At 42.8% G+C, this 142,939-nt stretch overlaps 2 protein-coding genes across 9 annotated transcripts; one reads left to right on the forward strand and one right to left on the reverse strand.

Moving 5' to 3' along the window:
• Positions 1-1,280: 1,280 nt before the first annotated feature.
• On the reverse strand, positions 1,281-66,558 carry OSBPL2 (oxysterol binding protein like 2). 8 transcript variants are annotated; one of them, XM_075012178.1, is made up of 16 exons: positions 66,504-66,558; positions 64,972-65,111; positions 60,898-60,999; positions 38,937-39,099; positions 31,272-31,395; positions 25,944-26,019; positions 24,029-24,163; positions 20,298-20,395; positions 19,393-19,575; positions 15,994-16,101; positions 15,029-15,118; positions 12,993-13,116; positions 8,163-8,282; positions 7,161-7,284; positions 6,385-6,475; positions 1,281-4,150 (listed from the first exon to the last, which is right to left on the reverse strand). In XM_075012178.1, the coding sequence occupies exons 4-16, from the start codon at positions 38,971-38,973 to the stop codon at positions 4,048-4,050; spliced, it is 1,413 nt and encodes a 470-aa protein (XP_074868279.1). In that variant the 5' UTR covers positions 38,974-39,099; positions 60,898-60,999; positions 64,972-65,111; positions 66,504-66,558; the 3' UTR covers positions 1,281-4,047. The 8 variants fall into 8 exon arrangements, with proteins under 8 accessions (XP_074868279.1, XP_074868273.1, XP_074868274.1 ...); XM_075012172.1 differs by having other exon boundaries at positions 31,272-31,419; XM_075012173.1 differs by lacking the exon at positions 64,972-65,111 and having other exon boundaries at positions 31,272-31,419; positions 66,504-66,532.
• A 47,400-nt stretch (positions 66,559-113,958) lies between these two features.
• On the forward strand, positions 113,959-123,024 carry HRH3 (histamine receptor H3). The gene is made up of 3 exons (XM_075011836.1): positions 113,959-114,205; positions 120,243-120,409; positions 122,128-123,024. Exons 1-3 carry the CDS (start codon positions 113,959-113,961, stop codon positions 123,022-123,024), a joined length of 1,311 nt encoding a protein of 436 aa, XP_074867937.1.
• Positions 123,025-142,939: the final 19,915 nt, after the last annotated feature.

Below are 142,939 nucleotides of genomic sequence, written 5' to 3' on the forward strand. Positions count from 1 at the left end.
AAATATAATCAAAGTGAGCTGGAATTCTGGGTATAAGAGTTTTAATATATTTTTCATGCTAGAAAACATACCAAAAATGAGTTTTCTATGTTAAATCTGTTAGATTTACATAAATTTAAATATTGCTTTATTATACAATTGATCCAAATAACAGGTGTGTTTTCAGAGAGGCAAAGATACAGTATATTATAAAATTGTAGTGTTTAGTCAACTTATTAAAGGTATGTTTATTTGTAACATTAAGATACACTGAGTACAGTGAACATGAGAGATAAGGACTACATTTATGATGAAATACATCAGGCATACATACTGTGCAGATGGTTACAACTACAAGCCATTTTATCACAGAATATTAGTATGTAAATATTAGTGATCTCAAGTAATTTTTAATCATTTAGATTTAGGAAAACTCCTCAAAAAGTAAAACAAAAACTGCCCTCCTTTCCTCCCAGATTTCACAGCCTTGAGGCAGAAGAAATACACCTCACAGTCATCACCTCTTATTTAATTATTTTAAATGGTGTTTAAATCAGACCCCCATTGCTAATTATTTCAGTGCTTTTTCTACAGAACTTGATGCATAGTTCCCCTCCCTCTATAATCTGGGCTCCAGGAATTACAAGAGTCCAATATCCCAAACAGTTGTCACAAATCTACAGTATGGTACAAGCCTCAAAACAACCAAGTTAGATGCTATGCAGTGGTGATCAAACTTAGATTTTCACTTTTATTGGAATTAAGAGTTTTATCAAAAGCTTCATTTACCTTTTAATGAGAGTTCCATATGGTCCTCACCACTCAGTGGTTGGGTTTTTAAAAATGTGTAATGGTGGACTTTGATTGTGGGGAAAAGAACATTCAAAAGATATCAAGACCCACTTTTTTTTTGGTTTGGGGGAGAGGAAAGAATTGCTGTTTAAGTTTCAAAAAGAAATGTTCAAATAACTAATTTGTTCTTTTTCAGATCACTAGCTCTCAGTACAGTTGTGATACCTACATTATTGACATTATGTATTTTCCTAGTAACAGCCTGATATTAAAGAACTGAGTCCACTGCATGCTCTAGTACAAGAAAAGCTGTTTGTAGGGATTGAAGTTTTAATTCAAATCCTGTCTCTCCAGTAATATCAAGGAAGATACAAAGGAAAATGACTAGCCAAGATAACATGTAACTATTCGTCCCCACAAAAATAGTTACTCTGTTGTGAAAGTCACACTTCAAACATCTTTCCCACCATGTGTAGGCCTGAAGTGTGTTTAGTACATATTGTGGTTTCTTTTTCTTTTTTTTTTTAAGAAAAAATTCCATGTAGGTTTATTAACACATACCAATATAGTTATTTTACATAGTCATTGTTTAATCAAGTTATAAAAGTGACATTCTTTTTAAAAGGTGCAAAGTTTAGTTAATGTGTTTTAAGAAGTAAACAAACTACACAGGTGAGTCTTTCTTTTAAAAGAGCCATTAATGTTTTTTCACTGACAGAAATAATCAAAATGTAACATTAGGTATCAGATGGCTAATGAAATATATGCTAGCCATCAGTAGTGGGTAAGCATTGCATATATACTTTGGATACGGCCTCAATAAGCCAAAGAAGAGACAAATATGAAATTCACATGGCATGGAGGAGGGGAGCAGAAGTTGTTGGGTTTTGATTTAAAATTAGGAAAAGTGTCAAGGTAGCAGATTTATGCAATGCAAGCAATAGTAATAGGTGACATTTTTCTGGAACATTTTTATTCCATGAAGACTGTTACAATGCATTAAAATGATTAAGTGTGCCTCTATAGCTTTTTTCAAATGAAAACTGATTTGTTGCATAATAAAACTATTTTTAGACCTTCCAAATGTGGACCGTGATTGAGAATGAAAAGATTCACCACCTATACATCTTATTTCAAATAGGATTTTTTTTTTAAAAAAAATCGTAATATAGTATTTTTTCATTCTGGTGACTTTCTACTTTTATGTAGCTATACTAAAGCAGAATGGAAGCTATGGACAAACTTAAGTATTTACCTTAAACAAGTTTTATTAATGAAACATTACAAAAATGGCTTAAAACTTAAATCCCTTCACTGTTAGCTTTATACAATGCTCTTTATGTTAACATCTGCTTGCCAGAAACTTGAACAGGCTTATAGGATGCGAAATATTGATTTTAGGTTTAATTTTGCCAAAAAAAGTTTCTAGGAAGTAGTTTAAGTTGTCCATATGCATTAGTTATGTCTTATTAAAATCAGAATTGCCAATATAAGTAACTTAAATCAGGAGTGAGCATCTTTTCTCTAGCTCACCAATATAAACAGTATCAAGACTAGCCTGGATGTCCAAGAGACTTCAAGATCAACAATGCTGATTACTGATAACAGATATAATGAATTTATTTCAGAGTTGTGCTTTAATTGCCTTTATCCATCACAGTTTACCTTCTCCATTGGAAATATGAACAAAATGTAACTAAAATATAACAAATATCAAATAGCTCATTTTTGGGTGCATAATTTCCCGTAAAAGAAATAGGTTTCCCTTGTGTTTTATTCTTCTTCCAGCTGATAGGTGCACTTCAAAACCTAGTCTTTGAATGAAGTCACAGGTGTACATCCTCAAATGCATCTGTAAATCAGACTGATTTTTTCCACAAATGCTCAAAGAAATGCTGATGTTTAACATCATCAATCTCTGAATTACTGTAAACTTATCAGCAACATCGCCAGTTTCTACTGGTTATGAAATTGAGAGCTTTCATAAAAGTAGGAGCAACTAGTAAAACTTGTTTAATTTCTAAATCTAATTGTTTAAGCCCCCTACTATTCTCAGAAATATACCACTTTGACTTTTTAACTCTATAAATGCATAGATACAGCCAACTGATTTGCAGTTCAAATTGTTCCAACATAATATGCATTGACATTTTATGCCAACAAAAATAAATCAATTTTCTATGACTGCAACTGGTTGCAGATATTATACCTATTACTAGTTTTAAAATAACTTTAGTTATGCTGCTCCACTTTAAACAGATTGGGTTTTTTCATAGCATACAACCAGTAATGCTTCAGAACATGCACAAAAACCAAAACTAAAATCAAATAAAGACCATCTATGGAATGCTTCCAAAGCAAAGTCAATCTAGAAGCATAAACAGTGCCTAAGCTGTCCAAAGTAGTACTGGCGACCCAAGTCTCCTAATGGTAGCAAGCAGTATTAGGTATTTTTATCTTGCACTGTAACCACAACTTCATTTCTACAAATTTCTCTGATGCCTTTTTATTTAACAGCAATGTTTTACTTTAGAAAAGCAAAAGTTTGTTAATGCACCTTTCCCATCCCCCATCACATAAGATTTAAGTAATTCTCACAGGGCCCATAGAACAGAGACAATTCAGAGCAGCACTTTTTCAAACTGGAGTAAGCTGTACATTTTGTATTTTTTCAAGCCTTTGAATTACTGAATTGTATTGCGATAGACCAGGAGCTCCAATCTCTTCAGTTCTGCTTACCATTTGAAAATGTTACATACATCTCTTCACAGGGAATGGTGACTCTGCCAGATTTCATCACATTTGTACCGTTCTTAATTTACCAGTGTTCCAAGCTCTGGATTCTTAGATTCTTTAATCATGTAGTAAGTGAAGTAACAGGGCTATCACTGCTACTTTTTTCTCAGTTATATAATTAAAAGGGTGCTGTAAACTCTATTTGCTACAGCATACTTTTTACCACAAAAAAAAAAAACCAAAACAAAAAACACACACCCACAAAACAAAACAACCACCAAAGTCTCTTTTAAAACTTGGTTAAAACATGATGATTTCAGATGAAAACTTTATGAAAAAATGCAACAATTTAAATATATGCAATCAAAATTAAATGACAAATCCTTGATTGGTAAATGATAAAATTTTCATTAATATTTACTTTAGAAAAGCTGGGGATTTTTTTTTTTTTTTTGCTATTAACATAACCAGAATAACTGGTGCAAAATGAAATTTAACAACTAGATGTCCAGATGAGACAGAGTGATGGATTCAGATAGTTCAATATATATCTGGACAGTCTGAGAAATTTCTATCAAAGTATCCGCCTGAATATAACCAGTCTGAAGTTCCAGTGTACGGGTTATTGCCTTGATGAAACCATCTGTGAAAAGCAAATGAAAGGGATCATATGTTGAAGTGAAAACATTTTTTTGCTTCTTTTACAACAGCTATAAAAGGCACCCGAATTTCTCAATCTAAATCTATTCTTTCCCATTGGATACTTAGGAGAAAAAAAGAATCAAGGTCAGTTTTGTTCTGTGTAATTGTATTTCATACAGCACATCAGTAGAAGCTCAATTTGAAGCTGTTCTGTGTATTAACTGGTAGCAACAGTTGACGTTAATTGTATAGTCTCTAGAACAGTGGTTCTCAACCAGTGGTCTGTGGAGCCCTGAGGGGGCTGCAATCAATGTCTAAGGGGGTCCACTGAACAGTTTTTGTTACCATAAAACAGTGGTTTTCAACCTGTGGCCCAAGATTCCCAAAGGGTTCCCAACTACTAGGGTTCTGCAAATGAAGAAAGATTGAGAACCACTTCCCTAGAAAAGTAGTCTACACAACAGAGTTATTTTGGAGTTGTTATTCCAAAATAAACTATTCCAGAATAACTTGTCCACACTACAGAGAAGTACCAAAATAAATAAAAAATGTATTCTGAAATAGTGTGTCCACACACAATAGAGCCTATTTTGGATTAGCGACCCTAGAAACAGTGCTTCCAGGGGCTCTAATCTGATACTATGATACTCTAATTTGATCATAATACTATGTCTACACAACAGTTTTATTTCTGAATAAGCTATTCTAGCATAGCCCTTATTTCTTATCTATACAGCCTCTATTCCAAAATATCTATTTCCAAATAGGCACTATTCCTCATAGAATGAGGTTTACCAAATTTGAAATAAGCTAGCTGCTATTTCAAAATTATTTTGAAATAGCTATTGTGTTTTGTAGATGCTCACAAAGTTTTTTTTTTGGAATAGTGGGGGTTATTCCCAAATAACTTTGCTGTGTAGACACACCAAAGGAGATTTTCAAAGGCATGAATGGGAATTCACCACCCAGTTCCCACTGATTTTCAAGGGAAGTTCAGTGCTTAACTGTTCTTTCTGCCTTTGAGAATCTCCTCCTGTTGCTTCAGAATATTATTTGCTTATTACAAAAAAAAAATCACATGTAAGAATAGCCCTTCTTCCCTCACCCCCAATGTGCCTATAAGGTAAGCTTGTGAATCAGACCAATTAAATACCAGATACAGTATATATCAAATGCTTCTATTTTTGTTGTAATTTTTAATAAGGATTTTTTTTTAACTGAGCTAAAGCAAGGTGCTGCTGCACTGTGAGCATTACTAGTTAGGTAAATAATTATCCAATCTGAAAAGTAATGTCTTTCCACAACTAAAACCTGACTGCTAGTTAACAGTAGGAAAAGTAAATACCACCTACATCTTTCAGTGCTTATATCTCTGCCTGTTACTACACCAATACACATCTAAATAATCATAATCCAAATGTTCCTTTTCTTCCTTCCACAGATGTATTTTTAACCTTCAGCTTCTTTTTCGTACATGATTTGTTTTCAGCTGATGATTTTCCAGTCTTTTTTGTTCAATAGTTAAAGTAACTAAAGTGTTTAGGTATTACAAGGACATTACCAGAATGAATTCATGATTGGGAGCCAGGAGACCTCCATTCCATTCCCAAGGACACTAAATAGTCACCTTGAAACCTACAAGTTTCTTTCCCTCTCCAAACCCTAAGTACCCCACGTTTGTGAAGCTAAATTACCTAGCACTGAAAACTGGGTTAGAGTTGCAAAGTGTTGGAGTTCAGTTATTTTCAGAGATAACCATTTCGATTGCATGTTCTCTACAACAGTTTATTTCCCAGTAAAATTTCCACCACTAGGAGATCATTTGGTTGGCCCTTATATCCTTGCGATAGCTACATTTTTTGCATGCTGTTAAGTACTACACAGGGAAATATACACTGAAATCTCTCTCTCCATCTCTTAACTATTTTGAGGTACTCCAAGGATGTTAGTCATCCTGGTGTGAAAAGGCCAGCTACACTAGGGAAAAGACTTTGGCATTCCTTTGGTGTTCTCATGACAAGTTTCAGTCTCAACTTATTTACAGGAGTTTGGGTCCTTTGGGATGAAGTAACCTATAATTTTTCCTTCATGCTGCATTTTTCAAAGGTTCTTTCCCCACAATGCTTCAAGTGACACTATAAATTGTTCTGTTGTGCAGAGAGGAATGAACGTAAAACCAAACCATCTGCTAACCTTCACTACTATCCAGCCTTCTTCCCTTTCCCTAAAAGTTACCTTGTCCTCCATTCCACTTCATCTTTTGCACGTTCCTTACGAGCAGCTCTTTGTTTCTCTTCTAGTCTCTCCTTTTCTTTGCTAGCCAGATCTAACAAACATTTAAATAGGAATTGGTTACATTGCAAAATAAAGACAAAAAACCCACTATTGAAAAGCTGGCAAGAAAACCAAAGTCACTTTAAGCACAGGAAGGCATTTGTTGTACACATCCTCTTTAAACCAAAACAGTCACCTCTGACCCCTTCAAGGCAGCAGCACATCAGAGGAACGAGTGATTCAAACAAACTTACTGGGAACCCTAAACTTGGTATTTCATTGGTCAGGAACACTGGATGGGGTAAAGACTATAACTGGATGTAATCAGAAGCAGAACAGGATGCTTTCTTGCTATTCCACACTACATCACTACATATTTGTCCAAGCAATCTCCAGAGCAACAGAGCACCTTTCAGGCCAGTTTTTCCAGCATGTGCTTCCCATTGTGCTGTAACAAAGGATATCTATATTCAAAATCTACCTTAGCCTCTTATGCTGTTCCACAAAGAGCCATGTACACTGTTCTGCAGGGAGTAAAATTCATGATCACAAGGTGGTTATAAAGACAAAGTTATCCAAGAACTACAGTTATCACCCAAAATTAACAGCTGGATAAAACCCTGAGAACAGCCACTCCACCCCAAACAGTTCTCTTTCATCTTCCCTATGATCAGAAAATCAAAAGGGTGTAAAAAGATAGAATTAACAAATACTGGATCTCTAGCAAATACACATACCTAGATCTCCATTTTCCATGCCTCTGATATCTGGACGTAGACGGCAGTCTGTGGGAGCTAAAACTCCTTCCATGCCCATTTCAAGCTCATTGAGACTCACAGCAAAAGTGGTAAAATTGTACATCTTAAAGAAGAACAAAGATAATACATATCTACTAAAAGGGTTTTTTTTCCTTTTTTTTTTTTAAATCACAGTGAGTGACCCTGGGCTCCCTTTCCCAGGTTGTTCAATGGGATTTTCTAAAGCACTTATCATTGAACCAACTCTGCTTTTACTGACTACAGTAACAGTTCAGCTAATACTGAGAACTTTTGAAAGTATAGGTTGAATCTTTGTAATCTTGGTCTCTCTGGTCTGGCAATATTCACAGTCTAGCAGGACCACAGATGTTCCTGGTCCAAAAAATCCTGGTGGCTGGGAACAGGGCCAGCCAGGTGTCCAGCATCAGAAAAGCTAGTAGCTGGGAGCAAAGCTGGGTGGACAACAGTGCAGCTGTGGACCCCACCAGTCCAGAGGCAGACCTAGGACTGGGGGAACAGCAACAGTGGGGCTGACAGCCAGGGGACAACCCAGAGGCCAGCAGCAGAGTAACAACATTGACTTCTCCTGGTCCGTCAAACTCACTTCTTCAGGACTGGTCAGGACCCAAGGGCGCCAGACCAGGACCATGGACGCAGGCAAATAAGAATATGTCATAGAAGTGACTGAAGAGTCCTGGCTACAGAGGAATAAGAAAGCTTGTTGCTCAGAGGTTCTCTGATTCTGATTTATCTCAAGGTTATCATTTTGATAGTGTGTTCAAAAGGACAAACCAAACAGGTGGATATTCTCTAAAAGAAACTTCTGTGTTTTCCCTGGTATTAAAGGATGATAGCGTGAGCATTTTTCAAATCTACCTACAAGCACACACTGTACCTAATATGAGTTACCCTTGACCATTATAATAATGTTCCTGGGCAATCCACCATGACCAGAGAGTCCTAATTCATTGAACTTGTCACCTGTGATGAGTTTGGTGGTCTAGAATTTATTCTCCAAAGCAGTTTACTGCCTGGTATGACTTGCACAGTCTCTTGGATCTCTGGCATATCATCAGCCTCGTCATTCTCAGCATCTTCACTCTGAAATGAAAACATAGCATGTGATAACAATACAGAAAAATTACACAGAGCTCTTCTGCCTAGAGTTCTCTGGGAAGGACATTAAAATCCTATCAAATTCAAGACCTTCCAGTGTCTCACCACTCTTACGTATCTGCTCTCCTTTACTCCTCCTCTTCATTATACTCATCTTCATCCTCCATATCACCCCTTCATCTCCTCATTGTCTCAACTTCATGCCTTCTTCCAAGCCACCTAGCATGCTTTGAACATCTCCCATTTTCTACTTGGCAAAAGCACCTTCTGTCATCAACATTCATCTCTTTCAGAAATCTTTTCTTATTTATTTCACCCTCCCTTTTCATATCCTAGTTGTCCTATCTTCAATTATTAGCTCTTCAGCTGTAGTAATGCATCCATACCTATAGCCACACTACACGCCATACTTCTGGCAGCATATGGGTTTATGTGGCTCCAGTGAAAAACAAGCTGCCTTTACACCATGCTACATATGGCTCTAGTATGAGGGCAGGAGGGAAAAGCTTCAGTACATACCAAATGCCAGAACCTTTCGCTACCATGAGGAAAACATCTGGCAGCAAGAAGGCACTAGTTGACACAGTTCTGCTCTGTACTGGGAAAAGGCTCCAGCAGCAAAGCACAGTGCTTCCTCTCACAAGAGTAGCTTTCTCCAACATCAGAGTCTTTTACACATAGCAGGACACTATGTGACTGAGGGCAGGTCCACACTGGACCTGAAAGTCGATCCTGATACACAAATCCAGCTATGACAATTGCACAGCTGGAATCGACTTATCTAGGATTAACTTATCTGGCCGTCCTCTTTGAGGGATGTCAAAAGGAGAAACTCTCCCATCAAGCTCCCTTCCTCCTCACGATAATGAGTACAGGAGTCAACTGTCAAGCCCTGATAGTTCGATTTCAAGAAACATGAAATCAAACCCCAGAAGATCAACCCTGACCAGGTCAATTTCCTGGTTAGTGTAAATGTACCCTAAAAACAGCAGTGCAGATACAAAAGCAAGGCCTGGGTAAAAAGAGAGCTACATAAGGTACCTGTGTACACACCCAACCCTTTATTTTGCCTAAGCCAGGCCTCACCATCTACACTGTTATTTAAACCAGTGCTAAGGGGCTGCCTGAGTACATATTCTACATGCCACCAAAAGAAGCGTACAGTGTAGACAAAGCCTCACTCTTTTACAAAACGTGCTGCTTACATTTGCAGAACTAGACAAGCAAGAAGTCATACAATAGCTGTATTCTTGAATCTTGTGTAGTCACGGACCAGATTCTGAGGGTTGATTAGCAAGCTGATTTGCTGATGTTCCATAAGCCTCAATGAAGCATACTAAGCCCACAATTTCAAAAGTCAAACATTTTAGATCTCCTGGATGCTGCTCCTTTATTTAACTCAATCTAATGCCATCACTTTACACCAGGAGTTACGTCCAATAGAACGCAATACTGGTTTTTTTCCTGATATCTTTGCTGGCTGCCTAGAGGTCATGAACAATTTCAGGATGCTTTTGAAATAGGACTGAGAACATTTTCAGGATTCTGCACAACATTCCCACTCTCCATACAAGTAAGACAGGTACTATGCATGCAGCTGTCACATTTGGCTACACAACCACTGCTCTACCTGTATGAAAATCATTGAGGGTGTCTTATTTCTTACAGTCCACAAAGGTGGGGTAAAAATTAATATCTTTATTCCAACAGAGTTAAAGAACCTAATTTCAGGTAGTCTAGTATCAAAATGTAACAGTTCCTCTCAGGATCAGATTAGGAACATTGGCAAAAGAACCATGCTATATAAATTAAGGTATAAAATGCAGCAGAAAAGAAAATTTTCTTAGTCTGAAGTGAAGTTGGCCCATCAGTTTTGCAATGATTAAAAAACAAGGTGCACTGTATCTGCTTCTTGTGCATAAGTCTTACCATATCGGAGAGTGTGCTGGATCCCTATAGAGAAGCCATGAAACCCAAACAGCAATGATCTTTAAAAGGATTCTCATATTTGGAGAAAGTGACATGATTTAACCTTTGCTTTCATTACTATAAATAATACATTTTGATTTTGTTAAAAGAGTGAAACACAGAAAGACAGGCTGTTTCCTCTCTCCTTTGTCCAGATGTATTTTTTTCCATTCAGAACTGGAAATGGTATGATTGCAGATACTTGGAAACCACCAGCCTGACCTCCTGTGCTGGCCAAGTTGGACTTAAAGTATTCTGCTGTCTTGTAACATGAAATATAGGGGTAAATACATTTGTGCTGTCAGAGTATTGCCATTATTGAAGTGTCAAACATTGCAAAACTATAAACAGAGGAAATGCAAGCGGTATTTTAGAATCATTACAGTGAGCTTTGGCACTATTATTTAATGCTTTACTCTCAAGACATATAGACAGAAATCACTCACAAATGATAGTCTGCATTTTGAACCATTTTAAAAAATGTATATAAGCCACACAAGCCACCAGAGAGACAACCAAAAATGTACAACCATGAAGAATCTGGTCACAAATATTTAATATTTTGACACTGCTACTTTCATAAAATACAAGTGACATTCCCACTCCCAGTGTGAAGTCTGAATAAATGGGCTTTGCAATCTGAGATGAGGAAATATTCTTCCTCCAAAACCAGAAAACAGGATGTGTACAACTTAGTCACAGGCTCTGCCACCACTGTCTTTCAGCTGTAGATGTAACACAATCAGCGTGACCTCACCCCAGGTACTGTTTGTATCCAGTAGATTTGCCCAAGTTATGCATCATTTGGTCGCGCACACCCCACCCTTCCTCTTCCACCCCAGTCATTCCTCTCTTAACCTGTCTTCAGCCCCACAATTCTGAATCCTCCCTTCTTGTCACCACTTCCCTCTGTAGTGAAACCACTGTGAACTGAGCCTTCCACATTAAATTGAGGAGAGGTTGAAAGGATTTCACCCTGAGACACTACCTGAAAAATGACCATCAACAGTGAAATCCAACACATTGACAACCTAGCTGAAAATGTCACACAATCAAAAACAAATAAATTGTGTCTATCCAGATGCTGTACAGCTGTTTAATTTAATAGTGCCCTGCTTGGTTTAATATGCTTCTATTTGTGTAATAGATGTATATTATTCTGAATTCAAATCAAGCTCAAAGTCACCCACTCCAAATCTGATGAAGCTGGTCTTACCCATGAAATCTCATTACCTAATAAATAAAATGTAAGTCTTTCAGGTGCTACAGTGCTGCTTACTTTTCAAACTTACGCTCTTTAAATCAGTAAAAAGGGATAGAAAATAAGATGGAGAATATCTTACTGCCCTTATACAAAACCATGGTGTACACACACCTTGAATACTGACTGAGTACAGATGCGATCACCCCATCTCAGAAAAGACAGACTGGCATTAAAAAAGGTTCAGAAAAGGGCAACTAAAATGATTAGCGGTTTGGAACGGGTTCCCTCAGAAGAGAGATTAAAGAGACTAGGACTTTTCATCTTACAACAGGACACTAAGGGGGTTATGACAGAGGTATATAAAATTATGAGTGGTGTGGAGAAAGTGAACAAGGAAAAATTATTTACTTGTTCCCATAACATAAGAACTAGGGAACTCCACATTAAATTAATGGGCAGCAGGTTTAAAGCAAATAAAGGGAAACTCTTCTTCACACAGCGCACAGTCAAAATGTGGAACTCCTTGCCAGAGGAGGCTGTGGAGGCTAGGACTATAACAGGGTTTAAAAAAGAGCTAGATAAATTCAGGGAGGTTAGATCCATTAATGGCTATTTGCCAGGATGAGTAAGGAACAGTGTCCCGAGCCTCTGTCTGTCAGAAGCTGGAGATGGATGGCAAGAGAGAGATGATTACCTGTTCAGTTCACTCCCTCTGGGGCACCTGGTATTGGCCACTGTTGGCAGACAGGACACTGAGCTAGATGGACCTTTTGATCTGACCCAGTGTGGCTGTTCTTATGTTCTTTAAGCAAAACACCCCATGAAAGCTTTCTGTTTCAACATCTGGCTTCCTGTTGGGCAACTCCCCTTCTAAACGCAAATTCATCAGAAAGGAAAGATTAATCTGAATTTTTAAATTAAGGTTCAGCTAATAGCCCTCATTTGTAAACTCTATTCTGCAACATGCACCCAAAAGGCTCAAAACACAAAAGGTAAATAAAAAGCCAAACTTTAAAAATCTCATACTTTTAAGAAAATTTGGGGATTATTTGAGCAGATTTTTAAACACTTGGGCTTGATAATGCTACTTTCTTTGTCACTAGCTGACAATAAAATGCAACTCAGTCTCTGTAAGTGTTACCACCAAATATCAATCCAACCTCCATGACCAATCCAGGTGAGTTGCTGAAAGCCCTCAACTTTCACTCAAGTCAATGGGAGTTCAGAGCACTCATCACTTCCTGATATTGGGACCCTTGAAATCTGAAGTATCAGAGGGGTAGACGTGTTAGTCTGGATCTGTCACAGCAATGAAGGATCCTGTGGCACCTTAGTTAGTCTATAGTTAGTCTTAGTTAGTCTATAAGGTGCCACAGGATCCTTCGTTGCTGTTTGAAATCTGAAAAATATCAGCCATTACAGCTATCACTTCACCACAATCACATCAATGGATATTTTTTCTATCAACAAATTTGTCCTTTTCTGAAGATGCTTTCTTCTCAACAATTCCACAAAAACCTTACCGGCTTCATTTTCTTCTGGTCACCACCTCTCTTCTCATTCTTTTTAGAAGTATCGTATGTGACAGGATCAATACACCATAAGCATTCTGTCCATTTGCCATAGATCACAGAGAGCTTCTTCTTGCTATTTATAGAGGAAAGGATACTCATTTTTGCTGCCCAATTCTATAATGTCCTAAACTAAATTAAGATCAGCACAGTTTCATCCAGTTTATACTCAGGTTTTCCTGCTTTGTTTTGTTTTTATTCCTTGATTACTACAAACATCTGGCAAGCCATTTATCAAAATATAAATATGATCATTTCAGTTTATGCCAACATTTATGGTATTTAGTCCTATGCGTCAAATGCTCCCTCACTATTTAGCCAGTCTCGTGCTACTTTCCATTGTTAAATTGATTATAGAAGTGATGAAGTTAATATTGCAATTCATACTGTTATAAAAGAAGAGGCATCTGTCCTTCCATCCATCCCACTGTAGCCAGTGTGAACATTCCCCGACACCGACTGCAGCCCTCCCAGCCCCTCCCGCTTCCTGCTACACCTCTCTGCTTCCTCCCCCCATCCCCTCCCACTGCCCCCCCAACTGCAGCCCCCCACCTCCTTGCACGCCCTACTGTAGCCATTGTGAATATTCCCCATGGCTACACCTCAGTGCTCCCTCCCTCCATCCCCAGCCCTTCCTACTGCCCCTACCCTTCCTGCCGCAACACTGCTTTAGTGCACCACCAGCCCATCTCCTCACTCATCCCACTGTAATCAGTCAATGTGAACATTCCTCGGAGCCCTACCACAACTGCAGCCCCTGCAGCCTCTCCCCCTTCTCCTCTCCCCACTACACCTCTATGCTCCCTCCCCTAGCCCCACCCACTGCTGCCCCACCCCTCCCATACACACACCCCCAGCTCACCGTAGTCAATGTGAACATTCCCTGGAGCCCCGGTGCCTGCAGCAAAAGGGTGGGGTCAGGGGTGACGGGTGCCTATGGCAGGAGGGGAGGCAGGGAGGGCCGCCCTGAGGGGCAGCTGGGGGCATCCTATTGAGCACTGTTGCTGGGAACACAGGGGAAGGGGAGTGCACACCCCCTAGGGCTCCTACCAGTCTCCTGCTGGGGGGGCGTCCAGTGTGCAGCACCCAGAGAAGCCCTGTTCCCTGCTTTGCCCAGACTCCCTCGAGTGGGTTGGCTGCCCAGGCACTGTATCTCGGCTGGGCTCACCCCTCCTGCTGACTGGAAGCAGAGACGAGTTCCAGCTGCAGCGGGCCACTAGTGGAGCAGGTGGCTGGTGGGGACTGATCCACAGGCAGGGCAGGGTCTGGCCAGGGTGCAGCCATTTGGAGACAGCATAAAACCTGGCCATGTGTGCTCTCCTCTTCCGCCTCAGGTGAGTCTCGCCGGGCACATGTGCTCAGTACTGGTTACCTCCCACCATCAACCCCCAACCACAGAGATCCCTCCACTGCCAGCAAGCTGTGGAGACCAGACTGGCCGCCTTACCGAGCTGGAAGCTTGCTGGTTGCCCTTGTTGCTTGAGGCAGGGACTCCTGGCAGTGCCTCCACACAGGCACCTGTCACCCCTGCCTCACTCTTGCCACAGACAACAAATCACTTCTGCCCCCCACTCTGCCACAATGGGGTGGCCCTGCTGATAGTGTATAAACACAGTGAACTTTGTAACAGGTTGCCTTTGGGGGGTTACAGCAGTTAGCATTTATTGGTAAATATTTTTTAAATCAAGACTAGAAGTCCTACACGTTTACTGAGGAAAGGAGAAGGCCAGCAACTTCATTATTTTCTATATTTTCTCTGTATACCTCTCCTTTAAATCCAGACTGTTGCACTCCAGTTCAAGGTGAACTCTAAAACCAGTAAGTGTAGTACTTACCCAAGAAACAGAAATGATTAAGAATGGGAGAAGTCTATACTAATGTAAAAATTTAGCAGTCACATTGAGCATATCAATCCAATAAGTTAGCATGATAAAGAAATCACTAGTTCCCAAATAGTTTAACAATACCAACACAGACTTTCCACTTACTTTTTGTCCTGAATGTGGCCTTCTACTCTGTGAAGCTCTTTCCCAAACAGTCCATATGGTTTAAAATTAAGGACACATTTATCTCCAGTCCTGTGAAGAGAACAAGTTTACCCTTTAGAAAACCAGCACTTAAATGTCTGAAATGCAGTATTTATTAATTTATTTATTTTGCTAAAATGAAACTAATGCTATTTAATTAACACACTTAGACCGATTTTCAATATTAGAAATCAGATAGTAAAAGCCACTGAATTATTAGAAATTTGTGTTCTTCTGCTTTATTCTCTGACAGGCACAAAAGAGAACCGGAGAGCTGTTTAAAGCTAAATAAAGACTGATTTCTGCATAATGTGTACATGTAAAACTCACTGAAGTCATTGGGAGTTAACAGAAAAGGAAAGGATTGTTCCTTACCTAGGCTACCTTTTGTTACACCACTAGGAATAAACACCTTTAGGTGATGTTGACAAAGCTACTGAACATAGATCACACTGTAAATGTCCATTTAAATGCTTCTGACAAACTACATTACAGCCAGATGCAAAGCCAGGATTCCTTCAGGAAACTGAAATAAGAGTGCCCATTATCAACTAGTGTGATAGTTCTTTAAGATGTGTTGCATGTTACACATAATTCACTGCAGAGTCATTACATTGCAATTTACTATCAACTATTTACTATCAACGGGGCAGGATGTGAACAGGTGGCTGGAAGCTGAAAGATTCTGTTTACCATCCAGTCTTCTGCATAATCATGTGTACTGTTATCACTCTTTTGGTATTTGTTTCAAAACACAAAAAGTTAGTTAACCAGTTCAGAAAAATAAATAATTCAGAGTTTTCAGCAGATCAACGGGAGATAACATTTGGACCTACAAGAGTTATTTCAAAAGGAAAGTCTTTTGAATCTGTGGTTACTGTTTTTCAGTCTGTATAATGGTCAATGTTCCATAATAGCACTATTACCTGTGATTTACAATTTCTATTGTTCCGTACTGTTCTATCCACAGTTTACCTATAATTATGTTATGTACACAACAGGTTGGGTTTGTCCACGTATAAGCTTCATTATGTCTGTGAAAAAAGCCAAAAAAGTGAAGTCAGATAGCACTTCTTGAATTAAAGACAGACAATGAAACAGTATTAATCTCTAATTGCCCTGAATATTATACTGGGCTGGAACACTTAGTACTCCACTGAACAGCATGCAGGACTTCTTTTAAACCAGGTCAGCCTACGGTATCTGAATTTCACTAGACATTCATAAGTGTTTAAAAGAACGAGAAAACAGGAATTTGCCTATGGAATCATCTACAGTAAACCCTCAAGATATGCGCAACCAAGTTGTGCATGTCTCGGCTTAACGCAACTGCTGCCCCTGACAGGAGCAGGAAACCGCTCCTGTCAAGGACAGCAGCCAAGGGTCAGGCTGCCACCCCTGACAGGAGCAGAGAACTGCTCCTGTCAGGGATGGCAGCCTGACTCTCATCACCCCAACAGGAGTGGTTTCCTGCTCCTGTCAGGAGCGGCAGCCAAGAGTCAGGCTGCTGTCCCTGACTGGAGTCGGGAAACTGCAGGAACACAACCCCCACGTAACTTGAGGGCTTACCGTACTAATGTGTGCCCTTTGATAATATGAGCTCTAGAGTGTGGCATCAGGAGCAATCAAGGCATTTTTACTCTTTGAATTTGTTTTTTAAATTTATAAGAGAATTTAATGCTCACAAAAGGGGTTTGACATAAAGTCACAGAGCCCTAGTCAGCCACAGGAAGCTGCATCATAGCCTTCCCAAAGAAGCCCCACTACTGGCTTCAAACATGACTGGACAGACCTCCTTGAAAGACAAGAAAGTAGTTCCCTCTCCTGACTATTTAACGTGAACATCTCTTCTGAGGCGGCATCAAGGATAGTGGTCATGACCAGTTTTGATAGAGACATGGGCAACTCTCCACTAGGTACTAGGCAGACCAATCCTCTCAGATAGGATTTCACACACGCATCTGATGGTAAATGCTTTTGGGCCTAGTTTCAGAAGTGAGGAAGCCAATGGGATCTGCAGGTGCAGAGTACCCGGGTGCATGTGGGGGGGGCGGGAAATTGGGTCATTAGTCTCAAGTGAATTCTGAGGCAATGAATGGGCGGGGGGCAATCACTATACTCTTCCTCCTCAAAAAATACATAAATAAACCCTCACAATATATATGGACTCTCTAGGCCTAACACTTACTTTCTTGGAAGTCAGTAGGAATTTTGTCACTGGTCACTAGAGCTCACATCTCCCTGATTCTACAGCAATTACCGACAGCCAAAAAACAGTCTTCTGTAGGGCTTATGCTTAACTAGAATGCCAGCTCACTATCTGATAAAAGAGATTTTTGCCACTGAGCCCATGACACTATTTTCAGCCCTTTTAAAAAATATTAAAAATCTAATCTTTAATTCCATTTTTCCATTTCATCCTTTTTTATAGTACAAGTTAGCCTAAGTTAAAAAAATCCTAGCACTAATATTCTCAGGTTAGTTTTGTATCGCACACATTCTGTAGCATCAGCTTTACAAAGACAGTGTTTGTTGACTCAAGTCACAAAATGAAATGTTTCTAAAAATGGTCAAACTGTTAATCTGTCAACAACTGGATTCCTACATCCACTGGCTTGGCCAAGTCATATTTCTGCCATGAAGTCATCTTTTATCCTTCCTTCAACACTGATGAAGCACATACTGTCTGGATTTAGCTCTGTAAGCAATTAATAAGATACCTTAGTAGTAGGGTGAGTCAATTTTTCTCTCTCTCTTCTGATTATACAGAAATCAAAATGCTTATTTCTTCTCGTGTTATAATAATAGCAAGAGCAAACAGCTAAAGCAACAACCACTTTCTCACCATTTTATCAAGAACCCACTGAATAAAACTCTGTTTAATGTATCTAAATGGACTGTCATTTTCCAGTGCGGCATAGCTTTAACGTTTGACTCGTTTAGTGATAGGCCATCTCCCATTGAATTTTACAATAATGGTTGTATTTTCATAGATGGCTCATGTGGCATAAGATATTACAGCACTTCAATATTTCTATTCCATATATTTGTGGGCCATATAAATAACATGCTGAAGTAGCACTTGTGTGTCCTAATTTACCAACTGAAATGTAATTTGGGTTGGTGAAGGGAGGCTGCTAATCAAACTAGAGATGTTTGAAAAGTGCAGTCATGACTAACATAAAAGCAACATGTATATCTACTTACAAGCTTAATATATTCAAAACATTTGTTTCTAATGAATTCTAGCACAATACTGCTGGTATCCTTACAAGCTTAGCTAGATCAATAGAGAACCTAGTGTGTTCAAATGAGAACCCTAGCACTGAACAGTTCAGAACCCTAACACACCCTGAAGTGAATAGCAAAAATGAATAAACCAGTTCCATATTTAAATCCTAAAGCAGTTAAATCAGTTAGCCATGTATGTTTCAGTCCAAAACCTTGACTTGCTCCTTTACCTGATCAAATCATAAGAATGGATCAGTTTTTTCTGAATAAAGGTGATCTTTGCATTACCAGCTTTTATTTGGTTGAATGTTTATAGTCTACATTTTTAAAACATACTAAAATAATTTATCTACAGATCAAGAAGTTAGGGTCCAGAGGCAAGCTGCCCAATTACTCTGTTTTAATAACACCACAATTCAGATAGCAAGTTACATTTACACAAGACTCTCCAATGGATGTTAACCCTTTTTAAGATCAGCAAGTCACCATCTTATTGAAACCAAATGTCTATGTAACGGTTTCACAAAAGCAGCAGATTTCAAAACCACTTCTCTAAATCTAGGTCTGTTCAGTCCTCTTATGAAACCAATTCAAAGAGCTGAATTCCAGAATGACTTTTACTTCACTATCGTCCTGAATGCATTCATTAATTCCTTAAAGAAAGGTCTAGGGAGGCTTTTTAATTTTTATTATAGCTCAGCCATACTACAAAACAACTTATGTAATCATTTCCTTTGTAAGGCCTGCCCTCAGTCAGATATAAACCTGGGAGTAAGTAATTTTAAAAAGCAGGTGGTTTCAGAAATGCTAGTTGCCTCTGCAGTAAAATCAGGTCAAATAGTTACAGCTCCAAGACCATGGCATCCTTCCAACAAAGCCCTGGAATGAACTGATGAGCAATAGTCCATGCTTAAATCCCTGGTGTTTCCTCCTTCCACCCACTCCAAGAAAAGTTTCATAATTAACTTCATACTTCTTGAAGGCAACCCTGACTCTCATATAAATATTATGGTCCTTTAAAGCATTTATTATTTTTAAATATTATGAGAAATATGACCAATATCAGGGGAAAAAAAGATTGTTGTTATACTTACTTTAGAAGCTCCAAAGTAATTGTTCCCCGGGGCTCTGCTTCTACACTCTTCCCCCAGAACTTTAATTTGGGGTAGATTGAGCCATGAAAAACAAAGTCCTTATGGAGGCCTTCAGAATAAAATGCACTAACAGGTGGGTGGTGACTGACCTGTTCAGATATAAACCTAAAGCCTAAATCCTCCCTAGATAAGAAAAAAAAAAGTTAGGTAAGTAACGTTTATCAAGAAGGGAGTTTTATTAAAATTAAAAATAAAAGTCACACCATATTTTTTAAATATGCCTGAGGATTTTTAGATGAAACCTGAACTCAGACTCCACAGCCTCTCTCTAGTTAATGTATGATGATGAATAAAGACTTAAATATATGTCCACCACCAAAAAAAAATACACCAAAAATTGACCTCTGTCAATCAGGGAATGCATACGAAATAAATTCCACTTGGGCAACTCGCAGTAATTCCAAGGCTTGCTGGACAACAGTTGTGCACCTCTGGGAAATTAGGTTCAAATATGATTTACATGATGAAAATTGACCAGATGAAAGGGTCTCCATCTACTCTCATACTGTGTCATCAGTAAGGCACTCTCTACAGTAATTGGGAGTCTCTGGTCAAGAGTGGCTCTCAGGATGAATATAATACACACTTTACTGCCCTTGCACAATTTAGAAAAGATGGGTCTAGATAGAAATAAAGTTCTTCTAAAATCACTACCTTTCAAATTTCACATTGATCACTGGGGTTTTCAGTTAATTATGACTATAAAGTTGATTTTATATACAAGACTGGTAAGAATGAATTGATTTTATCTTAGGGAATAAATAATTTTCCAGTTTGTCATGAAATCAGTTTAACTCACTGTCCCCCAACCACTCTTTGCTGACATTAAAATAATCCAGTGTCACCTGATTAATTCATATGTTTCTCCTAGTAGAGGGTTAAATGGTTTGCCAGTTCTCTCCCACTGAGAAGCTACTGCAGAAACTGCAAAAGCAGCAACGGCCTGTAAACAAACACAGCAGGATGCAGTCTTCAGAAAGAGTCCCAGTAAAACAGCAGTACCTTACAATACTTTACATGTGCTTTAGCAATTTTTACAAAGCCTTTCTGCTCAGGAATTCTACCAACTTCTTGTACCTCTGAGGTTTCCCCCCTTTCTCCACCTGCATCCAAACACACCAACACTCTAGCTACAGAGAGACTCCTTTACAGTGTGTCATTCTTTATTCAGACAGAGAAGTTACCGTGTGCTTCGTTAACATAGTCACAGATCCTGTCAGAACCAAACTAGGAATAACAATCTAGTTTATGATAAATAATACAACTGTATGGCTACGTCTACACCAGCCCAAAACTTCGAAATGACCATGCAAATGGCCATTTTGAAGTTTACTAATGAAGCACTGAAATACACATTCAGCGCCTCATTGGCATGCCGGCAGCCGAGGCACTTCGAAATTGCCGCGGCTTGCCACCACGCAGCTCGTCGAGAAGGGGACCTTTTTCAAAAGGACCCCGGGAACTTCAAAGTCCCCTTATTCCTATGAGCTCATAGGAATGAGGGGATTTTGAAGTTGACAGGGACCTTTTGAAAAGGAGCCCCATCTGGATAAGCCATGCGGCGGCAGCAAGCTGTGGCAATTTCCAAGTTTTCTGGCCTGCCTTTCCAGAAGAAGGTGTAACTTCCTTTCGGTTCGCAGATGGATCCTTCCTCTGCAAGTCTTGTCTCGCTCAGGCCAGTTAAGTCAATCTTACAGTATGCCAGTTCTCTCGCTATGAGGGCTGCTCTTCTCTCAGGCCTCATAGTGTTCTCCCCGTCCAAGGGGGTACAATGTTCCATGCTCCAAATATCATCTTTCTTTCCACTGTTTTTCGACTGCTGTGATGATAAAACTGCCACCTGCAGCACGCTGGCCAGTTTGGTCAGAACAAGCAATTTTTGGCACACCTTTTCTAGTCCCCTCCCTTATTTGAAGGTGAGCGGTGCTGCTCCTAAAAAGGCCTGCTCAATTGCCTGGGATGTTGCCAAACTCCTCTGCTGTCCCAGGGTCAGAGTTGAGCGACCAAAGTCCACAGGCCACCTACATGCAGGTTTCGAACTACGACTCCCAGTGATCACCTCCACCTGTTGCTTTGCCCCTCCCCCATCGTTGCAGGACTTGGAAGTAAACTGAAGATGTAGACTAATAAAGTAGACTTATTTGAGAGATGAGAATGTGAAAGAACCTGTGCGGGTGAATGTTTAAAGTGGAAAAGCCATTGCACAGGGGCAGTTCCACTCTCTTGGCCTCAGAAGCCTGGTTCCAGTGGTACCAAAAGTCGTCACGGCTGAAGACTTCCTAGGCTGCAGTGGATGGCCATGCTGTCTTCGGTGCCTTGTCACGCCCTTCACTCTCCACGCAGCGTTGCAGAGCTGCCTTCCTGGTCACTGGATCTCGCTGTTGGTCTCATTCGTCCAGTCCACCAGAGCCAACTTCTCATGCTGGGATAGGCAAGTTTCTATCTCACTGAAGGTTTCAGACCTGTTGGCTACTCTCACCTGGTTTAGCCCACCTGTCAAAGTGGTTTATCAGGGTGTTGCTACTGCACATGCTATAGCTTCTTGGAGCCACAGGTGAGAGCTGAATGCCAGGTGGGGACCAAAGGTGCATGAATTGCCCCTGAAGAGACATGACAAGTCCCCACACCAGAGATGCTACCCCTCCCTGGACAATGCATACACCCTGGAAACCCATACACACAATTTTAAAAACAGCTATTAAAAAAAAGTGATCTGTCTAAGCATGCTCAGTTCCTGATTGTACTCTTGTCTTCCTCATGCTGCAGTGATCCCTTCAGCCATCTCAAGGTGACAAATATACCTATTACAGGGGTGTTCTCATCATTTTCCACAGCATCTGGTATTGGACACTGTCAGAGACAGGAAACTGGACTGGATGGACTGCAAGCCTGATCCTGTATGGCCATTATTAGAATCACAGAATACTAGAACTGGAAGGGATCTTGAGAGGTCATCAAAACCAGTTCCCTGCCCTCACGGCAGGACCAAGCCCTGTCTAGACCATCTCTGTTAGACTTCTATCTATCCTACTCTTAAATATCTTCAAAACAAAAAAGCAGTCAAGTAGCACTTTAAAGACTAACAAAATAATTTATCAGGTGAGCTTTTGTTAGTCGTTAAAGTGCTACTTGACTGCTTTTTTGTTTTGGTAGTATATAGACTAGCACGGCTCCCTCTCTGTTACTATTAAATATCTTCAGTGATGGAAATTCCACAACATCCCTAGGCAATTTATTCCAGTTTTTAATCATTCTGACAGTTAGGAAGTTTTTCCTAATGTTCAACCTAAAACTACTTGCTGCAGTTTAAGCCCCTTGCTCCCTGTCCTTGCCTCAGAGGCCAAGGAGAATAATATTTCTCCCCGCTTTTTGCAATCCTCTTTTAGGTACTTGAAAACTGCTATCATGTCCCCTCTAAGACTTCTCTTCTTTAGACTAAACAAGCCCAGTTCTTTCAGTCTTCTCTCATAGCTCACGATCTCTACACTTTTAATCACTCTTGTTGCTCTTCTCTGGATCTTCTCCAATTTCTCCACATCCCTCTTAAAATGTAGTGCCCAAAACTGGACACAATACTCAAACTGAGGCCTAATGAACACTGAGTAGAGCAGAAGAATGACTTCTATGTCTTGCTCTCAACAGTCCTGTTAATGCATCCCAGAATCATGTTTGCTTTTTTTACAACAGCATCACACTGGTAACTCATATTTAACTTATGGTTCACTATGATCCCTAGATCCCTTTCTGCAGTACTCCTTCCTAGACAGTTGCTTCGCATTCTGTATGTATGAAGCTGACTGTTCCTCCCTAAGGTGGAGTACTTTGCATTTGTCCTTATTAAACTTCATCTTATTTAGCTCAGACAATTTCTCCAGTTTGTCCAGATCATTTTGAATTCTGACCTTATCCTCCAAAGAAATTGCAACCCCTCCCAGCTTGGTATCATCTGCAAACTTAATAAGCATACTATCTATGCCACTATCTAACTCACTGATGAAGATATTGAATAGAACTGGTCTCAAAACAGACCTCTGCAGAACCCCAGTTGTTATGCTGTTCCAGCATGACTGCGAACTATTAACTTACTCTCTGGCTGTGTCTACACTTAGGGAGGAATAATAAATATGCAGCACTTCATTAGGCTAATTCTCCCCACGGCAACTTCAAAGTGTCAAACTTCGAAGTGCCTGCACTACTCTGAAGTGCCTTTACTTCCAAAATTTTTGGGGAGTAAAGGCACTCCAAAGTAGCATGGGCACTCTGAAGTGCCCACAGATACATGGCCTGCCGGCACTTCGAAGTCTGACACTCTGAAGCTGCCGCAGGGAGAATTAGCCAAATGAAGTGCTGCATATTTATTGCAGCACTTCATTAGTATTCTCCTATCAGGCTGATTACCACGCCCCCTTCGACGAAGAGGCTAGTGTAGACAGCCTCTATGTTATTAATTCTCATTTCTCGAATGACCAGTCCAAAGAGTGCCATACCCATCTCTCATCAGATGGGATGTCATCTTTCAGAAAGAATTCAAGGAATCCTTTCTAAAACCAAAGAAGAGATGGAAAGTGTCACTTGCCTGCATTCTTTCCAGGGGGTTCACATGACTGCTGGCTTTATTAATGAGGTATACGTGTTCCATGTATTCAGTTATCCGTTGGAGGAAGCTCAGTGGCTCATTGAAGACAATGGGCATTGTAATTTTAGACAGCTCCTAGATGATAGAAGAAGTCATTCTCTTTGATACATTTTTAGGCTACCAGCAGGCAGGACCAAGTTCCCAAGATGAACTCTGGAGGTGGTTTGACAACAGTGGTCTTCACTGATGCACTATACAGGGAACCCTCGATTTAATGGACTAAGGGTCGGGGAGGGGTGCCTGTTAAACCCAAAACAGTACTGCGGTGTCCCGGAAAGCCTCGTCCACATCCCTCTCTGCCTCCCTGAGCTCCTCCAGTTCAGCCACCCTGGCCTCCAAAGCCCAAACTTGGTCTTTGAGGGACAGGAGCTCCTTGCAACGAGCGCACACATATGCCACCTGCCCACAGGGCAGGGAGTCATACATGCTACACTCAATACAATAAACAGGATAGCCCCCACTCTGCTGGGCTTCTGCCTGCATTTTCTCTATTGAATAATCTGAATATAAATGGGGTTTTTATTTAAAGGCTTGGGGTATATGTCATATGTCAGAAGGAAATGACACCCTCTAAACTCCCCTCTCAAAACTCCCTCCTGTTTGCAATCACCTGTTTGCAAGCTCCCTGGTTGCTGTCTAGCACGGTTTATAATGCTCTGGCCTTCCTGCTAGCCCAGCCCTCTGGCTACAGCTTGACCAATGAGCAGAGAGTTTTAGATTTCAATACCAACTATGATTCATAGCTTCCAACTGCCATTCTGTTCAAGATAGTCAAGACAAAGGCAGACTGTGAAGAGCTTCAAAAAGATCTCATTAAACTGAGTGACTGGGCAACAAAATGGCAAATGAAATTTAATGTGGATAAGTGTAAAGTAATGCACGTTGGAAAAAATAACCCCAACTATACTTACAATATGATGGGAGCTAATTTAGCTATAACTAATCAGGAAAGAGATCTTGGAGTTATCATGGACAGTTCCTTGAAAACATCCACGCAGTGTGCACAGGCAGTCAAAAAGGCAAATAGGATGTTAGGTCTTATTAAAAAAGGGACAGAAAATAAGACAAGGAGTATCTTACTGGCCCTATATAGATCTGTGGAATGCCCACATAGAATACTGTATACAGATGTGGTCTCCTCACCAAAAAAGAGAGATCCTGGCACTGGAAAAGGTTCAGAAAAGGGCAACTAGAATGATTAGGGGCTTGGAACAGGTCCCGTATGAGGGGAGGCTAAAAAGATGGGGACTTTTCAGTTTAGAAAAGAGGAGGCTAAGGGGGGACATAATAGAGGTATATAAAATTATGACAGGTGGGGAGAGGGTGGATAAGGAGAAGTTATTTACTTGTGCCCATAATACAAGAACCAGAGGACACCAAATGAAATTAATGGGTAGTAGGTTTAAAACTAATAAAAGAAAGTTCTTCTTCACTCAGCGCATAGTTGAACACCTTGCCAGAGGAGACTGTGAAGGCTAGGACTATAACAGAATTTAAGAAAGAGCTAGATAAATTCATGGAGATTAGGTTCATAGAAGGCTATTAGCCAAGGGTAGGAATGGTGTCCCTGGCCTCTGATTGTCAGAGGCTGGAGATGGATGGCAGGAGACAAACCGCTTGATCATTGTCTTCGGTCGTCCTCCCCCTCCCCCGGGGCACCTGGCACTGGCCACTGTCAGCAGACAGGCTACTGGGCTGGATGGACCTTTGGTCTGACCCAGTATGGCCATTCTTATGTTCTTATTTTGAATTTTTGTATTTACAAATTTAATCTTCCTCCCTTTAAGATAAACATTTCGCTAAGAGCGTTGGGGAATCAAAATTGGGTCTCTTCTGACTGCAGTGAGTGACTTACCAGTCCAATGCATTTTTTTAATATGCTCCACACGCTGAAATCACTCCTAGAAAACATTGGTGCAGGTAATGATGTCCTGTAAGGAGACAAAAAGCCAGTAGAATATTATATATAAAATTTTTCATCTACCGATCTTAAACTATCTTTCAAAAGACGGTATGCCTCCTTTGCAGAAGAGCCAAGGAAGGCAGGAAGGCTTAATAACTTACGAAAGCTAAGAAGGTGACAGAGCTGGAAGTAGAACTCAGGTATCCTGCCTTGCAGCACACTGAGCTATTCAATGGATTAAATAGCCTCCTTAGTTAATATACTGAATTTGCAGCATATGTTTACGTGAATACACAAAGAATTCTCCTTTCAACACATCAATGGATAGACTTTTCCCTTAGAGTTCTTCCCCTTTAATCAGTATGATCCAGGTGTGAAAAAAGGAAGGGATGGAACCTAACGATAATGTGTTCATGATACAAGTGCCAGGAGGCTATGCCCCTATCAAGAGAATACTTTAGATTTAATCTTTCACTGGTGCAAGTTATCTCCACCCCTTTCCAAATAAAGGCCTACAGGAGATCTCAAAGAAAGTCTCCATGAAGCTTCCCAGACCTCTCATATCATCCCACAGCCCCTACACCACCCTCAATGGGTAAGTTCCCTAGAAGACCTCCCTGCCCTTGGCCACAACCTGGCAACACAGCTCCAAAGAAGCACAACTATCAGAGACACCTCAGAATCAGAGCAACCTCCAATCAGGAGACAATGTGTGAAAGCATAACAATCTAAGATTGTAGCATCTTTTCCAGGTATTCCTGACTGAGCCAGATAAAAGGTAAGACATCCTCTCCAATCCACACAGCTGTCACTCCTTTTCCCAGTAGAGACCCTGGCATGTTGGAGGGATGAGGGAAGAAGGGAGGCTGGAATGGTGGTGTCACCACATCGAACCTGACTTCCAGGAAGAAATATATGTGGCTCAGGCATGAACTTTGGGAAAAAGGACAATCAAAGCTACTATTACCTGGGCTGAAGTGGTACTCTGACGTACGCACTGGAGTCTGTCAATTTTTATTTTCTTATAGGGAATGAGGGGTAAGAAGAATACATATCAAGGATCCAATTTGCCTAATGGAAATTATCTTTTACAAAATGATTACATTCAGACCAAGTCCTCTGGAAAATGCTGCACTAGAGACAGGAACTTAAGATTTTGAAAGGCAGTTATTTAATATGGTCAAAGGACTTCCTTTTCCTTCCTCAACCACCACCTGCAGGATGGGGAAAATGCAAATGGTTACCAGCACCTATTGTGTGTATTTATTTTCAGAAGTCTACTTGGGGCAAATGGGGATGAGGAGCAGTTCAGGATAATCAGTTTCAATCCAGGAGAGTAAACCCTTTTCCTAGAACAGCGGTTCTCAAAAATTTTGGCCCATGGCCCACCCTGATCAACGCAAACCTTTCTGCAGCCTACCAGCCAACCACCCAGAATGACAAAATGTATTCACTTATCTCTAAACACCTTAAATACTAAATTATTCATATTAGGCTACTGGAGCATAAATCATTAAACAGATTAAGTGTTTTAACTTTATCAGGTTAGTTTACTGAGACACTTCATTCCCTTTGCACTCCTGCCCCAAGGGGCAGGGCAGGGAGGACCAAGGTTCAGGGATTCCCACAGGCCAGATTAACTCTTCTGGGGTCCCCTAGCTAGTAGATTTTGTGGGCCCCCGCAAGGCTCTGTGGTGGAGGAAAAAAAATGAGGTGTTCAGTGTGTGGGAGGGGGCTGCTGGGGAATGAGATAGGGATGGAGGTGCAGGAGAGGGTTTGGGAGGGGGGTCTGGCTGGGATGGAGATCTGGCTAGGAAGATGCTGGGGGCATGGGGGTCTGGCTGGGAAGAGACAGAGTGCAGGAGTCTGGGCAGGACAGGACGTGGAGTGGGGTCTGGACAGGAAGTGGGTGGGGGTGCGGGGTTCTAAGCAAAAGAGGGGAGCAGCTGACTGGGGCTCGGAGACCTGGGTGGGAGAGGGTATCCAGGAGCAGACTGGGGTGGAGGTTTGAGCAGGAGGGGTCACACGAGGGGGAATGGGAGTACAGGGACTCAGAATGAGGGCAGTGGGGGGGCACTTATCTAACTCACGCTCCCCCCCCACTTACAGGTAGTGCCCTCCACTGCTCCCATTGGCTACAATTCCAGCCAATGGGAGCAGTGTGGAAACCCTACCACAAGCAGTTTCTAGCACTGCATTCCCCTTGCTGGGGGGAGGGGAGCAGCAGCACCTGAAGTATTTTTGTTTTTCTGCACAAAGCAGCCTGGCTGCAGTGCTTGGAGTTGCTCCCCCGCTACCTGCAGTGGTAAGCTGGTGCCCATGGAACAAGTTTGAGGGGCAATGGGGGTGAGGTGGCACCGGGGAGCTGGAGTACCAGCACGGGCAATCTGCTTGTGGGGGAGGGGGACAGACCCAAGCCTCACAGCCCACCTGCAAGGAGCCCACGGAGTGGTCTGCAGACTACAGTTTGCGAGCCAGTGTTCTAGGGTTGTGAAAGAAAAGGAAGAAGATCTCTCTTGGAGCCCAAAAGAAAGGGGGTGACCAGGAAATGGTCAGGTTACAGAGAAAAGAAAGACTTGCATCTCTTGAAACTAAGCTAAGGGGCACTCTCTCAATCACTGGGCTCAGCCAAGTATTCAGATGAAGTATGTTATACAAACCCTTTGTTTTATTAAAAGCTAGGACCTTAAAAAGATTAAAAAATTTATTAATTAGGCAATGAGCTTCTGTGGATAAGATGCACTTCTTCAGATCTGGAGAAGATAATAAGAATCCAGGGTTTAGATAGCAGGGACAGAAGGAGGGAAAGAAGGGGAAGAAGAAAAGAAAAAAGGGAGGGAAGTCATCTGTCATTAATAGGACCGGTGAAAAAAGTAAATTAAATTAAGTGGAATGGGTGCCATTCCTGTGAATATCAAAAGTCAGGAAATTGCCCATGTAATGCTAAAATAATTGAGATCTCTGTTAAATCCAAGGTTAAACATGCCAAACCTGCAAATGAATTCCAATTCAGATGTCTGCCTCTGTAATCTAGTGGTAAAATCCTTTTATATGAGAATGGCTACTTTCAAATCTTTATTGAATGTCTAAGCAGGTTAAAGTGTTCCCCTATAGGTTTGTGTTTATTCTAATTCCTGATGTCGGATTTATGTCCATTCATCCTTTGGACAGAGACCATCCAGTCTGTCCAACGTACACGGCAGAAGGACATTCCTGGCACATGATGGCATATATCACATTAGGGATATGCAGATGTATGAGCCCCTGATGGTGTGGCTGATGTGGTTAGATCCAGTGATGGTGTCTCTAGTATAGATAAGTGGACATTGCTGGTAGCGGCACTGAAGAGTTGCCAGGCCACCTCCGGTTCATTGTCTGACTTATCCATGATGACTATAGCACACCCTTCGTCAGCCTCTTTGATTATAACGTCAGAGTAGGTTTTGAGACTGTGGATAGCACTGCATTCAGCACAGCTGAAGTTATGTGGTCATATGGCGTTATCTGTGCACAATGTGAGCCTGTGCATGTTTGCAGAAGCATTCACTGTAGAAGTGCAGACTGTCATTACAACCAGCAGGGGCAGTCCACGTAGAATTCTTCTTGTGGTGTTAGGAGAGATCTAGTGGGTTAGCATGATGTTCACTGACATGTTGGATGTATTCCCTCAGACAGAGATAGCAAAAATAGGCTTCCAGACTAACATGGCTACACCTCTGAGGTTGTTTTATTAAAAAGATTGGCTTATTGGACAATATCACACAGACCACCCCACAAATACCTCTCAGCACTTCCAGACAGAGGTTCTGCTAGCTAAGTGCCTAACTTTGCACTCAGCCTTAAGCAAAAGTCATGGCTAGATGTGTCTTTTTCCACTGAGGTGTGCTGAAATGGGCTGAGGTCAGATGCACACAAGCAGAGAAAAGCAAACATGCAAAGAGTTGCCTGGGGTGCAGGGTACAAATTCTCTGGAGAAGTGTCAATAAAAGCAGACATGATTAGCATGTTAGAGATAACATTGTATAACATTTATTGTATTAAGTTCACTTAATATTGTGGGCCTGGATTGCACGCAACTTCTCTAAGTGGGAGATATGACACATGTAAGACCTAGGATTTCAAAAGTCTATACAAACAAGTAGGGACTTTTGGGACAACACGGATTAAGTGAATTTCTTGGGGGAATCCCTTTGGAGAAGTTAATGCAAAGGGCCTAACTGGTGATGCAAAAAGCCAGCCTTTTTATTAGGTACTAAGAAAAAGACCACTGTCTACTATTACAGAAGGCCAAGATCAAAGACTCACGCAGTATAAAGCATGATCTGACTTGCCCAATCTAACTTCTTGTTCTGGATCTAGGCACAATGTGAACATGCAACCAGAGGAAGAAACAGCTGTGGATTTTGAAAAACTAACTTAACAGAGCCCGAAGTTGGAATTAGGTGATGAGAGTCTTAAGATTTAGCAGCATGTTTGTAGTATTTTGTTGTTGTTTTAATATATTTTCTCTGTAATACTGAAGGATTAAAGCTGTGTGGTAACTTGTAAGTACAGGCATTACACTAACCTTAGCCTTCAGAGAGAAAGCAATGTGCAGGCCTAGGGCTATTTAGGCACTCTGGCTTTTTGGGGATATTGCAGTGCAAGGCAGGGAGCTATACAGCCTTAAAATCCCCCATCAGAAGGCAGTGAGATGCAGGTCTCTGCCCAAGCAAGATGACACCTGGAAGCTGGGAACCGTTAAGTTGATGCCCATGTAGGGGAAACATACAGGGACAGGTACCCTGAAATTACAACTACATCCATTGGGCACATTTCCTTTAGGCCGTGGCAACACTAGCCCTCACCTTTCGAAAGGGACATGCTAATGAGCCACTTCAGCAGATGCGAGTGAGGCACTTGCATGAATATGCAGCACCTTATTAGCATAATGGCAGCCACGCACATTTCAAAAGTGCTGCTTTACAAATGCATGCTGCTTATGAATAGAGGGGCCTTTTGAAAGGACCCCTGGATTTCAAGTCTGTTCTTCCCAAAACCACATGGGAAGAAGGGGTTTTTGAAGTCCAGAGGGTCCTTTCGAAAGGCCCCTGTCTACATGAGGAGCATGCATTTAGAAAGCGGCACTTTCGAAATGCATGCAGCAGCCATTATGCTAATGAGGCACTGCATATTCACAGTAGTGCCTCAATAGCTTCTGCCTTTAGCATGTCCCTTTCGAAAGGCAGGGGCTAGTGTAGCCACATCCTTACTGTTTAGCACACACACTAACACACCTACCTGCGTTTCTTAATTCCATTCTCTTGAAGCTGTCTGTCTCCATTATGTTTTCCAGTCCTATTGCTTTGGCGTGGATCCAGATCAAGCATTTCGGCAACTTTGTGATTCGTTTCTGAAAATTCTCCTGAAGAATTGTCAGAATCAAAGCCTGTTGAAAAAGTTACTGGTTTTCACTTGTTTTAAGAACTTTATGACTCTACAGATAGTACCTGCTTACTCTGCACAAGTATTAGTAATATATTGGCTATATACACACTTCCCTTTAAAACCTAGATGTACACAACCTTTTACTATGAAATATCACCAAGTCCAGAACATTTGATATAGGATCCAGCTTCCAAGAGCGTACACAGCCAAGTATCATTATAGGTTCAACCTCTCTAGTCTGGCACACTCTCGTCCAGCAACATCTGCAATCTGGCATGATTTTAGTTAGCTGGACGACCTCTTATCATGGGTGCAGCCAAGTGTCCCATGGTCCCATAACGTTTGTTTATAGCCACCATTCCTGACTCTCAGCATTCTGTACTGTTATTGAGCTGTAATTTTCCACTAAATGTCTTGTAAGAGCCCAGTAAGCAGTGGAAGTGTTAATAATGCTGCTAGACAACATTGACCCCTCCATGGTCCAGCAAATTCTCTTGTTTGGCACCACTGATGTCCAAAGGATGCCAGACTAGAGATGTTCAACCTGTGGCATAGTTTGTTTATAAAATGAAATGATACCAAAAAAAAAAAAAAATAAGGAACATGTAATTTTTATAAACCAAGTAATATGATTTGAAACAGGAAAAGAACAGTGTGGATGGATGACAAGCTGGTAGCTCCAGGGAGGTGACACCCAGTTATGCACAAGCAAATCTCTCTCACTCAGAGGCAGGGGATAACAGAATGACTCTCAAACCCAGGCCTAGGCACCCTAATAACACTAACACCATGCTGGAAGGAAAATGGACTAGATTCCCCAACAGGGGTCCCACTCCAAGCCTGACCTTTATGATTAAGCTAGTGACTACTCAGATGCCATTCACATCTATTGTTTCCCTGAAAAATGGCAATCAGCTTGCAGATTTCCTCCGCCCCCTATAAAAATATCATTTAAAAGACCCATCTATTGCCCAGGGGCATATCCTCAGCTGCAGCTTGAGATCTGGCCCAAGATGTCTTATGCCGTAAGATCTGCAGCAATAGCTCATGAATTCAGGGTATATAGGATGCTGTGATATAACAATTTTGAAATAGTATTTGATGAAGTGCAATGAAGTAGTGTAAATTATGAAGGGTCTTTTAAATTACATTTTTATAGGTGGGGCATGAAGGAAACCTGCAAGCTGATTTCCATTTTACAGGGAAACAACAAGACACTTTGGCTTGGTCTATACTTGCATTCCTCTTTTGAAAGATATATGCAAATGAAGTAAATTGAATATGCAAATGAGTTGCAGATTTGCATATCTGGCACCTCGTTTCCATACTCATATTTCAAAATAGCTTCTTTCGAAAGTAGAAAACCCGTGTAGACGCTGCTCTTTCTAAAGTAAACCCCATCTTCGAAAGAATCCTTCTTCCCATAAAAAAGAAGATGGGGTTTACTTTCAAAAGAGCAGCATCTACACGGGTTTTCTACTTTCGAAAGAAGCTATTGATCCATACTCTACAATCATAAAAGTTACATAAAAACACCCAAAATGGAACCCCCGAATCTGTGCAACACCCTGTTCTACAGGAAGTTTGCCTGCAGAAATGCTTCACCTATCAAGACTTCTACTTTCTTCAAATCATTGATAGATATTTAGGGCATCAGAATTAACAGAACCTCTCACACTTTCCAAATGCTTTCATCAAGATTAAAATATCTGTTTTTTTTTCAGTGACGAAGAGTGAAGACCATCAGAACAGGAGCTGGGGATGAAAACAAAACTTGAAGAACAGAATCCATGCATCACCCTCTCTCCTTCCACCTGACAAGTAATCTAGGTTTAAAAGAAAACTGCATGAAGGAGTTAGCTGGAGACTGAAGTTGGCAGGAGCATCTGCAGAAGCAGCCTAGAAGCACTCATGCCAATGATGCCAGACTGCTCTTTGCAGTTTTCCCTCTTGGCCCTTTGCCTATATGCCGAATGGTTATTCCTTCCAGCCCTCTCTCATGTTGCCCCTCCCTCTCGTCTCTTTCAGGTAATCCTCTCCCAACACAATGCCACTCTCAAACTTTAGAGAGAGAGAAAAAAAAACAACCCAACACTGAAACAAATGGAACTCACAAACTATCACTTTACTGTTATCAGAAAGACTCCCTTTGACTTTAGATCAGGCTTTTGGAATAGGAATCAGATTACAACAAAGGTAATTCAGTTTTAAATTTGACCTAAGTTCAGTTTGGTCCAACATTAAGGGGTTTTAATACTAATAAACTATGGGAGATCTATTATTCTGATATTAAAGCAGAAGTTGTGTTTTTAACATGGAGTGATTCCATTCTCTCAGTAAAATGAAAATTACATTCCCAGTATGACAATCATAAGCTATCTCAGAAGTTGAGGGAAGTATTCGTGGTGTGATATTATTTTATAATTAACACCAGGCACAAAGGATGAGGTCACTCATTACTCTCTTCAGCTGCATGCCAATCTCCCAAGTGTGTAATTATGTAATGACAAACACATCCCAGTGGGATTTAACACTTAACTGGGAACAATAATACATACATATACAAGTGATTAAAAAATAAACACTACTGTGGAATACCTGCCTTGACTGCATGCCTATCATTAGCCAGTCCACAGTAAAAGGGACATTCATAATTTATAATAAAAAGTGTAGTTAAATCTCATGGAATACTATCATTCTTACCAGCTACTTCCAAGGAGTTAAACGTCTTTAAAACCCCCTCCTCAAAGTTCCAGAAAAGGCCAAGTCAGTTGACAAGGGTATGATTATCAGACAAGCATCTCACTGTGGAATAACAACCCTTTGATTATGCTAGAACCTAGCAATTTCTTTGAAGGAATAATTATTTCAGAATAACAGAAATAAATGTCCCAGTTCCTACATACCAATCATTCTGTTTTACCTCCGTAAATGAGTCACTCATGCTGTTCTCACAGGTCAGCATGTATTCAGTTCAGATGGAAAGGGTGATCACATAAAGAACAAAATATAATTTCATCTGGTCATCATCAATGACTACATAATACCAAAACAAATATTCACATTTTGAGAACAGAAAAAAAACCTTCAATTGCAACTCTGGTGGAACTTCTTAAATACATCAAAAATGGGCACATCTACCCAGTTAATTTACTTTGATTCCATTTGAATCTACATTTTAAAACAGGAAGCACAGGCAGTTAATCGCTAAATATAGCAATAGCTCCATGTGCACACACTAAGCCAGTTTTCAGTAACTTTTAAGCTTATCTACTGAACATCAGTTGAGAAAATTACACAATTGTTTGTTGGCCAAATTTTGTCTCTGCATGTAATTTTCCACTCCCGTTTTAAAATTCAGAACTTTAGGACTGCTTAAAAAAGCAGTATTTAAAAGAAAGATCCAGAACATATTTATCATTCTTCACTCAGTAGTAACATTTGAGTGGGATTTTCTGAAAGAATACAGTCTTCAAGGAAATCTCTCTTCTTTGGATATCTACTAATTAATGCTTCCAAAATATAGAAACATATACAAAATAAATATTAGTTTCAGGATACTCACACAGTAGTAAAAAGGTGTGAGGTATAAATCAAGTGTGGGGTTTTGGAGGAGGAGAAGAAAAAAGAATATGAAGGTATCAGCGATGAGTTATCAACTCAATCCTCTAACACAACAACCAAGCTATATATGCTTTAAAGGTGAACCGAAATGCTTTTTTAAAAAAGTGTAGATCCAAAATCACTCACACAACATATATTTAGACAGAGTCATAAAGTAGTCCATTTCAAACAAAAGGACTTACCAGTAGTTCTGTTTTTCATAGTTTTCTTCTTTCCCATCCTGCAAAGGAAAATCAGCCCATTCAGACTATGTTATTCCTCTAACTACCCGGAAGCAAGCAGGCAAAGTATTCCATGAGTCACGGAGCATATGTGGCCCAAGACCGTCCCTTTTATGAGTCATCAGCTTCCCAAGTTTAAGCTCCAGGTACTAGTCATTAGACAGGAAGAAAATCAAATTCATGATGTAATCTAACCAGAGCCTTCAGACCTAGAAAGGGCAGATGGGAGAGAACCCAAATGCTAGACCATGAAAATACAATTGATAGTAATTGTATTTTGTCAGAGATCACCATATTCCTACTCATTGAAAGAAACACAGCTTCTACACACAGCAGTTGAATTGAGCCATTTTCATCAGGAGGTATGGCTTACCTTTCGCAAGCCAGTATGAAGGATCCCACCACCAGAGGCAAAATGTGCCAATATAGCCAGATCAAGATTGTAAAAAACAAACAAATTAACCAGCAACTGAAGAGCTGATGCTTCAATCTTCTTTCCCCCGCCCAAAGAGAAATTACCTAAGTTGAACAACAGTTAACAGTAAGAAGAGAAGAGCAACCTGCTCAGGCACATACCAGACTGAGGGGTTAGTGCTTGTATGACAGCTGAAGGAGATTTCATGATATTCAGGGTTAACCTTGGAATAAAGAGCCCATCAACAAGACCATTCTCTGTGGCAAAGATGGAATCATTCCCTGGCTAGCTGATGCAGTCTCCTCCTCCTATGGCAATTCTTCCACTCAATACATCTGATCCATTCACCTGAAGTCTGGCAGATCTAATGAAAGGAACAGTCTCACATCAGCAGATCCAGATGACAAAAGAGTACTTATAGAGCCCAAGATAAGCTTGACAGAGCGAAGTAATGTAGTAACCAGGACAAGAAATGGTTGATCAAAGTAATATGAAGAATCTCCATGTTTGTCTATCTGGTACTTTAATCTGCTCTAGTAGGGTTGTAAAATCCCCAGGTGAAATTTCTGTTCTCCGCTGAAGAAGCCTCAACAAAGTAGGTTCTCCAACCCAGCAGACCGGCATCCATTCTTGCACAGAACAAGTATCCATGGGGAGACAATAAGAGAGCCGCACTGGCATGATGTGACTGAGTAATTTCTGGTGAGAGGCCCTTGTTTCCTGTGAGTTTGGAGCTAGTTCTGCATATGACAGGAGAAAGACAACACGTCTTGGGCTACTGAACACTCAAGTATATCCTAGTCCTATGAGGCAACAAAATGGGCTATAAGATGGGCGTGTGTACATCTGAAAGTCACAGCTGCCCTTTCAGTGGCAAGATCAGTGGAGAAAGAGTAGACACCCATGGAAACAGCAGACTGCTGGCTCTGCTAAGAGCATCCAGCTTTCATTCAAGATTTGTGGGCCTCTGGCCCTACAGAATCCAGAAACTTCAGACTCGTGTCAGATTGGACTCCCCACAGAATGATCAAGATCCAGAGTCTGAGCACATGTTCTGTGCAATTTAGATCTACAGTCAGGGACATGTGGACCAACCAAGAACCTAGATAAGTTGGCTAAAATCAAGATCCACCAGAACCTAAGAAGGTCCAACAAGGGAAGTCCATGGCAGGTGCATACTCTACAGCGCTGGGAGCAGCAAAAAGAAGGACAAGCATAAAGAACCAAGGGAAAAGAGTTTCAGAAGGACCTAAGGACCTCTTCCAAACATCCATGAGAGACCAACACTTGAACAGGTAGATCTAAATTAGATGGTCTGGGATTCACTTCAATGCACTATATTAGTGATTCTCAACTTATTTACCACTATGTCAGCTCTCTTTGTGTTACATGGACCAGAGCTACACAATACGTATATATTATCTCTAGGATGCCGAAGATGTTGCATTGGTCATAGCTGCATGCTGATTTGGCCACAAATGGCCTGCTGGCTGAGAACCACTACTGTGCATGGTAACAGAGAGATAGCTGTACTAGTCTACATACTATGAAAACAAAAACAACAGTCCAGTAGCACTTTAAAGACTAACAAAATAATTTATTAGGTGATGAGCTTTTGTGGGACAGCCCCGCTTCTTCAGATCACAGCTATGATCATGGCAATGATCTGAAGAAGTGGGTCTGTCCCATGAAAGCTCATCACCTAATAAATTATTTTGTTAGTCTTTAAAGTGCTACTGGACTACTTTTTTGTTTTCACTACTGTGCATGGTTGGAGAGGCAGTCCAGACTAGCAAGCTAGAAGTATCCCCTAGAGGGCAGCATGCTACAAACCACATGGCATGGCTAGATGGGGAAGAGGACAGGAGGGGAGGGCAGCATGCTACTAGTAAGACAATACTGGCAGGGAGAAGATGCAGGGGAGAGGGTAACCTGCCACAGAAATACAACACTGAACATATATCCCCATTCAAACCATGCCAGAAGTCTAAGGTCAAGGAAACTTATACCAGAAGAGTGTGACGAAGGGAAAGACAGCCATCGGTGGGAGAAGCTGTCTGGAAGCATCAAAACCCACAAGTGATGAAACCCCAGCTCTCTGAAACAAGAAAGGCCAATCTTGGAAGCACCGTGACTCCAAGCCCACATAGAAAAGCAGCTGGATATGGAATGGGGCTTCATCACTTTAAAGGATCTAGGCCCAGCCTATGCTTAAAAATCAAATTGACCTAACCACATCACTCAGGGCTGTGAAAAGTTTCATGACCTGTATGATGCCATTAAGTCAACCCAACTCCTGATGCAGATGTGGCTAAGTGAACGGAAAAGTTTTTCCATTGACTTTGTTAATCCAGCTCTCTGAGAAATGGTGGCTACATTGATAAATCCTTTAAATCGACACAGGCAGCATCTACACCACAGCTGTACTGCTGAACTGCAGACATACCCTAAGGCCTAGAGCTTTCTTTGCCTGGACCTTTTCCCCTCTCCTTCCATCCTCATGTTTTTTCTGGCATAATAATAAGAGAGGCACAGGGTAAGAGAGGTCCAGTGCATGACTACACACTTCCAGAAAGGAGGGAGCAAACCACCCGAGTCAGCCAAACTTCCAACACTTCCCATTTTTCAACACTTGAAAAAGTTTGGATTTTTTTTAAATATAACTATTTTTGAAAAACATTTCAGTTCACCTTTAAAACAACATAAGGCTATTGCAGTAACCAGTGTTTCTCATTAGTTCAAAGGAAAGTACTGTCTGGCACAATGCTCAAGTGTCAGTAAGTTCATGTTGCTTTTCTGAGGGCAACGCAGGACAGAAAAGGTTCTGGCTGCTTAAACAATGGTTCATATTTATGAATTTCTAACTAGAAAACACTGTCCACTTCAACACTATGAGACAAGTTCTCCACTGAAGTTAAAACATCACTCAGAACTATGCAACTGTTTTCATTTAATTTTCAAAGAACTTTACAAACATTAAGATACACCTATCTAGTGGGTCTATCCCCATTTTACAGATCATGCAGCCGAGGCAAAGGGACTAAACAATTTATTCAAGGCTGTAAGACAGCCTTATGGAGTTCCTAGCCTATGTTCGAGCTAGCTATAAACAGATTCTCTTGTCTTCTATTAAAAAAGTTTGTCATCAAAGTTTGCAATAATTATGCTTGATTTCCCAATAATAATAGATTTTATGCTTTGGCTTGCCACAAGCACACATAAGCTGTGATTCTATTTTGCAGGATGCCTTTTACTCACCCGTAACAGCATCAAAGAACTCCTCTTCACTATTCATCCTTAAGTATGAAATTTTTGAACTGCTAACTTGGCTTCCTCTAATGCATCATTTTGCAGGATTTAAAGACTGAACATTTTTGTGCAACAGAATCTTCTGTCATAATATCAAGTCACTTTAGAGGATCTATTTGAAAAGAGAGGGAAAAAGACAAAATGTTAGTGGTTCCACATTGTTTATTTTGGGGAAAACCTTAAACACCCATATACCCCAGTTTCCCCATCCATGGCAACTGAAAACCTAGGCACTTGTATGTTTATATCCACTGACATTTAATAATAGTATGGGGGGACAAAAGAAAGAATAAAAATCCAAAATAGGTTTATTTCATAAAAACATCATTCTGAAGAAGAGCCATACAGATTTAACTACCACTGTTAAGGGATGTCAGAAAAAATTATCTACCCTACCATCTTTCTATATATTTATACCATGTACTGCCCGCTGACTTTAATTTTTAAAGCTTTTGGGGACTTCATGCTATAGTGAAGACATTATACTAAAAAAATTGTGAAACACTATTTCAAATGAGGCATGCAGTGATGGTAGGTCTTGGGCACTGGGTAGTAAAAGCCAGGCAGACAGCAACAAAGAAAAAGTGTTTGGTAGAGGAAAACTTGCCCTCTCTGGAGGGCAAAACATTACCAACACTCTTACCATCCTGGCCCAACTCTGAATGGAACCAGGAAGGGAAAGTAACTATCAACTGTCAATACCGAATGTCACTGCTGCACAAAAGCATGGCACCAGGCAGTGGTTTTCATTCTGGGGACCTGGAAAGTCATTTGAAGTTCAAGCACTCAGTTGTGTCATCCAATGCCAGACTCAACTCTTGCATCAACAGGCTACAAGCCAAGATAAAGCCAGCTGGTGGCTTTGTTTTTGGCAAGAGAGGATAAGGAAAAAAGAGACAGTGCTGTTTTCTCACATACAGTGCGGCTAAATGCACAGCAAAGTCACAGGTGCATGAAATCCCCAAGCAAGCGTCATGCACAGGCTAGATTTGATTTATTCCAGTTGCTTGTTATGTATCCAAGACATTTTCACTTGTCTCAGTTCACTTTAGCCAAAAGCAGAAAAATCAAATACTTAGTTATATGCAATTTTGATAACACTGAAGGCTTAAAGATTAAATGATTACTCAACTATTCACTAAGTTAATACATTTCATTGTCATTGAGCAACAACATAATACAATAAAGACAGAACAAGACATCCTGACTATTCACAGTCACTAAAGATCCCACTTCACATGCAAGAGAAGCAGTTTTCTGAGGAAAACAAATTCTGGCACCCCCATTGAGATTAACAAAAATCACCGCCATCCTAAACATGTAATGTCTTAGGATAGCTCAGTTTTTCTTATCCAGCATAACTTCTTGTTGAAGTGAACCAGGCTGTATTTTAAATCCCTTTAATTTTTCATCTTGAAGGAAAACCACAGGACTCCCAGTACAAATGCAAACTTTCCTGCTCTTCATCCTGACAGAGGAACTTCCACAGTGGAAGATTTCAGTTTGTTTCGCACCATTCTACACATCACTGAAGTTACTACTTCAAGGCAGGCTCTTCATTCACAGTTCATCAACTCCATCTAAACAGCCGCTGCTGTCCATGAGAGCAAACCTCCATGCCCTGGTCAACAGACTCAGGCTTGTGCTACCATGCTGAACATAGCTGGGTAGGCAGCACATTTTAGCTGTGCCTCAGGCTGGAGCTTAGGCTGTGAAGTCCAACCCTAGAATTCAAAACCCAAGATGCAACACTGACACAGCTATTTTTAGAGCAAAGCCCTGCAATGCAACTCAGCTGGCCCAGTCTAAGATGTTTACTGCTGCAGGCTGCACAAGCGTATGTACCCTCTAAGATCAGGAACTCTCCTGTCTAGAACTCTCAGACATCCCCACCTCTGTATGCTGAGTTATATGCCTTGGTGTTGGTCTCAGCACCACCCTTGTTTATGCTCACTGCTCAGAGCCTCAAGAGTAACACACCCATAGCAACAGTTCTTAGTTTCTGTCCATCACTCCTGAGTCCGGAATTATTTGCTGCTGGTGCTCTTGAATCTTGCTACGCTCCTGTAAGCATAAGTCACATAATGTTTCCTTCCTTTTCTCCTGTGCACTCATAGCCCTTTATACCTGTTTCAGCTCCTCTAGTTATTAATTATTCACAGCTACCAGCTTGCTCTCCTGACTCTCACATAGCTTTTCAGCAAAGACACTCCACCCTCAGCAACTGTTCCCACATTCAGCGTTGTGAGCGTGCAAGAAGATACATAGAGGAAAATGACAGCTAGAAGTATTAAAAAAGGAAAAAAAAATCAGAGGACCAATTTTTAACCTTTTCAGTTGAAACACCAAATAACCGTTCTAGCCTAGATGAGGGGACAAAATGAGTCGCAAGGGCTACATCTACGCTAGCCCCAAACTTCGAAATGGCCATTTCAGAGTTCACTAATGAAGCGCTGAAATGCATATTCAGCACTTCATTAGCATGCAGGCAGCTGCGGCGCTTCAAAATTGACGCGGCTCACCGCGACGGGGCTCCTTTTCAAAAGGACCCTGGCTACTTTGAAGTCCCCTTATTCCCATGAGCAGATGGGAATAAGGGGACTTCGAAGTAGGCGGGGTCTTTTCAAAAAGGAGCCCCGTTGGGATGAGACGCGTCAATTTCGAAGCGCCGCAGCCTCCCACATGCTAATGAAGCGCCGAATATGCATTTCGGCACTTCATTAGTAAACTTCAAAATGGCCATTTGAATGGCCACTTCGAAGATTGGGGCTAGTACAGACATGGCCAAGACAACATAAACCAAATGTGGGCATTTGTCCTTGATCCTGTTCAGGGGCACAGTCTATCGTAGGGGTTAGCAACCAAAATAGCAAGAAGAGATTTTTTTTTTTAAACTTTGGTTAACAAGAAAAAACAATAATTCAATGCATGTGAATACAAGACTGTCCTTAATATAAGAACAGTGCAGACACAATGATTTTTAATGTAATACATGTTTACTGCAGCATGTTCACAAACTTTTTTCTACTTCCTCACATTTTATGTGTTTGTACCACTGTCTTCCTTGACTTTCACTCCCAAACCTTCTCTCTCTCTCTGTGATGCTAGATTCTAAACAATTTTGTTTATGTTTATAAAAACCACTGTACAGCTGCTCTTATACTTTGATAAAGCACTCTTTCATATATTCACCATACATGAATGGCTTTCCTCATTTCCTGATCTCTTGAGCTGCCACGGAACTAGATACAGTTATGCTACTTGGCAATTTCATCCGTTTAGTGAACATGTTCTTACTTTGCTCTACTCTACGTAGCAGCTCCTCCCCAGCTTTTTTCTGGCACATCCAGCTGGATGCTGTTTGGCAAAAGTAGTGTGCTTTTGAGAAAATGCCCTTGACATTGCTTTTTTTCTTCTTATTTGTTTGGTGACTCTCTCATTGCAAATGCAACATCAGCTGAGCTCAATATAAATGCAACGCATTGCGTCCATTCAGTTTAAAATTCTCTATTTTGATCTTCAATTTTCCTCTTTTTGAAGCAATTCCAACCCCATTTTAACAATGCCAATTTTACTTCATGTTTAATTTCAAATTTCTTTCTTAAAATACATGCTGTCATTCACAGCAGGAATACTGCAAGGTTTCTTTTCCTTTTCAAAATCAAGAATATTAGCAACACAATCAAAACACAGGTACAGTGTCGTATCCCACAGTGCACTGGAGTTATCCAATGTTAAAGGTGGAGTTATCCAATGTTTTGAGATCACGTCATTTGCAAGTTGTTCATTGCTGGGGTTTTAGATGTTCAACGTTTAGCAAAAATAATTAGGTTTTTTTTGTTTCTTTTAACTTCGCAGTTATAGTGTCAGGAGACACACAAAGTCCTTAAAGAGCTGTATGCGGCTCCAGATCCACAGGCTGAAGACTCCTGGTCTTGTGTAAGTTCACAGATCAAGATGAAGAACTCGCTCCAATGTATTTGGTCCAGGTAACAAGAACACAAAGGTATGCTGCCTACCTACTCCATGGCAAAGCTACTGATATTTCAAGAATACTTAGGCCATAATTCACTATCAGCAGAAGTAACATGGGAAGAAGTAGCCAACACAGTGCCAGAGTTAAGGGCAACTGCTTCTGAATTTCCCCTTCATGGTCAAGCACTCAATCCAGGCTCCCAGCTTGTCAGCTCACGGCTCTCTTGGGTGGAGACCCTTATCTATCCCCTGTGAGTAAGGTATTTCCAAGCAGCAAACTCTCCACAAGACTTTCTCCTGAAGTCAAAATTCACCACTGTTTCAGCTCAAACTGACGCTAAAAAGTATCTTGGCATGTTAAGTGTCAAGGAAAAAAGATGCAGGGGAGACCTGCAAACAGTTTTCACGTATGTTAAGACTGTTAAAAAAAGGAAGCAATCACTTCGTCTCCCGTCCATTGAAGGCAGAAGAAGTTACATGTTTACTCTGCAGCACAAGACATTAAAGGTTGATACTAGGAAAAAACTTTCTAATATAAGCAACTTAAGTTTTGAAATAGGCTTACAAAGAAAACAACTATGTGGAATCCCCATCATTGGAGATTTTAAACACATGGTGGCTAAACACCTGTCGGGGTGGTCTAGATTTCCTTGATCCTGCCTTGAGGCTTTACTTGATGACTCTGAGGTTCACAGGGCCTCATATTTGCATTTTGAATATAATAAATTCATAAAAATATTAGGTTTAACTTAATTCAGTAACATTCACCTAGAATGCTGCACGATATTGTTACATCTGTCATAGACAGGTCTCAACAAGTATACCATTGTCATCTAACCCTGCAGCAACCCAACAGAAAACCATCAATGAGACCCATAACCATATTTCATTTCTTCAAGGAAGCCTGCAACATAGGAGTTTTTCTAAACTGTTCAAGAACTATATACATATCCATACCTGCGCGTAACACCTTCTGCCACCTCTAGCAGTCTAGAATGCCCTTGCAGATGACCACCTCTGAAACATGACTGTATGACTTCCCATCTGGACTGCAGCAATGTAGGGAACTTGAAAGCATCAGCCTTGACAGCAATACACCTTGCTGAGAATGCCTGGGCTCTAGGACCCTCCCACTTCTCATCGTCCTAGAAACCATGCTGCATCCCCAGCATGGAAGACTACACAGCAATGAAACAGGTTTTCTGTGATTCCCTAAAGTTTGTTTACAGCTACCAGTCCTGACTTTCATTGTTCTGTGCTGTTATTTAACTCTAGTTTACTCCCCAATATAGTCTAAGAGCCCGGTAAGCAGTGGAAGTGTTGGTAATGCTGCTAGACAATATTGACCTCCTGTGGTTCTGCAAATTCTCTGGTTCGGCACAGTCAGATCCCAAGGGTGCTAGACTAGGGAGTCTCAAAGTGTAGATAGTTCAAACAAAACACAGTGAAGTCTTGTGTAACACTTTACGAAAAGCAGAAACATTTAAATAGCACTCTCATATATTGACAATGCTTAAGTCTGCAATATCTCTGTTGCAAGATTAAAATGACATTATTGTTTATCTGAAATTAAACAATATAGAGAGAACATCATTTGCACTTCATACAGGACTTTCAAATACAACAAGCTCTCCTGCTGTGAAACCAAAAACAAAGACTTAATTAAAAAGAGCTGCAAAGGAAAAATAAAAACATGTTGCAAAGGAGTGGCTGGCTCAAGGTAGTGATGTAGCACTTTTTCACTCCAGGTCAAAAGTATGTATCCAGTTCAGAGACAGAGTCATGGAAAGCTGTGGTCACTGGATGATTTCTTTTTCTATCAGTCATTACAGATTTAGAGAACTGCCCACAATTGTCAGTGACAACCGAACATGGAATTAAAAAGTGTGAGCCACATGCCACAGGAAACAGTTTCTCTAGTAGGGCATATCTACACCTGCAAGAAGATCACCAGAGTGGCGGTTGATCTTCTAGTGTTTGATTTAGCACAACTAGAAGGGCCACAGTAAGTTGAACCATAAGGGCTCCACCATCGATCCTAGTACTCCTCACTGTTGCAAAGAGTATGGGAAGTCAACAAGAGAGTTTCTTCCATCAACCTCCCACTGGGGGGATGGCAGGAAAAACTGATTTACAATATGTTGACTACAGCTATGCAATTCACATAGCTAGAATTGCATATCTTAAATCAATTTTTTTTTTTTTTTTTTTTTTTTTTTTTTTTACTGTAGTGTAGCCCTGGTCTAGGAAAGACAAACTTTGATAAGAAGCAGTATTTGCAGGCTTGCATAGCCTGTGCTTTGCCTGTCCTGAGTACAGAAGATCACAACCCCCCAGGACTGCCCAGATAAAGCTTTTGTAAATAGCATTTTGGGTTTCAATACTGCACTACATTCTCCCATCCACTGAACCCTAGGATATTTTGAATTGTTCTCCCCAGACACCTTCTGTACGGTCTTCTGCAGGGTCTTAATCTTTTGTTTAATCTTAATTTTACAATGTCATAGAACTTGTCCAGAGTCACACAAGAAGCCATTCAAATTCTTGTTCTCAGATCCCAGCTATCTAATTTTTGTCTAATTTTTGTGATGCCATAATTAGCAATCAAATGTGTTAATAAACTGCTGAAAATAAATTTGTGGTATACATCTTGATAATCAGTAAGTGAACTGGAGCCCAGATATATAGAAAAGTGGTTTGGTCAGTTCTGAATTGAAAAACTGTTAAGACAAGACAAGGCCATTTGAATACCAACGGTTTGACAGAGTGTTACTCACTCAAAAGCCAAAAGGTAAGCTCTCCGAACAAAGCCTTCAAGCTGAAGCCAGAACACGTCTAATGTAGGCTCTTACTGAGGAATAATGGAGCTTTACTCCCCTTCAACTGCATTCATAGAGGTGGGAGGTGTAACACCTTTTTGAAATCAGCAGAAGTAAATCAGCATAAATGAGAAACAGGTCAAAGAACAGGGTAAAAGGAATGTTACAATAAAGTTATTCTTAAAAAAAAGTTTAGCGCCCAAAGAGATAAAACTACCCATGACTGGACTTAGGTTACAAAGCCTTTTAGAAAGCATTTGCCTGTATGGTTACCTGCCACTGCCAAACCCTAGGTTCTGCTTTCCATGCAACTGACAGTGACATCACAAAATGGAATATGCTTCCTGTTCTATGGAATTCAACTTTATCTGGTGCAAGACTAAATGCTGCAAAACCCAAAACCATTCCAAGCCAAAAGCTGAAAATAAGAAGGAAACAACTGATAATTGTAGGTACCTCACAAAAACAGTTTACATGCTTTAGAAAATGGGTTTTAAATGCAGGATTTTCAGCACTATTGTATGCTAATACTTCCCCTCCCCCACTGTTCCGTGACTCAGTTTACTGCTGCTGTCCACTCTGAATGTTGGATGCATGAGGCATCATAAATATGTAGTTCTAAAGCACTTTGGGAACCTTCAAATTGAAAGGTTCAATATCCAGATTAAACATTGCATGCTCCAATAACCCTAAGCAGCAGGGATTTTTTGCCTTTCAGCACCTTTGTGAATTTAGCACAGACTCTTACTACTTTTAAATGACCTCTAGTTTAGTTCTTCTTAGTTCCTATTCTCATTAGACTGTGATGGGCTAGTTGTTCAGGACATCTCAACTGTATCATATTTCCTAAACCAGTGTGGGAACAATCTGATGCTTGTGCTACTTTTTAAAGTAAATTCTCACATGTTGTAGAGATTATATGGATCTCAGTACGTGCAGTAGTGTCTAAAGAAATGAAATCAGTGCTGGGAATTGCTTATTGTACAATAGCAAGAGTAAAAGTGTTGTGTACTATATGCAGATATAACTGAATATTTTTCTCTTTTGTTTTTTGTAAACAAGCCTTTCAAATACATTTCTTTCAGTCATATGGCTCATTCTAGAGATAAGAGATATGTTGTTTAACTTTCATTCTTTGTACTAGTTTGTGTTGAGTAAATTTCTACAACTGCCTTTTTGGCTTGAGTGCTTATTGGTGCTTTTGTGCAGTGCTTACTGAAAAAAATATTTGAAATGTCCATTCTTTTGTGAACATTGCTACATGTTGTTTAATGGCCTGATGGTTGCTTTGCCCACAGTCACCTGGCTATCCTAAGATGTACAAATACCCAGATAAATTGCTGGAATTGGACTAGCATTTCAACTGTAACTTGCTATGATCAAAGGGAATTGGGTAGCTTAAACCCTACATCAACCTTGGAAAATTTAATACTTGTGGAGTTTATGACAACCAGACTGGTGTTTGAAATTTGATTTTCGTTCCCTAGCTGTTCTAATTTTTCAGTCTCTTGACATTAGAATTCTTATTTCAAGATAGGTGTTTGCACCATTAACCATGCTCTTGGGCAATCTGATATTTGTGATAGTTGTAGTTGGTTTTAAAAAAACATCAAAGCACAAGGCTTACTTAAGCAGGACCAAAACAGTAATGCTTTGGTAGGAAGATACTGTAACTTACTGTAAAATTCTGGCAAACAGAGATAGAATCCATCCTATATTATGATGGTTTATATGGGAGAAGTGACAGGACCGTTACTAGTCTCATCTTGTCTGCTGGCTTACATCCGAATTGTTCTACTTGTAGATATCTGCATTACGTAGAAATTTGATGCAAAGGATAAAAACTTACTTGGGGAGTGAAATGGCGAGAAAAACTTGTATTGAAATGGCCTTGGCTGCTACATATTGAAAATCAGCTTCAATAATTTACATTAAATTTTGTACTCCTTTATATTGTTTTAAGCCACACTAAATGCCATTTTTAGTGCAGAACAGTCTTATACATAATCTTGAGGCTTTACTGGAGAGCTTTTTTCAAGCAAGACATTTGATAATACTATACAATGTCAGCATGCACAGTTCATATGTTACTAGTCCCTTGATGGGAATGGTTGGCGTTCTTTAGACACAGCTGACATACAGTCTTTTAATTGGTAACTAAGCTTTCAAAAATAGTATCTATCCTGTTAGGCCAGCCATTCCTTACAAAACTATGATTAACCAAATCAGCAGCTCATTATGCTCCTGCACAAACAAGCATCACAAATAACCAAATTAACTTTAAAATACTTCATGCTCTTGGCATTTACTGTTTCTTTTTCAAAAATCTGAAAAAACTAGGTGAGTTTTGTTATATGGCCTGAACATTATTAAACCCGAGCGTTCTGGGAATGAAGGCAATGAATTCCGAAGTCTGTCCCAAAGACTGTTCTGCTCACAGCTTTCTCCCTTACAAACAAGGGCTGCTCTTGAGTATGTGTGATTGCAAATGCGGCCATACCACATGAGGGAGAAGCAGCTCCTGACATAAGCTGGCAAAGCTGTTTAAGGCTGAAATCCATAGTTCAAAGCCAGCACCTGAAACTCTACCCTAGAAAACCAGTAGTGATGATAATCTTCTCCCTGCAAGAAGAACTAGGCTAATATAGTCTTCACCAGCACATTTCCAGACGCAGTAGTTTAAAGTGCAGTCCTGCAGATTTCATTGCAGTAGGCAAGAGATAGAAAGCATGGAATGAGATCTGTGTCATAATAAACAAAAGAGCTAAATAGACGGTACCCATTGTCCAGATACAAAATGTGATAAAGATGCCTTGGCCAAATCTGTGGCACACTGATCTGGAAGTAGAAGCTGTGGATTGAACCAGCTGCAAAAATAGTGAACTCTAGTGACAATTAGCAAGTAGACATGCTCAAAGTGCCAAAGGTGATATTAGCTCCATCTTCTGATTGCTCTCCCTAAACCAGTGGTACACAACCGTTTTTCAACCACAACCCCCATATTTTATTACATTGTGTCATGACCCCCGAAAAAGCGAGAAGAGCCATTTTTTTCAAATTCAGTTAAAAATCGATATTTCAAGAGCGGCAATTCATGTGAATATGAAACAGTCCTTAATAAAAAATGTCAAACCGTACTTTTTGTCACCCATTTTAAGAACACTGCACACACAATAATCTGTACCTGTTAGAAAGTTGTTAACCCCATCTCCAGCCTTTACGGACCTCATCCCCCAAACCTGCCTTTGCTTTTGGCTCTCAGCCCCTGCCATTTTACATGGGTGACCCGGTGCAGCCACCATAAAAAGGCAGGCAGCTGGCGAAGACCCATGTAGAGCTAGCTGTCTCTTACAAACGTGAGTGAGTACGGGTGGTGGGGGAGGAGGAGGAGGAGGATGGGGTTAGATGAGGGAGCTGGTGGTGACTGGCCTTGTAGGAGGAGAAGAGCTCAGGCAGCTGGCTTGTGGGACTCACAGGACTTGCGCAGCTGGCCCTGGCAGCACAGGTCTAAGGCAGCGCGGGCTGGTGGGTGGACAGCTGACCCCGGAAGTGTGGGGCTCAGGCCACTTGGGCTGGTGGACAGGCAGCTGGCCTGGTAGCATGAGGCTCAGGCAGGCCACTTGCAAGGCTGGCCCACAGCTGGGACAAGTGGCTGCCGGGCAGCCAGCTAGCCCCGGCAACTAACAAGAAGCTGGCCCTGGCTGCGCGGTGCTTAGGCAGCTCAGGTGTGCAGCTCTGGCAGCACAAATCTCAGGTAGGCAGCCGGCATGGGGCTCAGACAGCTGGGGCTACACCAGGCACCCGCAAAGGGCCAAGAAAACCTTTTTGTGATTATTTTTAATTTTAAATAACGTTTTTGTGTTTATTTTAAATTACAAATTTAATTTTTTGTTAAGAGGGGGTTAGATGATGGAAAGATGAGGTAGGGGGGCATGAAGGTTTCTCAAAAATCAGAAGGGGGACATGATGCCAAAAAGTTTGGCAACCACTGCTTTAGAGGAAAAAGTCAACTCTCTTTGGCCTGAACTCTAAAATCCATGTATTGCTACTGCAGTTAGAATGCTACTTTATCATTCCTCTTCAAAATACATCCATCCTCGCTTGGACAGCTACAAGTTCTTTCAGAATTGTTGACTTATGGGTAAATTATTTGTACGATGTTACCTGTGGTTTACAGCAAAGTCTGCCCAACATTTACCATCCTGACCACCTCATAGGCCATCTAGCGCAGCAAATAGCTCAGAGTAAATCAACAGAGCTAAAGCGAGTGCTGTTCAATTTCTCATGGCTCCTGTTTGAATTCAAGGCAAGTACCCAGCCTGGATGGATTATTTTCTTTGGAGGTCACTTGCTTCAAAATGCCACAGGCCTTCTGGCAGTTCTCATTTCCTGAATATCAAATTCACATCCAGACCATCATCCCAGCTTCAGTGCAGAACATTACTCTTAGGCCAGGATCAACCTAGAATCTAAATATTCATATTAGGTTCACCACAGTGGTGCTCAAGCTCCTGCAATAACTGGTGTATGATGAAGTTCTATCTGGTTATGACTAACGTCAAAGAGAAAGAGTTAAGTAACGCACAGCAATGCACATCAGGTGATTCGGCTATTGAAGATACAGAACTAAAAGCCTGACTTCAAAAGCCCGATTCTATTACAGAGCCCTCTCAGTCACTTCGAATTCCATTTCACTGAGTAGTAGAATATTTTAAGAATGGCTCTTTTCATGAATATGTAGAACACCTCATATTCACAGATCAAAAGCTGTCTCTCCTCTTGATCACTGTCTAGACCATTTCTGCACCCCACACAATTTTAATCATGATAAAACATTGCCAATTTAATGCTGTGCAAGTATGACCTGTAACCTTAAGAGGGTTCACCAACACTATCAAGATATGACCCTGTTTTCAATTGCTTATAGCTTTTTTGCCAAGGCTGAAATTTTCCATGCCAGGTGCTGCTCTCAGACTAATTTTTTGAGGGGCAGGGAGAGAGAATTTCAGCCAAAACAATATACCTGTTTCCAAGTAGTGGGCTACAGGAAAATACATTGTTTTCACCCATGGGTCCCCTGTTCTTTCAATGACTCTGCTACGTCCTAGAAACATGGAGGATGAAGCTGCCTGATTCAGTTGAAGAGGGCACAAGAGCTGAACCAGAGAGAATGGGGGACACATAGTGGTTAAACCTCTCTAATCCGGTACCTTTGGGATCTGAAAGTAGGACCAGCTGGGCAAAGAGATTGCGACAAGAAGCCACAGTGGGAGAGGCAAAACTGACCTGGGACTAGGAGATTGAGAAAGGAGACAGACTGGGAGCCAGTGGGCAGAGGGAACGTGGGAGGGGTTTCGCAACTAGAAGCCAAGGTGTAAGAAACTGACTGGACAAAGACACCTGGAGACAAGGAACCTTAGTGAAGGTAGAAAGGGACAGAATTTGCAGGAGAGAGACTAGGACTTGCTGAACTAACAGATTGGGAACGGGATTAGAAAAACCTGAGGAATGGCAAATGAGACTGGTTAGGTGATGAGAATAGGACGGGACATGGAGCCATGAGCAGAGATGAGACACAGGACTGTGACATAGAATACTGAACAGGGCAGATGGGGTCATGCTTGGAGGGAACTGACAGAAAAGTTCCCTCTAGTATCTAGAATTAGCCCAATATTCCTACACCTATTGCCAGCAAATACCTCCAGCAACCTCCTGTGCCTGCAGGAATCTCGGGCTGTTGCCCAGCCACAAAGCTTCCTGCAGCCCCAAGAGCTACCTAGAGGTGGATCTGATCTCCCCATAAGAGGAGCCATGCAGGGGAAGAACAATTCATCAGTGCCATGGGTTACACCACCTTGGAATGTCAGCGGTAAAAACCTGAAAACTCAAAACTGACTAATTTTAAAATCATATGATCGTGAAATTGGCCAAAATGAACAGTGAATTTAGTAGGCCCCTGATTATATATCTGGGGCGTGGGGTGGGTGAACCTTAATCTCCAGTAGCATAGAACCCTTTTTTCCTTTTAGTTCCTGACATACTCAGCACGTATGAAAGAACATACAAAAAAGCCTTAAGAGCATTTTGAAACAATGTCTCCAAGAAAAGCAAAATAGTTAACCAAAACAGGTTTATTGTTAAGGAGGAATAATTTATGTGTCTATGGAAATATCAGTAATGACAGCAGGAACAGCTATAGCTAATCGGAATGGAATGTAGCTCACCAAGATGACCTTTGAAATTTAGTGGACTGACTACGTTTGTAGTGTCCTTTGTCTGGGGAGCTCAAAAGTTGAAGCCCTACATTATATCCTCAGGCTTAAAATCTAGCAAATTGCTACAACCCCCTACTATGTTAACAAATCTGTATTCTTCATTTAAAAAAAAAAAAAAAACACACACATTCCAGCTTTCTTAGGCTGCACAACAGAACCTCGGAGTTACAGATATACTGGGAATGTAGAGTGCTCGTAACTTTGAAATGTTTGCAACTCTGAGCAAAACATTATGGTTCTCACAAAACATTAAAACTGAATGTTGAACTTCACACAGTTTTCAAGCTTTGCTACACAGAAGAAAAAGCTGCTTTTGATCAACTTCATTTAAAAGAAACAGGCACAACTGGTTTCCTTCCCTTGTCAAAAAATTTTAATTCTCACCCAATTTTAGTAGTTTACATTTAACACAAGTGCAGTGACAATTTCTTTATGATATTTCAATTTATCTTTTCGGCATTTTCATTAACCTTTCTGAAACACCTTTCTGAAAAACCCTGAAGAGATCTTACTGACCCAGTGATATCATGGTAACATTTAAGTCAAGGTAATAAAGAGGGCTAATAAACCTAGCAAAAGCATGCTTACAGTCCAAGAAAAGAGATGGGGACAAATCCTCTCTTTATTACTTTTTAGTCATAAAGACCAATGCAAAAGGTTTTGTTAACGCTCATTATTTGGTATAAATACTGTTGCAGTTACTACTAAAATCATGTGATCTCTGGAAAGATATTCTGGTTTTAAACTTCCTTCTCCCTTTGCTAATGCAGCACATAGGGAATAGGCATTTAGTCTGCCTCTGAGCCAGGTGTCAGGAGTGCTGTCCGCCGCTCTGCGCATGTACTCCACCTCTTGGTGGGAGAAGTACACAGCGGTTCTGGTGAGTCGCTGGCATCGAGTTGGGGGAAGGCGGTCTGGGGGTGCATGGTTCTGGAGGAGGGGTGGGGGACTGGGTAACAGCAGGGAGCTGGTGGGGTGTCTGGTTCTGGGGGAAGTGGAGGGGATTGGTTTATATATATTGGGTGTGCCATGAAACTATAACGAGTGCTGAAGTGTGACCAAGGTTGCTAAGCACTGGTTTGAATCACACCCAGCAGAAATGTGTGTCTGCCATTTTTAATCTTTTCTGAATGCTACATTTGTTTCTATTAAAATTTAATCTTAAACCCAATTTGTTATGTTTTTTGATTAGGTGCTTCCAGGCCGTCATTTTTCAGTGCCATGCATATAGTGCATGTTATTAAACTGGTAATTTAGTTCATGATCATCTCATCTCTAGAATGTTTGATGTGATGGGTGATAACGACACTGCTAACTCTTCTCTGAAATTTTGGCTTATAAACACATCAGCCAAATATACCTGCAAATATACACACTACCATCCATGTAAATTAGATATCCATATAGAAACTAATGAAACTGCAAAGAACGACCTTGAGCAGATCACCGCAAATGATGTAACTCTGGGAAAAAAGATCAAGTAATATGGAGCACAAGTGGCATTTTCATCCATCCTCCCTGTTGAAGGAATGTGTCCAGGTAGGGATCATTGAATAGTGGAAGTAAATGCATGGTTGCACAGCTCATGTCAGAGAGAGGGCTCTCGTTTCTTCCACCATGGGATTCTGCTTTGGGAACAAGCATTGCTAGGAAGAGATGGGATCCACCTAATGAAGAGAGGGAAGAGCATCTTTGAGGGCAGGCTTGCAAACCTGCCGAGGAGGGCTTTAAACTAGGTTCATCAGGGGATGGTGACACAAGCCCTGAGGTAAGTGGTAAAGGAGAAAGGTGCAACAAAGGAGGAGCCCCAATTCAAAAGGAGAAAGTAGGCCAATCAACTAGTTATCTAAGGTGCTTGTTTCCCAGGCTTCTTGCATTTGTGTACAAACAGGAGGCATTAGAGGCCCTGGCACAGTCAAAGGAGCATGAGGTGACTGGAATAACAGAGACTTGGTGGGATGACTCGTATAACTGGAGCACTGCCATGGAAGGGTATAAATTGTTTAGAAAAAAAAGGCAGGGAAAAAAAGGAGGAAGAGAAGCACTGTATATACGAGAGCAGCATGATTGTTCAGAGCTCCTGTATATGGAGGGAGAAAAGCCAGTTGAGAGTCTTTTGGTTAAGCTCGAGGGAGAAGCAACAGAGGTGATGTTGTGGTTGTTGTCTGCTATAGACCACCAGATCAGGTAGATGAGGGAGATGAGTATTTCTTCAGACAACAAAGAGAAGCTTCCAAATCTCAGGCCCTGGTTCTCATGGGAGACTTTAATCACCCAGAGATCAATATAACAGCACACACATAATCCAGGAAGTTTTGGAGAATGTTGGAGATAACTTCTTGGTACAAGTGCTGAAGGAACTGACCAGGGACCATGTGCAGCTTGACCTGCTGCTCACAAACGAAGAACAACTAGTAGGAGAAGTAGAAGTGGGTGGCAACCTGAGCTGCAGCGATCATGAGATGGTGGATTTCAGAATCCTGAAAACAAGGAAGGAAGGTGAGCAGTAAAATACAGACCCTTGATTTCAGAAGAGCAGACTTCGACTCCCTCAGAGAACTAATGGGCAGGATCCCCTGGGAAGCTAATATGAAGGGAAAAGGGGGTCAGGAGAACTGGCAGTATTTTAAAGAAGCCTTATTGAAGGCACAGGAACAAACCATCCAGATTCACAGTAAGAAAAGCAAATATGGTAGGCAACCAGCTTGGCTTACCAGGGAAATCCTTGGTAGGCTTAAACTCTAAAAGGATGCGTATAACAAGTGGAAACTTTGACAGATGACTAAGGAGGAGTATAAATCTATTGCTGGAAAATGCAGGGGAGTAATCAGGAAGGTGAAAGCACAATTGGAACTGCAGCTAGCAAGGGATATGAAGAGTAACAAGAAGGTGTTTTACAGACATGTTAACAACAAGAAGTAGATCAGGAAGGGTGTGGGGCCATTACTGGATGAAGAAGGTACCCTGGTGACAAATGACATAGGAAACACTGAAGTATTCAATGCTTTTTTTGCCTCTGTCTTCCCAGACAAGGCCAGCTCCCAGACAACTGCATTAAGCAATTTAGAAAACCTAGACACACAAATCCACAAGTCCAAATTTAATGCATCCAAGGGTACTGAGGGAATTGGTAGATGTCATTGCAGAGCCTTTGGCCATTATCTTTGAAAACTTGAGGAGATTGGGAGAGGTCCCAGATAAATGGACAACGCAAATATAGTACCCATCGTGGAAATACAGACAATCCAGGGAACTATAGATCGATCAGCCCTACCTAGGTCCCTGGGAAAATCATGGTAGGGATCCTCAAGGAATCCATTTTGAAGCACTTGGAAGAGGGGCAAGTAAGCAAGAGTAAACAACATGGATTCACCAAGGGCAAGTCATGCCTGACCAATCTGATTAACCTCTATGATGAGGTAACTAGCTCTATGGACATGGGAAAGTCAGTAGATGTGATATAGCTTGACTTTAGCAAAGCTTTTAACAGTCTCCCACAATATTCTTGGCCATAAGTTAACGAAGTATGGATTGGATGAATGGACTGTAAGATGGATAGAAGGCTGGCTAGATGGTTGGGCCCAACAGGTAGTGATCAATGCTTCAATGTCTGTTTGGCAGTCGGTCTCAAGTGGAAGGCCCCAAGGATCAGTTCTAAGGCCAGTATTGTTCAACATCTTTATTAATGATCTGTATGAGGGGATGGATTGCACCCTCAGGAAATCTGTAGATGACACTTAGCTAGGGGGACAAGTAGATATGTTGGAGGGTAGAGCTAGGGTCCAGAGTGTCCTAAATAAACTGAAGGATTGGGCCAAAAGGAATCTGATGGAGTTCAACAGGGACAAGTGCAGAATCCTGCACTTGGGAATGAAGAATCCCAATTATTGCTACAGGCTGCGGACTGACTGGTTAAGTAGCAGTATAGCAGAAAAGGACCTGGGAATTACAGTAGATGAGAAGCTGGATGAGTCAACAACGTGCTCTTGTAGCCAAGAAGGCTAATGACATATTGGGCTGCATTAAGAGGAGCTTTTCTAGCAGATCTAGAGAAGTTACTATCCCCCTTTATATGGCACTGGTGAGGCCGTATCTGGAGTATTGCATCCAGTTCTGGGGGCCCCCAGTACAGAAAGGATGTGGATGCATTGCAGCAGGTTCAGTGGAGGGCAAGAAAAATGATTAGCTAAAGCATATGACCTATGAAGAGATCCTGAAGGATCTGGGCTTATTTAGTTTGCAGAGGAGTGAAGGGCGATTTGAGTGCAGCCTTCAACTTCCTGAAGGTGGGGGGCTTTAAAGGGGATGGACAGACGGTGTTCTTTCTAGTGGTGAACGGCAGAACAAGGAACGATGATGTAAAGTTTCATAGGGTGAGATGTAGGTTGGATATTAGGAAAAACAATTTCACCAGAAGAGTGGTGAAGCACTGGAATGCATTACCTAGAGAGGTGGTGGAATCTCCACCCCTAGAGGTTTTTAAGTCCCGGCTTGATAATGTCCTGGCTGGGACGATTTAGTTAGGGTTTAGGGTTTAGTTAGGCTTTAGGCAGAGGGCTGGACTTGACGACCTCCTAAGGCCCCTTCCAGCCCTAGGACTCTATGAGTACCAATTCTCCTTGCAAACATCCTTTCACCAACCATAGGCCAAGAAATCATCATGCTACACAAGAGTAAGAAAGCTCCTGCTAACCAAAAGCTCCAGAATAACCTTGTTCAACCACCTCACACTCACTAAGCCCCACCAACAATTCTGAACAGTTGAAGAAGCTCTTCTGCATCCATCTTCAACCAGAAGACACATGACAGATGCTATGGGCAAGCATTTCATAGACGATCTCACTATCAAACTGCCTAGTTTCTTGCACTACTAAAGATAGCAGACAATCACTAATTATGTTAGGATGTTACATGGAAACAACATACACTTAAAGCCCAAAAGGGAGAACCAAGGATTCACCACAGTGCAAAAGGTGAGACCTTCAAACCATAAAACACATTGCCTCACTTCTTCCATTTCCAGAAGGTCTAGTAAAGATGCACTTCTTCATCCCCTGAAACCCTAAAAATGACTTTCAACCTTCCTATCAGTTTGTAAATGTTGCCCTTTCCATACAAAAGACAAAAATTTCCTCTGCTAGGCATGGAGACCTTCTTCAGTAATACTTCATCAAAAGACATTGCAGCCCTCCTGCTTCTGAACCTTACATTTACTCTTTTGCCACGTAAATCCATCTGAAGTCAAACTGCTTTGGGATTATGCTAGTTTTAACATCATTTATGGCAGGGGTTAAAGTAACAAAATTTACTACAGGTTCTGTCCTATTGCAACCTGGGTCCCTGACAGCTCTCTAAATAGCTCCCTGCTGGCTCTTGCCACAGCTCAGCCAGCTCTTGGCAGAGTTACCCACTTACTTTCAACGCCCTTCCCAATAAATGGTAAAGCCCATAAAATTACTTTGTTTTTTATATTCACAAGGCCATGGTGAACATCATTTTCAAGGTATACAGTGCTACACTGAGGGCAGTGAGACAGAGAAACCAAGCCCTTATCACTGAACCTGTAAACAGAAACAATAAAAAACACATCTCTTCACTGATTTGTAAAATTTCATTGCCCTTTATTGGTTCCTAGAAGAAATTATCTTGCTCATCAACCTTTGGGAGACAACTGTTGCTAAGAGGCTAATAGTACAATGAGAGGTGGCTAGTATATTCCATTAGAACAAGACTAATGCATGTACCATTATCTTGGAGCTGCTCGCAAGTCACATTAACAAATAATTTCCCTACTCTGGCAGTAGCGCACCTCAATGTGATATCATTTCTTCCCAGTTCCACTGACAAAACTTGTAATTTAAATTTGCTCCATCCTGTCACAAATCAAGCAATTCCTCAGTTAAAAGTAAATGCCTAGGAAAGTCTTGCAACATCTGTATTCCATAGCCAAATTACTCCCCACATAACCTTTAGAGCAAGAAATTTTCATTTGTTCCTTAAAAAGCAATAAATAGAGACCACGATCTTTATCTTGAAAGCTTTGCATGGTCTAGCTCTAGTTCTTGTCTGACTCCCCTACTTATGAAAGCATTCATACTTCCCTTCCCCTCCGAAGAGAGGCTATTTAGGAAACACCAGAAATATGGCTGGCACTGTTATACAAGGTGTTCCTCCCACTCCCACCTCATCAAAGGGATTTAAATAATAGGAGACTTTTTCAAAAGTAAGTCTATATTTAATTGTCACAAGTTTTTTTTAGTACAAGTCACAAACAGGTTGCAGACAGTAAGCAAAAAAAAAAAATCATCTCTCTGTGACTTTTACTAAAAATACCTTGAGGACAGGAGGTGTGAGGGAAAGAACAGCAGCTGGAGCCATCCAAGCTCCATGGTCAGTTGGGAGGTGGGGATGCAGTCCCCCTGCTCCAGCTTTGGCTTCAGGTGCAGGGGTACACAGCCACAGCCACAGCCACAGCCACAGCAGCTGATGGCTGAAGAAGTCACAGAGGTCTGGTAAAGTCACGAAATCTGTGACTTCAGTAACTAAATCATATTCTTAACTGTAACAATACCCTATAGCCTGAAATGGGCCTTGAACAGAGTCTTTTCCTCAAAATAGTTGTTTAAAAACAGAAATAGAATTAATTCACTAACTGTGAAAAAAGCTGGACTGCTGTAAATAGAGATGGAAGCAAGTAACAAAGTTCAGCCAGTGGCACTGAAAATTACACCATCATACCCATTGTGTCGTCAGTGTGATTCAGTGCTGACTGGTAGAGACCATGGCTAAGTCTACACCAGAAGCACGTGTCTATAGATGTTACTGCTGAAAAGAGATGTTCCAACAAAACTTCTGTCAACAGATCTTGTCTACACATAAAAGTGGACTGATCTTTCGATCTGCTCTGTTGAATAAAGGGCCCCACAGAGCATCTACACAGCTCTTTTGTAGACAGTTTCTGACAACAAAATGCATTGTGTGTCTACATGCTCTGTGAATTTGATCTACAAAACTCTCTAGTACAGACATAGCCCATAGCTGATGTTCAGTCTCAATGCTTAGTGTTGTAAAGGATTGAAAAAAGGCACCTCACTACAAATCTGCCCTAGATTTAGATGCCTTTACTAGTCTTGTATCTGAGTCCCTCCTTTAAGATGTTCTGAAACACACAACACCATAAAATGTTAAATGCATCAAAATGTACTAAACTCCATCATTCCAAGTTTGCTTACCCCCTCCTCCACGTCAGCTAAAACTCTCTAATAAAGAGTCATACAATTACATGTCTGTTAAAAAAATAATCCACGACAAAGTATTTTTATAATGGTAATTTTGTGGATAATTTGTTTATAAAGAACATTTATTAAAAAAAAAACAAAAAAAAAAAACTTTTTTTATCCTAACCAGAAGAACATTAAACAATTAGTACATGAGGTATAATAGCAAGATTACCCACCTATTTTGCTGCAGTATGTAAGCACCATACTGCAAGCCCACAAGAATACTAAGCTCTTAGCAACAGGAAAATAATCAGCTGGATGGTTTCGAATTCTGACCTTTTTCATACCATTCACTCTAGCATGTTCAGTGAAAGAGAAAAGCAAAAATACCCATTTGTTCTCATATTTTTCTAGCATAGTACCATGCCTAAGTATAATTAACATTTTGTGCCCAATGCCATTACTTGACCATTAAAGTTTAAAGATTACCGAAATATTTACTGTACATAACAGAAAGACAGAAAACAACACAGAACAGTAAAAGGAGTTACAGGTTTAGGTTATTTATAGGTGTTAGTACTCAGAAGCATCTCATCAAGCATGATGCCACTATTCATCTTCAGATGTATGCATTTATTCTGTATGAGATACCTCACTGTCAGCCATTTCCATGGAGAACTACTTTTGAAGTGTCACAAGACCAAAAAAAATCTGCTGTTACAACTCCAACAACTTTTCAACATATTGGAAAGTGCTACCAATAAAAATCATGCTTCTATACACATCAGTTACTGGGAGAGAACGCAATAGTTTAGCATTAAAATCTGCAAACAGTCCTACAGACTACTTATTAAGGGCTTCGTCATGAGAAATTACTGAAGATTAATAAAATAAGAGTTTCTGCTATGATGCCATCTCTACCAAAGAAATACTCATAGCACCAATGTTTAAGTAAATGAGAATCAGTCTTACAAACATATTTGTGGTCTTCAGGAATTAAAGTACTAAGGAAGTTTAACTTCTTAACCTAGGATATCTATTTCTATTTATAATTAAAGCCTAATAAAAAGTCAATCCTGCTATTAGTCCACTTTGCAATAACGTCTCTAACCCTCAGACATTAAGAAATGTATTGCAGCTTCATTTGTATCTCTACACGTTTTCACTTGTTTTACTGTAAACAATTGTTTAACACTTGGTTTCTGAAAATTTCTAGCAAAAGCTTAGAAAAAGCTTTCAAAAGGAAATCACATTCTTCAAAACAAAAAATTCTTCTTTCAGTACAAACATCTTCACCAGTACTAGTGAATTAGCAACACAATTACCAACAACAAAGATGTTACATATCTGACACTTTGACTCCCAGGTTTATAATACTGATAATACGAATATGGAAAGAGCAAAATTTAGAAGGGATTGTCCATTTCTGCAACTGTATGCACCTTTAGCCACATTTGCATGTGACTGCTGTGTCGACAAAACACAACAAAGTGGAGGCATGCAAACTGATGTACATTTTCTGGGTGAAAACGATCTTCTGCCCACAAAAATTTAGTATAAAAAGTAAGCTTGCTAACACCACAAGATTATTAGGCAACTTTGGAATTAGTAGTGCTCTTACCTTCTATTGAAGTAATTATAACAGATGATAAAAGGAAATGCTTGTACACAGTAAAATATATTGAAATATTTGCAGAATTCGCCAAGGCCAGGAATTTATTTTCTAAAATACAAGGAAAATAAAGCATGATTAAAAATATTTTAAAATAAACTCAGTTTATTCTCATTCCTGAAAATTAAGGCATTAGTTTTTTACAGCTGGCTCAGAGTATTTTTAACAGCCTAAGGCCAATATTAAATCCCATTTGACACACAACTGTTTAGTGTCTTAACATAATTTGCTAAATTGAATCTTTTAGCATACAAAGAAAAAATATTCTCTCCTTGCTCTTTCTTTCTGGGAGTGAATTATTTAAAAAAATGAGTGCAAAATTCTATATTGCAGAACTCACAGCAATACAAGCTAGAAGATTTTAAAGAAAATGTGTTTGTAAATGAAAGTAGAATTTCATACTATCAATTCTCATACATTATGCTGTACGCAAGTGTTTAAAATACTGCATCTTTCAATAAACTCTACCTACTAGCAAGTTTACCAGTTCTCCCACTGCTTAGAATCCACATTTCTTTCGTTTGCATGAGGAAGCTCCTGTGTAAAGCGTATCATCACGCCATTTAATTTAGCAAAAATCTTGGATTCTCTGAATTACAAATGTAAGGCAGATTGCTAAGCATACTTACCACATATTCTGGCAAAAAAGAACTGTAAACTAACATACTGAGAATTTGTGACACACTATTTTCTAAGTATCCAGAGGAGAAACTTCTTTTCAAGAGGTATTTTAATAACTCAGGTGTCAAAGTCAATATCAACTGAAGGAGAAGAAAAGAATATTGCCATGTAAGAGGAAGTCTTAAATAAGGAGTCTGATGTAGCACTAGAATGTTCAAGGGCAAATTCCCTGACAAGGCTAAAGCAAATAAGTTATTCACTTAAAACTTCAGAGTACTTATGTGTAAATCTTTATTTCAAGTAGTTAAATGCATAGCAAATATTTTTGATCTACACAAAATTACTCAAATATGATACAGTATTTTAAAGCCAAAAAGGTGTGCTTTGAGACATTAAAATGAAAGATATTGGGAGGCTCAGTCTGTATTTAGTTTTATGAGTATGTAGTACACATATATACATTCATTAAAAAACAGAAAAGAGTAGCAGTATAGTTGTATTTATAAAAGTTCCCAGCTAAGATAAGAAATTATTTTTCATCACCGTGGAAAAACTACTGAAAACATGGTGATTCTTCTTAAGTATGAAACTATGAAAATAAGTATAAGTGTCTAACAATGAAAATGAATGGCCACAATATTAAACAGTGGAGACAGTACTACACGTACTTAAGCTTTTGGATTGGTATCAAGTCTCTCACCCTTCACCTATTTTAGTAGGATTACCACATTTAAAAAAAAAAAAAAAAAAAAAGGACAGTGCTGTGAAGGAGTGTATCTGTATCAGTATCTACCAACTCACATTTTATTAATGTGTTATGGTTTATATAGTCCACCCCATAGCCCATTCCTTGTCATGGTGAGGTGACTTGTATGTCTCAATGACCCAGAGAGGCCTATTCTTCTCTGAGCTGTCCGTCAATTTCTGTCTTCATTCTCTCCAAGAGAATCCTATTGAACATTTCTCAAGAATAGACAGAAATGTGATGCCCCTTCAGTTCTTGCATTGCTTCAAATTTCCTTTCTTTAGAAGCTTGATAAGGTAGCCATGTTTCCAGTCTTGTGGGGTCTCCTCAGCATCCCAAATTTTCTCAAACAGATTATACAGCATGTTGACTGATGTCTCACTACCTCCCTTGATTGCTTCTGCAGGGATTTTGCCTTGACCAAGTGCTTTTTCGCTTTTCAGGTGAGCAATGGCTTTTCTGATTTTTTGCTGACTATGTCGTTCTCCCTTCACACCAATACGAATGCATGGAAGAAAAGAATGCAACACTAGATAAATCTGCCTCAGTGACTGGACAGAGCATTAACAAGGAAAAGACCAAAACAATGAGGACCAACCAGTCCAACAATACCAACATCAATCACACTGGAAGAGGATGACCTGGAAGATGTGGAACAGTTCACCTACTTGGGAAGTATTATGGGCAGAGATAGAGAAACAGACAAGGAGATCAATGCCAGAATAGAGAAAGCAACAGCTGTTTTTCAAGACTCTTTGTCCCATATGGGTTGCATCTACACTTAGGAAAAACTTTGAAATGGCCATGTTAATGGCCAAATCAAAGAATACTAATGAGGCACTGAAATGAGCTCATAGGAATAAGGGGATTTCGATGTTGGTTAGGTCCTTTCGAAAAGGACCTGCGTGTAGACGAGCCGCACAAGAGTGAACCACGGCACCACCGGCATGCTAATGAAGCACTGAATATGCATTTCAGCGCCTCATTAGTATTCTCTGATTTGGCCATTAGCATGGCCATTTCAAAGTTTTTACAAAGTGTAGACATACCCATGGAGTTCACAAATAATATCTGTACAGACAGAACTCCAACTCTTCAACACAAATGTGAAGAGTGTGTTCTCCTATGGATGTAAGACCTGGTGTACTAAAAGGTCTTCAAATCAGACATTCATAAACAAATGCCTGAGCTACATCCTTCACATCAAATGGCAAAAGCAGGACACGAATCATCTGACGTTCAGATCAAGAGAGAAAAGTGGGAATGGCTATGCCACAGTCTCAGAAAACCATCATCCAGCATAGTCTGTCAAACTCTCAAACGGAATCTGCAAGGAAAATGCAAGAGGAAGACCTTGGACAAAGTGAAGATCTACTGAGACTGAAGGACAACTGGGGTACTCCTGGAGTCAGCTAGAAGTTTTCTCCCAAGACAGAGTGAAATGAAGGAGACTTGTAGATGACCTATGCTCTGCTCAGAGTACAAGGGTTTAAATCAAGTCACGTCAAATACATATACTACATTAATACAACTGATATAGATAACACCCCTGAGAGAGAGTGTTTTTTTTGAAAGGTCAATATAGTAACCCTAATTTTAGGAGTCTAATCTAGAATAAATTACTACAGAATAAGAACTGTAATTCAAATATTCCTGGGAATGGTACCTGTAATCTAACTGCTGTTTTGTGCCTTTAATTTCCATGATCAGTTTCTGAAACCGCATTGGCACATTCAAGAAATTAAGTTGGGAAAAAACACATATCTTCTGCTTCATGAAATGCATATGGTATGTATTGAGAGCAGCTGTTTTAATATTTTCTCATCAGAAATCATCATCAGATTACCCTCTGAAGTCAACTGAGGCGTGCTGATGGGCAACTTCCCTGAAACTTCCCTCAGGTCAGAAGGCAACTACGAGTCAATGTCTCCTCATTACACAGCCCAGAGAATAATGCATGGTGTTCCCAGATTAACTGTCTATTATGTTCTGCACACTTTCATTCAACATTCAACTTTTAAAAATGTTCCTTTTGCTTTAACTGAACAAGAAGATACAAAGGTTAAAACATTTCCTATTAGACCATTACAGAGAATCATGCCACAAATGAATAATTATTTTGACGAAAGCTCTGTCTAAATGAAAATAAAAACTAAATGAAAAGACTCTGTAAGAAACAGCAGCTTGCAGTGTCTTGTGTTTCAGTGCTACTTCAGCCAGTTCTCGTAGAACTATCCCACAACACAATGTCTCAAAGTTAGAGGCTGCCTAAAATGCCTACTTCCAAAAAGTGCCCTGTGGAGTTTCAGTACTTTCAGAATGACTGTAAGATGTGATGCATATGACTGTCCCCAAATGTCAGTGTGAAGGCCACAGTGTAGATGTGCTCAGCTTTTACATGGATCAGTAAAATAAACAACCATTCATGCAGTCAGTATGCCTGAAACATTTTCCTTGGCTGTGTAGACAACGTTGAAGAAAAGGAGACGTATGTTAGTGAGACAGATGGGGAAAAGATGACACAATACGCTGATCATAAACACATGACAAATCAATCTCCCCTTCATTCCTACTACTTGAAGTTTTAAACAAAACATGATTTAACTAATGAAAATTCACAAGGGTTGAAAGTAAATATCTATTAACGTTGAACATACATTTGCAGATGTTCATTGGTGGCGCTGGAAGCTCAACATAGGTACATGCAAAATCAGATGTGCTTCAAGGCACACAATTTTCAAGTTCTGGCCTGTAAGTGTTGCAGGACCACAGATCATGCCCTCAAGGAGTTCACAAGCTAAATGAATAGATATATATGATTAAAACCCATATTAGACAAATTGTCACATATTTACTTTTTTATTAACATGACATATAAGTTGCTGTGAGAATTATAAAAATGATCTCCTCCTCCCACCACCACACACACATTATTTTCCAGGCTACCTAGTCCTTTTCAGAAACTTTACAAGAAGGGGATGCTGTGGATATCTGAAAGAATATAGAATGAAGAGGTGTGCAGTGACAAGGGCTATGAGTGGCGGCTGCAGGGAAAGATAACTTCAAACAGGAAATAATCTGTACCCCAATGTTACTAAACCATGCTGAAACCCAGCTCCACTTCTGCACATTTTAGGAGCATAGCCGTTTATTTTCCCTGTGTCAGACAGGAAAAGAACTCTGCTCTGACTAAACTAAACATACCAAGTCAGCTGTTCTCCTCTCTACAGATTCTTCAGCACTTTCTGCCATTTCTTGTTCCCAACTCTGTTTAAAGAATAATTGGTAACAAAAAACACTGCTCCCTATGACAGTAAGATTCAGTGCACCTGCAATGTAAATTAGGGGCAAAAGAATGTGGCTGCATGATTTAGATCTAATATTAGGTGCTCAGGCAGATGGAACTCATTATACATGAGAAACTGAGAGAGTAATCAATAAAAACACCTACAGGAAGCCCCTTGTACCAGGGAGGGGAATGCAACCTCTCTTATCGTGCTGGAGTATGGAGACTAGTTCCCTTTCTCCCGCTTGAATGATAGCTCTCCAGGGAGAGCAGCACCCTGCTATCTTTCCCCTTAGCCCTCAACATACCTTACAGGGTCTTTACCACCCATGTGTCTTCAGTAAAAGGTGGCCTAAATTAAATTGATCAGTGCCTCATCCGTCACATCCTGGGGATGCTAAAGGGGCCACCAGGTCCCAGTCTGGGGGTCTCCATCCCAGGACGGCAGGTCTGACTTGGGGCTTCAGAGGGTGTCTCACTGGGGGCACCTCCATCATCTCTGCCCCGGCTAGGATGGTGGGTCTCACCCTGCTCCTGGGGGGGCTCAGTTTGCAGGAAGCCCCCTCACCCGCCTCCTGCGCCCACCGTGAGGCGGCAGGTCCCAGGGTGGGGGTCCCCGCCCGCCACCTAGGACGGAGGATCCCAGTACCAGAGCCGCGGCTGGCTCCAGGAGCGGATTGCTCCCCCTGCCCCAGCCAAGGCGGCGGGCCCCGGGACGAGGCGCCGGACGACGCGGGGGGGTCTTTTCCCCGGGCTGAGGGAACACAGATCGGGGCCTCGCCTGCCCGAGGAGGAACCTTCGCTACCTCCACCGCCGAAGCCCCGGTCCCCACTCGTGCCCCGGCCGCAGCCCCGCCTGAGGGTGTCCCACCGAGGGAACAGACCGCGGGCGAGTTACCTCACCTGGTCCCGCAGCGGCCCCGGGCCGAGACCCGCTGACACCAAGGCGGAAGTGCAGCCCCCCACGTTCGTCGACTGACAACGAAGGCCGCCAACCGACGAGCAGGGCCAAGCCAAAGCCGTCCCAAACTGCCCAATCAGCGCCCGTGGGGCGGGACACAAGCTAATCGTATGCCGGGCTCGGCGCTCAGATGCCCGCCCATCACTGGCGAGCCGGCCGGCCAATAGCGTTCCAGGAAGGGCGAGTCTATGCAAATAAGGAAGAAGGACGCTGGCCTAGGGTGGCGTGCTGCCGGTAGGCACTGGTAGGAAGTACCATACGTAAGGGGTTTGTGTTACCGCCCGGATGTGTGTTTTACAGTCACAGCTGTGTACTCCCACATCATTGCCTCTATTAGCTTTGCTGCTCTTGGCGTGTAGGAGCGTGTGTTCTACCTGCTGCCGAGAGGTGCGTGTGTGTCGTGGTTTTCTCCAGCCTGTTTGTGAATGCAGCGAATCACATCTTGTAACTATTAACTTTCTTGCTTCGTTGCATAGCATGATGCTTTGTAGACTCTGCCTTTCGCATGTCAAGTGTACCTTCTTGCATTTGTATGTATAACATAAAACGTGCTAATTTCCTCAGTACGTATGTTTGCATTCACCATCATGAGCAACCATGGGCTTAGTGCCTGTGGGTATCCAATATCTCCCTCACTATTTCTTTCTCTTTTTCCCTGTCCAGTGTGGGCACGGCTTAGTTTCAGCCCCACCCCACTCGACTATATCATCTGCCCATTCTCTGGCCGGGGTCTGCCACTCCTGTTCCAATGGTCCATTATGCCAAATACCAGGGTCTTGATTTTTTTGTTCATCGTTCAATCTGCAGCTATGCCTGAATAGCTGTAGCTTCCATTGCATAACCTTCTGCACTAGGTTCCCTTGGGGCTGTATCTCTCTATGTAATGACTTGTTGGTGACCTTCTGCATCCATCCTAGTCTCAGGCTTTCTATAACAAACTCATCTTGAATACCACTATCCTTTTCTTCAAATCTTTCATTATTCCCCCCATCTCAAATCCGTACAACATGCTGCTGAATACATTTTCAAGATGCTCAGTTTTGTTCCTAAGCTAATCACTTTGCTTTTCCAGATCTTATCCATTGTCTTCAAATTCACTCTCGCTTTCACTGTTTTAGTTACTATTTCCTTCTTACAGTCTGGATCATATGTTATGTTGCTCCCCCGATTTTTGCATTAGCCACTTATATTCAGTATAACATTCTTTATTTATGGGGGCTAAGTGTTCAAACTGCATACATAGTATATTATTCACTAATGTACATTCTTGTGTATATATATTTCCTGTTATAAACACACACTTTATAGTGTTTGTTTTCAAGCCTTAATATTGCAATCCTGTTTGCATGTGCTTAACTTTGGCCAGGTAACTCACTTCAAAGAGCTGCTCCTATGTTTACGTTGATGGGACTGTATAGAGCAGGGACCAGCAACCTTTCTGAGATAGAGTGCAGAAATTTGACCTCCAAGTACCATCCAAGTTGCACTGATACCTTTTAAGTCACTAATAGTTCTACTTATAACAGCTTCATTTGTAAATAAATTAATATGCAGAGCATTACCATTTAGTTGATGGCTGGTAGCATTAGCTAGTCTTTTGTTAATCCACAGATTAGCTTTGAGCAAGTTCCTGGCTGCATGGGAGAGAAGGGCAGGGCTGAGCTCCCACCTCCTGTGCCAAAGAAAATCAGCTTGCGTGCCACTCTTGGCACCCTTTCCAGGGATTGCTGACTGCTGGTACAGAGTACTGTCAAACCCTAATATTCAAAATCATAAGTCAGGGCTCAAAAAATCCCCCCTTTCTCTTAATAATTGTGAGATTTCATGTCTAGTTCATTTAATTGCCTTCTGATTGCTGACCCCACAGGCTGCACTTGCTTCATATTTTCAAGTTTTTGCCCAACCCCTTGAGGGCTAGAAACTTCCTTTTTTCAAAAGGAAACTTGAGATTTCCATGCAGGCTCATAAATCCCTTATCTAAGAGCACATGACTTGCAAAAAAAATCAAGAATGGGCAACATTGCTTTATATAGCACACAATTATATAGTACTTTGCACCAAATGGATACTGCCTCTGTCCTGAAAAGCAGACAACTAGTCCAGTGAATTAAATCTAGTCAGGGAACAGTCTCTTATAACAGCAGATTCACAAAACCCGAACTGCAACAACATATGTGGTTAGAAGGGGAAGGAGTAAGAAATCCATAGTTTACCCTAATGCTCTACCCTCAATGTGCCTAAAATGTGGCATGTTGCAACAGACTGATTCTGTCACCAGTTTTTATACATGCTGAGACAAATTATGGCTACAATCAACCTTATTTGCAAACACGGCAGCACTGAGCCAGACCTATACGGGTGAACTTTTGCACCTGACAGCTAGCCAGTCTTTTCGGATGGGAGAGCTAAGCAAGCCAAAAGACATTTCCACTTCTCTAGTGGGTGATCCTCCAGCTGCTGCCTGCAATTATTCACAGGATCCTCCATCTGTTGCACTTCTGTCTTCCCCCCTGGGTAAGACAGCAAAGCAAGTGCAGGTTTTCTTTGCAGTGAAGGCATATCTATATTGTATTGCTTCCTGACATAGAACAGGAACAGCAATAAGCATCAGTAGGTATCAGATGTGATTCAGCCTCCCTGTTCTCCCCCCAACTCTTGCCTCCTCACAGCCACCTGCCCTGATTCTTGTGCCCTCTCATCCTTAGACCCAGTCCTGAGCCCCTCCTTACACACCTAATCCTGACTCCTGCGCTCCCATACATCTTCCCCATTCTGAGCATCCTGCACTTCACACAATATTTAAATTTCTTACAAGTACTGTCATGTTGAACCTCCCAATACTGCCTTGAGCACACCCCTCTCCTCCTTGGAGGGTGGGGGAGCAAACAACAGTACCTGTAAGAAATAAGTTATTTTCACCTCTGGTCACAGCAGACATCAACAATTTTTTTTTCCAACTAGGCCATTAGAAAATAAATTTGAAAACCACTAGTCTTGTTCACTTCTCTACTGAATATATATCAGGTGATCAGTTTTCTTGTGCAGTCTGGAGAGGCTATAACATTCCATTGCCTGGACCATTGGGATGATACCACTGTGCCTTCTAAATGTATGTACTGACCAGTGATGACACTTTAAAAAAAATATAAATTTAGCCAACTTGGCAGAGTGTTTGATTTAGAATTAATAAGAACATCTGGCTGCTAGCTGAGAATACTGCCATGTGATAAACCACCATTGGATTCTTTGGACCAATTCATCTCCAGTGAAGTGAACCAAGTAACACCAGGGATCAAGTCAATCTTTTATATGATCCTGTCTTTCTGGAGACTGACATCAATAGAGACTAACTGTAGTGTGGTTTAGGGAAAATGTAGGTAAACAAGTTAGCCACTTCTCATCTGGGTATTAGCACTGTACCACTAGCTAATTAGATACATTAGCTCAGGGGTCAGCATGTGAGATGGAAGCTCAGCCCTGTCCCTCTTCCCCCATGCATACGGGAGCTTGCTCAAAGCCTATGGATTAACAAAAGGCCAGATAATGCTACCAACCACCACCTAAACAATAAAGCGCTGCATTATTTATTAATGAAGCTGTTTTAAGTAGGACTATTAGTGGCTTTTCAAAGTATCACCAGCACTCAGGCCATACCTAGAGGTCAAAAGGTAAAATTTCCTCACTCCACCTCAGAAAGGTTGTTGACTCCTGCATTATTAGATCAAGTTCTCACATCATGGTGATGAGAGCAGTCAAAGTTACACATCAATAAACAGGTCTCAGACAGCCTGATTGATCTTTGCAGTATTTAAAATGGCATAATTTATATACTGGAGGACTGGAAGAAAGCAAAAGTTAAGATAGACACACAATACATTTTACTCAACATTTTGCTGTTGCTCTTCCTGCTGCATCTCTTGTCTCATCCCTTGGTTTACAACGTTACATCTGTTTATCAAAGTTGCACTTGTACCACTTTTAAATGACAGATTTGCAGTTATACAGAGTAAGATGAGATACACATCTCATGCTTCAGGGTATTAAGCAATCAGTTTTGGGGTCAGGCACAAATGAAGATGGGGAGGAGGGGACAGAGTGCAACAGATTTCAAAGTAAAAATAAAAATACAGACATTAAAACCTAATCATGATTTTTTTTAAATCCCATTTGTCAACACATAGGGAGAGTCTTTCTGTTACTTTCCTTGCAGAAGAGAACGATCAGATTCTGCAGAGATTTCACCAAGTAGCAAAATTTCCTGATGGGATTAGAATGTGACCATCAATTCATTTGCACAGCTGATGTCAGGCAGAATTTGAACTTCATGTTCAGGTGAAATGTTTGTGTATTAACCCGCTGAGCTGCCATTAAGACTCCATCATGCTAGTTGTGTCTAAAAGATCCTGGAAAGTATTTAATATAATCCTAATTGAGAAGGGATTAAACAGTGAACAAGTCTTTCAGGAGCTGGCAAAATATCCAGTGTTAAATGAACACACTAACTAGGTAGACTGCATTTGTTCTTTCATTTCCCCTGAGTGCTTCTGATGTGGCTGCTTTTAAACACACACAAACCCTAGGAAGCAGATTACACAAAATAATTAACATTCTCTACTCCCATGGCTTCTTTCATGTGAAGATCACAAATTACATTGCAAACATTAATTAAGGCTCTGAACAACTTTGAGAGCCAAGGGGGTGCTATTATCCCAGTTTATACAAATGGGGAAAACTGAGGCAGAGATGAAGGCCAAAAGCTTCTACACTAGTTGCCTAAAACTTGTCACTTAAATCCAGAGGTAAGCAATTGTAATAAAGTGCCAGATTTTTAGATGTGCTATGTAGTGAAGGAGACTTCAGTAGAATTCACAGATCCTCCAAGACTCTTAAAATCAGGTCTGCAGTTTAGGTACCTAAGTTCAGGCACCCGGATTTTAAAATTGTGGCTCCCTGACTTTCAAGATCATGAAATAAAATCCACAGGTCCTTCTGAATCCTTCCTATGCTGTCTAAAGAGATAGGGAGAGGTGGTGATATTTCCCACCAGGTTCAAAACTGGACTCAACAGCTCCAAAGTCTAGTCAGATGCTCCTCTGAGATTTTAGCCCCAAATACTGGACATTCCATCAGAACCATTCTAACAGTATTTCTGCCATCTCAAAGTTCCAGTCACATCTGAGCCAGAATTTGAAAACAGGCATCTTGGGTTTGGGACATAATCTGGAGCCAAAGTTACACAGACAGGGATATCAGTGGAGATTTGAGTCAGAAAAAGTACAGGCATGTGCCCAAAGGAGTTTGGAGTCAAGGCTCCAGTTTCAATCCATCTCTCATCCCCAAGACTCTCCTTAACGCAGGAGTCTCTAAAGTTGCTCTCTGGAGTGTGCATTTCCCCTGCTGATCAACTCAGTGTTACCAGTGGAGATGTGGTTTTGTCAGGATGCCAAACAATACAAACAAAACATACCATTAACACAGCTTCTTTAATGCTACACAGATGCCAGGTTTACCTTGAGAGAAAGTTTGCCTGCAGTAAGCAGTTATCTACTCACCAATTTGTCTGTCACAGTAAGGTATATTTTCCTTTATTACACACCTGTCCTTTGAAAGGCAACCTCTGCTTGCTGCATGACACCTTTCTTATCCCAGGGCTTGCTTACTGAAGCATCTTGTGGGCTTGCCTGGGACTGATTAGTAATTGCAGAAGCAGAGTTCCATTATATTTTCGATAACAACATGAAAGCCCACGAAAGCTTATGCTCCAAAATATCTGTTAGTCTATAAGGTGCCACAAGACTTCTTGTTGTTCTCGAAGCTACGGACTAATATGGCTACTTCTCCGATACTTGTCATTATATTTTCATTCAGTCCCAATTGTACAGTAGAAGCTGGCCTGTTTATTGATGTTATACCAACTAAATGTATTTAGTTAGCAAGGTTATAGAAGGCAGGTGGCAAGGAAGTAAACTATTTTTTCACCTCATTCCACTAACTAGAGCTGGGATCCACAGGTCAGGATTCTTGGGTCTATTCCCACTCAGCCACAACTCCCAAGGTGCAAAATTCAACCCTCAATTCAGTTCTGAAATTCTCAGAAATTCAGGGTCAGAGGCTTTGGCTTATTATAGAGACCTAACATCCAGATACAGACCTAACATCCTATTTGCCTTTTTGACTGCCTCTGCACACTGCATAGATGTTTTCAAGGAACTAACAACTAACTCCAAGATCTCTTTCCTGATTAGTTATAGCTAAATTAGCCCCCGCATCATATTGTAAGTATAGTTGGGGTTATTTTTTCCAATGTGCATTACCTTACTTATCCACATTAAATTCCCCACAAAAGCTCATCACCAAATGAAGTGTAGTGTCACTCTTTAAGGTGCTATAGGACTGTTCATTTGTTTTGTGGATACTGACTAACACGACTCTCTCTGAGACTATCCCTAACAGATGTTTGTCTAACCTGCTCTTAAAAAAGCAGCAAGTTTCCACAACTTCTCTTGGCAATTTATTCCAGTACTTAACCACCCTCACAGCACATTGATCCTAATGTCTGACCTACACCTCCCTTGCTGCAATTCAAAGTGGTTGCTTCTTGTCTTATCCTCAAAACAATTTTTCTCCCTCCTCCTTGCAACAACCTTTTACTTCTTTAAAAACTATTATGTCCCCTCTCAGCTTTCTTCTTTCCAAACTAAACCCAGTTTTGTCTATCTTCCCTCATAGGTCGTATTTTCTAAACCATTAATTTTTTTTTACCTCTTCTCTGGACTCTGTTCAGTTTGTCCACATCTTTCCCAAAATGTGGTACCCAGAACTGGACACAATTCTCATGTTAAGGCCTGATGGGTGAAGAGTAGTGTAGAACAATACTTAAATATTTAGTCAACAGAAGAGTGAGGGGAGATTTGATAACAGCAACCTGAAGGGAATTAAAGAAGATGGAGGGAGGCTATTTTCAGTGGTGATAGATGACAGAATGAGGAACAATGCTCTCAAGTTACAGTGGAGGAGGTCTGGATTGAGTATTAGGAAAAAATATTTCACCAGGAGGATAGTGAAGCACTGGAATAGGTTACCTAGAGAGGTGACATCTCTAGAGGTTAAATCCCAGCTTGACAAAGCTCTGACTGGGATGATTGAGTTGGGATTGGTCCTGCTTTGAGCAGGGGGGCTGGCATTGATGACCTCTTAACGTCTCTTCCAACCCTAGGATTCTATGATTCTTGTGTCTTGCTTACACTCCTCCTAATACATCCCAGAAGGATGTTCACTTTTTTTTTTTTTTTTTTTTTTTGCCATTGTTACACTGTTGATCAGGCCCACCGAAGGATGCAAGAAGGGAGACAGACAAAGGAAGCAGTTGCCACAGGGCCTGGCAATTCAAAAGGGCCAGGAGCTCTGGCCACTGCCACCTCTACTTCAGCAGTGGGCAAAGCCCCAGGCCCCTTAAATTGTTGCTGGAGCAGTGCCATGGCACACTCCAGGCGGCTGAAGGCTGCCAGGGAAGTAAAGGTGTGAGGCTTGGCACAATACCCTTACCTCTGTCCTTTCCATCTGAGGCCCTGTTGCTTCTTGGAGGGCATTGTTGGCCCCTCTGCTGTTGATTCATAATTTAGACTTGTGGTCTGCTCAGGGAGCTGATAGACTTGCCAGGCTGCTGGGCAAGGTGGAGGAGGCCCAGCTCCATGGTCCTGGAAGGGGAAGGACCTCAGGTAAAGCTGGGGCTGGGAGCAGCCAGCACTCAGCGCTATCTGTAGCGCACCTCAGAGCTGCCCTGATCATACCACTGACTCTCTGACAGCAATTTAAAGGGCTGAGATGCCAGCTGCCAATACTGCAGTGGTGAAGGTGGTGGCTGGGATACTTGGGCCTTTTTGAATCACTGGGCCCTGGGGCTGTTGTCCCCTTCCCCATCTTCCTGTCAGCAGACCTGGGGCCACTACAACTGCCAGGTACCTTTCCACAGTACTCCTTCTTAGGCTGCAATTTCCCATTTTGTATGGCTACGTCTACACGTGCAGCCAACATCGAAATAGCTTATTTCGATGTTGCGACATCGAAATAGTCTATTTCGATGAATAACGTCTACACGTCCTCCAGGGCCGGCAACGTCGATGTTCAACTTCGACGTTGCTCAGCCCAACATCGAAATAGGCGCAGCGAGGGAACGTCTACACGTCAAAGTAGCACACATCGAAATAGGGATGCCAGGCACAGCTGCAGACAGGGTCACAGGGCGGACTCAACAGCCAGCCGCTCCCTTAAAGGGCCCCTCCCAGACACAGTTGCACTAAACAACACAAGATACACAGAGCTGACAACTGGTTGCAGACCCTGTGCCTGCAGCATAGATCCCCAGCTGCCGCAGAAGCAGCCAAAAGCCCTGGGCTAAGGGCTGCTGCCCACGGTGACCATAGAGCACCGCAGGGGCTGGAGAGAGAGCATCTCTCAACCCCCCAGCTGATGGCCGCCATGGAGGACCCAGCAATTTCGACGTTGCGGGACGCGGATCGTCTACACGGTCCCTACTTCGACGTTGAACGTCGAAGTAGGGCGCTATTCCTATCTCCTCATGAGGTTAGCGACTTCGACGTCTCGCCGCCTAACGTCGAAGTTAACTTCGAAATAGCTCCCGACGCGTGTAGACGCGACGGGCGCTATTTCGAAGTTGGTGCCGCTACTTCGAAGTAGCGTGCACGTGTAGACGCAGCTTATGTGTGCACCTGAATGTTCCTCCATAAAATGGTGCCCCATTCACTTCAAACCAGTTGTCCAGTTCATTTTGAAGCATAATCCTATCCTCCAAAGTTCTTACAACCCTTCCCATCTGCATATTGTCCATAAACGTTATAACTCTACTCTTATCTAAATCATAGATGAACCTATTGAACAGAACCAGTTCCAGAACTGACCCCTGCAGGGCCCCACTCCTTATGCCTTTCCAGCCTGACTGCAAGAACCACTGATAACTACTCTGGAAACACTTTTCCAGTTTTACCCCCATCTTATAGTAGCTCCATCTCAGTTGCAGCTCCTAGTTTGTTAATGAGACAGTCATGCAAGATACTATCAGAAGCTTTAGGAACATGAAGACTACACATGATGTTAGCCAAAAGGCCCATCTGCTGCTTCCCCACCACTCACAAGGCTTGTTTCCCTGAAAAAAAAAAAATAAAAAAATCTCAGATTGGTTTGACAATCTGGTTTTGACAAATCCATACTGCTTGTCACTTATCACATTATCTTCTAGATGTTTGCAGATTAAATTATTTGCTCCACTGTCTTTCTGTGTATAAAAGTTAAACTAAGTGGTCTGTAATTCCCAGGGCTGTCCTCATTTCCCTTTTTATAACTGGACACTATATATTTGCCCTTTTTTCAAACTACTAGAATCAATCCCATCTTCCATGACTTTTCAAAGATAATAGCCAACAGGTCAGTTATCTCCCCAGTCAGCTCCTTGAGAATTCTAGGATGCATTTCATCAGGTCTTGGTGACCTGAAGACATCTAATTTGCCCAAGTAATTTTAACTTGTTCTTTCCCTCTTTTATCCTCAAGTAAAAGGGCAATAGTGCCTTCGTGCATCACATCTTTCTGCTGACTGCCTTGTGCAAAGACCTTGCCCCTAAATGATTCACACCGAAATCAGCAGCATTACCCTGAAGTAAATTTAGTGCATAGAGTCATTCTCCCAGAAGGCAGTTCATCCACAGTATTTCTTGGAGAACAAGTGACTGTTCATCTCTTGACCAGACAAAGAGGGATTTAGGGGTGTGAGAATCACGTATTATAGGTAATCCTCACTCCGCCCTTCTCTGAAGCCCTGCCCCCACCTTACTCCTTCTGGGATCCTGCCCCCCATCAGTCCATCCTCCCTCCCTCTGTCGCTTGCTCTTCCCTGCCCTTGCTCATTTTCACCAGGTTGGAGTAGGGGGTTGGGATGGGGAACAGAGTGAGGGCTTTGGGGTTAGGCTAAGGACAGGAGGTTTGAAATGCAGGAGGGGCTCTGAACTGGAGACAAGGGATTCAAAATGTGGGAAGGATTCCGAGCTAGAGCAGAGGGTTGGGACATGGGAGGGGACCTCATACATCTCCAGGGAAGCGCCCACCATCTGCCCCTGCCTCCTTGGCAGAGGGGAGGCCAGAGAGCTCCATTTGCTGTCCCTGCCCAGAGGCATTGCCCCCTGCAATTCCCATAAGCCAATGGCAGCTGCACGGGACAGCACTCAGAGCAGCACACAAAGACCCCTGGCCATACCCTTGCCTGGGAGCTGGAGGGACATGTTGGCTGCTTTCCAGGAGCTGCACAGAGCTGGGAATGGAGGCTACCTGCCCTGCTGAGGCTAACTGGATTTCTAGTGCCCCAGTTATCTGGGCCGACCAGAGCTGCCAGGGCACTCTGGTTGAAAACTGGCTACCCTTATGGGCCCATTAGAACTTGTCAACAGGATTTTAGCACAGCAAGGTTCAGTTCTGGGGCCAGCTGTCATTGTTTATTCTAGGTCGGGCCAGTGGTCACTTAGAACCACCCTGACTCTTTGATATGCAGGTTGCCCTTCAAGCCTGTAAGCAGCAAAGTTCTGTTTACAGAACATTGAAGGTTTATAGATTGAGCAGGGATAAAACCCAATGCAGGTATATACAAATGTAATAAGATTTCAGGGAAATTAATTGGAGTTCCACAGAAATTAGTGTAGAAAAGTATAGTCTTCTGTAATTCCTCTAGTAAATCAAAGATTTATTTAATAAAAATAAAAAAAAAAAAATCAGTAGGCCCTCAGTCAACTCCTTTAAGACTCTTGGATGTATGTTACCCACGTCAACTGATTTAAAATGTTTATCCCTAGGAGATGCTAATATCTTGTTCATTTATTAAAGTGTTAGCCACATAGGATATAGAACAGATAGTTATTATCTCTGCCTTTTTTGCATCAACAATTTTGCTATCTCAATCTAATAATGGACCTATACCATTGCTAAGATTTCTTCGGTTCCTAATATACTTAAACTCCTTATTGTCTTTAGTCCTGCCACTGTTTTCTCCTGATCACCACAGCTGTCCTTACCAGAATTTTGCCCTTCAGAAATTCAAATTTTTATTGCTATTTCTACTTTTCTTCCTATTTATCATGAACTGCTTTTCTGTTTTTGAATTTCTACCTTCCCTTCCTCTTGAACCACAATGGGCTTTTAGCCCCACTGGTCCCCTTATTTTGTTTTTAAATGTGGAATTATCTTTTTACTTACCTAAAACAACTCCAAAGTACATTCCAATTTTTATGTCTACATGTATTTCTTCCTAATCAGGGGTGCTTATTTTCTTCAACATTGGGAAATTAGCCCTTTTGAAGTACTGACCTTAGGGCAACAACTAATTTCCAGTCCAATGATTAATTCATCTTTATTCATCAACATGAAGGGTATAATAGTTACCTTGTGTTGGGTGCTATACGGCGTGGGTTAGAAAAATCATCTGGAATTTGTAGAAAGCCTTATGGAGGACAATTGTGCAGATTGGTTTAAGAAAGGTTCTCTGGTTAATTTAATAGAATTCCCCCCCCTCCCCATCTGAGAGCTGGAAAGAAAAATCATGCTTCTTGGCTTTGAACAAAAAAATTCCAGATTCAGTCCCTCCCCTACTTGAAGTTTGGATCCAGCTTTGAAGTTAGAAGCATGTGGCAAACATTTTTCCTCCATTGGTTTCAGTGTTGCAGCTGACTGCATTTACTTCTAGGCCAGAGGAGTTCACAGCAGAAGGAAAAGAAAAACCTTCATTGATATTCACAATGATGTCTCACAAGTCCAGCATTATTTTTGTCTCAGTGAGTTGCTTTTAGAGAGAGTGTGAGAAAAGTTATTAGGTAGGAGAATGGCTGTCAGAAGTGAAGAAAGAACGTGTAGAGAGGGGGTATTACTGTATTAAACATCAGGAGCCATTTAGGTTGCCATACATGTATCCCATGATAGAAAAGCAAAATTGACTGAGTAGGTCAGCATGGGGAAAGTGTCATTTGGAATCTTAGCCACATTAAATGCAGAATTGTAATCAAGGCAGGTAGATTGTAAATTGCAAAATCAAATGAGTAACAATTTCTTTTATACTGTCACTGAATGATCATATTCTTTTTGTCCTCCATTTTCAAGCTAACAAAACACTCCAATAAAGCCCCATGGTTGACTAAGCTCTATTTTTGAGAATGCATTCAAACAAACAAACATTCATTAAGCTGCTATTGCCCACTCATGTCTACAGGGCTAGAGTCAAATTAAGACTATTTCCTTGCCCATAGGGCAAAAATGCATGGTGTATTATAGGTAGCATCAACATCTCAGTTTTAAAAAGGCAGGAACAGAGAATGCCAATTGGCTGTTTTCTGTGGGTACCCAGCAGTGAAAAGCTTGAACAAAGAGGTGTTTTTTATGACATCCTCTGAATGTGGCCAGCTTCAGGCTTTGAAATACTCTTAGTGGGAGTTAATTCAACAAGGGAGGCATTAGTTTGTTTTAATCAAACAAAGCCACATTTTTTTCCCCTCACCTCAGTCTCCATATATTGGCATAACAGCTACATTTTTCATGCATGCAGTTTGGAAAGTCTGCACTCATCACTTGCAGGTAGGAGGGATTCTTCCTGGATGACAGAGTTCAAGATTTTGGCTGAAAGCATGTTGTTTACATGAATGTGATTAATGCTTGTCCGTACACAAGTCACAGGGAGCCACTAATTGGCCACAATGGGAGTCCATTTCAGGCCTGCATTATTGGAATTAAATCATCATTAAACAAAATAAGAGCTTTGGAAAGCAAAAGTGTTAAACAACCCACCTCCCAATAAGCAGAAGGCTGGAGCTTAGGTTGAACACAGTAGCATTTTTAGCACTCTGACAGCTGAACTTGCTGTGATAGCAATGGTGAGCTTCCCATGATGCAGGCCTTTACTGGCCCTAGAGGGAACAGCACCCACTTCAATTACAGCTGTTCAGTTTGGGGTAGATCATCAGAATAAATTTTTTCAAGTAAATGGTTTCTAATTGGGGAAAATGGGTGACTGATGAGGAATGTCACTGATGGAGGAAGTGACTCCATCAGGCACTAAAAACCTCTTGAGAAAGCCCATTGGAGGCCTGGCCAGAAGTGGGCAATGGATAACAAAGTCAGGAATTGCTCCAGTGAGGGAAATCCCCCTCCCCCACAAAAATTTAGTAAAAATACTCCTGTTAATTTGTCCCATCCACGTGCAGACTAATTTACATGCACTGAGGCATGCATGTATGTGCACCACTGACAAACAAAACCTAGATGTGGGCACACTGCTAATCATCTGGGTGACATTTGAATCTCCTAAGTAGTCGCACAAGCAAATGGCTTACAGGGAACACTGCTTAGTAAGACAGGTTGAAATGGATCCAGCACTGCCTGAGGATGCACAAGCCAGGAGGGACCGTGACTCACACCATATTTCCATCTTCAGGATTCTGTGCTGGTCCAGGGCCCAGTACAACTCCAACTCCTCAGCATAAGCAGAGTGCAGGTTGAACCTCTCTAGTCCAGCATCCTTGGGACCTGACCTGTACTGAATAAGAAAATTTGTCAGACCACAGGAGGTGAATGTCATCTAGCACATTACTAACACTTCCATGTCTTACTGGGCTCTTAGAAAAGGTTTAGGGGTAAAATTACAGCTGAACAACAGCACAGAGCACTAAGAGCCAGGACTGGTGGCTGTAAAACACAAACATTATGGGACCTCGGGCAACTTGGCCACACCCATGATAAATGGGCAGTCTGGCATGGATTTTAGTTTGCCGGATATGATGTTGCCAGATGGAAGGGTGCCGAATAAGCAAGGTTCAACCTGTGTATGTTTAATATCCGATAGTGTCCGACTGTCGCCAAGGGGCTGCATAGTAGATCAGAAAAATCTGAAGAGCAATATATTCTGGCAACACATTCCTACCCTTGCATGCTCCTAGCTGGTGATTACATGGGGATGGTGGAAGGCTACGTGTACCAGGGCTACTCCCTATACCAGGAGGCTGATCCCTAGGGACCAGTCAAGTCAATTCTGAGTCCTGTTTATGAGGTGATCACAGTTCTCAGCTACTGTTGTTGGTCTGATGGTCACTAATATTGTTAGTTCAACCTGCAGATTAAATTATTGTTCTGGTCTAGTCCAGGTTGTCTGTTAGACTCATCTCTACAGGATCTGTAATTCACATTTTGACAAGATACCTGGTCATGTGCACAGAGAAGTCAAGCTTGTTTTTTTTTTTTTTTTTTTTTTTTTTTTTTTAAAGCTACATACACAAAAAATATTTAGCATCAGTCACACAGTATAGTGAACTGAGAGAATTAACTAGAATCCATTCAAGTTTTATAGGCAAGAGATTCCAGGCCAGGCTTGCTCTCAATTGGATGCCATAGGCAGAGCACATTAGCTGATGAAGTTTTTTCTACACCAGTCTCAGATTAGCCTTCTGTGGAATAGTCATTAATGGACAATCACAGGCAGACACCAGAGTAGGAGTTCCAGTCTAGATTAACTGAAATCTAGTTATTCCCGTGTGTTATTTTTAGTGGTAGTTCTTATAAATAAGTCCGTCACCATTAGGTTTTGAAGGTAATCAGAGTCAAAGCTTGCAGGAAAAAGACTGTTTGCTGTGTGTTAGGCCTTACCTGAGTTTTAGTGGCATGAGTTCTGTTTTTTCCACCCCATGTTGTTCACCTGAGTGTATATACACGCACCCACAACAGCAGAGCTGTAACAAAAGGCAAATGATAGAGTGCTGAGGTAGCAGCTGATCACCAAGGTTAGGAGAAAATAAGCCTTTAAAAGAAGAAATAGGCCAAGACCCAGAATTCAGAACTGCATTTTTAGACTTCAAGTGTCGAGATATTTAGGGTGGCAGAGGGAATAGATATGTGTACTTTGTTAAGGACCAATTACTTTCCTTTTTACCCGAAGGGAAAATGAATAGCACTTGTGTCAGATTTCCCTTTGTTGTGCTTGGTTCAATTAACTGAATGTTTGACCTTACAAGGAGGGAAGTACCCTGTATGTGAGGTTGCAGCTTTATATGCATGTGTACATCTGCATCCACACCACACATATGTGGGCTACAAATGTTGGTGAAATAACTCTTGACCCTTCCTATTTTTTATTCTCCAATACCTTCCCAGCCAAGCTGAGAGTCTCAAATTCTTTGTTCTTGTTGTACAAGTATGTGCTTCAGTGTCTTCCAAGAGCAGTTTCCTTTGTCTGTTATGTGCCCCAAGGCTGGAAAACAGATGAAAGAAAAGTTCTTATACAGTCAAGGAAAAATTCTGGCAGGCAGGTTTATCTAGCTGGCTGTTGTTTTAGACAGGTCAGACCAGACTTCTAAGAAATGTGTATTTTCCATAGCAGACACTCATGTCATACATTCATTGGGCATGCTGTGGGTCAAATAGCAGCAATAAAGCCGTGATAACATCAATACACATAGCATCAGATTCTCCTTTCAATGCACTTCTCTATTACCCCCCAGCTTAAATATGCGACGTGAAAGACCAGCATGGTTACTCAGCTCTGGAAGAGAGGATGACGTTAATTGCAGCATGGATTTTGGTGCTTCTCAGATGGTTTAAAGGGACTGTGTTAAGTTACAGGTGGGCCTGAGTGACAGAATTCATAGCTGGGCCTATGCCCTCTCAGTGTTTGGAAGTGTTTGATTCTATATTGCATAGAACCAAGCACCAGAGATCCAGGACAGGAGTGGAGTATGGATCTGGAGATAATCTGATCTTTCTCAGCCTGAGGATGGGGCAGGGTTTGGGGTACTCCCCATTAAGAGCATAAGAGGTCATTTGTAAAATCCCAGTGTGGGTTCAGACAGCTTAAGAGCCCACAGCTGCTCAAAGCCAAGGTTTTAGGTCATGCCCTGTGTGATGGGACAGTCTGTATTCTTTACGGGACTATGCTTATGAATGAGAATATTCAGAGGCAACCTGTGCAGGCATTCTACTGGGGGCACCAGCCACATGTACCTCCCCCACCCATTCCCCTCCCACCTGTGCTCTGCCAATGCCCTACCCCTTCACCACTCATGCCCTGCCGTCCTCTGCCCCTGCTTCATCCCTGCCTGCCTCTTCCTGCAGAAGCACTGTACCACCTCCTGTGGGTGTGGAAGCAGTCCCCCTTCCCCTGGTGGCAGGAGGCACGGCCTAGGAGTAGGATTTTTGGGCTGCACCACTCCTGGGGAGAGGTGGGACTGTCCCCCGTGAATGCCCCATGAGATATGGCATATTCCATTTATGATTGGCATCTCTGGATAGGTTATAATATGCTGTACATGTATATTGTGTGCACGGGCACGTATCAGTCCTGTATTTAAAATGAGAAAAAAAAAGTCTACCATAAGCCAGCATTACTAATGTAATCGTGCTAAGTAAGGGTCATTAGTAATGCTCAAGGAACTAAATGACCCACATACTCAGGACAAGAGGGGCGCTGACAGACTTGCCAGGCTCCTGGGCAGGAGTGGAGGGGCAGCTTTGTGCCTCAAGTGGAAGCAGCAGAGCTGGAGCAGCCAGCCCTCTGCACCACCCAGAGTCCTCCACGTTGGCTGGGGAGGGAAGGAGGCCAGAGTTGAGAGCTGCCTAGAGCAGGCCACATGGCAATTTAAAGGGCCCAAGGCTCCAGCCACCACCATGCCTGAGGTAGCAGCAGAGGCTAGGAGCCCCAGGCCCTTCTGGATGGCCAGACCTTGAGGCAACTGCCTGCCCTCCCTGATCAGAAGGCCTGCAGGACACTGATCTGCAAATAATTTTTTTTCTCCCCCTGTAAGCCTGGGAGGATGGACTCTACTGGGTTCTACCAAGACTGTGGCCACTACACCAGATGCAAGGATCCATCTTCAAAGCTGCATTTCCCCCACCCCGCCACAAGAGCCAGGAAGAGTTTAGACCAAACACAAAGGATTCCCACCTTCTGCAAAACCTGTCTAACCATGGGGAGTGAGATCATCAGTTCTGCCCAGTTCTTCCACCCCACATGACTGCAGGAAACATGTAAAACTGAACTGGGGGAAGGACAGGGCTGAGTCTGGAAGGCCTTCTAGTCTGCAATAGCAACTTATTAAAACAACTTTGAGGGTGTGATATCACATGTAACTAGTTTTCTTTAGTCAGTCACCTTGGCTTCCATGTTCTGTTAAGTTTTGCTTAATAACCTACATTGTTGTGCGCTTTGTCTTATCTGACCACTTAAATCCTACCTTTTATTCTACATAAAAAGATCACTTGTTTAATAAGCCTAGTATAAATAAATTGTTACTGTGGGGAGGGAGAGCACCATGAGTCTGAAGTTTTCTTTACATTAAGAAAATGGGCAAATTTCATGAGCATGTACTATACAGATCCTGATACAGCATCAGATAAATTTACCTAGGGGTTCAGTTCCCAGAGGGACCATACTTGAGTGCTGGAAAACAGTCTCACACTGCATGTTCTCAGTGAGTGTCTAACCCAAATGCAAGGGGCCCTGTCCCTGTGTTGCAGCAAGCTAGGGGGTCTGGCTCAAAGAGACAATTTGACAGAATGCCCAGGCTGCCAGGGAAAGCAGGTTCATGGGGGCCTCAGCACCTCAGGGAGGAGTCCCAAACCTGTGTTATGCTGAGCTACACTGCAATTATTGTTCTTTAGCAACACAGAAGCTGTTTTCAAGTCTGCAGTACACTGGTGTCACTCAGCTCTGAGTACCTTGATGGGTTTCCTGAATAGATCAATTGATTGCATTGGAAAATGAGGGACAGATAGATTGGACTCCAGTGGCCACTAGGTGCAGAGTTTAACTACCTTCCAGTTCACATAACTGGGCCCTGCATCCCCCTTCTGCACTTGCTGATGATGATCTGGTACAAAAGCATTAGTGAAATGGTTGGTGGCAAGCCAGGGTGAACTTCATCTAAAGACACATTGTTCTCCCCTGCCCAAAAAACAAGAATTGAGATTATCTCCCACCCTCAACATCAGCCTTCTAGGCTGCAGCTGTTCCTTCTGCCCCAGGGAAGCAGAGTGTGGGAAGAATTTCCCCTCCTTGTGTAAGTGGACCTCTTAATTTCCATGGAACAGTGCTTACCAGAAAATAGAACCACCAGCTGTGTCATTTTGTAAACAATCCAGTGCTTAAATTATTAAAGGGATGATCCATAGCACCACCAGTGTTAAGGACAGGCTGCTGTTCTCTTGACAAGGGGTATTTTAGGCCTTTCAAACTTCCCCTTAAGTTTTTGCTACAGGTAAATATGGAGCTTCTCTTTTGCCTACAGTCTTGTAACAAATGAAGCACTCACGAGCTCAAACAGCTGCTTTTGTGCACTCCCATGGCTGGAAGGAAGAAATAAGACCTGCAGGAAGGAAGCTTCCCACCCCCATCTCGTGATATTACAGCTGGTGCCAGTAGAATTGCTTGCCTAACGTGTTTAAGCTGAGACCTACAGGAAGCGATGCAACCACTAGTTTCCTCTGATGACAGCCCCTGCCTGGGATGTACAAAGTCTGAGAGCAGTTGTATAGCTCTGATGTCTACAGGGCTCAGGAAAGTTCTCCAAGTCTGCACACGAAACAGTATTGTTTATTCCCCATGAGCTGTTTTCCCCTGATGGGTGGGGAGAGGGCAGCAACTGTTAATGTGGTGTTCTCTCTATTGTCATCTTTTCTGGTGTGATAGATACAGCAAATGAGATTTCAAGTATCAGAACCAGATACCAACTGAATAGGATCACCCAGAACAGAAGAGCTTGAGAAGCCACATTCTAGAGGGGACTGTTTGTGCCCTGACAGTCAGATCCAGCCCACAGCACATTGGGAGAAGGGTGTTGCTAGAAGGCTTGGCATTTTGACTGTTTTAGGCAGCCCTGAGAAGGCTGCCAGGCAGGCCCATATCTATCCAAGTCCAGAATTCAGGCCATGCTACGGTAGGATAATGGTATTCCCAACACTGCAACATGGTATAAATATCAGGGGGTGAGAGGAGGTCAGGAGTATTTCATGGTGCACAGCATAAATGTTGCCAAGGCAACAATAACCCTTGGCCAGGGAGGCCCTGCCAGCTTCTGCTCTGGGCCTTAGAGGAATTTTACTGGCTGTAATCCTAACACTGGGCCCTGAAGCCCTCCCTCCCCCACTGCAAACAAGCTTGGAGCTCCCCCAGCCTGAGCACTAGGCTAGAGAGACCTACCAGCTGCAGTCCTAACCCTGAGCCATAGGTCCCACTCCTAACCAGCGACAGATTCATCTGCTTGCTCACATGCCCCCATTTGTCGATGCAAAGAAAGTAACATTGACTTATCTATCATTTCTCAGACGAGTTGATATTTGAACAGCTCTGCATGAGAGCTAAGTATTGTTGCTATGCATCTGAAGAGTCTAGATTTTGTTTGTGTAATTTCATAACACTTTGTCTGGCCCTGGTTTCCACCCCTTCCCCCAGTCCTTGAACTATTCTACCCCGCCCCCCATAAAAAAAATGGACCTTAATTTCCTTATTTCTATAAAGGCCCTTCCCTGCTGTCATCAGCGTGCAGTTGTGCTTGAAATATAAAGATTAAGGAGAATGGAGATGTAATTTCTTTTAAAAAAATACATGTTCATTTTCAACCAGCAGCAACAAAAATTACATGAAGATCAAAGGGAAAGGAGACTGTATTGGGAACAACTCAAAAGAAAAATTGACAGTTGATGCACTATCCCCCTTTGTAAAACATCTCACTGTTAGAGTTTCTCTCCCCTGCCCCCCCATCTGTACAAGAGTAATGGTGTATACTAGCAAAACCTAGCTGAATGCCTGGGCAAAATTACATCGAAGGATTTTTCAGATAGCCACCCTCTCCCACCCCCAATTCATGCCATTGATCTTACAATCGAAAGCACTTATTCAAACATAAAATACGTTTTTTTTTATAAAAGAAAATCTAATCAACTCTTAGGGTCTCTGGTCTCCTTGTTCCATAAGGTTCTCAAGCATACATAAATTTTTACCATCATAAGCTCTCAATTATTCTGGACACACTATGGACAAAATCCTAGATGCAAAGCAAAACAGTAGATAGCCTCTTGTTATTTGGCAGTGTCTGTTCTTTAAAATCTGATGCACAATGCTCAGCCATTCACGTAATCAAGATATTTTCCATTATCTGGACTTGGCTGCAATATACGTATGCTGCAGAGATCAGCACGCTTCAATGTGGTATCTAAGGACTTCCTTTATCATCCTGCTTTATGTATTTATTCCTTTTCAGTGAGGGATGCTGAAGTGTTTTTAATCCATTGAGCAGCAGAGTACTCATCTATGGGGATTTTCTAGCATCAAGATTGCCCTTGTTCAGAATGGTATCCAATGGCAAAAACCCACAAAACTAGAATACTGAGACTAGGAGAGTGCAGCACACAGGGGCATAAGTCCGTTCACTGCAGTTTTTCATTCTTGTTGGATCCTCTGGGTACAAAGTGTCCAGATCCTAGACTGCCTATGAAATCTACAAGCTTAATTTTATCTCCGGCCCCCCCCACCTAATACCAATGAGTGCATTTAAATGCTCAAGTTTAGAGGATGTAGTAGTCCCATGTTGGGCCAAATGCAGAAGAGGAAATAGGGGGAAGCCTCACACACAGCTCTGGCAGAGCACATCTGCCACACAAATTGCTGACATTCTACCCCATTCTCAGGCCCCTCTTCAATCCACAGCATCACAGAGCCCAAATAGAGCAGTGATGGAGCGATACTTGGACAGAGACTCAACCATTTCATTGGTGACATGAGCACCAGGTGGGGGATCAGCAAGTGATAGGACATGAACACACCATCTGCTGGATCCAGCGAAGAGCCACCAGACCTGTTTATGCATAGCAGAGGTGTTCTTAAGAGTGCAGCTAGCAGCTAACCCAAGCACTAGGGAGGCTGTTTATCCTACGAGTTGTGCACTTGCAGGGCTGGCTTGGGGGATGAGTTTTGGGCAGGATAGTAGATACCCATTTCCAGACTGACCCAGGCACTGCTGTATATTTTAGTGTTTTGGAAAGTGCTGCCCTACCTGAGGTCACCAAGGCACAGCAGAGATTGCCTAATGCAGAGGTGGCCAAAATGAGTATGAGAAGGGGCCAAAAATTTACTAGTGTGCATTGCTGAAGGGACACTAATACGGCAGCAGCCCCTCTCCCCGTCAGCGCTTCCCTCTCCCTCCCTGTGCCTCCTCCCCACTGCGATTGGTTGTTTTACAGCATGCAGGAGGTTCTAGAGAAGGAGGGAGGAGAAAGGGTGTGGCAGGCTCAGAGGTGGGACTTGAAGTTACAGAATCGTAGAACTGGAAGGAAGTTGAGATGACAACAAGTCCAGTCACCTGCACTCATGACACGAGCAAGCACCATCTAGACCTTTGTGTTCAACTAGTTCTGAAGCAGTAGCCACTATAGTGGCTATGGCAATAGAGAACCAGCCACATTATTCTGAAAATATATTTGTTGTTTAAGCCAACTAGCCACACAACTGGCCAAACAGCCACCTGTGGGTAGAGGTTAGTGTGTTGAACATCATGGACTAGACCATAAGGGGGTAGAATCGGGGCAGGACCTGGGGTAGAGTTGGGGGCTGAGCAGCAAGCACCCTTAGCACATTGGAAAGGTACCACTTATGGCTCCAGCCCTAGAGTTGGCACCTATGCAAGGAGCCACATGCTGCTCCAGAGCTACAGGTTGGCCACCCCAGCCTAGTGCCATCCCCTGATGAGCTCTGCTTTGTTTTGGATGCAGGTGACAGATCTTAGGACTGCCTACCCTCACATCTCCCTGACTGCTAAGGGGAAAGAGGCTGAAGCAGAGGCCCGAGGATAAGGCGAGGTTGGGGAGGACATGCCAAACTAGGGAAGAGTGGCAGCACTCTGGCATATTTCAGGCTACATCTACACGATAAGATCAATTCGTATTCATTACTATTGATTTTTGTAACTCTGGATTTTATAAAATTTGAATTTTACTATCTTCACCTCCCCACATGCTCCTCACAAAGTCAACTTGGTGCTGCCACACCCAAATGGGCAAACATGGACTGCTGCAGCAGTGCATTGTGGGATCTTAGCCCACAGTTCCCTCATCCCCATAGCATTCTGGCTATTTTTGCTGGTGCAGCATGGGAAAAAGAGATACCCCACACATGGTTGTTGGTATTTGACATCTTCCTACATTGCTTTGCCCTCATTCCCCTCCCATGGTAAGCAAACATCCATTTTTCCAGGTGAAAGGAAGGAAAACTAGTGCATCAAAGATCAAATTAACAGAAATCTCTTCTATAACAATTGCTTTTTAAAACTGTAGCTGTAAGTGAATTATGGAAGATTTTTATAAAAAAAGCAGCTGGTGTGTGTCTTCTCAGCTGGCCCTCTGACCATCCCGCCCCTTGATTACATCTGATCCCTGAAAAACATTACAGGACAATGCAAAGCATGAAAAAAAGAGTACATAATAAAGGTTTTGAAAGAGATTAGGTGAGGGAGTGTTTTTGGCTTCCCAGTTCATTGTACAGCTTCTCTGCACAGTCTGTTCTCAACTGGCCCTCCACCCACTCTTCCCTGTGTGGGGGGGTCCAAAGTTAGAAGGAAGGATAGAAAAGGCTAGGAAAAATGTTTTTCAGCTTCCCTCTTCGCTACACAGAAATTGCCAACACGGGCTGGGGCTCGCCAAGTTTCGTTGCCATTATGGGGTGGTTTGGTATTTGGAGGTTGAATGGCCAGTTGACATGGTCCAGAAGAGCTTTTATGGTGGTAGGGTGCAGGGTCTATGGCTCAAAGGCCACTTGAGCCACTCCCCCATGGTGGCTGACAGGCCACACAATTCATAGCCATGTGACAGTTAGCCCCCAGTGTCCTTGTTGTGGTGGGGATGGGGAAGGGGGTTGGGGTGAGTTGAGGTAGTCTTCCTGTGTAGCTGCAAGCCCCTGCAATTCATAGCCACTGGGCTGGACATTACGCCTCCCTCCAGCAGCAGCAGCAAGACCCCAAAAATATTTTGGGGGGCAGTTGAGGTAGTCCCCCCCAGTTGGCTGCAAGCCCCTGAAAAAAAAATCTCTTTCCCATCCTTGGAGCCCTCACTGTGCGCAAGCCTGGAAGTGGTGTTGCCTGGCAGCATGGCCAGCACCAGGCACATCCTTATATTGGGTCTGGGGCTAGCCACATGATGTGGTTGGGCCCAGGACAGACCCTGACTGCATGGCACTGGTGCGGGGGGGGGGGTGGGGGGGGGGGGAGAAGAAGAGGGCTGCAGAAATGTAAACAGCTGAGAAGTTTCTCAGCCTCTCATACAAGCGCAACCTCCACAACAGCCTTGCTGCCATGTGATGCAGTGGCTGGCACCAGGCAGCTCAAAAAAAAAAAAAAAGTGCTCAGCTAGCAGAGGTAGAGAAAGACCCATGTTACTGTACAAATAGCCCCAAAAATTCCTCTTTACACCTGTTTTGACTTGCACATTACTTGGATTAACACGAGTCAGAAGTCATGAGTGGTGGAGAGCCTGGCTCCCGTCTGCTTCCAGGAGCCAGGAAGCTGACCAATGTAGCAGCGCTGGTCAGTTTCCTAGCTCCGGCAAGGAGGGAAGCTGGGTTCCAGGCTGCTGCCTGCTTCACAGATCCCCACCAGTTCCAGGAGCCGGAGTCCAGGCTGCCACCTGCTATGCAGCTCTCCTGACTTGTGCAAAAATTCAGCTTACACATGGTTGCCCAGAACGCAACCAACCAACATCAGGGGTTTACTGTATTGGGTAGATGTGCTCAGAGCACTAATTGTGAAGAAAAAGCAGCTTCTCAGCCTCTCATACCAATGTGACCCCACAGCCATGGGCTTCCTGATCTTGAATTTCAATTCGCACAGTCTTCCTGTTACCTAATCCTTGCACACCTCGAGAGTGGTGGAGATGGAAGCAGCTGAGTGGAGCATTGTCAGCTACATACAAGACACCTCTGGATGCTAATAAATTTGATTTTAAGACATGGTGCTTCCACACCGGCCTTTATTTGAACTTTTAAACTCAAACTGGACACCACAAACAGCCAGTTCGGATGATATTAGTGCTCCCTAAATTAAGCTAATGGTATTTATAGTCATGTTGTAATATCGATCTAGCTTCCTTAAATTCAAATTTATCTCATAGTGTAGACATAGGCTTAGGGACCCTGTACAATATTTGAAACATGAAGAGTTGACCATCACCTACCACTTCAGCAGCTGTGCACCACAAAAGCAATGGGAAAAAGACAGCCTTAAGGACTGCTAGGAGTTCTGCTGTTTTAGGGGATTTACCAGGTGGTGTAAACACAAATGTAACCAGTGTAATTCACTCACAGCTGGCACACCCAGCATTCTGATAAGGTCTCTGCTGTCAGCTGTGCAGGACAGACTGGCTTGGCCCCCAGGTTTGGGGAGGAAATGAAGAGTTCTTTTCTCCCTCTGTGTTGGATGCTGTAGTAAAAACAAAAAAGTCTGGAGTCCAGCTGGACTCCAAACTCCATTAACTACAGGTCTGAATTTCATGACCAATCAGCTGTTTAATGCTTGGGGCTTTTTCAGAGGAAGCTTTTTTTACAGCAGAGATTGAGCTGCTAAGGTTCATATGAAATACGCACTGCACTACTTAGAAGAGAAGGGATTCTCCATGTCCTTGTAAAACAAAAGCTACTTGCCCCCACAACACTGTGCATACTGTCAGTCTCCCTTTGCCCATACAATACCAATGATCATACATTCCTGGGCATTGGGTACACATGAAGCCCCTGTAATGAAATCCAGAAATGCAGTGCACCCAGTGCAGGAAATCTTGTCACAGTTATCTCCCTGGCTGTTGCTCTCCTAGCATCCACACCCCTCATATCAGGGGTACCACAGACTTAAGCTTGGGACAGACCCTGGTAATAGCTAAATATCTCAGTGCTTTGAGACACTCCCTAGGAATCACAGCCTAGTAACCCTGCTCTTACCTAGTGATCAGCAGAATGAAAAAGCTGGAGAGCTGCTCTAGTGGAAAAGGTGTTGCATAAGTATATGATTTCACCACTGCAGAGTACAGTACTCAGGCAATCCAGATGCTGTGCGGTACAGTTCTCTGCCTTTTCCAGTCAAGCCCTAATGCACTGAACAGCCTAATCCTTCAGTCTTCCATGCAGGGTAGAGTTACTTGGACTGCTGTCCTTTCAGATAAGGACACAAACATTTAAGTGGGATAAATTAAATATTTTCCCTAACCCCACGCTAATCCAATGGCAGATAATTGCAGCAGAGCAATTACAGGCACAAGTCTGTTGTTCCCTGTTCCCTTTTTCCAGCCTTGCCACAGTCTGATATGAGGTGACCTTAAGAGTAAAAACACAATGACAAATGCCACTAAAGAGCTGATTGAAACATCCCATGAAACCCTTATCAGAGAAGCAATGCTATGGAGTACTGGCCAGGAGGAAGTTTCATATTCACAGCAGAGGCTTCTGAATGATGGCAATACTACAGCAGGGCCAAGGGAGGTCAGCTTAACCTAGTTAGTGCTATTAAAATTAATTTTTTTAAATCTCCATCATGCTGCCTGAATGAAAGAGAATGTGGTATATTCTCATGTTTCCAATAGAGCCAGTGACTAAATTTTCAAAGATTCTTGCCTCCCAACATGGCAACTCTGGCTTTTGTTGAACTAAAATTCCCCTATGAAGTTACAGTCTCTTATTTGCTGCCTTAACTTAGCAGTTCTAATGCAACGTACTCCAAAGGACAACTGTCATATTCCACCCCAAGAAGGGTCCTGCATTTCAAACAGGCAAGGAGCAATGCTCTCTCAAAGGGATCAAAAGCTTTTTGTAAAGCTCAACTAAAAGGTGCTACTGAAGAGCCAGAAGGTGATTTGCTTAATTGCTTGTAGGAATAGAGTCAGAATCACTTGTGTTCTTATTCCACTAAGAGCAGGTTTACCCTAGTGGAGAAAGTCAACCTAAGATATGCAAGTCCAGCTAAGCTATTAGTGTAGCTGGAATTGGTGTATGTTAGATTGACTCTCTCCTCCATCCCCACAGTGGGAAAAAAAAAAACCAACAGGAGAAACTGAGGAGTACCGGTGTTCGCATGGATACCCCCAGCATTTAATTTGGTCCTTCTCTTCCAAATGTGCTAAAGCAAACCCTAAAAGATCTACCTCCAGAGCATCGATCTTCCCAGACCTGTAGGCATGCATTTCCATACTGTGATTTAAAGGTAACTTTTTCCAAAAGTGGCCATTGATTTTGGGGGAGGAGGCAGCCTTACCTTTCGACATCTTGGGGCTGACTTTCAGAAATGCTGAGCACTCAAAATGGCAGTGAAAGTCAATGGAAGCATTGAGTGTTCAACACCTGTGAAAGTTAGGCCAGAATATACCTCATATTGGATATCCAAAAGCTGAGGCACTGCCCCCCCCCCCCCCCCAAAAAACGTAGCCACTGTTCAAAGTGTTGACCAATTTATGTCTATACCTCCCTTCCTCACACAAGTGAAACTAATGATGCCCACCTCAAAAAGACATTCCCATACACACCTTGACTTAGGCTTGCAAATTCCCCTGGTGTGCATGCACAGTACAAATGTGTGCACCAATTTTTAAACAACATCTTGTATAGCATCACTACTCCATGTCCTCAGCCTATCTGTGTATAAAAGAGGGAGCTGAAGTCACCAGTCTTAATATTTCCAGTGCCCAATGCTTCAAAGTTGGTGTTCTGGCTTGTGTGCTGGGGGTTGCTGACCCCCGAATATGAGAGAGCAAGGAGTGGCACATGAGCCAATTTTCATCAGCATGAGACACGATCACAGCCTCGCCCATCCTCTACCACGCAGCAAGGAGCTTGGTCAAAGCCATGCCGCCTATAGATTGACAAAAGCCCAGCCAATGCTACCAACCACCACCTAAATGGTAAAGCTCTGCCTCTATTTATTTATGAAGCTGCTGTAGCTAGGACTATTAATGACTTTAGAAAGAATCACCTGCACTTGCACTGTGCCTAGAGGTCAAAAGGTCAAATTTCATTGCTGTGCCTCAGAAAGGAAGCTGACCCCTGCTCTAATTCATTACTAGCCACTGTAATTAAGGATATTTCAAATAGCCACTCAATAGATCCCAGTGCCTCCACAATCCATTGTTTGGAGAGTGGTGATTGTAAGTCAATTTGGATGATTCAGCTTGTACTTGAACAAAATTAGTCTTGGATGCTCCGTATTTCTTATTCTGTTACACTGTGGTGTGGGACAATGGTGAAGAGGACACAGCTCAGAATAGGGAAAATGTTGGCTATTGTTTGCAATATTAGATTTCTAGACAAGCCGTATGCTTTATGCACTTAAAAAAAATTACGCCAAAAGCAAAGGGAAATAAGAGATCAGGCAAGGGAAGAGGATAATTACAGATGACATTTGAAATAAAACAGAAGGCCAAATTCATACATGCTCTACTTGGTGACAAGTGGGCAGAGAAGGTAAAGCTGCAGTAGGAGCAGCAAACAGAATACATAAGGTTTGTTGTCTGAAAGCAGCCTCCTAACCTCCTGGTGGCTGCTTTTCCCGATACAGCCTGCAACTTGTCCACATTCTCAACGTGACTCCTCCACAAGCCAAGCTGTCACATCATTTGCATCACTACTATTTTTTACTTCGAGAATTCTCATGGAGTTCCAAAATACAAGGACACTTTCCCCAGATAGGTTGAGCAAAAAGGAGAAGGTGGCAAAACTCTGTGGAGACACCAAGAGGTAGCAGGTGCTAGACCCTGCACTCACTGAATATACTAGCTCTCATTGACTTCAATGTCACAGGAAGTCAGTCTAGAAAAGATGCACACATCTCCTAGAACTGGAAGGCCCTGCAGGAGGTCATCTAGTCTAGTCCCCTGCCCTCTTGGCAGGACCCAGAACCATCCCTGACATTTATTTGCCCCAATCCCTAAATAACCTCCTCAAGGATTGAGCTCAGAACCCCAGGTTTAGCAGGCTAATGCTCAAACCACTAAACTATCCCAGAAGGTGCAAGGAAGGCAGTGAATATACCAGGGCTATAAGGCCAGATGGAGTTGGGCTTAGTCTACTCTAGGCAAGTAAGTTGATCGCAGATACACTGTTCTGGCTTTAGCAATTGCGTAGTTAGAATCAACTTATCTGGCCCTCCTGAGCAGGTCAATCTTCCAAGTAACATAGACATGGCCTAAGTCTGTGCAGGGATTTAGAAACCACTGAGGATATCTGGTCACATGCATTATCTGCAATAGGCAAGAACTGGCAAATCCTTCATTTAGAGGTACACACATGCTTCATTCAGAGAATTTGTTTGTTCCTTCATCTTCTTTTCATGATTGGCAGTGTTCTCCCATAGAGCTCTCCAGCCAACATCAGAAGATGGGTTTAGTTCAAGACAAGGAAAGTAGGTCATGGGAGGGCCACAGCTTCTGATTTGTCCTATTTCCACTTAAGTTTATTCAAGGCTAGTGTCTTGATTCCATGTCCTACAGCCCTGGTACACACATGCCAAGACGGATGGTGTCATGAATGAATGCCTGTAAAGGTTTAAACACAGAGTGGGTTCTCTGTTGACAAGCAGCCAGGTGAGCCAATGGCAAGAGAGGGATTGTTTGAATTGAAGCAGTTGCCTGCTGAGGCTGGGGTGGTCTTTCTATGTCCGGCAGCAGCAGACAGTCCAAGCTCACAGGCTTAATGAATCCAGTAAACATTCAGGCCCCATGACCTGAGCATATGGATATGTAAGTAAGAAGGAAATGTTTAGACAGACAATCTGGTTTTTTTTTTTTGGTTTGGTGTGGGACTTCTCTGTCTGGCTGAAGTATCCCCCCTGTAAACTGTAGCTTCTAAACTGAATCAAAGGGAAGTAGTTTTCTGTGCTTAATCACTTTTCTTGGCTTTTGTTTTGTTAATAAGTTATTTTAAGGCAATGATTTGAGTCATGTGTCCTAGAGGTGCATCTACATATATGCATATTACCTTCATATAAGTCCATGGTACAGCCACATCTGGAATACTGTGCAGAGATGTGGTCACCCCATCTCAAGAAAAAGATACATTGGAAAAGGTTCAGAAAAGGGCAACAAAAATGATTAAGGGTATGGAACATCTGCCATATGAGGAGAGATTAATAAGACTGGGACTTATTATCTTGGAAAAAAGATTGGGGGGAAGAATATGAGAGGTATATAAAAATCATAATTAGTGTGGAAAAAATAAATAAGGAATTGTTGTTTTATACCTTCTCACAACACAAGAACTAGGGGTCACCAAATGAAATTAATAGGCAGCAGGTTTAAGAGAATAGGCAATATTTTTCCCCCCGCCACACAATGCACAGTTAACCTGTGGAACTCCTTGCCGGAAAATGTTGTGAAGACCAAGACTATAACCGAGTTTAAAAAAACCTAGAGAAATTCAGGGGGGATAGGTCCATCAATGGCTATTAGCCAAGATGGGCATGGACAGTGTCCCTAGCCTCTGTTTGCAAGAGGCTGGAAATGGGCAACAGGGAATTGATCACTTGAGAATTACCTCTTCTCTTCATTCCCTCTGGGGCACCTGGCATTGGCCACTGTCAAGATACTGGGCTTGATGAACCTATGGTCTGACCCAATAAGGCTGTTCTTATGCATGCTTAAGACTGAAAGGTCAGATTGCAGCTTACTTTCTTTCGTTTTCAAACTCTCTCCTAAGGGAAGGGTAAAAGCTTGTGGTTACCCCACAGAGACATCCAGAGTGAGTCTTCCTGGGTTTTAAAAGACAGGGGAAAGGGGTTATCAAGTGGGCGGTTGCAGCTACCCCCCAGGGTCAGGGAATCTGTGACCTTGGGAAGTTTTAAGTAGAGCCTATAGAAGCAAGGCATTTTTAAAGGTCTTTTGTGGGCCCCCACCTTCTGCCCTTGGAATGTCAGAGTGGGGATAAGCATTGACAGACAGCGTGGGCATTAAAGCCTCCACAGATTTTAATTAGGTTACAGTGTATCTCTGAGGTCCAGCAATTCTGTCCTACCACAACACTTCATATCTCAGTCTTCATCCAGGGAGCCAATAGGGCTTGTGTTGGGAAAGGGGAAGCAGCAGTCTGAGTTCATCAGTGCCTCCTAGAGAATCACAGAATCATAGGGCTGGAAGGGACCTCAGGAGGTCATCTAGTCCAGCCCCCTGCTTCAAGCACGATCAAACCCTACTAAGCCATCCCAGCCAGGACCTTGTCCAGCTGGGATTTAAACCTCAAGGGATGGAGAATCCAGCACCTCTCTAGGTAACGCATTCCAATGCTTCACCACCTGCCTGGTGAAGAAGTTTCTCCTAATATCTAACGTACACCTTTCCCTCTTCAACTTCTGACCACTACTCCTTGTTCTGCCATCTGACACCACTGAGAACAATTTCTCACCCTCCTCTTTAGAGCCCCCCTTCAGGAAGCTGAAGGCTGCTATTAAATCACCTCTAAGTCTTCTCTTCTGTCAACTAAACAAGCCCAAATCCCTCAGCCCATCCTCATAGGTCTTGTGCTCCAGACCCTTAATCATTTTTGTTGCCCTTCGCTGAACCTGCTCTCGCAAATCCACATCCTTTTTATACTGGGGGGCCCAAAACTGGACACAATGTTCCAGATGTGGCCTCACCAGTGCCGAATAAAGAGGCATAACTACTTCCCTAGATCTGCTTGAAATGCTCCTCCTAATGCACCCCAGTATGCCATTAGCTTTCTTGGCTACAAGGGCACACCGTTTACTCATATCCAGCCTTTCATCCACCATAACCCCTAGGTCTCTTTCCATTGTACTGCTGCTGAGCCAGTCAGTCCCCAGCCTGTAACAATGTTTGGGATTCTTCCGCCCCAGGTGCGGGACTCCACACTTCTCCTTATTGAACCGCATCAGATTTCTTTTGGCCCCATCCTCCAATTTATCCATCTCCCCCCTTAGTTTTAGGTCATCTGCAAACTTGCTGAGGGTGCAATCCAGTCCCTCATCCAGGTCATTAATAAAGATGTTGACTAACACTGGCCCCAGAACCGAACCTTGCGGTACTCTGCTTGAAACAGATCGCCATCCAGATATTGAGCCATTGGCCACTACCCGTTGGGCCTGACCATCAAGCCAGCTTTCTATCCATCTTATAGTCCAAGGATCCAATCCATATATCCTTAACTTATGGACAAGAATGCTGTGGGAGACCATATCAAAAGCCTTGCTGAAGTCAAGGTATATCACATCCACTGACTTCCTCATGTTCACAGAGCTTGTTACATCATCATAGAAGCTGATCAGATTGGTGAGGCAGGACTTGCCCCTCGTGAATCCATGTTGGCTACTTTTGATCACTTTCCCCTCTTCCAAGGGCTTCAAAATGGATTCCTTGAGGACTCCCTCCATTATTTTCCCAGGGATTGAGGTAAGGCTGACGGGTCTATAGTTCCCTGGATTGTCCTTCTTTCCTTTTTTAAAGATGGGCACTACGTTTGCCTTCTTCCAGTCATTCGGTATCTCCCCCAATTTCCAAGAGTCTTCAAGGATAATGGCCAAAGGTTCAGCACTGACCTCTGCCAATTCCCTCAGTACCCTGGGGTACATTAAATCCAGACCCACGGACTTGTGCACATCTAGTTTTTCTAGATGGCGCAGAACTTGTTCCTTCCCCACAGATGGCTGCCCTCCACCTTCCTGTCCTGCATCGTCTAGGACCATCATTGGGAAGTTGACTTTGTCTGTGAAGACTGAGGCAAAAAAAAGCATTGAGTACTTCAGCTTTTCCTGCATCATCTGTCACTAGGTTACCTCCCTCATCTAGTAATAGCCCCACACCTTCTCCGATAACCTATTTATTATTCACGTGCCTGTAGATACCCTTCGTTACTCTTCACATCCCTTGCCAGCTGCAGTTCCAGTTGTACTTTTGCTTTCCTGATTACTGCCCGGTATTCTCCAGCCATATGTTTATACTCCTTAGTCAACTGTCCACGTTTCCATTTCTTGTATGCATCCTGTTTGCATTTAAGCTGACTAAGGATCTCCCCGTTAAGCCAAGCTGGTTGCCTACCATGTTTGCATTTCTTACTACGCAGTGGGATTGTTTGTTCCTGTGCCTTTAGTAAGACTTCTTTAAAATACTTCCAGTTCTCTTCAACTCTTTTCCCCACCTTCATCTTCATTTCCCAAGGGATCCTGCTCATCCAGTCTCTTAGGGAGTCAAAGTCTGCTCTTCTGAAATCAAGGGTCTGTATGTTACTGCTCCCCCTTCTTCCTTTCATCCAGATCCTGAAATCTACAATCTCATGGTCGCTGAAGCCCAGGTTCCCCCCGCCCCGCCCCGCCCCACACACACTTCTATGCATTGCTGCACAGCCCTCAGAGGAAGAGCCATCTGTGAAGTATTGCTTGTACTTAGAGACCAGAGCAAGCTCACTTCCCTCCCCCTAGTGTCATTTCGGGTCTGCATCACAGGTTTGGCTCAGAACCCCGAGCAGCTGCCATTTGCTACTGTTTAGCTTCTTAATGACACATTTCACATAGCAATACTCTAAGGGCCAGCCAGCAGACCATGACTCTTTGCCTCTCCTGGCCCACTTCATTTCTGCAAAAACAAAAAATTGCATTTTTATCATTGCCAAAAAAAACCGACCTTTGAAGGCAGCCCTGGGGCCATAATATATTGATATCAAGCCAGAGAATTTGAAAGCAATCAAGAATCAGGTCTTGATTCCAAGTGAGGCTATTCTCTATTCCCCCAAATGACTTATTAAGCCAAAGGAATTCTTTACCAGCCTGACATTGATCCAGGCTTCATTAACTGATGCAGTCAATGTAAATTGTGCACCTGAGTTGTGTGTCTCTGATATTAAATCCCAGCCTGCCTTTGTCTCCTGTGGAAGAAAGAAAAGAAGAACAAAGACAAGCAGGGAATTATTTCCAATTCGCTGTTCACTACTAATAGGCAGAGTTCCACACTGTGCTGATGGAACTGAGACATAAGAGAAATGACAATAAATGGAAGTTGTTTATAATGGCCACAATATTTGCAATACCTGCTGGACATCACTGATGACTGGGATGTATTTTCTGTGATGTTTGGATAGGATACCACACATCTCAATTATCTGCTGTGAAGCTAAGTAATGGGGATGATACACTTACCTTTATATAGAGCCACTCAAATAAAAGTGAACTTAAAGCTCTTTGCCTTTACCTGCAGCTTTAAAAAAAAAAATCCCCCACACAACACTATGGGCCCCAACTCTGTTCCCATTCTGCTTCCTTCGAGCTCAAAGGCAGCAGGATCAGGCCCCATGAGACATATTTTATCTGCCATGGAATTGCTATTTTTAATATTTGCATTCCCTGCCGTCACCTTGCCTACAGCACTAGATCACTGTGAAAAATCTCTTTTCCTTTTACCAGGCTACAGTGGAAAATGCATTTGTCCACCTAGAATTAGGCTAACATCCATTCCCTTCTTCATCACACTGCATATTTAAAACTCTCTTTTCAGACAGTACTGATGTTCCCTGACAAATCATTTGCAGGAAGAAGAAAACATGCTCCTCTTTACCAAGAAACCTAGGGCACCTTATCTTCACCCTGCCCCATCCTGGCCAAGGGAGAAAGAGGTCAGAGTGACTTCCCAACCCAGATCCCCAACAGAGCAGCATATAGTACTGTGGCTTGGTCAGTGGGATAGCAGATTGACTACCAAAATGGAGGTAGATTACCTGTGCTGATTGAGATACTGAATGTTTGCTAAGCAACTAGACTGACTTGCAAGGCACAGCAAGGGTCTTCAGAGCACAAATTTCAGCCACCAGAGTAGCTGCTCCAGAGCAAGCCTCTAGGGTCAAATTCAAGACCATGCATTTTATACCAGCGTAAGATTCAGCTGCTTCCCGAGCACCCCTTCACAGCCAGAGGTCATTGGCCACACCTTACTTCCGTTGCCACTAAGGGGTCGCTTATTGCACATAGGTATCTCACTCTTACCCCTGACAGGCATGGCTTAATAGAAATCTTGCCTCTTTGAGCCATCCCAAAATGTAGGGCAAGGGAGCAGCAGGTCAGTGGAGTATTGTCCAATTATCAAAAGACCTCAGTCTTAATCTGAAGGTAGAGAAATTTCGAGAAGATCTGGTGTGGGGAAAGAGTCTTAGTCTGACAAAACTGTGCCATTTTGCACTAGCTGATCTACACTGAAGGCAAAAAGGGCATTTATTAGTCACACGTTAATTATCCCCAGCTCTTAAGTCATCTCCTGCCCAGGAGCATCCAGAAAGAACCCCTTCCATCACCACCCACAGAACATCCTCATGCCCCAGACAAGAGGATTTCAAATACAAGTTAGGGCAGCAGTGGTCTGTGCAGTTTCTGGAGAAAGAGGCATTTATCTGCTCTTTGCAGCACCATCCCCTGCTGGCCAGCTGTGAGATAGCAGGGCTATTGTTCCCTCAGACCAAGCAGGGAAGTACTGTTCCCAGGTGGAAGGAGGGCCTCTCAGAAACCAGAAGAAAGTATCAATCAGCATGGGCTGAAATACATTTAAAATTGTGCTGGCTTTGCCTGCATTGAGCTGAGGTTTCTAAGCTGCCTGTCTTCTTCTTGTCAGAAGGTGCTTGTAATTTCCTCTCTAGCATGCTTTTGTAGCTAGACGCCTGGTACTCACTGTCCTAGTCTCTGCCACTGTGCCACAGACGTCAAAGGAAAGTCTGAGCAGACGAGGAATCGAGAGATCATGACACGGAGCGATAGCTAATAGAAAAGAATCCAATAGCCAGGCAGAGGTGCAATAAAAATCACAATCTGTCTGCCTTTGTTCAACAGGTGTAGAGGCAAGCTTTGTACTGTCATTAGCTGGTTTGGAAAAGGGCTTCTGTCTGAAATCCCTGCTTGGCCCTGGTTTGGTCTAAGCTTAACAAGTTCAGAGAACTGAGGAGAGAAAGGGGCTGTTCACACCCCATGCAGGAAAGGGAGTGTGGCTCATAGGCAGTCTCTGGACAACCAGATTTGCCCTCTGAGAAGCAATGCAAGGCAAGAACCCAGGATCACAAAGTAAATCACTGAGGGGTAAGAGAGACAAGGAACCCAGCAGAATCAGCAGGGACTGAAATAGACATTTTTGGGCTGCATAAGAGTTTCTCCCTCATGGTAGAAGTTTGCTTTGCTAATAAACTGACCCAACAACTGGGGGGTGGGGGCAACAGAGGCAGTTGCGCAGGGGCCAAGAGCCTGAGAGTTTAGCAAGTGGGGACCTCAGAATTTGTGCCAAAGTGCCAGCAGGCTCCCAGACATCCCCTCCCCCACAGCCAAGTCACATGCCTCAGTGGCAGCTTATCCACAGAGTGGACTTTGAAACCCTGTTATTGTCCACTCCTTAAATGAAGTAAGAATAAGAAGTTATTGATGACAATTATGATTATATAGAGAGAATCAAAACCAGGCCTGGATTCACAAAGCATTAGTTTACTCCTTACTGGCTGCAACAACAATACTATCCTCTGCCTAGTGTAGTTACTCCCCCTACTATCCCCCAAGCTAGTTAACTTGTTACACATTCACCTCACTGGAGCAGCAGTGGGCAGCCTGCTGTCACACATGGGGGTTCTATATGTGGTCCACAAGACATTTTGCCTACCATTACCCATGCACAGGGTCACCAGATTCCACTTATCTCCCTCCACATTGGTTCTTTCTGACCGGTGTTACTAAAGGGATACTATGCATATAAAGCAAGGGCCCATAAAGAGAGGTGTGCACCAACAGCACACAACATTGACTGTGAAAGTCATAAGCTCCCTCTGCAGCCAATCGGCACACCATGCAAATTCTAGGCACATGCACTCAGCCAGCAAAACTACCCCAAGATGAAGGAGGGCCACTCCTGCAGCCCACTCACAAGCCTAGGTTGCCCCTTGCTGCACTGGAGTGTCCCTCTGATGGCCAGGTGCAGCATAGGAGGCCTCTGTCAGGCACAGCTCAAGCCACTACATAGCTGCTACAGAACCCCTTGCTGAAAGTGGGTTCCAGCACATACAGCATTTGCAGTTTGATTCAAGGGCTCTCAGCACCCCCACCATACAAGATATTCCAAGCCCCAGGCCACTCAGCAGTTTGCTCCAGGTAGGTTGTTTAGAATGACACCCCTTCCCAGCAAACCCACAAGGAAAACAGAAATCCTGAAGTCCAGTGACTTACCTCATCTCTTTACTCTCCAGGTTTCCTCCTCCCCTCCTGCAGGGTGTGGCAGGGGTGCTGAAAGGCTGCAGAGAGACAGCAGGGAAACCCAGACCCAGGCTACTATCTGGGTTCCAGCCTAAGGCCCTCATGCTAACTAGCTCAGTTCTATTTCTCACTCACTGGTTCCCTGGGTAGCTTTATATCTCAACTTAACTGCAGGCCCCTGTAGCAGAAGTCCATTCTCCAGTCCTCTCTCCCTGCTGCTTTCTCAAGTAGCTCCCAATCCCTAAAACAGGAAGCCACCCCCTCCTGGAACGACAGCCTTTCTTCCCAGCTGTGGTTAATTTGCCAGCTAGTCACAGCTGGGGGGTGGAGAGGAGGGGAGCTGACTGATTTAATAACCCCTTCTTCGTTGCCATAGTGTGGGTATATACTGAGTAGTAGGGAAACCACTTCTTGTGCTGGCTCACTTGCTCGCTCACCTAGAGAACTTTTAAGTGCAATCTCTTTGGTGTTCCTGGTCTTTGATAGGGGGAAATCAAGTCCTTCCTCCCTCCCAAGTGTGTCTCTTTTCTAAGCAGGCTTGGCTAGCCTCAGGCACTTCAAGGGTCAGTTGCCCTGTTCAAACATTTGCAGAAATATACTGCACTGATAGTCCTGCAAGCTGCAGTCCTTTGTTTACCTACAGAATAGAAGGTAATGCAGGATTCCTACCTCCCCATGGGCTCTGCGCATTATTTTTGGCCAGCAGAGATTACCTCTTTTTGTGTGTATAAAGAAGGGAGATCCATTTCTATGTGCATTCAGTCCTTGCTCTTTCTGCTGTGACTGCTGGCAAAAGTGGTGGATTTTGCAATGTTGATAGCTGAGCCTGTCCACTAGGAATTGGACAGATTCTCACATAGGCCTCTGGATTGCTGATCTATGGTAACAAACTTAATTCCCCATCAGCTGCATTCTTTCCAGCAGCAGAGAGGCCAAAAGATTCATTATTAGCCCTTGAACTGTTCAGACCACTCATAAACAACATTGAAAGTCAGCTGGTTTTTGTGAAGTCTTGAACTTCCAGAGCAAGAGTCTGATTTTAGTTATGTACTTGTGATTTACACTCATGCAACCAAAATTGGATTCTGCAACCTGGTGTACAGAGGTGGACAAAACTACCCCAGCATATCTGCTTCACTACTTTCACATAGACGTGATGGTTGAATAAATTCAAAATTACTTCCACAAAAACTTATTTACCTATAATGCACTTAAGTGGTCCACATTTTCTAAGGTGAGCTTAACATAAAGATCAAGGACTAAATTCTGCCTTTAGTTACACCAGTGTAAATCTGGAGGAACTCTGCTGATGCCTAGGAAGCATGTAGAAACTGCTCCTCTGTTTCTGTCTCTAATTCAACCTGCTGAACAAGTACCTAATGGTCTTCTCATACCGTATAAGCTGATATAGGCTTGAAGAATTGCACCACTGCAAGTGAGATGAGAATTTGCCCCACAGAATTGACTGGCAGCAATAAATTAATCTGCATTAAATCTGGATATGTATAAGAGATACAAGATTAAATATAGCAAATAATATACTTAATTAGTTCAGGAAGTCCTTTAAATATTTTATGAGACTACCAACGAGCTGTCTGCTCCAGAGCCCCTGTCAGATCAGAACAGCAGGAAGGTGGGGAGGTGACATTTGCAATACTTCTCCCATATGTACTTTCTACTTGTACTAAAGCAAACTTCTATTTGCATACGCGGGAGTTAAACTGCAACCCTCAGCTGCTTAGTGATATTGGGTTTTGTGAACTTTGAGGAACAGATTCTGCTGTTGCTTTCAGCAGTGTAAATACCACATAACTCCACTGCCAGCAGTGTGAAGTTGCTCCTTCTTTTGCCAGCATGACAGCCCAATCTTCTGAGTTCAGAACCTAGTTAGTATGACTAAAATGCCCCTATTTAGCTCCTAACCCATATAGCTAAGCCTCACTTGGTGCACAGGTTGAACCTCTCTAATCCAGAACTCTCCCATCTGGCAAACTCCATAATCCGGCATGATTTTAGTAAGGTGGACAACCACTTATCATGGATGTGGCCAAGTTTCCCATGGTCCCATAAAGTTTGCTTACAGCTATGAGTCCTGACTCTCAGTGTTCTGTGCTGTTATTTAGCTCTAATTTAACCCTAAATGTCTTCTAAGAACCCATGAGCAGTGGAAGTATTAGTAATGTGGTAGAAAATACGGACTTCCCTTTGTCCAGCAACTTCTTTCATCTGACACCAGTCAGGTCTCACAGGTGCCAGATGAGAGAGGTTCAACCTGTACTAGAAATGTAAGCCCAGTGCTGCTTTTTAAAATACATCCTAAGTGGAATAACAGGTGTAACTAGAAACTGTTTAAATAGAAATAGGAAGTCTCTTCTCTCAGCTTGGTTAAGTGAATCTGGCATCGTTTTCAGCAGCTGGAAGTGGCCTTTATGCTTTGTTATTCAGACTTTGCCTTCTTTTTTGAGAAGATTGTTGGGCTTAGCAGCTGACATACAATCCTTCCAAATTGACAGAGGCACAGGAAATATTATTGTTCCTGTTGTTATGTCTAAAATGTGTATTTCAAAGTGCAGAGGTGACCTGACCTCAACTAGTGCCAGGTTTAAATACCGCTCAGTGTTTCCCCATTAAGAAACATATCACATTCTATCACATACTGTCTTGTGGATTTTGCCTGCTCCAGAGATTTGGAACTCAGCATATTAATAAAAAGCACAGGTTGTTTGCAAAAGACAAGAAACGTGACTCTACCTGAAAACAAGTTGATTTGTCACTTTAAATATGTTGTTTTCAGAAGGCTGCTCCCAAGCCCATTGACATCAAAGGAAAGGTTCCCACTGGACTTCAATGAGCTTTTTATCAGGCCCAAAGAAACTTCTGTGCCAAATTGTTTGACATTTTTCGTGTCCAGATTTTCAGGTTACAGCCAAAACTAGGATCAGGGTTTTTTCAAAAAATCTCTGTGGCCTTCACAATTGTTTTATGCAGCAACACCCTACATCTTCAGCTCCTTCCTGCCTGTCTGTTCAGTGTACGTGCTACTGTAGTAGACATCCTCCCACTGAAATTCAATCCATACACAAGTCTGTTGGGGATGGAGAAGTTTCAGCATCCTGCAAGCTTTGCTTCTTCACAGCTGACACTTCCCCAGCTTCCTCTTCTTCAAAAGCCACTGAATCATAGTCATCATCACATAATCATTCTTACCAAGAAACTAACTGGCTCTGTTAGTGTGTTCTATAATTGCAATGTTCTATAATTCCGTGTCCTGAAGAGCATATGCTGATTTCCAGGTATGAATACTGTGAGGATTCATACAGTTATGGGAATGGCTTGTGAACAGTTTATATATACAGGCAATTACAAAAGTCTGAGACAATTGGTGGTGCATTCTATCAGCCCTGAGTCAATGAAAATACACCCTGAAAAGTACAGTAGCCTGGGCATGATCTTCCTGCATCTGACAGTATGCAGAAGCCTTGGAAGTAATAGAAGACCCACATCTTGTGACATTTAATTTCACGACTTGGCGAAACACTAGAAAATAGAGTATTGGGACAAGATTGCCATAAGAGAGGAATGGATGAATAATAATGCCATATACACTTATACAGGGATTTCCATCTGTCAGTCCCAAAGTGCTTTACAAAGAAAGCTAAATGGCATAAGCTCCATTGTACACAAAAGAAAATGGTGCACAGAGAAGTGAAGTGACTTGCCTACATTCCATTCAGTGATGGACCTAAGAACAGAACCCAGAACATTGGGGCTAATGCTGTACCCACTAGACCATACTGCCTGGCTTCCCACCACCATGACTAACTCAACAATCCTCTTTAGACTGTTAGTCCCAAAGTGAAGGTATTGAAAATATCACTTACATACTTGAACAGGAGACCATGCCCCAGCCTGGGTATCTGTATTCCTGATTAGACATACATGGGTCATACCACAGTGTGGTGCTGCAGGTCACTTCTGCAGCTCTGGAGAAGGTGTTAGTTTGGATGAATACGGTGAGCACCATTCTTAAAGTGCACAGCATGTCAGATCTTCCTTTTGAAAACCTCACGCACAGAGAAATCAATGTATTTCATGAAGGGCAGCTTTTGTCAGTGTCACATTTTCAAGGATTACCCATACTGAATAGAGTCCTTTGGCAAGGCACAAACACATTCTGCCACTAGTAGAAGTTCTGAGGCCAAGTTGAAGCATGAAACGAAGATTGTCCAATGGCCGATTTCATTGTATTCCATTGATGTTTGGATTGTCTTGCCATTTCCCATCCGACTTTTCAATGCTCATAAATCTTCATAGCTCAGTGCTTAGCAGCCATCATTGTAAAAGGAAAACACATTAAAGAATAGGCATTTCTCTGGCAAAGCCAGCACTATAAAGGGTGATGTTTCTCTTGTTGCATCCTATTCCTTGCTGCTATATTTAAAAGACTCCTTTTTCCAATGTTGCCTCTGTCTGAGCAGGAGCACAAGCACAATGGCCTGACAAAGCAGTAACTGTAGGGTTCCTCTTGGCTTCTCATTCTGCTGTAGCTCTGGAAGTGTTAGACTGTATTCCAGTCATATGTGCTTCTCACCAAGTGTGCCATCAATATCTATCAGGAGGGAAGGTTACCACTTGTTAATAAATGACCACTTTCTTCACCATGCATTTTCTAGACACCTGCTTCAACTATAAATAGTGACTGCAAGTTTCTACCACTCTGAAAGGGATTCTCTGCTTCAGCTTGGCATCAGAACTTCTACTACAGAATGAGCCTCTCCAATCCAGCACTCTCAGGACCTGACCAGTGCCAAATGAGAGAATTTGCCAGACTACAGGAGATCAATAAAGTTTAGCAGCATTACCAACACTGCTACTGCTTACTAGGCTCTTAGGAGGCATTTAGGCTAAATCAAAGCTAAATAACAGTGCAGAACACTGAGAACCAGAACTGGTGGCTGTAAACATACTTTATGGGACCACAGGAAACTTGACCACATCCATGATAAGTGGTCATTTGGTTAACTAAAATCATGCCGGATTACAGACGTTACCAGATGAGAGAGAGCTGGATAAGACAGGTTCAACTTGGAGTGGCAGAATGTGTTTGTGCTGTTCACTGGTTAAACACATCTCATTCTTTTGGTATTGGCTACTGAAAGCAGCCAGATGTTGAGTTTGATTGAGATTTACTAAGGCAAATGCTGGGAGCCCATGCTTGTTTGTAACAAGTTAAGAACCATAAAACTGGAAACAGCTTTTAAACTGACAGCAAAGTTTAGTTCTATGATTTTTTCACAACAGATGAATTGAGAGTAGCTGGCAGTGTTCAGATGAAGCTGACACCATGACCCTTGCACACTTCAAAACCTCTTCAGCCTGCTTAATAGCTTGGCAAGCCAATATGTGAACTCAGTGTTGAAAGGAAGAACTGCTTCACTTTTACCAGTACTAATTTGGAGCAGCTGCCATTTTTAGTGCCTTGTTCAGTATATGTACTGCTCAGAGTTCCATTACTCAAAGAGTAGGAGTTTCAATCTCAGACAGTCTCTCCCATGTATCCATTCACAAAGGAGGAAAAGACACCATCACTAGAAGCTGGACACCAATACACTTACCTACCATTTTGTTGATATAACTATGTTGATTAGGGGTGTGATTTTTTTCCCTGACACCAATAAAAGCCATAGTGTTTATATAAAGGTGCCTTATACTACAGAGCTTATTTCAATTCCCTAATTGGAATAAACTATATCAGAATAATCACTTTTAAGTGAAGACAAGCCCTCTGAAAAGTGAATAATACAGGGATGAACTTAAACTTCAAAGTTCTGTCCCAGTTCCATCATCTCCCCATGCTGCAAAGTTTGGGGTTGTTTAGATATTGAATTTTACTTTAGACCTGTGGCTAATTTTTTGTGTTGTGGTGGGCAAGTTTCAGTTGACGCATTCCTGAAGAAAAACTGCCTGGAGAATATGCATACTAAGGTGAAATCACAAAGTGGTTGTTGTGACCAAAGCAGACTTATCATACTGTCATGTGTAGGGGATGCTGTCAAGATAGCAAGAGATGCCTTTTAGCTCTACCATCTGTAGTAAGATGAAGGCCTAAGCCCATGCAGCACAGGCCTGGTCTGGGGCTCGAGGCCTAGCAACAATGCACAAAACATATCTAACATAAAGCAAAGCTAAGCTGTGAGCAAGAGGCAGGCCCTGCTGACAGAACTTGGCACACACAGGGCTAAGAGTACAAAACACTAATGGGTAATCAGCCCAGGTGCAGAAGGATAATTGATACCCATCATAAATTGAAAGCACAAGGTACCACCAGCTCATTAAAAAAGACCTTGGTACCAACTCTGCACAGATACAGACTCAGGTTCAGGAAAGGGTCTAAAATGGCAACATGATGGATAGTGATGACCTAATCCAATCACGAGTTACAGGGTGATGGGTGGTAACCTGATAACATCAGAGGATAGCAACTGGATACATCAGCAGTGAGGGGTGATTTGTTTGCACCTGTATATACAGTGGTGTTTTGGAGGGGACAATCTTTGTATGACCTTGGAGGCAGTGAAAATTTCCCACTGATTGAGTCATTCCATTGTGGTAGGTACATATGTGCAGTGGTTCAGTAGAGTCTACTGACAACTGTTACTGTACTTCACTTAACAATAAACCTGGCATTGCACCTTTGATCCTTGTCTGGTCTGTGGTCTTTGGGGGCCCTCTCGGGGTCTGCTGTGGTCATTGGGCCCACATCACTGAGCACACATGCAAGCAGTCTTCTGGTTACCATCAATGGAGCCACAGACCTGTGAGGACACCACGGCAGTAAATCCTCCTAATTACACCATTATTGTACATGAAAGAGATCTCTGGGCAAACGTGATGTTGTCTGGATTCTAGGAACAGTCTCTTATCTGTTCCTGGAGTGAAAAAGGGTATCTCAATGAATAAAGTCCAAGCAGATTGTATTAATATGATAGAGCAATATAAGTTCCACTGGAAGTCAATAAACAGCACAAGGATATTTTGTTGGATGCTAGTGATGATCACAAGCCAAAACGTTGGATCTGAATTTCTTAGATGGTCTCTACCTTTTCAACAACCCTAACCAAATCTCAGGTTCTGGTCCCTTACTTTGGGATATTGAGATTCTGCAGACAGGGTTCACAGCATGAACCCATCTCTGCATCTGACACCTTGGCACTAGTAAACACCGTGCCAGAAGTCTTCATGAATTACAAATAAAAGGCGGCACTGGGATGCAATAGAGTAATGTATGAGGGGCTCAAAAGCCTGATATGCATGACTGCACAGATCCTTTAATCTCAACCATTTCCTCAAGTGAGCCAATGATAACAATCCCCCCAGGAGACCCAGCAGAAAGCTGTTTTAAGCTGGGGTCTCCAAGATGCTAAACTCTGGAAACAGGAAGAATAAGGAGTATGACCCTGGAACGAAGAAGAGATTTCCACCAGGAAAGAAGCTTAAGCAGGATAGATAATCCACATGGCTTTGGAACATAATCCATTGGACACTTTTTTATCTGAACAGGAATTGTGTTAATCAGAAGAGCAACTGCAGGGCTCGCCGTGCCCAGGACACATCTGTGTGCATGTCACAGCAGAGACTGTGAACGTGATGGATGTTGAGCAGAAGAAACATATCAAAGACAACTTAAAATTAATCCCTGCAGGACCTAGGAAGAAATACAGAAAGCAACTGAAACAGAGAGGTGGATGGCAATAAACTGTGTGTAAAACGATGAGAATGCCCTGTGAGAGAGCATGGCCACAGGTAGGTTCCCCACCACACCAGCAATGGCTTATGATTGTCACTGGCAACAGAGAGTAAAGAGCAGCAGAGTCTGAGATATGGGCGTAAACCACAGATCTGGCTTCAGTATGTTCATCCAAACACTCTCCAAGTTAATGGATCTCCATTCCAAATGGCTAAATGTAGTGCCTTGCATGTTGAATAGTAACAGAGAGGGAGCCGTGCTAGTCTCTCCAAGTTAGTGGGGATTGGATCCAGGAATTTGATTCGCCCTAGTATTAAAAATAGGGCCAACTGCTATATTCAGTGTTAAGCTTCCTTAAAAAACAGCTGTTTGGGAGCTGTTTCTCATTTATATTAAGGGGTTATCTACATGGATACATTAAGAGCAATAGCTATTCCTCAATAGCTCCTTGAAATAGACCATTTCACTGCAGAATTTCAGCACTTTAAATTCACACCCTTAATCCAAAATAGCTTTCAAGTGTAACAATTTAGGGGTTTGACTTCACTGCACTTTTAGTGTAAAGCCTTCTTAAAGGGGAGATATATTACATTTAAACCTCACATCCAGAATGAGAACTGAGCTCAGGGGACTCCTATCTGAATTAGAGTTCAGGATTATCTGACAGGGTTGCAAATTCAAAATGGATAGAAGTACAAAATCTTCATCCTATGGAACTCACCCGCAGGGTGCCCCCTAATTTTTCCATCCTTGTACAGAATACATTTTGTTACGTGCACTGAGGCAGGTGCATCACCAGTAGAATGCTGCTGCCTGTGGGTGCTCTACTAATCAGTTGGGTGGCATTTGAATCTCTCCTGGATAATCACCCAAGAACTCAGCTCCCAGGGAACACTGCTCACTACCTAAGGGAAATTTATTTAAAGGGGTTAAATATTTATTGGTGAAATGTACCACTGTGGAGGATTGTACCGCTGTCCAGGACGCTCTATGCATGCCTTGAATCCACTTTGCATCTTGTGCATAGGTGGGATGTAAGTGGTATGTAAGCCCTAAAGACCTAAGTGGCACTTAAAATCATGCATAGGATTAGAATGGCCTTTCTGAACAGTGTTAATCTACAATATGCACTCGATAGGTGAAAAAGATAGACATTTTGTTAACTCTCATGCTTAAGGGCTTAATCTGCTCACCTCTGGGTGGCAGGAGGGAATTTTTCTCCTCCTACCAAAATATTACACAGTAGTTCCAAGCACATTTTTATGTTCTTCTGAAGGAGGCAGTAGAGGTCATTGCTAGAGCAAGATACTGAACTACACTTAATAGTCTGCTCTGCTATAGTAATTGTCATGTAACTAATACCGCAGGGACAATTAGCCAAGGTTAGCCATAGTCATTGAGAATTTAGATCATATTTCAATTTGCAAATTGTTTTCAACTCTCTTATATTACCTTTGTCATCGGGGACTCTTTCTGTTTCCCGATTGGATGACGGAAAGTTTGTGAGCAGGAGAGCAAGAAATGAATGGTCAATAATGAATAATACAGCATACAGAATCATTTGGAGGTGAAAACATTTTTTGTGCTTACCCAGTGGCTGCCTGAATAATACAAGTGACAGATAATAAGACACCTCAAATGGCAGCAGAATAAGGCTGGCCTGCTTGTTCATTAAAAAGTCTATGATCAACCCCTTACAGGAGTCTGATAGTCTACTCACATGAATGTCAAGATGTCACCAAGGATTGAAAAGGCCATCATCTGTTCTAAATGCAGCAGCAGATCTACTGGAGCCGACTGATATTCAGTCAAGCTTGTCATTAAATCTGGTCTTCTCACATGTTTTTGACAGTCATGTGTGAAGTCATTTGGAGTCCAAAGAAGGCACAAACAGCTGCAGCCCTAGACTATTTCAGGTGGCAGTATGTTTATCTCACATATGGTGCATTTTCTCTGTATCTTCCAGGCCTTGCTTTTAATCTTATTTAGTCAGGTTCTTGTGCTTGTGGTGACAAGCACACAGTGACATCCTCTGTCTTGACTGTGAAATGACTGTGGCAGAATCTTTCTGTTCACAGGCTTTGTTCTACTGAATTGAATTGATGCTTCTTACACAGGTGAGGAAGCTTCTCTCACTAATGTAAACCCTAGGAAGAGACAGAAGAAGAACATTTCGTTCGCTGGTGAACGGGGAAGATGACTAATATTCTTGAGCTGCGTTTCCCAACCTGCAGGTCAAACACAGTTCACACAGCATGCAAAGTCCAAACTTTATCCTTTAACTTTTTTTTTTAAAGCAGAAAACAAACAGGCAGTAAAAGTTACAACCAGGTAACTTAATCATGTGGTTAACTTTAAGCATGCAGGTAGTCCCAGCAATGTTAAAGTGAAAGAAAGACAATTAAATTCTTTGCTGGAATGGGAATACAATCACCAGCCTAAGCCTTCTTCCTAGGTTTGGCTTCTCTATAGAGTTCCTCCCTCAAGACTGCTCAGCCCACATCCTAGATCTGCTTTCTTCAGAGAGCGACCTCCGTCTTCATTAACGATGAGTTAATGTCAGCAGATCCCTCTTAGTCCTTCCCCAGAAAGGTCAACCGCTGCTAGTAAGTGATGGCCTCCCAAAGGAGCTCGGCCAGAGAGTTACACATCATCACTATGTGTTAGGAGAATTCCGCAAGTCTCCTGCTAGAAGGACTGGGGGATGTCTGAGGGTCCCACACCGTTGTCTCGTTTTAGCCCATCTCTAGTCTCTGGCAGTTTTCAGTATTTCAAAGGGGGGATTTCTCCCTAGAGAAGCCGTTCGGCCAGTGCCCTCAGCCAATCATTTCCTACCTCCCCTGCAGCGTGTTCGGAGCCAGCCCCCGAAACTCCCTCCGAAGCGCATGGTCCCCTGACCCGGGGTTCTCCGAGCCGGGGGCAGAGTTGGACAGGGGGGAACACAGTGGCAGGGGCGGCTGACGGAACAGGCTGCAGCCAATGACAGCGCGGCCGCCCGCTGGCCCTCGGCACAGTGGGGCTTGTGCTCGGGGAGCCGCGCAGAGCTCAGCCGGGTGGGTCCTGCCTCCCCGTGCCTGGCACTGGGGGCACAGCGAGCCGGGACCCGGCAGCCAGCGGTGCAGGGGCGTTAGATCAGCAGCTCCGGGGAGCGCGCGGGGACCGGGCACCGCTCGGGGGCGGGGGGGAGCCCGCGGTCCCTGCGAGCTGCAGGTGGGAGCGCCTCGGTCCCTAGCTCCGATGCCTCCCAGGTGCTCCCGGGCAGAGGGGCGGCAACACAGGCGCGGGGGGCTGTGAGCGAGCACCCAGCCCCGCCGCCCGCCGCCCGCCGCCCGCCGCCCGCATGGTGTGGACAGCTCCCGCCGCCTGAGCGGCCGAGCGGCGTGGTGCTGAAATGGACAGCGCCCGGCCAGACGGGCCCCTCAACGCCTCGGCGGCTGAAGGCGCGGCCGCCGGGGACCAGCTGGCGGGCCGCTTCGGGGCCGTGGGGACCAGCTGCCTGGCCGTGCTCATGGCGCTGCTGATCGCGGCCACCGTGGCGGGCAACGCGCTGGTCATGCTGGCTTTCGTGGCGGACTCCAGCCTGCGGACGCAGAGCAACTACTTCCTCCTCAACCTGGCGCTCTCCGACTTCCTAGTAGGTAAAGCACCGCGGCCGCTTCGCCTCCCGGCCGCACCTCCCCGCGCCCGGGCGGCAACTTTGTGCGGCTCCCGGAGCGCCCCGCCGCCTGGTCCTGGCCGGGCTGAGTCCTGGGCCACGCCGGGGAGCCGCGGCGCTTGATCGCTCCGCTGCCCCGCAAGCTGGGCGGAGCGCGGGGCGCCGGCTCGCCCCTCGCCCGGGGCTGGCGCCCGGCGCTGAGCGGGCGCGAAGCGCACCACGCCCGAAGGCGGCCGGTGCACAAGCGGGGCTCGGGCCCCTCGCTCTGCCCCGGGCTTCGCGCCCGCACGCCGCATCCCCGCCTCTTCCTTCCCCCGCAGCCGCGCGGCCGGCGCCCGCCCTTCCCCCGCCGGGCTAGACGGGGTGGGAGCCCGGCTCTGTGCGCGCTGGGCGGCGCCCAGCTAACGCGGGCCGGGGATTGGGACCCGAGCCGGAAATGGGTCGGGTTAGTCCGGGCAGCCGAAGGAGCCGGGCGGTCCCTAGTCACTGCCGCGGGCTTATTTCGTGGGGATCCGCGCGCGGTGGGAGCACCCGCGCAGACTTGCTGCTTCCAGGTGTTTTGCGAACAACTTGCCCGCCTTGCTCAGGAGCAGAGGGCTCCGTCCCGCTCCCCTGACATGGGGGAGAGCCGGGCGGGAGGGGGAGCAGCCCCCTGGTTAGGGAAGCTGCAGCCAAAGGGCTGTGTTCACGCAGGCTCTAGAGGCAGCGCCGGCCAATCCCGCCAACCAAGGATTAAAAACTGCGACACACAGCTTCGCGGGAGGGGGGCCGAGCAGGAGGGATGGTGTGGATTCCTTCACTGGTGTTCAGCCAAGCGTGGCTGATAGTCCCAACTGTCAGGAAGGATTATAATCCATCAACAGACAGAGGCACAGTCTTCTCTATCACAGTCACACTGATAAGCAGGGACCTAATTAATGGCTCATGGGCCAGTGTCTCTTAAACTTTCTGAGACCAGGGAGCACCAAACAATAACGCTTTTCTCCAGAACATCTCTGAAAATTTTCTTCAAAAATTGTCAGACAAAAACAAAACAAAAACAAAAAAGACCACGAAACCAAACAGCAATTTATACAGCAAAACCAAAATACAGTGAACTCTTTCCTATCTGGCATTCTATCATCCGGAACTCTCAACGAACCAGCATTTCAACCATAAATAAATTTTAGTTACATTTTCCATAAGTACAGTATAGTGAAAGTAAATACAAATAAATACAGCAAATACAGTATAAGTTTACAGTGTATAATACTACTGTCCTTGGGAAACAAAGTACTCTGCGTTGTTTAATATCTAATCTTGTTTTTCTTTACTGTTCTGCATTGCTAGGTATAGCTCTCTATCGTCCAGAATATTTGAATATCCATCAACCTCCCAGTCCCAGGGCTGCCAGATATGAAAGAATTTACTGTAAAGTAATTTAATCAGATATCACAGCAATGAAGAAGTAACATTGTATCTGGTTTTAAAACAGAAAATACATACAATCAGTGTATGATATCAAAAAAGTGTCAGATGCTTGCAGCACACCTGCAAGTTGTTCACAGAACACCAGTGTTCTATGGAACTTGTTTAAGAAACTCCCTCATATGTGACAATAGGAAGCCAGAGTTACTGACACTTGGGCTTGGTCTACATTAGGCAGGTAAGTTGACTGTAGATATGCAATTCTAGCCTACGGCAATTGTGTAGCAAGAGTCGACTTAGGTGCACTTGACTTACCTGGCCATCCTCTCTAGGAAAGGTCCAGGGGAGAGTTTCTCCCGTCAAGCTCCCTTACTCCTCACAATAGTGAGGAGTACAGATGTCAACTGCCAACCCCTGAGAGGTCAGTCATGTGTCTCCACCAGGCACATGAAATCGAACGCTGGAAGTGGGCTGATCTTCTGGGTAATATAGCCGTGGCCTTATGCAGTGCCCCTGAACAGCCCTTTGCTTAGAGCTAACCTGCAAAGCCCAGCAGAATCTTGATTCAGTCTTCCCCTGCTACTTTGATATATAAATGAGCTCAGTGCTTGTTTTCATAATTAATTTGTATTTTGACAGCACTATCAGGCCCTCTCTTCAGGCATGTTGGTGGGAAGTCAGGGCAAAATCACTGAAGGGTGTGAAGAGATGTTACCCATGATACAGCATTAACCTGAGATTCAGCTTTTCTTATGTGCCAAACTCAGCTTCCCCACCCCTTCCTTTAGGGGACAGAGAAAAGCAGCTGCTCAGGTCAGAGCCCCACTTCCTAATTCTATAAACAAGACGCACTGGAGCCAATGACCCACCCTCAAAAATTCACCTGTGTAAACTTTTGTAGGCTTTGTGGATGAGAGCATCCTTGAGGTGTGGTAGAAGAATTGACCTGGATCCTCCCAGAAAGAGGAGCTCAGCCAAAACAGAAGCTCGGGAGGCTTCGATTTTCAAAGGAAGAGCTGGGGGTCCTTTTTTATGCCAGCAGTAATGGTTAAAAAAAAATTGTTTCCTGCTTCAAAGCTCAGATTTCAAGCTTTTTCTGTGGCATTTGGGCCCCCAACTCCCATTAATTTTCGTGGGAGTCATACAACCAAAGTCAAGATCCTCAAAGGTATTTAGGTGCCATCCCTTGATGGCAGCTTGGCACTGTCTTCAAGTATTCAAGCTCAGACTCATTTAGGCTGCTTTGAAAATCACAGTCTGGCTGTTCGTGGACCAGAAGCCACTTTTGCAGACATAAGTGTATCCTCAGAATATTCTCATCTAGAAGACTCTTTCTCTCTTGCCAGCCTATGTTGCTACTGCTGCTGGGTAGCTTTTAAGAGACTCTCATTGAAAAAAGCACAAATGGTCACCTAAGACACCAGCCCCAAGCTGGGCCATCTAATTTAAATACAAAAATGGCCAGGCAGGGTGGTTTGATTTAAAATCACCAAGAAAAAAAATCATAGATTAAAATCAAGATTCCCATGGAGACCTCACATATTTCTTAAACAATGGGATAAATCTGATCACTTAAATATGTTAATTTACAGCTCAGCACAGCATGTTACATTATCTAAAAGAGTATACTTTCTGTAATTTTTAGATAACTTGATTTGTATTAATTTATTAAATTATACATAAAACTCCTTCTCCCTGTCAAGCTACAAATACAGCAACAGTATATTAGGAATGGTTAAAACTAAATCCCACACACAAAGAACCAAAAGCACTTATATTTTATGAAACTAAATCTTAAATGTTACATAAATGTTTCACATTTTCGGATGCAGCAGTTTCCTGCACTGCCAGCTGTCTTTAAACCGCCCCCCTTTTTTTTTTAAATTTCCAGATTTTATTAACTCTAACAAACAAGTCCTCAGAACACTAAAAGTACAGTGCCCTTAATACTAATACTGGCCTCTTCCCCACTCCCACTGTCATTTTGATTCATAGACTGGAACAGAAATATAAGTTTTCCTGCTTTGTCAACTCCCAGTCAATTTCTTATGCTTGCGTGAATAATACCCAACTATGGAGACTGTCTATGCCTGCAGGCAAAACTTATGTCAACAGATTGAGGCCACACACAAAAGCAAATCACTCTCTCAATCTGCTCTGTTGACAGAGAGTAGCCAAACTGCCTGGCTGCTCTCTCAACATAATGGCCAACTGGAAGCATAGCAGACAGGGCTGCCTGGTGACCTGGAAGCCCCGTCTTCTGAGAGAGGGCTCCCCAGATTAGCCACATTGCTTTTTTGTCAACAAGTTCTGTTGAGAAAGGCATTCTCCCTCATGGGAGAGATGCAGAAGGCTGTCAACAAAAGTGCCGAGTCCTGCCACCAGTATGTTGACAGAAAACATTTTTAGTGTGGCCACTCCATGAATTTTGTCGAAAAACACAAGGTTTTGTTAACAAAACTCTGTAGTGTAGACATAGCTCACTACTGAGGAGCAAATCTGAGAGGCCCATTCCACGGCTGCACCATCTTCAGAAGTTAGGCACCTCCCTTTATATCTGGGGCTGAGAATGTTCACAAGAAAATGAGATGGAGTTAATGCTTGATCCATTTGCTTCTTCATTGGCTGCAGTTTAACTTTCTGGTGAGGTATTTCTTTCACCAATGTCTCTTTGAAGTGTCTTCTGAATTTTGACAGCATCAGCAATGCTGCAGCAATTTTTCTGAGGTTTGTTTAAGGCTACAGGTAATAGGCTTCAGTATATGGAGCATATCCACTACATTCCTCTTTAATCCCTTGTGAGATACTTTTGGTGAGATACTTCCATCTGTTTAATCCTGGTTTTCTTCACAACATTTTATGAGAATGGGCCAATTCTTAATAAATGGTTCAACCACACAATTCCATCAAACCTTTTGAAAATTAATTTGGATCAGGGGATGAAAGTAACAAAGTCCTTACACGTGCTGCCATATTGCAAACCTTCCACCCCACCTCCTCTGGAGGGGACCCTCAGAGCACAATGTTGCGGGGTTGTGATACAACAGTATCTCTAAGAAATTTAAGCATGGGGTGGAGCGAGGGGGGCTTAAGGCAGGGGTTGGGGACCATCAGGGTGTGTATGGGGCTCTAGGCAGGGGGTGGGGATGTCAGATATACAGGAGTCAGGGCAGAGGCTTCAGCGGGTGGGGGGCTCAGGATAGGAGGCTAGTGGATGGGGGTTGAGCAGCAGTCAGGGTCAGGGGTGAGGAGGGGATCAGGGCTGGAGGGGTGGGAGCTCAGAGCAAGGGGTTGGGGTTGCAGGGAGGGCAGGAGGTTTGAAGCTCCCTCCCCAAAATTTGGAGCAGGATGCTGCTTGCTATTCCCCTTCTGGTCCCTGTCAAGAAGTGAGAGCAAAGTGGGCAGCTCATCTGCCCCCTGAATTCTCCAGCCAGAATGAGGAATGTCACAAACAGTGCATTTTCCTCCTGCTCCCTGACTGTGACAAATGGGAAGTCAACAGCATCATCATGTGAACCTGGGAGCTTCAGTTCCAAAATAAGGGGCATGTATTATGTAACATACAATAAAATGATGCTCAGTGGCAACTGACAACTCTAGATTTCACTTATGTCAGCTTTCTGTATTTTATACTTGGCTGAGAGATTCTAAACCTCATTAACTAATGAAATAAACCATAAGGATTAATTAGTCTAAGCTTTTTTTTCTAGCAACATCCAACTTAGAAAACAGCTTAGGAACTTATTAAAAGGCACAGAGAGAGTCTTGAAAAATGATACATTGCAAAGTGAATTAAGTTAGTTATTAACCAACTGATCCACATTGTTTTTCGAGACATAACCACATCTTCTTCCTCACCGTTTCCCAATAAGCAGCTTTCCTTATGATGTTTCATTTTTGCAACTAGGCCCTTAACGTATTTTCCCTTTTTTCCCCTGCCCCAGGGAATGACTTGCTTCATAACATTCCCAGATAGGGTGTCTCTTACGTCCAGAAGCCCTGACAGCTTTTCTGAGGCAAAAGTGTGGGGGACTATAGCAAGTTGCACGTGTGTGCTGAATAATGTCTTCCTTTTTTTCCTTGTCCACTGCACTGTTCCTTCCTATGCTGCCTCCATCCTTTCCTACATATTGTCTTACTGTCTTTCAGACAGTGTCTTCATTCATCTTCTGTGCTTGGCCACCACATAGGCACAGAACAACAACAGTCCTATCCAACCTGTGTCTTTCTTTGAACATTGAAAGCCCTGAACTATCAAGAAGCAAGAGCTGGTAGTTAGGCTGAACAGACTAGAGCTGTTAATTCATTTGTATGAGACTGCAAGTGTAGATGGAACATGTTTGTGATGAGATTTAATTGTAACTTATTTTTAAATGACAAATTTAGTATTCTATTGATTTAAAAAGATAAAAATCTGATTTAAATGAAACAAATCTGATCTTTTAAAATTAAGAAAAAAATTGATTTTTATTCACCCTGGCCATAGAGCCAACTTGCAAATAACATCACATGCACCAACATTTATTCTCAGCTTTCATTTGAATGAGTTACTTCTTTCAAACATCTACGCATGATGCAGAAGCCCTTTCAAATATAAAGACCTCTCATTTCAGGTGCCTTTTGCATTCCCTTGTACGTACCCTATGTGCTGACAGGAAGATGGGCCTTTGGAAAAAGCTTCTGCAAGCTCTGGCTGGTAATTGATTATCTGCTCTGCACCTCTTCAGTTTTCAACATTGTACTGATTAGCTATGACAGATTCCTCTCGGTGACAAGAGCGGTAAGTACTGACGTGACAGAGATGAAAAAAGCCCTCCTCCTCACTTTATTGTCTGGAGCCATCTGTACTAACTAAAAGAGGTTTGATTCCTTGGCAAACAATGAATCTTTCAGACTGGTGGTGGAAAAGAAAAATTCCCGGGAAATATGCACTTCATTTGCAAACTCTGACTTCAGTTGTGTTTAAAAATAAAACCATCAAATTCTCTGAGGTTCAGAACCCAGGTAGCAGAGAGTGTCCCTCAAATGCTGGCTGGGAAAAAGGTCTTTGAGTGACTGTCAGTCAATCCAAATGAGAGCAGCAGTTTGTTACCAACTTGCAATGGTTATTTCCAGACTAAACAAACTGATCCCGGTGGGATTTGCAGTCAGTGCCAGGAACAGGCTCATGGGTTGTGGTGGAATTGTGCAAGGTGCCAAATGTCCTAAATGCGCAGGTATTGACATGGGAATTGAGGAGGCTCAGCACCTGACAGGAGGTGAATGGCAAGTTGTAGACTAGAAGGGTTCCAAGCACAGTACAAAACATCTGCACAGGGGCCCAATGTGTAAAGGTCACAGGCAATCCAGGGCCAATCTGCCACAAAGCTCATGGGCTAGACACAGGAGTTTGGTGTGGGCCTCTACCAATTTCATACTGCGTTCAGGGAGAGTATAGGCTTGTGACTGGGGCAGGCAGAGCTGTCTCTTAGGACAAATCAGAGCAACCACCTCAGGCCCCGCACTTTTGGCAGCCACACAACAGCTGCCCCAACCACCCTATGGATGGAAGGGACCCAGAAGATTATGGGGCCTGGTGCACAGCAGCAGCAGGGTTCACCTCCCCACCCCACTCACTACATGGGTGGCAGGAGTTGGAGCAGTCCGGCGATCTGCTTTGCCCTGCTGCGCTGCCCTCCCACCCTGCTGTGCATGGTTTTGCCCTGATGGTGGGAAACATAGCACCCCACTCCAGGGCAATCTACTCCTTGCCACCATGGAGAAGTGAGGTGCAGCAGACCAGGAGGGCGATGTGGTAGGGTGGAGTGGGCTGCCAGGCAGCTCTGCTTTCACTGCCCATGTGGTGAGTGGGGGAAGAGGCAACGTCTGCTGCATCAGGCCCCTGTAATCCCCCAGGCCACATTGCTCAGTGGAGTGGGCAAAGGGGCAGGGTGGGGAGGAACCAGAGGTGGGATGTAGAGAAGGGTGGAGTGAGGTGTGGGGGCAGGTGGGTGTGTTGCCTCAGGCCTCATGTTCCCCTCTCCCCCAGGATGGCCTTAGGGGCAGCAGACTAAATACTGAGGCTCCATGCATTCTATTCCCAGTTCTGCCACTGCCTCTGGCTTCAGCCTTGGACAAGTAAGAATAGCTCTCTGCCTCATTTTATCCGTCTGTGAAATGGGGTTAAAACATAGCTATCAAATTTGGGCTGAGCTATGTATCAAGACTGACTGACTGATGTAAAAGGTGAATATCTCCCTGAAATTTATTGACTCAATTCAGGATTGTTCTAAGCCAATCATGAGAAAAATATATTTTGTAGTTAAAGGACCAAGCCCTAGCTCTTCTCTGTGAGTGTGATTTACCTAGTGATTGTGTCTGCTGTCTCCAGCCCATGGATTTGTTACACTGCAGAGAAATCATATAGCAACTTTGCCAGAATTTCACAGTTTGTAGAATAGCCTAAGCCAGTTAATGTATTTGGCCATATCTAAGAAAAGATTTTTTTCCCCCCTCTAGGTTACGTACCGGGCTCAGCAAGGTAATACCAAGCAAGCCGTGCTGAAAATGGTAATGGTGTGGGTCTTAGCTTTCCTGCTCTATGGACCTGCAATTATCAGCTGGGAATATGTGACAGGTCAGAGCATCATCCCTGAGGGGGAATGCTATGCTGAATTTTTCTACAACTGGTATTTTCTCATGACAGCTTCCACACTGGAGTTTTTCACCCCCTTCATCAGCGTTCTGTTTTTCAACTTGAGCATTTACCTGAACATTCAGAAACGCACCAAAATGCGCCTCGATATCTTTCATGAAGTGCAGAGCCAGTCATTCATGGAGGAGAGGGAAATGAGCACAGAAAAAAAGCTCTCTCTGAAGTGCTGTAAGTGGGACCAGGAAGAGCCAGCTAAGACCCTAGATCTTCCTAAATCAGAAACACAACAAGCAGCTGTCAATGCCAGTCTAAGTGGGAAAGACTCACAGACATCAAACTCTAAGAGCTCCAGGCTCTATGGGGGAAAACCAAAGTCTTTCAACAAGAGGAGCTACAAACCATCAGCATCCACGCTGTCTATAGAGACACGGATGAAGATGGTCTCCCAGAACATCACACAGCGTTTCAGGCTCTCCAGAGACAAGAGGGTAGCAAAGTCACTGGCAGTTATTGTGAGCATTTTTGGGCTTTGCTGGGCACCATACACCCTTCTCATGATAATCCGAGCGGCTTGCCATGGCCACTGCATCCCTGATTATTGGTATGAAACTTCCTTCTGGCTCTTGTGGATCAACTCTGCTATTAACCCTGTCCTGTATCCCCTCTGTCACTACAGTTTCAGAAGAGCTTTCATTAAACTCCTGTGCCCCAAGAAGCTCAAGATCCAACCTCACAATTCCCTCCAGCACTGCTTGAAGTGAGTCTATCCATCTGTGTTCCTGAGGAGCTGTTGTATTGCTTTGCCATATTTTGCTGTGGTTGAATCCCCTTGAAAGAATGCGATGACCACACTTTCAGGGGATACCAGTGTGCAGCATTAACTTCTCATGCTCTTATTGCAGGGACAAAAATGGGCAGAGAGGAGAGATATAGCTTAATCCCACGACACATATCTATGTTCATTACCTCTCCCCACACCCTTCCCACACACACGTGCACGCACCCAGAAGAGCTCTACTGCCACCTAGCCAGTCAAAATGGGATTGGTAGTTATTATGAAAAAAGCCAAAAAGTAAACGTAATCTTGCTTACCGCAAGTAATATAGTTTAACCATTTTCAAACCAGCTGCTTGCCATGCGGGGGAGGTTCTCATCTCCTTAGCTGATTTATTATGCATACCTGGGAAGAAGCAAAGATTTCAAACATATTAAACACCTGTCACTTATTATTATTTGTTCTGTTATCATGCCTAGGGAACTCTATCACAGACTAGGATCTGGACATTATCTACACACAAAATAAAACGACTGTCTCTGTCCTAAAGAGCTTACAACTGAAACCACAGAGAAGACAAGGCAGAGATGAGCAGAACAAGATAACTATAAAACAATATTAGCATGACAAGCAGCTACCAGAGCACTCCAGCTGCCTATTTTAAGTAAAAACTATATCTCATTGTTAGACTAGTGAATGGACAAATTAACCCCACCAGTGTTCACATGAACAGAACGAGTTACAGTCATGTCTCAGTTCACTATTGTCCTATTAGTTTTGAATGATTCTTGCTGAAACTGAGTATTTGTCCATACACAGCTGTGACTGACTCCATGGGCCTGGAGCCTCCTGCTCTAAGCCCTCTGGCATTCTTCTCTCCTCTTTCAAATCCCTCCATAAACCCCAGCTCTGCAGGAAATCCGCTGTCCTTTTCTTCCCCTATTCCCACCACTCCTGAAGTAATGTCCTGGATCTGTCTCTTTTCATATTTGGACATTAAGATATTTGGCTATATCACATCTCTGTTTGGAAAATGCTGTGTCAATTTCCAGGTGCATTGTGGAATAACCTTCATAACAGACGTGCACAACAGTAATGAGCAACAGAGCTAGATTATTGTTGTTGTGGGCTCAGGGGACTCTAGTCAGACTGGGTGGGGGGCTGGGCAGTATTTCTATACTTTTTCACTGAACTATAGCACTAGTCAGATATTAATGTCCACACTCACATGCCCTCCGGCATGACACTGTTAGGTCAGATCCAGACAGCTGAAGCCTCTCTCCAAGATCTAAGAAGTCTCTTTGGAACTGATTTATAGAGTGGCAACCCCTGGAAGAAGAGAATTCTATGATTCTCAGTAAGTCCCAGCTGCGGACCCCTGACAGCATCACCCATCATCATCATCATCAATCATGGGCTCAGCGTCCATTGGTGTCCGATGCCTCGCTCACTATCTCCTTCCATCCTTCCCTGTCCACTGCGGAGTGGCTTAGTTTCTGTAGACTAGCTTCACACCAATCTGTCCATTCTCTTTGGGATCTGCCTCTCCTATTCGAACCATCCATTATGCCAAATACCAGGGTCTTGATTTTTTGTGCATCGTTCATTCTGCAAATATGCCCAAATAGCTGTAACTTCCATTGTATAACCTTCTGCAGTAACCCATCACCCACCTGAACAGAAATCCTGGCTCAGCTGATGTGAGGCACAAATGTAAGTATCGAAGAATTTTCTGTGTGGTCTCATGGTTGAATGGATAGAGCACGATTGTCAAGAAACCTGGAGCAATTCATTTGCAGCCTGCTGCTTGACCTTGGCCAAGTCTCTTTATCTCTTCTTTCCCACCACACCTTTTGCCATTCTTGCCTAGATGGCAATATTTTGTAGGAAAGGGATAGTCTTTTACTGTATATGTACATGTATGTTCAATGCCTCTTCATCTCAGGCAGAACCTGTGTATACTATCATAATACAAATACATAATGAAATACCACTGGAAGAACTCAGATTTAACAGGACTATAGAAAGGGACTAGAGTTCAGAATCCTGAAAACTACATTTGCAAATAGAAACCCAAATGTTGTAAAGTAGCCTGCAAAACTCCCTGACATTGTGATTAGCCTTAGCTGCTGTGAAGATAACTGTGTTTCTTCGCCTTTGCTAGGAAGAAAGGACATGATATAACCCCGTCATTCCAGTAACATTTGTTGATTAGATAAATGGTGTAATTTCAAGTCAGTTTTTTCTGGATGATGTTCTAGTGCATGTTTGTGGTGTTTGGATCTATAATATGCTCATTTTAGTGATCTGTTAATATTTGTTAAAATGTATCTTTCAATCAACATATCAAGTATATGAAGACTGGTGGGGCTGTGTGTTGCGAAGTCTATTTGTAGCTTTCTTTGTGCTTCTGTTAACTGGAGAGAAGCTCAATAAAAGTTATTTTTACATGAAGTTTGCTGAGTGTGTTATTGAAAACAAAGTGTTAGTAAAAAGTTACAGTACATGTTTGAAAAGCAATGAGTGCACAGTTAGCTGCACGGGGAAATAATTCTGCTCAGATGTATTGTTGGAGAGACAGTTCCCCAATAGCTGGATTTCTTTTGCTGTATATTAATAGGAATTAGAGAGCACATAAAGTCCATTGAATGAACATGAGGTACAATTCCTTTTGAAGTTCTGCTATTTTAAAATAGAAGAACCACAGAACTGGAAGCAACATTAAGTTCATTGTGTCTAGTCCTCTACATGATCCACTACCATCTATATCATTCCTGACCAATGTTTTCCTACTTGCCCCTTGGCACTTCAAAGCTGTTATCATGAAATACATTTGAGGCCCCAAATTTACAAGGTTTACAAAGCCAGTGCTCTAATCACTGAACTATTCCTCCTCCCCTCTAAGTGTACATCAAGAGGGGGATCTGAACCCACATCTCTGTTTAGAGACCAGCACACACGGGCAGGAAAGACAGCATCTTGACTCTTAGACCACACATTCATCCTGACATGAGCAAAACTGTCAACCAGCTACCATGACCTTGGTGTAATTAGCACCATGCTCTGAACAACTGAGCTAGCTGGCTCCTATTCTACAGCACTAGTTTCATGCAATGATGATCTGAAAAGGCTGTATTACCGTAATCTCCCCTAGCTAATCCAAAAATGCACTACTCTCCTTAAAGCAAAAAGTGGGTACCCAGCTGAACAAAGTTCCTAACCTGCGGCTGTGCTTATCTTTCCTCTGATGTTCTAGAAGCTCTGTTATAACTTAAGGGATAAAAATAGGGGTTGTTTTGTTTTTCTGTTTATACTTCATGGTAGCTAAAGATGACTAGATATTCACCCATTCCCTCTTCCTGTCTCCCAAAATGGGTTTTTGTTTTTTTTCATTTTTAATCTTAGGAATACTGGGAATGTCATGTCTCAGCTTTCATCGTTCTACAGGAGAACTCATTGGGGGACCAATTCTCTGCTGCAGATCCTGAGCTCTCCCCTCAGAAAGGCTGGCTTTTATTTCTGCCCTAGCAATTTAGTACACTTCCCTTTTCATGTTAATAAGAGTGAAATTCACAAGCATCTTGTTCCCAGTGGGAATACCAGAGGAAGACTCATGAATATATGATGCCTGTTCACAAGAATCAGACATAGCAAGGGCCTGTCACACAGCCTCCAGATCAATGTCATTCAAATGAATGGAAGGCTTCCACCCAGAAGGCAGCAGTGGGACTCACTGGGAAACAAAAAAGCTCAGGAGAGGGCTCTGCTCCCGGTTCATTTGAAGAATCATGTGCATTCAGCAGCAAAAGCAGCAAAGAGTCAAGACCTTATATCTAGCCTTGATTCTCTGGTGTAACACAGATGGTGTTCAAAAAGAAAGAAAGAATGGGGCTGAAAGCAGCTCTTAATGGCACCCAAAAGCAGAGCGTGGAGACAGGCACCAACAGTCCTGCTGACAGGAAGGGTAAGGGGGGCAACTGCATAGGGGCCCTGTAATGGGGTTCACCCGCTCATGAGTGCCCTTCTGCAGCCAAGAGTACTGTGTTAGGTCTTGTCTGGTTGTCTTCAGTGTTCTGAGGGTGGGCTCTGACTAGCCCTGTCCAGGGTGCTGTCAGTTCCTATGTTAGGCTTGTGGCCAATCTCTGGCCACAGGGCCTGGGTCTTGCCCAGGTCTAGGTTCAGCTCATACTTGGCCCTGTCCATAGTGCTGCCAGTCTCCCATGCAGTATATAGAACTGCCTGGGTCAAGCTCCTGTGATGAACTACCATGTCCCAGCTCAGCACCTCCTTTTATACTGGTCTGCAAGGTCCTGATTGGCTGCAGCAAAGACAGCTGCTCTCTCCTGCCTGAAGGGCCTATTTTCTGCTACTCTTTCTGGGATGGGGTATGGCAATGCCTCTGGCTTCTGTAGGGGGCATTGGGGCTTAGTCCACCCCATCACAGGCCCCTTTGAAATGCCATAGGAGCAACACTGCTGCTTGGCCCAGCTTCCAAAGGGTAGTGGGGAGAGACGAGCACTGTGCTCCTGGCCGTGTGAAGGGCTGACTGTCCTTGGTCCTGCCCCTTTCGCCCAAGGCTTTGCCCTTCTGGGGACATGGAGCCAGCCCCTACACACCTTGCCCCCAGGTCGTTGGTGGCTGTCATCCCTGCTGGTCACCAGCATTAGAATGTTCAACACAGGAAGAACAGCCAGGACAACTGTTTCCTTTGCTGGTGACTGTCTTCTAGCTGACTGCTCTCCTTCTGATCCAGCAGGTGCTGCTTGCTGCTGACAGTGAGGCTGAGCTAGTTTCTTACAATGACTGGTATGGTCAAATCAAGTGGAAAATTTAAAGCACTTTGATAAAGAATCTCTACTTATGGATCCCTCATCCCCAGTCAGGAGTTTAAGAACCTGGACTTTTTGGATGGACCAATATATTTCAGACCAAGTGACAATTAAAATATGGTTAAAACTGGTTACAAAAGAGAACTCACATGCCCTCATGTCAGTTGGCCTCGGCTCCAAGAAAAGATGACTCTTTCCAGGAAACTTTAGTCAAGATCCTACAATAGTGTCACAGCTTTCATGCAGACATCCCCAGTGCATGAAAATTAAAAGAGCATTTTTGTTTGCAAGTGGGATAATAGCCATCTGATGGCCTGAATTTTATTCATAAATCCCCATTCCCAAGTGCAACTGTACATTTCCTGCATGCAAACTATTGTGCATCAAAATGGATAAATTAGGAGCTATTCACGCATTTATTAATAAATAACTTTTGTAGGGTTACCACATTTGAAGTTTCAAAAAAGAGGACACCCCTGAGAGGGAGCGTATCTGTATCAGAATCTACCAGCTCACGTTGTATTAATGTGTTATAGCACATATAGTATATTAATACAACATGAGTTGGTAGATACTGATACACATACACTCCCTCTCAGGGGTATGGCAATCTTAGCTTTTGCCAATGACTTCTAATGTTAAACAGCCACCAATTATGTAATTTAACAAAACCTAACACAACTGCCAAGCAAGACATCCTAGGTAGCACTCCTTACTGTCACATCAGCAGGAGTTTAATGACTTCAGCAGTCAGGGATGGCTTTGTGAAGAAAGCAAATGCTGCAGAACATTTTTATTGGCATGTAGGTTTCATCTCCAAGATCTTTAAACAGAGAGGAAAACTAGGACAGAGGATAACTAAATACAAACAAGCTGTCTCATCTGCTAGTGGTCAGTAGATCTATCTCCTGCAAATTAATTGGATGCATGAGATTGCTTTCCCCACTGTATTTCTACTATCGCTGAGTGAATCAATATAGAACAGATCAGAAACAGAGAACACTGAATAGTGTGCTCCCTGTTCTTCTCATGCTCCAAAGCCTTTGGGCCTGAACCCACAATTTTGACTCAATGCAACATTGCCTGAGCCAGGGCTTCTGGATTGGGCTCTTTATGTATTTTAAATACTGAAGAGATTTTTCCTGCACCATATTCCCAAGGTGTGCCAGACACATTAAAAGGTTACTAGGTAGAGCCCAGGGCATAGCAACAAGAAACATATACAGATCACTTAAGGATTCTTCTTCTGTAAACTGCCCCTTCTTGGATTTATTGAGCTACTGTTGAATTGCACAAAATAGCATTCACATTTTGAATCCCAGAACCATTCAGTTAGCTGCTGCCCTGGACAAAGAAAGCAATGAGTCAGCTAAATAGAAGCCAAAGCTGGTACTTATGGTAGGAATAAAGGGTCACTTTTCACAGTCCAGGGAGATAAATAGTGGCATCTCCCAAGGATCTGTACTAGGACCTGTGCTATTCAACATAGTCACAAACTATCTAGAAAAGAAGGTGAGCAGTGAGGTGGCCAGATTTGCAGATGATACAAAATTATTGAAAAATAGTGAAGCCTGAACCTGACTGCAAAGAGTTACTAAGTGATCTCATTGAACTGGGTGATTTGGCAACAAAATAATTGCAAAGTAATGCAGTTGGGAATATAATCCGAAATACACATTGCAAATTATGGGGTCCAAATTGGCTGTTACCACTGAAGGGCCGTGTCTGCACTAGCCCCAAACTTCGAAATGACCATGCAAATGGCCATTTCGAAGTTTACTAATGAAGTGCTTAAATACATATTCAGCGCTTCATTAGCATGCGGGCGGCCGCGGCACTTTGAAATTGATCCGGCTCGTCCCAATGGGGCTCCTTTTCGAAAGGACCCCACCTATTTCGAAGTCCCCTTATTCCTGTGAGCAGATGGGAATAAGGGCACTTCGAAGTAGGCGGGGTCCTTTCAAAAAGGAGCCCCGTCGGGACGAGCCGCATCAATTTCGAAGTGCCGTGGCCGCCCACATGCTAATGAGGCCCTGAATATGTATTTCAGTGCTTCATTAGTAAACTTCAAAATGGCCATTTGCATGGCCATTTCGAAGTTTGGGGCTAGTGTAGACATGGCCAAGAAAAAACATTTTGGTGTCATCAGGATTGTTCTCTAAAAACATTTGCTCAATGTAGTGTGATCCCAAGGTGAGGGCAGTTGCCCAGGGCAACCCTCCACCCAGTGCCTCCAGCAACCTCCTGCACTGCAGGCCGCACCTCTTACTTGCTCTGCCCCCACCCTGCTCCCTTATCCTCGCCCAACAATGCTGTCCAGGGATTACCTGGGGCAGGCAGCCATAACAACACAGGGAGTGCCTTCCTTCAGCCTCCACCACTCTGAGCTCACCACACAGTGCGAGCGGCAGCTTTGCTGCGCTCTGCCGTGACCTCCTGGCCCACTAAGGCCCATTTCTCAGCAGGAGGCCGGGGTGAGTAGAGCAGACAGTTTTGTTCCTATAATGTTTTTCGCCCCCTAAACTTTAGACACCACAACACTCAGCACTGCAACAGCTGAGTTCCTTTGTGGATCTTGCCCTGTGGTTCGTTTGGTCCTTTCTTATGCTGTGAAGAGTGAGAGCGGTGCTGAATGGGAGCCCCTGGGGAGGCTGAGAATGGCCTGGAGCACATGGTCCTCTGTTCTCCATTTTTCACAGCTGCCAGAATGGGTCGCCTCTCCAGTTACCAATTTTGTGATAAATTTGTGGCTGGCTGGGCAAAAATTCTTGATCTCTCTTTGAACATAAGAATGGCCCACTGGCTCAAACCAAAGGGCTATTAGCCTGTTTCTGACAGTGAGCAGTAACAAGCGCCCCAGAGCACGGGGAATGCTGGGCATTTGATCTCCTTCCAACAGGGAAGGAGGGGAGTAAGGGGGACAACTGCACAGAGGCCCAGCATTTCAAAGGGGCCCAGAGCTACTGATCACCACTGCTACTGTGGCAATAGTGGTGGCTGGACCCATGGGCCTCTTAGAAACACTGCAGTAGTGTCACTCCGTTTGCCTCTGATGGAGGGAGGAGGAGACCAGCATCATGCTCTGGGCAGCCCTTAGGGGATGACTGCCCTCAGCCCCTTCTGTGGCTGTTAGCCCTGCTGGTGAATGACCAGAACAAGGAATCATCAGTGCTCTTGCTCCATGCCAGCCATACAGAAAAGTAAAATAAACATAAGGAAAATCTATTCTAAAATCGTCTATTGTCAACCTGTGGAATTCACTGCCACCAAGTGTCAGACACTGTAAATGGAGTTTGAAGTGGCCGTGGTCAATAATAACCATAGCTACACTGGTGAATAGGACCAGTAAAAGTATGTTTCAGGGTGTGAGCTGGTCATTGCAGAGGCCAGGAGAATATGACCCCATTACACATATGGATAGATATAATTACATAGGCACAATTAGCCAGGTATAATCATATTGTACAGGGAGAGATTTTTGCATCAGGTTTTGATCATTGCCAGTGGAAGGGTGTCAGACCACATGATCTGATCCAGTGAAGCAAACTCTTTGAATTATTCTCCCATCTATGACATTGCAGTTGATAAGTTACCTTGTCCTAGTGAGCTGGAGCCTGAGCCATCAGCTTCACTTATCCAAGCATTTCAGGAAGCTTCACCTTGCATGTAGTCCAGGAAAGCATGTATGTGCAGGGCAATGCCCTCTGTAGCACATCTGTTAGAAGGACAAAATGTATAAATGGATTCATATTGTAATGCACTAACCCTCTGCTTCTTGGTCTCCCATGTGAGAGCACCATCCAAAACTATCATCCATTAGCACAACTTTTTTGGGTAACTAGTTCCTCCTGATTCACTGTGCCGCCAGGATAGAAAGTGCCTAAAGAAACCCAAATCCATGAAACACACTTCAAATCAGACATACAATCATGTGCATTTTGCATAAGATGGAACATTTTGAAACCATTTGCTTCCAAGCTCCTGTAAATCATAGGTATCATCTCCCTTCCATGGAAGGTGGGTTAGGGTAATTTCCACCCTCATGGATCTGGCCTTTATTTTTTATTTGTCCACAATGAAAAGAAGAGTGAAGACCACGGCTAGGTAGTAAAGGAATCTATAACTGCGTTTGAGAGATAAATGAAGAGATGCTGCCCTCATTGTATAGGGGGAGGCATTTGAATTTTAATGAGCATTGCTGTACTGTGAACCTTCAGAAAACCTAGTCCCAAATTGAATATAAATTCTCAAATCTAATATGAGGAAAGTATCATTTCTCTCCTAACTAGTTTCCAGGGAAACATGATTTTCAAGACTTTTGGCATGCTGTAGACTACACGCGCCCTTCTGGGATCTGAACAACAAAGATTGACAGTGTGCATGTGTGTATGTGGAAATAAACTTGACTTGTATCATTTAATACAATCATGCTGCATGATAAGAAATTAGAAGTTTTAATATATTAAATGCAAAAGGCAGACAAGCCAGACAACTCTCTGAGGCCAACATTGCCACTTTTTATGGGAGATGGCACCACCTCAGCTTTTGAATCGTATTCCAAACTGTCCAAAGATTGGCATGTTCTAAACCATGGTTTTGGTTCACTTATACAAAAAGGGCCTTTGTCATCTGGTGCTGGGTTTGGTTTTGAGTACCCCCAGGTTCAGGGCAACGAATCTGTAGATCAGAGGTCAGCAACCCCTGGCATGGGTGCCAAAAGTGGCATACGAGTTGATTTTCATTGGCATGTGAGGTGAGAGCCCAGCCCTGCCTCTCCTCCCCCATACAGCTGGGATCTTGCTCAAAGCCAGGGTGCCTGTGGGTTAACAAGAGACCAGCTACCGCTTCTAACCACAGCCTCATGGCTAAGTTCTGACCTTAAAAAGCATCACTGGCATTGACCATACCTGGAGGTCAAAAGGTGAAATTTCAGATCTCCATCTCGGAAAAGTTGCTGACCCCTGCTGTGGATACAAAGGCAGAAATTTCTGAAGAGATCAGATCTCAGCCTCTACTTAATGACGCAAAACACACAGAATGTTCTGGAGGCTTGATCAAGCACGTCGGGGGAGGAACAGGCTCGAAAAACACCCACACTCTAATATTTTATGGTGGTTGTTTACCAGAAAATGAATACTCCCCAGTTTAGCAGAGCTCTAAAACACTTGTTTAAGTCCTTCCATATTCAACATGATATGTGAGCAGGTTCTTAAATCTGAGCACTTACTTAAATATTTTATGCACTGGAACCCCAATTCAGCAAAGAAAATCCTCACTCATTGTGAATGAGGGGATTAAAAAAAATAACTTCTTGTTCTTAGCTCTCCTCCTGGATTTATAATCATAATACTTACAGTATGAAAATTAGCTCCCTCCCTCCAAAACAGAGTGTGAATAAATTATAAAAAACAGGTATTTCAACCTTAAAGATAAACAGCACCATGTTTTGGTCTGACTTTTGCATAAAAACATAAGAATGGCCATACTGGGTCAGACCAAAGGTCCATCCAGCCCAGTATCCCGTCTGCCGACAGTGGCCAATGCCAGGTGCCCCAGAGAAGGAGAACAGAAGACAATGATCAAGTGATTTATCTCCTGCCATCTATCTCCTGCCCTTGTTCTGAAGGCTAGGGCACCATACTTCACCCCTGGCTAATAGCCATTTATGGACCTAACCTGCAAAAATTTATCGAGCTCTTTTTTAAACCCTAATAGAGTCCTGGCCTTCACAGCCTCCTCCAGCAAGGAGTTCCACAGGCTGACTGTGCGCTGTGTGAAGAAAAATTTTCTTTTATTAGTTTTGAACCTACTACCCATCAATTTCATTTGGTGTCCCCTAGTTCTTGTATTATGGGAAAAAGTAAATAATTTTTCTATATTCACTTTCTCCACACCATTCATGATTTTATCTACCTCTATCATATCGCCCCTCAATCGCCTCTTTTCCAGACTGAAAAGTCCCAGTCTCTCTAGCCTCTCCCCATATGGGACCCATTGCAAACCCCTAATCATCTTAGTTGCTCTTTTCTGAACCTTTTCTAATGCCAATATATCTTTTTTGAGGTGAGGAGACCACATCTGCACACAGTACTCAAGATGTGGGCGTACCATAGTTTTATATAAGGGAAGTATGATATCTTTTGTCTTATTATCTATCCCTTTTTTAATGATTCCTAACATCCTATTTGCTTTACTAACTGCCGCTGCACACTGCGTGGATGTCTTCAGAGAACTATCCACTATAACTCCAAGATGCCTTTCCTGATCTGTCGTAGCTAAATTTGACCCCATCATGTTGTTGTACATGTAATTTGGGTTATTTTTTCCAATGTGCATTACCTTACACTTACCCACATTAAATTTCATTTGCCATTTTGCTGCCCAATCACTCAGTTTGCTGAGATCTTTTTGTAGTTCTTCACAATCCCTTTTGGTTTTGACTGTCCTGAACGACTTGGTGTCATCTGCAAACTTTGCCACCTCACTGCTTGCCTCATTTTCTAGATCATTGATGAACAAGTTGAACAGGATTGGTCCCAGGACTGACCCCTGGGGAACACCACTAGTTACCCCCCTCCATTGTGAAAATTTACCATTTATTCCAACCCTTTGTTTTCTGTCTTTTAACCAATTCCCGATCCATGAAAGGATCTTTCCTCCTATCCCATGACCGCCTAATTTACATAAAAGCCTTTGGTGTGGGACCGTGTCAAAGGCTTTCTGGAAATCTAGGTATATTATGTCCACTGGGTGCCCCTTGTCCGCATGTTTATTAACCCCTTCAAAGAATTCTAATAGATTAGTTAGACACGACTTCCCTCTGCAGAAACCATGCTGACTTTTGCCCAACAATTCGTGCTCTTTTACGTGCCTTGCAATTTTATTCTTTACTATTGTTTCTACTAATTTGCCTGGTACTGATGTTAGACTTATTGGTCTATAATTGCCAGGGTCTCCTCTAGAGCCTTTTTAAAATATTGGCATTATATTGGCCATCTTCCAGTCATTGGGTACCGAAGCGGATTTAAAGGATAGGTTACAAACCACTGTTAATAACTCTGCAATTTCACATTTGAGTTCTTTCAGAACCCTTGGGTGAATACCGTCTGGTCCTGGAGACTTGTTACTATTCAGCTTATCAATTAACTCCAATACCTCCTCTAATGTCACTTCAGTCTGGGAGAGTTCCTCAGGTTTGTCACCTAAAAAGGCTGGCTCAGATTTAGGAACCTCTGTAACATCCTCAGCCGTGAAGACTGAAGCAAAGAAATCATTTAATCGCTCTGCAATGGCACTGTCTTCCTTGATCGCTCCTTTTATATCTTTATCGTCCAAGGGCCCCACTGCTTTTTTAGCGGGCTTCCTACTTCTAATGTATTTAAAAAACATTTTCCTATCATTTTTTGAATTTTTGGCTAGCTGTTCCTCAAAATCTTTTTTTGCCTTTCTTACTACATTATGACACTTAATTTGGGAGTGTTTGTGTTCCTTTCTATTTTCCTCACTAGGATTTGACTTCCACTTTTTAAAAGCTGCCCTTTTCTCTCTCACTGCCTTTTTAACATGGCTATTAAGCCATGGTGGTTCTTTGTTAGGTCTCTTACTGTGTTTTTTTTACTTGGGGTATACATTTAAGTTGGGCCTCTAGTATGGTGTCTTTAAACAGTTTCCATGCAGCTTCCAGGGATTTTAGTTTAGTTACTCTACCTTTTAGTTTCTGTTTAACTAGCTTCCTCATTTTTAGTGTAATTCCCCTTTTTTGCATGCCTAATTGGCAGTTGGATGTCTAATTTATACTTGCATTAGCTGGTGGGCATGTGCTGTCAGAGGAGATGAACACTCAACTAGCTAACTATAATAGTAATGTAGGGTAGAATATATTCTTTGAGAAGTAATTCCCCTAAGCTCCTTCCCCACATGTAATGCATAGACTTTCTCTCCAAGAAATTCCAAAATGACAGTTCCCTACTGCATTAGAATCAACAATGGCTGGAACTAGACATCAACAATGTGAAAGAAAGGAAATTTTTGTTAGCACCCAGGGAAAATTCTCTCTTGCAGAAAATGCTTTGAGCACTTCAGTAATAAACATTTGTTTTTAAGGGTTTGTTAGAAAGATCCACACATGCTAAACAAGGAATTTAATTCATCCATCTAGCAAGCTGGAAGGAGTGAGTCACCCCTGCTGAGCTTTCACCCTGTATTTCCTTGTCATTTAGGCATTTTATAGCTGCTATTTAGATCTATCTATACTACAAAATAAATGTGAATTTATTAAAATTGATTTTATAATGCTGGTTTTTCTCAGTTCAATTTTGAGTATCCTCACTTCTAACAGGCTCCCAACAACGTCGACACGTTGCTTCCACACTGAAGTCACCAAACATTGACTGTTGCAGCAGTAGATTGTGGGAGCCTATCCCACAGTTCCCTCAGCCCCGCATTCTGAGCCAGCAGCACCAGCGCTGTCAGTTTCCTGGGTCTACCAGCTTGGGGAACCTGGGAAACTGACAGCGCAGCAGTCCTGGTCAATTTCCTGGCTCTCGCTAGTACAGTAAATCCCCCATTTACTGGACTAATAGGGTGATCCATTCTTCCCCCATAGTCCCTTAAACGTGAGGGTTTACTCCCCCTCCACACAGGCTCACCCACCCCAGTCCAACATCAACTTCCCCCCCGAAAAAAAACCAACCTCCTGAAAACAAGCCACCCCCCCAAAAATACTCCAAAAACACCCCCCTTCAAAAAAAAAAACCCCCCGCTTAAAAAAACCCCAAACCTCTGCCAGTCATTGGTTCAGTTAGAAAAGCTGCTGAAGCTTGCTGGCTGGGGGTGCCTAGTCACAGGTGGCCAAGGGCACCTGTGGGGTGGGTGCCTGGCCCCTCACCAGCTCAAGCTGCCCAGCCGCGGGTTGCCTGATCCTATCCATTGCTGGAGCTGTCTGGCTGTGGGGTGCCTGGCCCTGAAGTGGCTTGAGCTGCCCAGCCATGGGGTGCCTGGACCCTACCACAGGAGTGCAGCAGCCTGTTCAGTTTCCCAGCTGCCACTAGTAGCACGGTACGGCATGCACAGCTTTGTGGGATAGATAGGCGACACCTGTGAAGGGTAATAAAATTTATTTTAGGACAGGGCACTTCCACACTGGTCTTTAATTGAACTTCTCAATTCAAGTTTGACACTATACCCATCAGGTAACTGCGATTCTGTAATCTCAAGATTAGTGCTCCCTAAATTGAGTCAACGGTATTTTCAATGAAGACAGTCACCTGGTAATATCAAGCTAACTGCCTTAAATTCAAATTTATCTCATAGTGTAGACACAGCCTAAGGTACCTCCTCTGGCATCTGAACATGACTGGAAGGAAGAGAGCAGATCAGGTTGGATAATCCAGTATTATTTTTCAACTAGAACAGCTCTTGATTCAGGCTGGAAAGAAAAACACTTTGTGTGTGCACGGGTGGGGGAATACAACCCTAAATTTTGCCTTTCAGGAAATTCATGTTTTCTAACAGCATCTCACAGTTCTGACTGAATTTCAGTGGGGAAGGTTGAAAAGTGGTGTCAGTCATTGAAGAACTTTGTGGGGAATGAGCTTACCCTGCTTCTTGTCTGCAACGAATGTTAATGTACTGCAGGAAAGAAGGAATAACAACTGCTCATGCCAGTCTCGGAGGTCAGACTTCAAGCCCTGGTTTTCATACTAAACAAGTGTAAAGAGAAAAGCAGCTGTGCTTGAAGCTTCCTTTAAAATGGTTGATGACTAGTGCAAAACGCCCTCAAGAGTCACTTACCATTATGCTAGATTTTAGTGTTTAGCAGATGCATGTGCATCTGAGTCTGACCGGCAGAAAACACAGAGTGGTAGGAAGCCGGGAGCCTTCTGCATACAATATACATGATGTGAGGAAATCAAGTAGTAATTTTAGGTCAGTAATGCATATCATCAATTAGTCTAATAGAATTTTAGGGACTGACCATCAGACGGTGTTCCCTGTAACCTGAACATTTGGATGGTCAGATAGAAGAGATCCAGTTGCTGACCAGCTGATTAACAGAAAGCCCACAGCCAGCAGCCTGAGTTTCTATTGATCACGCACATCCATGCATGATTCAGTGCACATAACAAAATATATTCCCCACCATGGATGGAAAAATTAGTGGGAATACTGCCCTCAACCTTCATTCATGCAAGTAGTTCTTGACCACACAGATCATCGTACTGTCTTCTGCATATTTACTCATATGAATAGGGTGTGAAAAGGATCTCAGGATTACACCCTGACACTTTACACGCACCCAGTAATCTTTATTACCTACTTGTGAAATGGGTATTTCCATTTTAGATTTATGGTGGGGAAACTCAGGGCCAGAGGGCCTGGTTTTCAAAAACATCTCGGAGAAGGTATCACCATAGCCTCTATAAACCAGGTACAGGTTGAACCTCTCTCGTCCAGCACCCTCAAGACCTGACCACTGCCAGATGAGAGAATTTGCCAGATGACAGGTGGTCAATATTTTCTTGGACTTTAGCAACACTTCCACTGCTTACTGGGCTCTTAGAAGACATTTAGGGGTAAACTACAGCTAAACAACAGCACAGCACACTGAGAGCCAGGACTGGGGGCTGTAAACAAACTTCATGGGACCATGGGAAACTTGGCCACATCTATGATAAGTGGTCATCCAGCTAACTAAAATCATACTGGATTATGTAGTTTGTCAGATGAGAGAGTTCCAGATTAGAGAGGTTCAACCTGTATTTGTACAAGCCCACAGCCAGCTGGAAAAAACACACTTTTTGTGCCGATGTATCCAGCTTGTGCAGCTAGTGATAGCAAACACACAGACACTTCTGCAATTGTGAAACGGGCAGAGGCATTTTTCCAAAGAATCAGGCCCTAAATGAATTATCCAGAGGAAGCGGTGACAATTTCTCTCTCAACTACAAATGCTACAGGATGTAAAAGCCACAGTAATGAGGTCTCAGTTTGATCCTTTTACGGAGCAGCGTCTGCATATCAACAAGCTGTCAAACAACATTTTTAAAACACAGCTCCCTTTTTTCCCCTAGTGCTGGAACACTTCCTCCTTAATCACTGTCTAATGAAAGGTCTCTACTCACAGAGAGAGGAAGTTCACCCCTCCAGCCCCTCTTCAGTGCTCTTTAGTTATGATTCCTTACTTGTGCTGTCCTAACCTGTGGTTACAAAAATTGCTTCATTATTCCAAATATATCACTGAGGTTTCATTAGCTCAAGCAGGAGGTAGCTGGAAAGGGCAACAAATGAGGGAGCTTTTGTTCAAAAACACCTGTCTGGGGTAATTAATGAGAGGTGCCAAGCAGGGTGTACTTTGGAATCAGGAAGATGTGATTCTATTTTGATTTGTCAGGGTGCTGAGTGGTTCCCTGCCTGGTTTGCAAATGAACCTTCTTTTTACCTCACAGAAATAGGATGGAGGGGTGCTTATCATTGCTAAGGCAGAAGCTTACAAACCCATGTTTTTTTTTTAAATATCTAGTCTGGATTCTGCAGCCTTTACTCCACTCACTTCAGTGCAGTTTCCCCAGGTAAGAACTGAATATGGATCGCAAGAATTTATCAACACATGATTTATCCCAAGGATATTGCAATCTGCTCAGTTTATTGTATGAAGCTCCTTTTTGAATTTAGCCTTTGCATTAGGGTAGTGCCTACAGCAGGGACCAGCAACTCCCACCACATGTGACAAGAGTGGCAAGTGAGCTGACTTTCATCATGCCACAAGGCGGGAGCTCAGCCTTGCTCCTCCTCCCCCATGCAGCTGGGAGCTCGCTCAAAGCCATGGAGACTGTGGATTAACAAAAGATCAGCTAATGCCAACCACCACTTAAAATGGTAAAGCTCCGCATCTTTATTTATTTATGAATGAAGCTGTTGTAAGGAGGACTATTAGTGACTTTACGAAGTATCACTTAGAGGTCAAAACGTCAAATTTTGGCACTCTGCCTTGGAAAAGTTGCTGACCCCAGGCCTACAGGCTCTACCATGCTAAGGACCGTATATGTGCTGTACATAATTAGGACAGTCTCTGCTGCAAAGATCTTCCTATCTCAATGGACAAGACAGAAATAAAGTAGCAGTCTCCCCTCTTCAGAAGTGGGGAATGGAGTCATCTAACAAATCAGGAACATCACAAAGAAAGACAGGAGTTGAGTCCCACTCCAACATAAGCCTATCCTTTCTCTCAAGATTTCAGAGAAGACTTTATGGACAATAAGGATCTCAAGCTTGTGTTTGAATTAAATCTCCCTTTTCCCTTCATGCTGCTGTTTAGCCATTTTACCCACCACGCTCATTATCAGAAGTGGCTGCATATCAGTATTAGTTCAATGATCCCTGTAAATGAAGAATCTTTTTGGGATCCTCCAAGATGAAAATCTAAAATGCATCATTAACTGTTTGTATTGTGATATATCAGCCAGGGCTTCAAACAAAGGCTTTTGATATCAAAAGGAGGGAGTTATGTATGTACTGGCCCTTAAATGTCACTTTGATTGAAAGTTCCTTGGGGGCAGGGACTGTCTTTTTGATTTGTGTTTACGCAGTGCCTAGCACAAAGCAGTCCTGGTCCATCACTGGTGTTACTAGTAGCTATGGTAATATAAATATAATCAATAATAATACAGGGGTTGAAGACAGAGAATCTATGTACTTGAGAGCTTCTCTTACTGCTACAAAGTAAAGAATTCACATTGTCCATTAGACCAGCACAACTTTTACTGAATAATTCAGGGTACATCAGTAGTCCCATTATGAACTTTTGCTCTCAGGAATTGATGGGCAGACTGTCTAAAATTGGCTCTGCGATTTTCAAGCCACTTTCAAGGTCTGAATTCAATGGAGAATTAATGTTTGATCCAATTTATGAATAAATATGATAAGTTTGGCTGTGGATGTCCACATTTGTGCAGGGTAGGGGCAAAGAGGATAGCATTTTTGTTGTTGACTGGTTTTCATTTATGAAATTTTAGAGCCTACTTCAGTTTAAAAAATATGCCAAGTAGCACTTAAGGCTGTAGTACTGAGAGAAAAAAAACTGCATCTTGAAAAACTCATCTGAAGTTAATCATACTTTGTAAATTGATAGCACTATCACCCACATCTCTTGAAGTGCTTTCTTGAGTTTGGCAAGAATTACTACTCCATTTTCTAGATGGGATAATTGAGGCATAAAGAGATCTGCCTAAGATCACACAGTTAAGTCAGCAGCAGTCAGCAATAGAAGCCAGAGTCATTCAAACCAGAGCTGCCCCTTGCTAAGGGTTTTAAAACCTACCTGCTGGGCAAGTTTGGTTAGGAGAAAATGTGCCTCCATATATGGAATGAAGTCAATCACACTAATGAAGAGACTGTCTTTGCACTCACAACACTGCATTTACTCTATTTTATTTGTGAAGTACAGTGCTTTTTTGTGCCGGCACTTGCCAGTACTGAGTAATGGCACCTTGGCAGCTCCAGGCATGGGATTGGCTAGGAAAGAAGGGACGGGGAGCTGGCTGAGTACCTGAGTGAAATATACACAAAACAATGCCTGTGCATATTTGCAATAATGGGTAATCATTGTACACCAAAGTTTACAGGAAGGGAGATTGTGATAAGTAAATGTGGTCTGTGTGTATATAAACAATGCACAGGCACCCATTTTATGCATGAAAAATCCCACTTCATGAGCTGTGGGGGATCACTTTTGCTAATGAGCATCTGAATCCTACACCTGGTTATTTGGGTTTATTTTAGTTCATCTTATTTGCATTTTTTTAGACTTTGAACTAATTTTTAAACTAAAAGACAGAGTTTAGCAATGAAAATCCCACTGAACAAAATGAAATTTTTTATTCAGTGCTTTTTATACTCAAGATATTGCACAGAATTTCCTCAAACAAGTGGCTCTCTGCTGGAAGAGCAGTGGCCGTTCTGGTAAATACTTTAGCCATTAAGAGTTAAGCAACAGCTCGTTCACTGCCTTGGGTATTAGAGACTGTTTACTTAACAATAAATAGTAATAGGAGTTGCATGCATAGTTCCCTGCACATCAGGTTGAATATGCACCCTGCAGTTTTCATGAATTGATCGTGGATTGACAAAGTAGAGTCATTACTGTCTATTGAGAAAATAATTTATATACCAACATGCACAGATTTAATAGAACATTATAAATAAAGTGCTATTTAAAACTACTGTTACACCAAATATATTAAATAGACTGGGATAAAACAACAGTATGTACACTACCAGCCAATGAAATCTCAATTGTGCCTTCTGGAAACAGAAACTTAAGGCATTGCTCAAGAGATATTACTTAAGTCAAATCCAGGACAATTGTTCTGATTTTTTTGTTTTGGTGATTCATTTGGTATTGACCTTCATAAGTAAACAGAGAATGGAAAGTGCAAAATGGTAATGGGCTTTCAGCTTGTATGTGAATTTCTTCATATTGCACACTTCACGGGATCACAAAGAAAATTATTCCATTACATAGTTTTACAACTTGTCAAAGCTCCAAGATGAGACAATAGCATGGACGCTACATGTGAGGGTGGGAGTAACAGTAATAAAATAAGAGATGCATGAATAGGAAGAGTGGGGAAGGCAGAGACAGGAAGATGGGGGAAAGATGAATGGGACTGGTGGAATGGAGATCAGCATTCTTTAAACCACAGCAAATATTTTTGTAATTAAAACAAAATGTATCTAGAAATGAGGTCCACATTTCCTGGAATTCACATAAAGGTTCTGTACATCAATAAGCCATTAAATGTAAGAATGGCCACACTGGATCAGATAAAAGGTCCATCTAGCCCAGTATCCTGTTTTCCAACAGTGGCCAATGCCACGTGTACCAGAGGAATGAACAGAACAGGTAATCATCAAGTGATCCCTCCCCTGTCACCGATTCCCAGCTTCTGACATCATACTCGCCCATCCTGGTTAATAGTCATTGAGGGACCTATCCTCCATGAATTTATCTCACTTTTTTGTGAACCCTGTTAAAATCCTGGCCTTCATAACATCCCCTGGCAAGGAGTTCCG

The sequence above is a fragment of the Carettochelys insculpta genome, chromosome 17 (genome assembly GCF_033958435.1).
Source record: "Carettochelys insculpta isolate YL-2023 chromosome 17, ASM3395843v1, whole genome shotgun sequence".
NCBI classification, from domain to species: Eukaryota; Metazoa; Chordata; order Testudines; family Carettochelyidae; genus Carettochelys; species Carettochelys insculpta.

Bases quoted from the DNA above. Each gene is read 5' to 3' on its own strand.
- HRH3 (XM_075011836.1), top strand. From the start codon at position 113,959: ATGGACAGCGCCCGGCCAGACGGGCCCCTCAACGCCTCGGCGGCTGAA. The intron at 114,206-120,242 runs GTAAAGCACCGC...CTCTCATTTCAG, and splicing joins GCTCTCCGACTTCCTAGTAG to GTGCCTTTTGCATTCCCTTG. The intron at 120,410-122,127 runs GTAAGTACTGAC...TCCCCCCTCTAG, and splicing joins TCCTCTCGGTGACAAGAGCG to GTTACGTACCGGGCTCAGCA.
- OSBPL2 (XM_075012172.1), bottom strand. From the start codon at position 38,973: ATGAATAGTGAAGAGGAGTTCTTTGATGCTGTTACGG. The intron at 20,396-24,028 runs GCAAGTGACACT...GTTTGTTTACAG, and splicing joins ACCCCCTGGAAAGAATGCAG to GCCGTTGCTGCTTTTGCAGT. The intron at 16,102-19,392 runs GTAAGTATAACA...CTTTTTTCACAG, and splicing joins ATTACTTTGGAGCTTCTAAA to ACATAATGAAGCTTATACGT.